The sequence below is a fragment of the Arachis ipaensis genome, chromosome B3, assembly GCF_059453495.1.
Source record: "Arachis ipaensis isolate K30076 ecotype BB chromosome B3, ASM5945349v1, whole genome shotgun sequence".
Taxonomy (NCBI): Eukaryota; Viridiplantae; Streptophyta; class Magnoliopsida; order Fabales; family Fabaceae; genus Arachis; species Arachis ipaensis.
Window position 1 is genome coordinate 81,262,723 of NC_142438.1, and position 144,179 is coordinate 81,406,901.

At 39.0% G+C, this 144,179-nt stretch overlaps 5 non-coding genes across 5 annotated transcripts; 4 read left to right on the forward strand and 1 right to left on the reverse strand.

Moving 5' to 3' along the window:
- The first annotated feature begins 18,488 nt into the window (after positions 1-18,488).
- Positions 18,489-18,596, forward strand: LOC148571315 (small nucleolar RNA R71). Its single transcript, XR_015907765.1, has one exon. It is a non-coding gene; the product is annotated as a small nucleolar RNA R71 (small nucleolar RNA).
- An 8,158-nt stretch (positions 18,597-26,754) lies between these two features.
- LOC148571316 (small nucleolar RNA R71) lies at positions 26,755-26,862 on the forward strand. The gene has a single exon (XR_015907766.1). It is a non-coding gene; the product is annotated as a small nucleolar RNA R71 (small nucleolar RNA).
- An 8,157-nt stretch (positions 26,863-35,019) lies between these two features.
- On the forward strand, positions 35,020-35,127 carry LOC148571317 (small nucleolar RNA R71). Its single transcript, XR_015907872.1, has one exon. It is a non-coding gene; the product is annotated as a small nucleolar RNA R71 (small nucleolar RNA).
- A 20,597-nt stretch (positions 35,128-55,724) lies between these two features.
- LOC148571318 (small nucleolar RNA R71) lies at positions 55,725-55,831 on the reverse strand. Its single transcript, XR_015907992.1, has one exon. It is a non-coding gene; the product is annotated as a small nucleolar RNA R71 (small nucleolar RNA).
- A 7,694-nt stretch (positions 55,832-63,525) lies between these two features.
- Positions 63,526-63,633, forward strand: LOC148571319 (small nucleolar RNA R71). The gene has a single exon (XR_015908799.1). It is a non-coding gene; the product is annotated as a small nucleolar RNA R71 (small nucleolar RNA).
- Positions 63,634-144,179: the final 80,546 nt, after the last annotated feature.

Sequence of the window (144,179 nt, forward strand, 5' to 3'; positions counted from 1 at the left end):
CTGGAATATGTAGAGCCCTTAAGACTAAAAATCTTAACCCTCGATATATAGGACCTTTCCAAATACTTAAAAGAGTTGGTCTAGTAGCTTATCAAATAGCCCTTCCTCCTTACTTATCAAACCTTCATGATGTTTTTCATGTCTCACAACTTAAGAAATATATCCCCGATGAGAGTCACATTTTACAACCAGAGACAGTACAGTTACAAAACGATTTGACATATCAAGCATCACCAGCTCAGATCGTAGAAAGAAGTGATAAGCAGCTAAGAGGCAAAACTGTTCGCTTAGTCAAAGTAGCATGGGGACCAAGAGAAGAAGAAGAGCACACTTGGGAACTAGAAGATAGGATGAAGGCTGATTACCCACGTCTGTTCTCAAGTAACTAAAATTTTGAGGGCAAAATTTTCTTTTAGGAGGGTAGAATGTAACAACCCCGGTTTTTGAGTACGTGAGATCTTTTCTGAAAGTACAGATTTCTCTGGAAGATCAGTAAGGGGAGAACCTCTGATATATCATCAAGTATCTCAATCCTCATTGTCATCATGTCAACTTTAAGCTAGAACCTCTTTTGGGGCAAGCTCAACAATGCAATTGCGAAAAACCTAGTTTTTGAACCGTATCGGTTGGAAGTTTTGATTCTGGTTTTCGTAAATAGTCTCAGTTTGATGAACTGGACTCGATTCATGAGATAACGGAGATAATAGGATAATATTATCAATATATGAGTATTATAAGCTTCTTGAATGATATTATAAGGTTATCTGGTCAGTTTTAGTTAAAAATAGAAAATCGGTTTAACCGGGTTCATAGTTTACCGGTGCAGCTTAGCACCAGCACCCTCTGATGACTCTAGCAATGCTAAGGCCTCAATATACATATTTTATTCTCATAATAAATATGTTACTAGTGTCATTTATGCTAGTAGCTCAGAAAAGAATTTTTAGAGATGTTTTTACAAGTGTTCCGATACATCTAGTTTTAGTAGTTATACACCTGAGATATTTTAATATTATTTTAATCCACCTCCAAGCCAACCAATCACAACTCACCCTACACCCCCAAAACCCCCAAGGCTGGTTCATTTTCACTTTGTGGCCGAAATTTCCAAGAGAGAAAAAGAGAGAAAAGTTATTAGTTCCAAATCTTCAAAGCTTGATTTCTGCTGAACTAAAACTCAAATCAAAATTCCAATCCGACCAAAATGATCATCTCTTCTTTCTCTACATGATCATATGACTTATCAAGGCTAGAATAAAGGTGAGTTGGCTGCACCATCTCCCTTTTGCTTTGGTTTCAAGGAAACATGCTTAAACATGTGTTTTCTTGATGTTCTTCCTTAGGAATCATACTTAACTTGACTTGAGGACCAAGAAACGTTAATTTCCAGAAACTCTAAGGTGATAAATCTCTTCCTAACATGCTGAGTGAGATTTGGTCAGCTGAGAATTTTTGGATTTAAAGTTGTTCTTGATGTGATTTAGGAGAAAAGAGTGCTTAAGGACCACCTGAAAGTATAACCGAATTTAGAGCAGCAAAACCAGGTAGGGTGTGAAAAAATTAATCTTGATTATTTGTGTTTGAGTTGTGTGAATGTTGTATGTTTGGATGTGCTAAAAATTGGTTGCATATATAATTGATTCTTGGTAAAAATTTGGTGAAATTTTGATGAAATTTGATGAAATTCAAGCATTGAGTTTTTGTTCTTGGAGCAGCTGGAAAACGAAACCCTAGGTCCTAAATTGAGTTTCAATTTGTGTTGAAATCATGTAGAAAAGATGGGATTTTGGTGGCTGGGAATTTATTATGAATTATAGTAAAAATCGGTTGCTGAAAAGACTAAAAAACGGGTAAAAATAGAGAAAGAATTTGAAAAATTTACCAAGAACATGAAGAACACTTTGAATGTGATGAAGAACATGGAAGAATATGCTTTAGATCTTAAAAAGGGCAAGGAAGTAAAATTTTTGGTGTTTGGGGGGTTATTTGGTAATTTCTGAAAGTTAGGGTGGTTAAAGTAGAAATATTAAAAGTTACGGGTGATAAAAAGTGAATTTTTAAAGGTTAAATGGTAAAGGAAGGTAATTTTTGAAAATTTAATGATAAAATACTAAATAATAATAAAATATTAAATAATAATATTTAATTAAAAATAATATTTTAATAAAAATAATAAAATAATGCGAAAAAGGCAGTTTTCTGTAAAAGCTTTAGAAAGACAACTTTAAGCGCAGAATCTCATAATTACCTTTATAAAACACTTAGGGAGTGGTAATAACATGTTAGTGAGGCAAAGATAAAGGAAAGATAAAAAGCTAAAGAAAAGATAAGAACCAAAGAAAAGTCTATAAAGTTTTAATAACTGAAAAACAGACAAAGATCAGTGAACGAACTAGGGCAATATAGTTAGTCCTTGAGTTGCGACTAGGGTTAGGTATTATATGAAAAGTTAAACTGTTTTAGTATAGACTTAATGAACCTATACTTGGGACAGGCTAACTATTCATACCGAAATTTACATAAGCTTTAAATACATACGTTAAGCAGAGAAATCAGAGCAGAATAGAGAAACACAGAGAATTGAGTAACCAGAGCAAAATAAAGAGATACAAAGAACAGAGTAACCAGAGTAGAGTAAAGAGATACAGAGAAAAGAGAAACTAGAACAGAGCAAAGGGATATAAAGAGAAGAGTAATATAATAAATAGATATTTATATATATTAGTTCCTTGATGCAACCCAGAGCTATATATATATTAGTTGCTTGATGCAACCCAGAGCTATATTTAATATTAGTTGCTTAATGCAACCAAGAGCTTCTGTAGGAAAACTAAGTTACCTACAGCTATTTTTCACTTCCCCAGAGCAGAGCAGAGTATATATATATTTTCTTGCGGTAAGCAGAGGCTGTCTCAGATGAGCGGCTAATATTATATGCGCATTTATTTAGGAATGGAAAATCGTATTTAGGAAATCGGGATTACTCGTGACCGGATAAATGTTGGGATTGCGGGCGGCCAACCGACACATGAGCTCATGGCCTGCGCTAGGGCTAGACATGCATCATTCTTGTCTGCGCATCATTCTCTGTTGCATTCCTTTCTGTGTGTGGTCTGTTTCTTTATGTTTGTCTGCTTGCATGCTATTTCTGTGTTTTATTTTCTTGTATTTTTCTGTTTGTGTTCTGCTTTCTGTTGTCTCTACTTTCTCTTTCTATCTTTATCTTCTGTTTACTGCTTCGCTATATTATGTTATTCGTCTGCTAATCGACCCCAAATAAATGAACGTAACTAATAACCCCGGCCCTACTAAGAACTCCCCAGTTCTTACCCCCTTCTCTCCCTTCCTCCCCTCAGATGGAGATGGGCGTGATATTCTATGAAGTTGAAGACCTTTACATTTATGAGGACCCAGTGTACTATGGTTACTACATTTTGAGTACGAAGCCTCGTATGAGACGTTATGCATTACGAAACCGTCCCTTCCAACATCCTCTGTATAGCCCGCTTTTTGATCCTGACGCTCCCTACGACTTTCCCTTATCCTGGCTACACCCTAACGCACCTGGACATCATTTTTCCGATGGTCTCGGACACCCTATATCAGCTCAACCCTTGAACGAGGCGGCACCTGAGCCTAACTTTCCTGATGAGCTTAAGTTAGCTGGTGACTATGTACCTGTGATTCTACCAGAGTGGGACTTTCTCCCTGAGCCGATCCCAGACTTTCTACAGCCTGATAAGCCGGCACTACCAGACGACGGGGTAGCTCTTATATATGTGAACGGACCTGTGCTCGCGAATGGTTTTGTACATAGTGACAGTAGTGCTTCTGGTGGTTCTGAGGGTATAGTTGTATTTGCGGACGAAGAGGAGGAGGATGATCCTGAGATAGAGATAGAGCAGGATGTGGAGATGGGCAAGCCTCATGACGTTCTTCCGAATGGCCACGTGTAGATATTGTCTGACCATAGTGGGAGCATTCTTTTGATGATACTCTAGTCTGACATTATCTGTAGGTAGTCTCTCATTTGTGTTAGTACACCCGAGAGCAAGGAACTGTAAAGTGGTTAGGCTAGCCTGGGCGCCAGTTTAGCGGATTTTTGTATGGGCCAAGCCCTAGGAGTGTCGTGTATATATTAGCTACGTAGGATGACGAGGATGTAAACTGACTTGATCTTTTGTGAACGCTACATGTTTTGTTATAGTGTACATGATGTATATTATTAGCTGTGTTATATATTTCTTTATGCTTCCTTTTATTTTCTCAATGTATGTTTGTTTATTTTACCTTATCATCCGCAACGATATAAAAAAAAATTTACTCGTAAAATTGGCAACGTTCTAACAAGGAACAGGCTCATATATTAAGTAGTAGTTAATAATTAGGAAGAACAAGTTAGTAACACTTGCCTTCTTGTATGACCATGGCATACTGGGAGTTGGGTTGTTACATGCCACGCCCATCATTTGCCTTTGTTCCAGTAGCTGGCGTGCCATGCCCAGCATTCAAGTGGCACGCCCAGGTGAGAATCTTGAGTTGACATGTGATGAGCGGATAATTTATATACTTTTTGGCATTATTTTTAGGTAGTTTTTAGTATGTTTAGTTACTTATTATTATATTTTGATTAGTTTTTATGAAAAACTCACATTTCTAGACTTTACTATGAGTTTTTGTGTTTTTTTATAATTTTAGATATTTTCTGGCTGAAATTGAGGGACCTGAGCAAGAATCTGATTCAGAGGCTGAGAAAGAACTGCAGATGTTATTGGATTCTGACCTCCCTGCACTCAAATGCATTTTTCTAGAGCTACAGAAGTCCAATTGGCGCGTTCTCAATTGGGCTGGAAAGCTAACATTTTGGGATTTCCAAAAATGTATAATAGTTTATACTTTGCCTGAGATTGATGGCCGAAACTGGCGTTCAACGCCAGCCAGAGACCCTTTTCTGGCGTAAACGCCGGAACTGGCACTAGAACTGGAGTTAAACGCCCAAACAGGTATCCAAGCTGGCGTTTAACTCCAGAAAAGGCCTACGTACGTGTAAAGCTCAATGTTCAGCCCAAGCACACACCAAGTGGGCCCTGGAAGTGGATTTCTGCACTCTCTGCACTTAGTTACTCAATTTCTATAATCCTTAGTAACTAGTTTAGTATAAATACTAGTCTTTCCTATTGTATTCGGATCTTTATCATCTTTTATCAACTTCATGCTTGGCTGGCCTCATGGCCATGTCTAGGCTATTTTCTCTTATGTATTTTCCAACGTTGGAGTTTCTACACCTCATAGATTAAGGTGCGGAGCTCTACTGTTCTTCATGAATTAATGCAAGTACTATTGTTTCTCTTTCAATTCACGCTTACTTCTTCTCCAAGATATACTCTCGTACTTAATTCAGTTAAGTTAGAATAAAGGCGTGACCCGTGATAATCACCCACTATCTTTGTTACTCGCTTAGCCAAGATCCACGTGCCTGACAACCACAAGCGGTCTACATGATGTTCAACGTAGTCATTGGATGACAGCAGGAGTATAGTCTCTTGGGTCTCTGATGACAAGTCATCTTATGCTAGCTTTTCAAGCATTTTTCATTTTTTATGGAGTGGATTTGCATGGTTATGTTAAATCAATCAACCATCATTTATTTGGCACAAAATCACATGCTTTAAGCTATAATTAGTTGGTTTTTGAATGATTTAGAAATTTTATAAATTTGGTAATGCTTTGATTGGTTGTTTTGATTACTTATAGGTGAAGAAATTATGAAGAAAAAAGGAAAAAGGAACCTTAGAGCACGCTTTAGACCTTAGGCCACACTTTAAAAAGCATGATCCAAGGCACAAAAGCACTTAAAGATTGAGCGCTCTGCTCTTCAATTGAGCGCTAGAGAAGTGGGGCCCCACCCAAAGCAAGGGCGCTACGTTGGCTTCACCAACTGAGTGCTACAAGAACCAAAGAAAGTAAGGGTGCTACGTTAACTTTGTTAACATTTTCGTGGCCTCCTCATGAAGAAAGCAAGGCGTAATATCAAGGAAAGGTGAAGCCACGGTTCGAAAAGGGGGAAAGGCACTACATAACAAGGCTATGGGCAAAAGGAAATTAGCAAAAGGGGGAGCACCAAGGTTCGAACCATGCACACAAGGCATGGAATAAGCGCTACTCTTAACAAAGAAGTGAGCCAAAATGGCCTCTCCAAGGCTCGAACAAGGGAGCCTCACCTTGCGCACAAAGGGTGCTACATTGCAAGCATTCACTGAGCGCTAGTGCACAAGTAAAATCGGCCAAAATGAAATGGCCAAGGCTCGAAGAGGGAGCCTCTCTTCAAAGCATAGAGGGCGCTACGTTGCATAAGCAAACTGAGCGCTATACAATTAAAGCTTGGAATAAGGAAATTGGTTCAAATTGGCTTCACCAAGGCTCGAAGTGAAGACCAATTCAAAAGCAAAGGAGTGATGTGTTACCTTACCAAACGTAGCGCTTTGAAGAGGCTTGGTTCGAAGCCTGGGAGAGGGCCATGGAGCGCTGCATCGCCTTAGCTAACCGAACGCTTCCCTGGGAGGTGGCCTGGGTTGAATTCTCAATTAAAAACCAATTTGGATCCAATTTTTCACCAAAATGAAAAAGCCCACTCCAAATTCTAAAATCAAAATTAGAAAGTGTATAAATAGGACTTAATTTGATTTAGAGAGGACCTTTTTTCATTTTTAGTTTTACCTTTTAGTTGAATTTTAGTTTTCATCTTTAGTTTTCATTTGAAATTTGGGAATTGGGATTGAGAGTTGAGTTCTCTTACTGATTGTTCTTGCTTTGGCAATTTCTACTTTCTATTTTAAAATTTGGATTGAGATTGAAGAAGTTCTATTTCAATTCTTGATCTGAAATCCATCTTTGTTCTTCTTCTGCATAATTCTAATTTCATTTGCTGTTTTCACTTTTCTTCTTCTGCAACTTTTACTTCTCTGTTTTGGATCTTGAATTGAGACAGAAGAGCTCCATTGATTGAAATTCTGAGAATCATCTTCCACTCTTCCTCTCAGTTGATCTAAGGATTGGGTTTTAATCTTCTCTGCTATTTTTAAATTCCATTTTCTTTTGCTATTACTTTTCTATTGATCAAGAGAGCAATTGAGATCTATATCTGCTTTCAAATCTCATTTCTCTTCTTCGATCTTCAATTTCTCTTTTAGATTTCACAATTGAGCTAAGTTTATTTTTTGTTTCATTTTTCAAGCAATTTTTCCTTTCTGTTTAGATTTCTACAACTTATTTCATCTTCTACTTCTCTGATTAATTTCTTTTTACATTCTCTTGTTAAATTCTAAATTCCAGCTCCCACATCCCTTTACTATTCAAGAAATTTACATTTCTTGCACTCTAAGCTTCAGCTATTTACATTTCTTGCAATCTAAATTTCAGTCATTTACATTACTTGCACTTTAAGTTTCAACTATTTTACTTTCTTGCACTTTAAGTTTCATGCAATTTACCCTTTTGCACTTTACTTTTCTGTCAATTTTCCCTCTCCCTTTTAATTTAATGCAATTTAGCTTCTGTTATTCAAGTTTCACTCAACTCATCAACTGTTTGCTTAACTAAATTCATCACCTAACTAAAATTGCTCAATCCATCAATCCCTGTGGGATTGACCTCACTCATGTGAGTAATTACTACTTGATGCAACCCGGTACACTTTCCGGTGAGTTTCGTGTTGGAATCATTTTCTACACATCAATTTTTTGGCACCGTTACCGGGGATTGATCTATATTGAAAATGATTAAGTAAGGTGGTGGTCTAGATTACGCACTTTTTCTTTATTTTTGTTCATTTTCTTTGTTTTTAACAAGCACACTAACTTTTTAAATTTTTTTTTAAACAAATCTTAACATCACTCTAGCAGCAGAGTGAATTACTCTTGTTTTCTGGTCTTGTGTGTGTTTCTTGTTGTTTTGTATGACAGAGGCAAGGAGAGAGATCCCTACCTTCTGTGAAACTAATGAAAGAACTCTCCGAAGGATAGGAAGAGAAGCAAGAGGAAAGGAAATTGTTGAAGAAGAGGAATCAGAGGAAGAATACCAAGAAATGGAGGAAAATTCAACAAATCCAATAGTGGTAGTGGCCAACAACAATGGTCAGCCCCATAGGAGAGTTTTGGCTTCATATACGTTTGCTAATCCAAGGCATTATGGGAGCAGCATCCTTACCCTAAATCTCAATGCAAACAACTTTGAATTGAAGCCCCAACTCGTCACATTGGTACAAAATAACTGCTCCTATGGAGGAAGCCCTCTGGAAGATCCAAACCAGTATTTATCAACTTTCTTGAGGATCTATGACACAGTGAAGTCCAATGGTGTACATCCAGACATATACAAATTGTTGCTGTTCCCATTTTCATTAAGAGACATGGTTGCTCAATGGCTTGAAGCCTTCCTACAAGGAAGCATCACTAGTTGGGAGGATCTAGTGAATAAGTTCCTAGCCAAGTTCTACCCACCTCAAAGGATCATCAGGCTCAAGACAGAGGTGCAAACCTTCACATAAATGGATGCAGAATCCCTCTATGAGGCATGGGAGAGATACAAGGCCCTAATTAGAAAATGTCCCCCTGAAATGTTTAATGAATGGGACATACTACAAAATTTCTATGAAAGATTGACTCTGAAAGCTCAGGAAGCACTAGACCATTCAGCAGGAGGCTCATTGCAATTAATAAAGATAGCAGAGGAAGCCCAAAACCTCATAGATATGGTGGCAAACAATCAATACTTCTTTGCTCGTCAAAGGCAACGCCAGCCAGCTCAAAGAAAAGGAGTACTGGAGTTGGAAGGAGTGGACACCATTCTAGCTCAACACAAGGTGATGCAGCAATAAATCTAGCAACAATTTGAGCAGATGGCCAAGAGGATTGATAGCTTACAAGTTGCATCAGTGAATGTCACCAATCAACCATCAACTGGGTGGGGACAATGTGAGGAAAGTGGTAAAGATCAGCAGCAGGAACAAGTGAACTACATGCACAACCAAGGATTCAGCCAGAATGAAGTCTATGGCGATACATACAGCCCCTCTTGGAAGAACCATCCAAATCTAAGATAGGGAGATAACCACACTCAAAACCAGCAGCCCTGGCAGAAGAATTCAAACCAGAATAATTCAAGAAACACAAACCACAGCAACCAGCAAAACACTAACCATAATCCATATATAAAACCCCAAAACAACTACCCAAATTCCAGTTACTATCCACCCAATAACCCAACCACTAACCAAAACACCTATCATCCACCCTCTACACCCCACAACCAGCCACAAATACCACAAGATACTCAAAGGATCTCCAATTTAGAGATACTGATGGAAAAGATGATGAAGCATTAGGAATGACAAGCAAGAATCATGAAGCCTCAATGAGAAACTTAGAAAGGCAGATTGGGCAATTATCCAAGCAAGCAGTGATTGAAAGGCCAACAAGCTCACTCCCAAGTGATACCATTCCAAATCCCAAAGAAGAATGCAAAGCCATCCAACTGAGGAGTGGAAGAACCTTGGTGAATAACAACGAAGCCAACAAGAAGCCTATGGAGAATGACAAGAGGCCATCTGAGAAAAATGATGCTAACAACAAGGAAGAGATGATAACAAACAAGAAAGATCAAGAGAAGCTTAAAGAAAAAGATGAGCAGCTATAAGTTTCAAGAAAAGGGAAACAAGTCATGGAGGAATCATCACAAGATCAGAAGAAGGTTGTGAAGGCTTACACACCTCCTCTGCCATATCCTCAAAGGCTACATAAAGAACTCAAGGATCAACAATTCCCCAAGTTCTTTGAGGTCTTCAAGAAGCTGGAGATTAATATCCCACTTGCTGAAGCATTAGAGCAGATGCCTCTATATGCAAAGTTCTTGAAAGAGCTTATTAATAAAAAGAGAAGTTGGCATGAGAAGGGAACCATTATGCTCACTGAAGAATACAGTGCTGTGATTCAAAGGGGCCTCCCACCAAAACTCAAGGACCCTGTGAGCTTCTTCCTGCCTTGTACCATTGGTAGTCTAACCATTGATAAGGCACTATGTGACTTAAGAGCAAGCATAAATCTAATTCTCTACTCTATGATGAGAAGGCTATGCATAGAGGAAGTAAAGCCCACACAAATGTCAGTAGAGCTCGTGGACAAATCATTGGTATTTCATAGAGGAGTGATTGAAAATCTCCTTGTCCAAGTAGGGACATTCATATTCCCAGTAGACTTTGTGATCCTGGATCTAAGAGAAGAAGGGAGTGACTCTATTATCTTGGAAAGACCCTTCTTAGCCACAGCAAGGGCCATCATAGAGGTTGAACAAGGAGAGCTGACCTTAAGGGTACATGATGAAATCATTACTTTGAATGTCTTTCCAGAAGCACATCATAATCATGAAAAGGAAAAATGCATGGAGGTTGACAAAGAAGACTTGCAGTGGAAGGAAGAAACTAATAAGACACTCATTAACTCTCTTCCAGAGCAAGAGACAAGCAGCAAAGCAGGACAAAAGGAGAATGAGACTCTAAAGAATGATGAGAGAAAGAAAGAAGGAAGTGAGGTGTTAGCCACTGAGAAGACAGATTCCAAAACACAGCCCACTGTCAAAGGAGAAAAATCACCAAAAAAGGGTCCAAAAGGGTGGAAGAATAAAAAGATCCCAACTGAAGAATTTTCAAAGGGAGATGAAGTATAGCTAATTTACCAGCAGTTGGGGACAAATCAACAATCTGATGATTACAACACGATCAACAGGATAGTCTTACTGGAGCATGCAGAGATTGAACATCAAGGCACTGGAAGGAAGTTTACTGTGAGAGGAGATAAACTGAGACATCACAATCATCAACCACCCTAATGTGGGTCCAATGTCAAGCTAGTGACAATAAAAGAGCGCTCCATGGTAGGCAACCCATGATTTAATATTCTTGCTTTGGTTTTAATTTCAATAATCAATGGTCCTTCTAGCATGAATTTGAGTTCTCATGAGTATATTTGATAATTGCATACAGTGTCTTGAAGCATATACTAGATTTCTAAGTTTGGTATGCCTGAAGGCACTCCAAAATAGCTTCTCAAGCTTTCTTAGGATATATGCTTACTCATTTTGATGGAGTGTATAGCCAAACATTAAGTTTGGTGTTTACATATGCAGAGAATTTCAGAAAAATGATTTTTGTTCATAGAATCAAATTTATGAATAGATGGATCATACATTGCTTCATTTTTTTAGCTTATGGTATCATAGTAAGAAATAAAATGTTATTTATAATGAATGTGCCAATTGTGGCAGATACTCATTGAGTTTTACATGGATCCCTTAACAGAGAACAAGTTTGGTGTCCACCAAATTTTTGCTCAAAATCTAAGGAGCATGATTGGTCATTTAAATAAGGAACATGTAGAATTATCTTTATTTGTTACTGGTGCACGAAATTGTGATGTCCAGGCTCAAACAATCCCTGGCAACGTGAGTAACTTGGTACGCGTAATCGTGATTACACTTTAACTATGTAAAATTCATGGCTCTTTCTTTCCCTGGGAATGGCGCCAAGAACATGGTGCCAATACCATGGTTCACAACTTCGATACAACTAACCAGCAAGTGCACTGGGTCGTCCAAGTAATACCTTACGTGAGTAAGGGTCGAATCCCACGGAGATTGTTGGTATGAAACAAGCTATGGTCACCTTGTAAATCTCAGTCAGGCGGATATAAAATAATTATGGAGTTTTCGAATAATAAATAATAGAATAGGGATAGAGGTACTTATGTAAATCATTAGTAGGAATTTCAGATAAGCGAATGGAGATGCTTTTTGTTCCTCTGAACCTCTGCTTTCCTGCTGATGGGATATTTTCGTAGAGAAACGAATTTCTCCAAAACACCCAAACTTAACCGGCAAGTGCACCGGGTCGCATCAAGTAATAATAACTAACGGGAGTGAGGTCGATCACACAGGGATTGAAGGATTGAGCAATTTTAGTTTAGTGGTTGATTTAGTCAAGCGAATCAAGATTTGGTTGAGAGATTTGTGATTTGCAGAATTTAAATTGCATAGAAAGTAAAAGAAATGGGTAAATTGCATGAAATTAAAGAGAACTGGAATTTAAAGTGCTGAATCTTAAAGAGCAAGAAATTAAATGGCAGAAACTTAGAACGCAAGAAATGTAAATTACAGAATCTTAAAGTGCAAGAAATGTAAATGGCTTGAATTGTAAAGGAAATTGGGAATTGAATTTGCAGAAATTAATCAAGGAAAAGTAAAATTGCAACAAGCAGAGAAGTAAAGGAAGACTTGGATCGAATCGGATCTAAAACAGAAAAGTAATGAGCATGAAAAGTAGTAAACAGAGGATGTAAAATTTGAATTCAGATCTCAGGACCCAAGAGACTAGAAAACCAAGTCTAGATCTCAATGCCTTCCTAGATCCAACAAGCACAATTGCAAAGGAAATTGTAAATTTCAAAGAAAGTAGATGAAGAAGCAAGTAACCGAAACTGAAATTCAATTAAGCAGAAAATTAAACAAGCTCCCAAGGTGAGATTGAAACAGAATTTCTTCAATTCTCCACCCAAAATCCAAGACAAGAAAAGTCAAGAGTGCTGGGCAAGAACAAGGAAGAAGAGAGATCAATTCTCCTCCCAAATTCTCTTGAATTAAAACAACAATGCTAAGAAATGTAAAAGTGAGCTCTCAGCAAAACTCAAAAGAAAACTATTCTGAAAAACTAAAAGGGAAGCTCTCTTAAAAACTTAAATCCTATGCTATTTATACACTTTCTTCAAATGGTCTTCAAGCCTTCAATTGGGCCTTTGCTCTTGATGGAATTGGGTTGATAGAGGCCTTGGTTGATTGCTCTTGGAGTTTGGAGAAGAACCGAATTGAACCGGGTTGGAATCATGAAAGCTTGAGTAAAAGTTGGAGTAAAAGTTGGAGGCTAACTTTTACTCCAACTTTTCACATCAGCCACCCTTCCTTGCTGATACCAACATTGGGGCAAAAGTTAGGGGTCTAACTTTTGCTCCAACGTTGGCCTCCCCTTGCTTATTCATGACGCCAACGTTAGCCAAAAAGTTAGGGGCTAACGTTGGCGCAAACTTTTGCTAGTCCAGGGAGTGTTTTTCATGCGCCAACGTTAGCCAAAAATCAAAGGAAACATGAAAATCTACCCAATTGGCTTGCTTTTGGCTCAAGAAAGTGCATAATTCTATTGAAATCAAAAGAAAAAGGCTAGTGAAACTAGGCTAAGATGATTTGTCATCACAACACCAAACTTAAAGCTTGCTTGTCCCCAAGCAAGGAATGAATTATGCTCAATGGTTCTTTCATTTAAGATGGATTGAAGAACAACTTGTAAAGTCTTGTGAGTGAAGTGATTAAGTAACAGTGGGGTGAACTCTAAATTATATGCTCATACAAGGGCTTCAGTGCTTACTAGTCCTCACATATTGGGAGTCTTAGGTCTTAGGATTTTCATCCAAATGGTATCATGGAGATCTCTTTATATGTAGTCACCTTGAAGCAGCTTATAGTTTCTGTGCTTTGGCCTTGACTCTAAGTGTCATGTCTCAAAGCGGCTCTTTAGATAAGCTTTCAATCAATACTCCTAAACCAGTTGGTTTTAAGGTATTAGGTGTTAAAGCACCCCTAAGGATTTACTTGCTCAAGCCTCTTTCTTTGACACAACTCAACCACAAGCATTTACTAGGCTAACAACTCTTTGAGTTTTGTTTTTTCTTTCTTTTTCTGCCTAGTAATTGATGCTCAGAGCCTTGGGCCATGTTCTTTTTGTTTTTGTATTTTCTTTTCTTTCTTTTGTTTTGTTTGCTGCTTCTTGGATCAATAAATTTTTGAGAATCTCCACAATACTTCTTTGAACTTCATGTCCTGCCTATGAACTCCTATGTAAGTTTTCACAAGCATGCAACCTCAATACATAATCATACAACTAGAACCACCACTTCTCCTAATCTTTTGCTTGCCTCAAAATTGTTTAATTCCTCAATCCTTCTTTTCAAAGAACTTTCATGTGATGCATTTTTGAACATTGAGTGCAAACAAGTTTTGAAGAGAAAAATGTTGTGAATGATCAAGCATCTTGCTTATTGAATTATAGAGAACTATACTATGCAGACAGGCAGGGGTATTATATCACTTTCAATCATAGCAGTGTTTGATGTAAAACAATTACTTAACAATACAACCTTTTGGAGTTCGCTTGCTTTCCTTCTTCTCATCATCATTAGTGCTGGCCTTCCCGTTCATCTTTCATCTCTTTGGTTGATGATGCTTAATCTTCCCAAAAGTTTGTATGGTACTCTGCAGTGATATTGAAAGTTGCTTGTTCCCCAAGCACTTGAGAAATGGTTAGCATGCATGATTTATTTGTGGGCCTTTGTACTTACTTTGGTGTGGGAACACCAAACTTAGTACCTTGCCAATGGTTCTCATGCATCAGATTAACCATGTGTGAAACTCTTTTTCTTTTTTTTTTTCTTTTTCAAAAGCAATAAAACTGAAAACTAGGAAACAGCAGAATAGTTAACTAGTTCATCCAACATGCTTGAAGCCAGCATTATGCAGAAAGTGAGAATGTATTTTATGATGGGATTTTGGTGGAACACCAAACTTAGAATCCTGCATTCTCCTTTAGATTGTTTTGGTGTGCAACACCAAACTTAGCTTCTTGCATTATAGATAAAACTAATTAACCTTTTTATTAAAATAGTTATGAACAGAAAACTACCTCAGGTTGGGTTGCCTCCCAACAAGCGCTCTTTTATTGTCACTAGCTTGACATCCTTCATCCTCTGATCATGGAAGTTGAGGTTTCTGTTGCCTTTGGTTTCCTCCTCTCACCGTAGGCTTCTCCTTGATAGTTGCTTCTTTTCCCGTAGCCTTATCACTGTTTTCCATAACTGTTTTCCCTTTCAACCCAGTAGCTTTTTCACTGTTCTTTGAGTCATCTTCAGTAGCTCTTAGGGACATATTTCCCTCTCTCTCGCCCAGTTTAGCAAGGTTTTGAACCAGTTGTTCCATGTGCCTTTCAATTCTCTTGAGATATGCCTCTTGGTTTTTCCTTATATCCTCCTGCTCTATTATTGTCATTTCTTGAATTTTCATAAACCTTTCTATCATCATTTCTAGAACATAGAGTCTTTGGAAGTTTAGGATTGGTTGTGGCTGTGTTAATTGTGATGATTGATGTAAGTCATTTTGGGCGGGTGGTGAGGTAGGACAGGGCTGGAGGTGTGTATATTGGGGTGGTGTGTAGTGATTTTTGTTGGTATGGTGGTGTTTTTGCAGGTTTGGGAAGTTGGGGTTATTATAGTTGAAGTCCCTTTGTTCCTGATGCTGAGATTCCCTCATTCTTAGATAAGAATGTGGTTTCCATGGTGGAAACTGTGCATTTACTGTGGCAGAATGTAGAGAATCAATTTGCCTAGCTATTGATTCCAATTGCTGCTGAGTTTGCTGGTATAGCTGTTTGTTTTGATTCATGATTGCTCTCACTCCTTCAAGATTTATTACTTCCTTTTCTGAGATTGCATTCCGTGATGTCTCAAATGAGTGTTGGTTATTGGCTCTTTTGTCACTGAACTCTGCAGCTCCTTGGATGGTTGCTGTTGCCTTGAGTAGGCCATCTGAGAAGTAATCTACTGCTCTTCTTGTTTCTGAGGTTAATCCTTCATAGAACACTTGAAAGTCCACCTTGTCACTTGCTTTCTTGTATCTTTCCCATGCTTTGAACAATGGTTCTTCCTCTCTTTGTATGAATGGATGTATTCCTTATTTCATCTTAATGTTTTGTCGAGATGATGAGAATTTGGCTAGGAACTTAGCAACCAAATCATCCCAACTAGTGATACTTCCTTGGGGAAATGTTTCAAGCCATTGTGCCGCTTCATCCTTTAGTGAGAAAGGAAATAACAAGAGCTTACAGGTATCATGGTTTACACCATTGAGATTGACAGCACCACAAGTTTTCAGAAAAATGGATAGGTGCTGTTTAGGGTCCTCCAATGGATTTCCACCATAGGAACAATTGTTCTCTATTAGTGTAATGAGTTGTGGCTTCATGTTGTAGTGTTCTTCTTTCTCAGAAACTCCTTCTTCAATGATATCCTCCCCTTTGGCTGCTCTTCTTCCCTATGACATATAAATCAACAACGGAACACACAGTGATACTTTTGCAAATTGAGTGTAGTCAGTTGAGACAAAACTTCAAACAGTTAGTGGGTTAGTCAAAAATTAAAGGACAGAAAAGAAAAAGTGCTTGATCTAGATTACCACCTCACTTAATCATTGTCAATCTAATCAATCCCCGGCAACGGCGCCAAAAACTTGATGGGATATTTTCGTAGAGAAACGAATTTCTCCAAAACACCCAAACTTAAGCGGCAAGTGCACCGGGTCGCATCAAGTAATAATAACTCACGGGAGTGAGGTCGATCCCACAGGGATTGAAGGATTGAGCAATTTTAGTTTAGTGGTTGATTTAGTCAAGCGAATCAAGATTTGGTTGAGAGATTTGTGATTTGCAGAATTTAAATTGCATAGAAAGTAAAAGAAATGGGTAAATTGCATGAAATTAAAGAGAACTGGAATTTAAAGTGCTGAATCTTAAAGAGCAAGAAATGAAATGGCAGAAACTTAGAACGCAAGAAATGTAAATTGCAGAATCTTAAAGTGCAAGAAATGTAAATGGCTTGAATTGTAAAGGTAATTGGGAATTGGATTTGCAGAAATTAAACAAGGAAAAGTAAAATTGCAACAAGCAGAGAAGTAAAGGAAGACTTGGATCGAATCGGATCTAAAACAGAAAAGTAATGAGCATAAAAAGCAGTAAACAGAGGATGTAAAATTTGAATTCAGATCTCAGGACCCAAGAGACTAGAAAACCAAGTCTAGATCTCAATGCCTTCCTAGATCCAACAAGCACAATTGCAAAGGAAATTGTAAATTGCAAAGAAAGTAGATGAAGAAGCAAGTAACCGAAACTGAAATTCAATTAAGCAGAAAATTAAACAAGCTCCCAAGGTGAGATTGAAACAGAATTTCTTCAATTCTCCACCCAAAATCCAAGACAAGAAAAGTAAAGAGTGCTGGGCAAGAACAAGGAAGAAGAGAGATTAATTCTCCTCCCAAATTCTCTTGAATTAAAACAACAATGCTAAGAAATGTAAAAGTGAGCTCTCAGCAAAACTCAAAAGAAAACTATTCTGAAAAACTAAAAGGGAAGCTCTCTTAAAAACTTAAATCCTATGCTATTTATACACTTTCTTCAAATGGTCTTCAAGCCTTCAATTGGGCCTTTGCTCTTGATGGAATTGGGTTGATAGAGGCCTTGGTTGATTGCTCTTGGAGTTTGGAGAAGAACCGAATTGAACCGGGTTGGAATCATGAAAGCTTGAGTAAAAGTTGGAGTAAATAACCGAATTGAACCGAAAAGAACCGAATTGAACCGAATTGAACCGAATGGAGTTTGCTCTTCAGTAACATCCTCATTCTCTTCAGAAGAGGAATACTCATCAGAGCTCATGAAGGGCATAAGGAGGTTCAATGGAATCTCTATGGTCTCTAGATGAGCCTCAGAGTCCTTTGGTTCCTCAGAGGGAAGCTCCTTATTGATCACTGGACGTCCCAGGAGGTCTTCCTCACTGGGATTCACATCCTCTCCTCCCTCATTGGGTTCGGCCATTTTGCTTATGTCAATGGCCTTGCACTCTCCTTTTGGATTCTCTTCTGTATTGCTTGGGAGAGTACTGGGAGGGATTTCAGTGATCCTTTTACTCAGCTGGCCCACTTGTGCTTCCAAATTCCTAATGGAAGACCTTGTTTCATTCATGAAACTCACAGTGGCCTTAGATAGATCAGAGACTAAGTTTGCTAAATTAAAAGTATTTTGTTCAGAATTTTCTGTCTGTTGCTGAGTGGATGATGGAAAAGGTTTATTATTGTTAAACCTATTTCTTCCACCATTATTAAAGCCTTGTTGAGGCTTTTGATCCTTCCATGAGAAATTTGGATGATTTCTCCATGATGAATTATAGGTGTTTCCATAAGGTTCACCTAAGTAATTTACCTCTGCTATTGCAGGGTTTTCAGGATCATAAACTTCTTCTGCATAAGAAGCCTCTTGAGTACTGTTGGATGCAGCTTGCATTCCATGCAGACTCTGAGAGATCATATTGACTTGCTGAGTCAATATTTTATTCTGAGCCAATATGGCATTCAGAGTATCAACTTCAAGAACTCCCTTCTTTATAGGCGTCCCATTGTTCACAGGATTCCTTTCAGAAGTGTACATGAACTGGTTATTATCAACCATGTCAATGAGTTCTTGAGCTTCTGCAGGCATTTTTCTTTAGGTGAATGGATCCACCTGCAGAAGTGTCTAGTGACAACTTTGATAACTCAGATAAACCATCGTAGAATATATCCAGGATGGTCCATTCTGAAAGCATGTCAGAAGGGCACTTTTTGGTCAACTATTTGTATCTTTCCCAAGCTTCATAGAGGGATTCACCTTCTTTCTGTCTGAAGGTTTGAACATCAGCTCTAAGCTTGCTCAGCTTTTGAGGAGGAAAGTACTTGGCTAAGAAAGCCGTGACCAGCTTATCCCAAGAGTTCAGGCTGTCTTTGGGTTGAGAATCCAACCATAATCTAGCTCTGTCTCTTACAGCAAAAGGGAAAAGCATGAGCCTGTAGACTTCAGGATCTGCTCCATTAGTCTTAACAGTATCACATATCTGCAAGAATTCAGTTAAGAACTGAAAAGGATCTTCAGATGGAAGTCCATGAAACTTGCAGTTCTGCTGCATCAAAGAAACTAATTGAGGTTTCAGCTCAAAGTTGTTTGCTCCAATGGCAGGGATGGAGATGCTTCTTCCATGTAAGTTGGAATTAGGTGCAGTAAAGTCACCAAGCATCTTCCTTACATTATTATTATTTTCGGCTGCCATCTCCTCTTCCTGTTCGAAAATTTCTGAAAGGTTATCTCTGGATTGTTGTATTTTAGCTTCTCTTAATTTTTTTTTCAAAGTCCTTTCAAGTTCTGGATCTGCTTCCACAAGAATGTTCTTATCCTTGCTCCTGCTCATATGACAAAGAAGAAGGCACAGAAAAATAATAATAATAATAATAGAGATCCTTTATACCACAGTATAGGGATCCCTGTGTGAGTAGAAGAAGAGGGGGAGACAAAGAATGTAATATAATGGAAGAAACACAACTGTGAGGAGGCTAGATATGTGAGATGAGATGTTAGGATATGAATGAATAAATAGAATGAGATGGGAGAGGGAGAATTTTCAAAAATATTTTTTTTTTTGAAAAAGAGTTAGTGATTTTCGAAAATGGTTTTTGAAAAATGTTAGTAATTTTCGAAAATTTTTAAAATCAAAAATAAAAAATAAGAATAATTAGTTAATTAAAAAGAAATTTTTGAAAAAGAGGGAAGATATTTTCGAAAATTAGAGAGAGAGAGTTAGTTAGGTAGTTTCGAAAAAGTTAAGAAACAAACAAAAAGTTAGTTAGTTAGTTGAAACAAATTTTGAAAAGATAAGAAGTTAGGAGGTTAGAAAAGATATTTTGAAATCAAATTTTTTAAAAAGATAAGATAAGAAGATATTTTAGAAATTAGTTTTGAAAAAGATTTGATTTTTAAAATCTCAATTAATGACTTGATTCATAAGAAATCACAAGATATGATTCTAGAACTTAAAGTTTGAATCTTTCTTAACAAGCAAGTAACAAACTTCAAATTTTTGAATCAAAACATTAATTGATTATGTTATTTTCGAAAATTTGGTCTAAAAATAAGAAGAAGATTTTTGAAAAATATTTTTTAGAATTTTCGAAAATAACTAAGAATTTTGAAAAAGATTTGATTTTTGAAAAAGATTTTGAAAAAGATAAGATTTTCAAATTGAAAATTTGATTTGACTCATAAGAAACAACTTGATTTTAAAAATTTTTGAAAAAGTCAACCCAAATTTTCGAATTTGATGAGAGACAAAGGGAAAGATATTTTTTTGATTTTTGAATTTTTATGATGCAAGAGAGAAAAACACTAAAAAGGTGCAATGCATGAAATTTTTAGATCAAAACATGTGATGCATGCAAGAATGCTATGAATGTCAAGATGAACACCAAGAACACTTTGAATGTCAAGATGAACATCATAGACACAATTTTGAAAAAATTTTAATGCAAAGAAAACATGTAAGACACCAAACTTAGAATTCTTTAATGCTTAGGCACTAAGAATTCAAGAGTGCATATGATAAACATGAAAAGACACAAAACAAAAAATCATCAAGATCAAACAAGAAGACTTACCAAGAAAAACTTGAAGATCATGAAGAACACTATGAATGCATGAAATTTTCGAAAAATGCAAGATGCATATGCAAGTGACACCAAACTTATGATATGACTCAAGACTCAGAAAAAATATTTTTGATTTCTATGATTTTCTAATTTTTTTGGATTTTTATTTTATATTTTTCGAAAAATTCTTTTGAAAAAGAAAATAAGGATTCCAAAATTTTTAATATGAATTCCAAGAATCTTATGCTCTAAAGCTCCAATCAAAGGGTCAGGTTTGGCTCAATAGCTAGCCAAGCTTTAGTATGTAACTCAGACATGACACGCCTGACATTCCTCACATTCAACATCCAATTGGCTAAGAAAGATAAAGAAGCTCTTCTCTTGAGTATAAGAATTGAGACATGGCTTTACAGCCAGCCAGGCTTCAACATGCTTCATGAAAACACTAGAATTCATTCTTAAAAATTCTGAAGCCATAAAATAATTTATTTTTGAAAACATTTTTAATTTTTTTCGAAAACAGATGAGAAAAGTTTTGAAATATTTTTGAAAAATTTTTGAAAATAAAACAAAGAGAAAATTACCTAATCAGAGCAACAAGATGAACCGTCAGTTGTCCAAACTCAAACAATCCCCGGCAACGGCGCCAAAACCTTGGTGCACGAAATTGTGATGTCCAGGCTCAAACAATCCCTGGCAACGTGAGCAACTTGGTACGCGTAATCGTGATTACACTTTAACTATGTAAAATTCATGGCTCTTTCTTTCCCTGGCAATGGCGCCAAGAACATGGTGCCAATACCATGGTTCACAACTTCGATACAACTAACCAGCAAGTGCACTGGGTCGTCCAAGTAATACCTTACGTGAGTAAGGGTCGAATCCCATGGAGATTGTTGGTATGAAGCAAGCTATGGTCACCTTGTAAATCTCAGTCAGGCGGATATAAAATAATTATGGAGTTTTTGAATAATAAATAATAGAATAGGGATAGAGGTACTTATGTAAATCATTGGTAGGAATTTCAGATAAGCGAATGGAGATGCTTTTCGTTCCTCTGAACCTCTGCTTTCCTACTATCTTCATCCAATCAGTCTTGCTCCTTTCCATGGCTGGCTTTATGTGATACATCACTACTGTCAATGGCTACTTTCGGTCATCTCTCAGGAAAATGATCCAATGCCCTGTCACGGCACGGCTAATCGTCTGGAGGCATCACCCTTGCCAATGGCTTCATCTTATCCTCTCAGTGAATAATATGCTCATGCACCCTGTCACGGCACGGCTATTCATCTGTCGGTTCTCGATCATGCTGGAATAGGATTTACTATCCTTTTGCGTCTGTCACTAACGCCCTGCAATCGCGAGTTAGGAGCTCGTCACAGTCATTCAATCATTCAATCCTACTCAGAATACCACAGACAAGGTTTAGACTTTTCGGATTCTCTTGAATGCCGCCATCATTCTAGCTTACGCCACGAAGATTCTAGTTAGAAGATCTAAGAGATATTCATTCTAGCTTATTTCATGTAGAACGGAAGTGTTTGTCAGGCACGTGTTCATAGGGGAGAATGGTGATGAGCGTCACACATAATCATCACCTTCATCACGTTCTTGGGTGCGAATGGATATCTTAGAAGCGAAATAAGATGAATTGAATAGAAAACAGTAGTACTTTGCATTAATCTTTGAGGGACAGCAGAGCTCCATACCTTAATCTATGGAGTGTAGAAACTCTACTGTATGAAAATACATAAGTGAAGGTTCAGGCATGGCCAAGATGGCCAGCCCCCTAAAACGTGATCAATAGTCTCCTAAGATGAACAATGGATTAAAACTGAGACCAAAGATGCCTAATACAATAGTAAAAGGTCCTATTTATAATAAACTAGTCACTAGGGTTTACATGAGTAAGTAATTGATGCATAAATCCACTTCCGGGGCCCACTTGGTGTGTGTTTGGGCTGAGCCTGAATGTTGCACGTGTAGAGGTCCTTCTTGGAGTTGAACGCCAGCTTTTGTGCCAGTTTGGGCGTTCAACTCTGGTTTTGGCTCCTTTTCTGGCGCTCGACGCCAGATTTAGGTAGAAAGCTGGCGTTGGACGCCAGTTTACATCGTCTATTCTTGGCCAAAGTATAGACTATTATATATTGCTAGAAAGCCCGGGATGTCTACTTTCCAACGCAATTGGAAGCGTGCCATTTCGAGTTCTGTAGCTCCAGAAAATCCACTTTGAGTGCAGGGTGGTCAGAATCCAACAGCATCAGCAGTCCTTCTTCAACCTCTGAATCTGATTTTTGCTCAAGTCCCTCAATTTCAGCCAGAAAATACCTGAAATCACAGAAAAACACACAAACTCATAGTAAAGTCCAGAAATGTGAATTTAACATAAAAACTAATGAAAATATCCCTAAAAGTAACTAGATCCTACAAAAAACATACTAAAAACAATGTCAAAAAGCGTATAAATTATCCGCTCATCACAACACCAAACTTAAATTGTTGCTTGTCCCCAAGCAACTGAAAATCAATTAGGATAAAAAGAAGAGAATATACTATAAATTCCAAACTATCAATGAAACATAGCTCCAATCATATGAGCGGGACTTATAGCTTTTTGCCTCTTGAATAGTTTTGGCATCTCACTTTATCCATTGAGGTTCAGAATGATTGGCATCTATAGGAATTTTAGATTTCGAATAGTGTTATTGAATCTCCTAGTTCAGTATGATGATTCTTGAACACAGCTTCTTTATGAGTCTTGGCCGTGGCCCTAAGCACTTTGTTTTCCAGTATTACCACCGGATACATAAATGCCACAGACACATAATTGGGTGAACCTTTTCAGATTGTGACTCAGCTTTGCTAAAGTCCCCAATTAGAGGTGTCCATGGTTCTTAAGCACACTCTTTTTTTGCTTTGGACCTTGACTTTAACCGCTCAGTCTCAAGTTTTCACTTGACACCTACACGCCACAAGCACATGGTTAGGGACAGCTTGGTTTAGCCGCTTAGACTAGGATTTTATTCCTGTAGGCCCTCCTATCCACTGATGCTCAAAGCCTTGGGATCCTTTTTATTTCCCTTGCCTTTTGGTTTTAAGGGTTATTGGCTTTTTGCTGTTTCCTCTTGGTTTTAAGAGCTTTTGGCTTTTTCTGCTTGCTTTTTCTTTTCCTTTCTATTTTTTTTTTCGCCCCCTTTTTTTTTTCTCTTTTTTTTCTGCAAGCTTTGTTCTTTGCTGCTTTTTCTTGCTTCAAGAATCATTTTTATGATTTTTCAGATTATCAAATAACATGTCTCCTAGTCATCATTCTTTCAAGAGCCAACATATTTAACATTCTTAAACAACAACTTCAAAAGACATATGCACTGTTCAAGCATACATTCAGAAAACAAGAAGCATTGTCACCACATCAATATAATTAAGCTAAGTTCAAGGATAAATTCAAAACTCATGTACTTCTTGTTCTTTTGAATTAAAACAGTTTTTATTTTAAGAGAGGTGATGGATTCATAGGACATTCATAACTTTTAAGACATAGTTACTAACTTCTAATGATCATGTAATGAAGACACAAACATAGATAAGCACATAACATAGAAAACGAAAAACAGAAGAAATAAGAGCAAGGAACGAATCCACCTTAGTAATGGTGGCGTTTCCTTCTTGAGGAACCAATGATGTCCTTGAGCTCTTCTATGTCTCTTCCTTGTCTTTGTTGCTCCTCCCTCATTGCTTTTTGATCTTCTCTAATTTCATGAAGGATGATGGAGTGCTCTTGATGTTCCACCCTTAATTGTCCTATGTTGGAACTTAATTCTCCTAGGAAGGTGTTGATTTGCTCCTGATATTTATGTGGGGGGAAGTGCATCCCCTGAGGTATCTCAGGGATTTCTTGATTTGCAGCCACATGTTCTACCACTGAGCTATAGACCCTTGAGATGAATCTTTCCATCTCCCATGACTCGGAGGTGGAAGCCTTTGTCTTCCCTTCCCCTCTTTTAGAGGTTTAGGTGCCATCAATGGTAATGGAAAAACAAAAAAGCTTATGCTTTTACCACACCAAACTTAGAATGTTGCTCGCCCTGGAGCAAAAGAAGAAGGAATAGAAGAAGAAGAAGATATGGAAGAGATGGTGGGATGTGTGTATGGATGTGAGTGGTGGATGGAAAACAGAAGGGATGGTCATGAATGGAGAGACAGAGGGTGAGGTGGGTGGGGATCCTGTGAGATTCACAGATCCTGAGATGATCCTGTGGGTCCACAGATCCTGAGATGATCCTGTGGGGTCCACAGATCTTGAGGTGTCAAGGCATTTACATCCCTGCACCAATTTAGGCATGCAAAATGCCCTTGCACTCAACTCTGGGCGTTCAGTGCCAGGTTGGTGCCCATTTTGGGCGTTCAACGCCCATTTGTTGCCATTTCTGGCGTTGAATGCCAGAACCATGCTTGTTCTGGGCGTTCAGCGCCAGGATGTTGCCCATTTTGGGCGTTCAGCGCCAGAACCATGCTCTGTTCTGGCGTTGAACGCCAGGCAGATGCTTCCTCCAGGGTGTGATTTTTCTTCTACTGTTTTTGATTCCGTTTTCAATTTTTATATTTATTTTGTGACTCCACATGATCATGAACCTATAAAGACATATAACTAAGAAAAATATAGTTAGATAAAAATTGGGTTGCCTCCCAACAAGCGCTTCTTTAATGTCAGTAGCTTGACAGTGGGCTCTCATGGAGCCTCACAGATGTGCAGAGCTTTGTTGAGACTCTCCAACACCAAACTTAGAGTTTGGATATGGGAGTTCAACACCAATCTTAGAGTTTGACTGTGGGGGCTTTGTTTGACTCTGCTTTGAGAGAAGCTTTTTCTGCTTCCTCTCCATGGTTGCAGAGGGAGATCCTTGAGTTTTAAACACCAGGGAGTCCTCATTCCATTGAAGGACTATTTCACCTCTGTCAACATCAATCATAGCTCTTGCTGTGGCCAGGAAAAGTCTTCCTAGGATGATGGATTCATCCTCTTCCTTTCCAGTATCCAGGACTATGAAATCAGCAGGGATGTAAAGGCCTTCAACCTTCACTAACACGTCCTCTACTTGTCCATAAGCCTATTTTCTTGAACTGTCTGCCATCTCTAATGAGATTTTAGCAGCTTGCACCCCATAGATTCCCAGTTTCTCTATTACAGAGAGGGGCATGAAGTTTATTCCTGAACCAAGGTCACACAGAGCCTTAAAGATCATGGTGCCTATGGTACAGGGTATTATGAACTTTCCAAGATCCTATCTCTTCTGAGGCAATGTCAGTTGATCCAGATCACTTAGTTCATTGATGAACAAGGGAGATTCAACTTCCCAAGTATCAATGCCAAATAATTTGGCATTCAGCTTCATGATTGCACCAAGAAACTTGGCAGTTTGCTCTTCAGTAACATCCTCATTCTCTTCAGAAGAGGAATACTCATCAGAGCTCATGAAGGGCATAAGGAGGTTCAATGGAATCTCTATGGTCTCTAGATGAGCCTCAGAGTCCTTTGGTTCCTCAGAGGGAAGCTCCTTATTGATCACTGGACGTCCCAAGAGGTCTTCCTCACTGGGATTCACGTCCTCTCCTCCCTCATTGGGTTCGGCCATTTTGCTTATGTCAATGGCCTTGCACTCTCCTTTTGGATTATCTTCTGTATTGCTTGGGAGAGTACTGGGAGGGATTTCAGTGATCCTTTTACTCAGCTGGCCCACTTGTGCTTCCAAATTCCTAATGGAAGACCTTGTTTCATTCATGAAACTCACAGTGGCCTTAGATAGATCAGAGACTAAGTTTGCTAAATTAGAAGTATTTTGTTCAGAATTCTCTGTCTGTTGCTGAGTGGATGATGGAAAAGGTTTATTATTGTTAAACCTGTTTCTTCCACCATTATTAAAGCCTTGTTGAGGCTTTTGATCCTTCCATGAGAAATTTGGATGATTTCTCCATGATGAGTTATAGGTGTTTCCATAAGGTTCACCTAAGTAATTTACCTCTGCTATTGCAGGATTTTCAGGATCATAAGCTTCTTCTGCATAAGAAGCCTCTTGAGTACTGTTGGATGCAGCATGCATTCCATGCAGACTCTGAGAGATCATATTGACTTGCTGAGTCAATATTTTATTCTGAGCCAATATGGCATTCAGAGTATCAACTTCAAGAACTCCCTTCTTTATAGGCGTCCCATTGTTCACAGGATTCCTTTCAGAAGTGTACATGAACTGGTTATTATCAACCATGTCAATGAGTTCTTGAGCTTCTGCAGGCATTTTTCTTTAGGTGAATGGATCCACCTGCAGAAGTGTCCAGTGACAACTTTGATAACTCAGATAAACCATCGTAGAATATATCCAGGATGGTCCATTCTGAAAGCATGTCAGAAGGGCACTTTTTGGTCAACTATTTGTATCTTTCCCAAGCTTCATAGAGGGATTCACCTTCTTTCTGTCTGAAGGTTTGAACATCAGCTCTAAGCTTGCTCAGCTTTTGAGGAGGAAAGTACTTGGCTAAGAAAGCCGTGACCAGCTTATCCCAAGAGTTCAGGCTGTCTTTGGGTTGAGAATCCAACCATAATCTAGCTCTGTCTCTTACAGCAAAAGGGAAAAGCATGAGCCTGTAGACTTCAGGATCTGCTCCATTAGTCTTAACAGTATCACATATCTGCAAGAATTCAGTTAAGAACTGAAAAGGATCTTCAGATGGAAGTCCATGAAACTTGCAGTTCTGCTGCATCAAAGATACTAATTGAGGTTTCAGCTCAAAGTTGTTTGCTCCAATGGCAGGGATGGAGATGCTTCTTCCATGTAAGTTGGAATTAGGTGCAGTAAAGTCACCAAGCATCTTCCTTACATTATTATTATTTTCGGCTGCCATCTCCTCTTCCTGTTCGAAAATTTCTGAAAGGTTATCTCTGGATTGTTGTATTTTAGCTTCTCTTAATTTTTTTTTCAAAGTACTTTCAAGTTCTGGATCTGCTTCCACAAGAATGTTCTTATCCTTGCTCCTGCTCATATGACAAAGAAGAAGGCACAGAAAAATAATAATAATAATAATAGAGATCCTTTATACCACAGTATAGGGATCCCTGTGTGAGTAGAAGAAGAGGGGGAGACAAAGAATGTAATATAATGGAAGAAACACAACTGTGAGGAGGCTAGATATGTGAGATGAGATGTTAGGATATGAATGAATAAATAGAATGAGATGGGAGAGGGAGAATTTTCAAAAATATTTTTTTTTTGAAAAAGAGTTAGTGATTTTCGAAAATGGTTTTTGAAAAATGTTAGTAATTTTCGAAAATTTTTAAAATCAAAAATAAAAAATAAGAATAATTAGTTAATTAAAAAGAAATTTTTGAAAAAGAGGGAAGATATTTTCGAAAATTAGAGAGAGAGAGTTAGTTAGGTAGTTTCGAAAAAGTTAAGAAACAAACAAAAAGTTAGTTAGTTAGTTGAAACAAATTTTGAAAAGATAAGAAGTTAGGAGGTTAGAAAAGATATTTTGAAATCAAATTTTTTAAAAAGATAAGATAAGAAGATATTTTAGAAATTAGTTTTGAAAAAGATTTGATTTTTAAAATCTCAATTAATGACTTGATTCATAAGAAATCACAAGATATGATTCTAGAACTTAAAGTTTGAATCTTTCTTAACAAGCAAGTAACAAACTTCAAATTTTTGAATCAAAACATTAATTGATTATGTTATTTTCGAAAATTTGGTCTAAAAATAAGAAGAAGATTTTTGAAAAATATTTTTTAGAATTTTCGAAAATAACTAAGAATTTTGAAAAAGATTTGATTTTTGAAAAAGATTTTGAAAAAGATAAGATTTTCAAATTGAAAATTTGATTTGACTCATAAGAAACAACTTGATTTTAAAAATTTTTGAAAAAGTCAACCCAAATTTTCGAATTTGATGAGAGACAAAGGGAAAGATATTTTTTTGATTTTTGAATTTTTATGATGCAAGAGAGAAAAACACTAAAAAGGTGCAATGCATGAAATTTTTAGATCAAAACATGTGATGCATGCAAGAATGCTATGAATGTCAAGATGAACACCAAGAACACTTTGAATGTCAAGATGAACATCATAGACACAATTTTGAAAAAAATTTAATGCAAAGAAAACATGTAAGACACCAAACTTAGAATTCTTTAATGCTTAGGCACTAAGAATTCAAGAGTGCATATGATAAACATGAAAAGACACAAAACAAAAAATCATCAAGATCAAACAAGAAGACTTACCAAGAAAAACTTGAAGATCATGAAGAACACTATGAATGCATGAAATTTTCGAAAAATGCAAGATGCATATGCAAGTGACACCAAACTTATGATATGACTCAAGACTCAGAAAAAATATTTTTGATTTCTATGATTTTCTAATTTTTTTGGATTTTTATTTTATATTTTTCGAAAAATTCTTTTGAAAAAGAAAATAAGGATTCCAAAATTTTTAATATGAATTCCAGGAATCTTATGCTCTAAAGCTCCAATCAAAGGGTCAGGTTTGGCTCAATAGCTAGCCAAGCTTTAGTATGTAACTCAGACATGACACGCCTGACATTCCTCACATTCAACATCCAATTGGCTAAGAAAGATAAAGAAGCTCTTCTCTTGAGTATAAGAATTGAGACATGGCTTTACAGCCAGCCAGGCTTCAACATGCTTCATGAAAACACTAGAATTCATTCTTAAAAATTCTGAAGCCATAAAATAATTTATTTTTGAAAACATTTTTAATTTTTTTCGAAAACAGATGAGAAAAGTTTTGAAATATTTTTGAAAAATTTTTGAAAATAAAACAAAGAGAAAATTACCTAATCAGAGCAACAAGATGAACCGTCAGTTGTCCAAACTCAAACAATCCCCGGCAACGGCGCCAAAAACTTGGTGCACGAAATTGTGATGTCCAGGCTCAAACAATCCCTGGCAACGTGAGCAACTTGGTACGCGTAATCGTGATTACACTTTAACTATGTAAAATTCATGGCTCTTTCTTTCCCTGGCAATGGCGCCAAGAACATGGTGCCAATACCATGGTTCACAACTTCGATACAACTAACCAGCAAGTGCACTGGGTCGTCCAAGTAATACCTTACGTGAGTAAGGGTCGAATCCCATGGAGATTGTTGGTATGAAGCAAGCTATGGTCACCTTGTAAATCTCAGTCAGGCGGATATAAAATAATTATGGAGTTTTTGAATAATAAATAATAGAATAGGGATAGATGTACTTATGTAAATCATTGGTAGGAATTTCAGATAAGCGAATGGAGATGCTTTTCGTTCCTCTGAACCTCTGCTTTCCTACTATCTTCATCCAATCAGTCTTGCTCCTTTCCATGGCTGGCTTTATGTGATACATCACTACTGTCAATGGCTACTTTCGGTCATCTCTCAGGAAAATGATCCAATGCCCTGTCACGGCACGGCTAATCGTCTGGAGGCATCACCCTTGCCAATGGCTTCATCTTATCCTCTCAGTGAATAATATGCTCATGCACCCTGTCACGGCACGGCTATTCATCTGTCGGTTCTCGATCATGCTGGAATAGGATTTACTATCCTTTTGCGTCTGTCACTAACGCCCTACAATCGCGAGTTAGGAGCTCGTCACAGTCATTCAATCATTCAATCCTACTCGGAATACCACAGACAAGGTTTAGACTTTTCGGATTCTCTTGAATGCCGCCATCATTCTAGCTTACGCCACGAAGATTCTAGTTAGGAGATCTAAGAGATATTCATTCTAGCTTATTTCATGTAGAACGGAAGTGTTTGTCAGGCACGTGTTCATAGGGGAGAATGGTGATGAGCGTCACACATAATCATCACCTTCATCACGTTCTTGGGTGCGAATGGATATCTTAGAAGCGAAATAAGATGAATTGAATAGAAAACAGTAGTACTTTGCATTAATCTTTGAGGGACAGCAGAGCTCCATACCTTAATCTATGGAGTGTAGAAACTCTACTGTATGAAAATACATAAGTGAAGGTTCAGGCATGGCCAAGATGGCCAGCCCCCTAAAACGTGATCAATAGTCTCCTAAGATGAACAATGGATTAAAACTGAGACCAAAGATGCCTAATACAATAGTAAAAGGTCCTATTTATAATAAACTAGTCACTAGGGTTTACATGAGTAAGTAATTGATGCATAAATCCACTTCCGGGGCCCACTTGGTGTGTGTTTGGGCTGAGCCTGAATGTTGCACGTGTAGAGGTCCTTCTTGGAGTTGAACGCCAGCTTTTGTGCCAGTTTGGGCGTTCAACTCTGGTTTTGGCTCCTTTTCTGGCGCTCGACGCCAGATTTGGGTAGAAAGCTGGCGTTGGACGCCAGTTTACGTCGTCTATTCTTGGCCAAAGTATAGACTATTATATATTGCTAGAAAGCCCGGGATGTCTACTTTCCAACGCAATTGGAAGCGTGCCATTTCGAGTTCTGTAGCTCCAGAAAATCCACTTTGAGTGCAGGGTGGTCAGAATCCAACAGCATCAGCAGTCCTTCTTCAACCTCTGAATCTGATTTTTGCTCAAGTCCCTCAATTTCAGCCAGAAAATACCTGAAATCACAGAAAAACACACAAACTCATAGTAAAGTCCAGAAATGTGAATTTAACATAAAAACTAATGAAAATATCCCTAAAAGTAACTAGATCCTACAAAAAACATACTAAAAACAATGTCAAAAAGCGTATAAATTATCCGCTCATCACAACACCAAACTTAAATTGTTGCTTGTCCCCAAGCAACTGAAAATCAATTAGGATAAAAAGAAGAGAATATACTATAAATTCCAAACTATCAATGAAACATAGCTCCAATCATATGAGCGGGACTTATAGCTTTTTGCCTCTTGAATAGTTTTGGCATCTCACTTTATCCATTGAGGTTCAGAATGATTGGCATCTATAGGAATTTTAGATTTCGAATAGTGTTATTGAATCTCCTAGTTCAGTATGATGATTCTTGAACACAGCTTCTTTATGAGTCTTGGCCGTGGCCCTAAGCACTTTGTTTTCCAGTATTACCACCGGATACATAAATGCCACAGACACATAATTGGGTGAACCTTTTCAGATTGTGACTCAGCTTTGCTAAAGTCCCCAATTAGAGGTGTCCATGGTTCTTAAGCACACTCTTTTTTTGCTTTGGACCTTGACTTTAACCGCTCAGTCTCAAGTTTTCACTTGACACCTACACGCCACAAGCACATGGTTAGGGACAGCTTGGTTTAGCCGCTTAGACTAGGATTTTATTCCTGTAGGCCCTCCTATCCACTGATGCTCAAAGCCTTGGGATCCTTTTTATTTCCCTTGCCTTTTGGTTTTAAGGGTTATTGGCTTTTTGCTGTTTCCTCTTGGTTTTAAGAGCTTTTGGCTTTTTCTGCTTGCTTTTTCTTTTCCTTTCTATTTTTTTTTTCGCCCCCTTTTTTTTTTCTCTTTTTTTTCTGCAAGCTTTGTTCTTTGCTGCTTTTTCTTGCTTCAAGAATCATTTTTATGATTTTTCAGATTATCAAATAACATGTCTCCTAGTCATCATTCTTTCAAGAGCCAACATATTTAACATTCTTAAACAACAACTTCAAAAGACATATGCACTGTTCAAGCATACATTCAGAAAACAAGAAGCATTGTCACCACATCAATATAATTAAGCTAAGTTCAAGGATAAATTCAAAACTCATGTACTTCTTGTTCTTTTGAATTAAAACAGTTTTTATTTTAAGAGAGGTGATGGATTCATAGGACATTCATAACTTTTAAGACATAGTTACTAACTTCTAATGATCATGTAATGAAGACACAAACATAGATAAGCACATAACATAGAAAACGAAAAACAGAAGAAATAAGAGCAAGGAATGAATCCACCTTAGTAATGGTGGCGTTTCCTTCTTGAGGAACCAATGATGTCCTTGAGCTCTTCTATGTCTCTTCCTTGTCTTTGTTGCTCCTCCCTCATTGCTTTTTGATCTTCTCTAATTTCATGAAGGATGATGGAGTGCTCTTGATGTTCCACCCTTAATTGTCCTATGTTGGAACTTAATTCTCCTAGGAAGGTGTTGATTTGCTCCTGATATTTATGTGGGGGGGAAGTGCATCCCCTGAGGTATCTCAGGGATTTCTTGATTTGCAGCCACATGTTCTACCACTGAGCTATAGACCCTTGAGATGAATCTTTCCATCTCCCATGACTCGGAGGTGGAAGCCTTTGTCTTCCCTTCCCCTCTTTTAGAGGTTTAGGTGCCATCAATGGTAATGGAAAAACAAAAAAGCTTATGCTTTTACCACACCAAACTTAGAATGTTGCTCGCCCTGGAGCAAAAGAAGAAGGAATAGAAGAAGAAGAAGATATGGAGGAGATGGTGGGATGTGTGTATGGATGTGAGTGGTGGATGGAAAACAGAAGGCATGGTCATGAATGGAGAGACAGAGGGTGAGGTGGGTGGGGATCCTGTGAGATTCACAGATCCTGAGATGATCCTGTGGGTCCACAGATCCTGAGATGATCCTGTGGGGTCCACAGATCTTGAGGTGTCAAGGCATTTACATCCCTGCACCAATTTAGGCATGCAAAATGCCCTTGCACTCAACTCTGGGCGTTCAGTGCCAGGTTGGTGCCCATTTTGGGCGTTCAACGCCCATTTGTTGCCATTTCTGGCGTTGAACGCCAGAACCATGCTTGTTCTGGGCGTTCAGCGCCAGGATGTTGCCCATTTTGGGCGTTCAGCGCCAGAACCATGCTCTGTTCTGGCGTTGAACGCCAGGCAGATGCTTCCTCCAGGGTGTGATTTTTCTTCTACTGTTTTTGATTCCGTTTTCAATTTTTATATTTATTTTGTGACTCCACATGATCATGAACCTATAAAGACATATAACTAAGAAAAATATAGTTAGATAAAAATTGGGTTGCCTCCCAACAAGCGCTTCTTTAATGTCAGTAGCTTGACAGTGGGCTCTCATGGAGCCTCACAGATGTGCAGAGCTTTGTTGAGACTCTCCAACACCAAACTTAGAGTTTGGATATGGGAGTTCAACACCAATCTTAGAGTTTGACTGTGGGGGCTTTGTTTGACTCTGCTTTGAGAGAAGCTTTTTCTGCTTCCTCTCCATGGTTGCAGAGGGAGATCCTTGAGTTTTAAACACCAGGGAGTCCTCATTCCATTGAAGGACTATTTCACCTCTGTCAACATCAATCATAGCTCTTGCTGTGGCCAGGAAAAGTCTTCCTAGGATGATGGATTCATCCTCTTCCTTTCCAGTATCCAGGACTATGAAATCAGCAGGGATGTAAAGGCCTTCAACCTTCACTAACACGTCCTCTACTTGTCCATAAGCCTATTTTCTTGAACTGTCTGCCATCTCTAATGAGATTTTAGCAGCTTGCACCCCATAGATTCCCAGTTTCTCTATTACAGAGAGGGGCATGAAGTTTATTCCTGAACCAAGGTCACACAGAGCCTTAAAGATCATGGTGCCTATGGTACAGGGTATTATGAACTTTCCAAGATCCTATCTCTTCTGAGGCAATGTCAGTTGATCCAGATCACTTAGTTCATTGATGAACAAGGGAGGTTCAACTTCCCAAGTATCAATGCCAAATAATTTGGCATTCAGCTTCATGATTGCACCAAGAAACTTGGCAGTTTGCTCTTCAGTAACATCCTCATTCTCTTCAGAAGAGGAATACTCATCAGAGCTCATGAAGGGCATAAGGAGGTTCAATGGAATCTCTATGGTCTCTAGATGAGCCTCAGAGTCCTTTGGTTCCTCAGAGGGAAGCTCCTTATTGATCACTGGACGTCCGAAGAGGTCTTCCTCACTGGGATTCACGTCCTCTCCTCCCTCATTGGGTTCGGCCATTTTGCTTATGTCAATGGCCTTGCACTCTCCTTTTGGATTATCTTCTGTATTGCTTGGGAGAGTACTGGGAGGGATTTCAGTGATCCTTTTACTCAGCTGGCCCACTTGTGCTTCCAAATTCCTAATGGAAGACCTTGTTTCATTCATGAAACTCACAGTGGCCTTAGATAGATCAGAGACTAAGTTTGCTAAATTAGAAGTATTTTGTTCAGAATTCTCTGTCTGTTGCTGAGTGGATGATGGAAAAGGTTTATTATTGTTAAACCTGTTTCTTCCACCATTATTAAAGCCTTGTTGAGGCTTTTGATCCTTCCATGAGAAATTTGGATGATTTCTCCATGATGAGTTATAGGTGTTTCCATAAGGTTCACCTAAGTAATTTACCTCTGCTATTGCAGGGTTTTCAGGATCATAAGCTTCTTCTGCATAAGAAGCCTCTTGAGTACTGTTGGATGCAGCATGCATTCCATGCAGACTCTGAGAGATCATATTGACTTGCTGAGTCAATATTTTATTCTGAGCCAATATGGCATTCAGAGTATCAACTTCAAGAACTCCCTTCTTTATAGGCGTCCCATTGTTCACAGGATTCCTTTCAGAAGTGTACATGAACTGGTTATTATCAACCATGTCAATGAGTTCTTGAGCTTCTGCAGGCGTTTTCTTTAGGTGAATGGATCCACCTGCAGAAGTGTCTAGTGATATCTTTGATAACTCAGATAAACCATCATAGAATATATCCAGGATGGTCCATTCTGAAAGCATGTCAGAAGGACACTTTTTGGTCAACTGTTTGTATCTTTCCCAAGCTTCATAGAGGGATTCACCTTCTTTCTGTTTGAAGGTTTGAACATCAGCTCTAAGCTTGCTCAGCTTTTGAGGAGGAAAGTACTTGGCTAAGAAAGCCGTGACCAGCTTATCCCAAGAGTTCAGGCTGTCTTTGGGTTGAGAATCCAACCATAATCTAGCTCTGTCTCTTACAGCAAAAGGGAAAAGCATGAGCCTGTAGACTTCAGGATCTACTCCATTAGTCTTAACAGTATCACATATCTGCAAGAATTCAGTTAAGAACTGAAAAGGATCTTCAGATGGAAGTCCATGAAACTTGCAGTTCAGCTGCATCAGAGAAACTAATTGAGGTTTCAGCTCAAAGTGGTTTGCTCCAATGGCAGGGATGGAGATGCTTCTTCCATGTAAGTTAGAATTAGGTGCAGTAAAGTCACCAAGCATCTTCCTTACATTATTATTATTTTCGGCAGCCATCTCCTCTTCCTGTTCGAAAATTTCTGAAAGGTTATCTCTGGATTGTTATATTTTAGCTTCTCTTAATTTTTTTTTCAAAGTCCTTTCAAGTTCTGGATCTGTTTCCACAAGAATGTTCTTATCCTTGCTCCTGCTCATATGACAAAGAAGAAGGCACAGAAAAATAATAATAATAATAATAGAGATCCTTTATACCACAGTATAGGGATCCCTGTGTGAGTAGAAGAAGAGGGGGAGACAAAGAATGTAATATAATGGAAGAAACACAACTGTGAGGAGGCTAGATATGTGAGATGAGATGTTAGGATATGAATGAATAAATAGAATGAGATGGGAGAGGGAGAATTTTCGAAAATATTTTTTTTTTGAAAAAGAGTTAGTGATTTTCGAAAATGGTTTTTGAAAAATGTTAGTAATTTTCGAAAATTTTTAAAATCAAAAATAAAAAATAAGAATAATTAGTTAATTAAAAAGAAATTTTTGAAAAAAAGGGAAGATATTTTCGAAAATTAGAGAGAGAGAGTTAGTTAGGTAGTTTCGAAAAAGTTAAGAAACAAACAAAAAGTTAGTTAGTTAGTTGAAACAAATTTTGAAAAGATAAGAAGTTAGGAGGTTAGAAAAGATATTTTGAAATCAAATTTTTGAAAAAGATAAGATAAGAAGATATTTTAGAAATTAGTTTTGAAAAAGATTTGATTTTTAAAATCTCAATTAATGACTTGATTCATAAGAAATCACAAGATATGATTCTAGAACTTAAAGTTTGAATCTTTCTTAACAAGCAAGTAACAAACTTCAAATTTTTGAATCAAAACATTAATTCATTATGTTATTTTCGAAAATTTGGTCTAAAAATAAGAAGAAGATTTTTGAAAAATATTTTTTAGAATTTTTGAAAATAACTAAGAATTTTGAAAAAGATTTGATTTTTGAAAAAGATTTTGAAAAAGATAAGATTTTCAAATTGAAAATTTGATTTGACTCATAAGAAACAACTTGATTTTAAAAATTTTTGAAAAAGTCAACCCAAATTTTCGAATTTGATGAGAGACAAAGGGAAAGATATTTTTTTGATTTTTGAATTTTTATGATGCAAGAGAGAAAAACACTAAAAAGGTGCAATGCATGAAATTTTTAGATCAAAACATGTGATGCATGCAAGAATGCTATGAATGTCAAGATGAACACCAAGAACACTTTGAATGTCAAGATGAACATCATAGACACAATTTTGAAAAATTTTTAATGCAAAGAAAACATGTAAGACACCAAACTTAGAATTCTTTAATGCTTAGGCACTAAGAATTCAAGAGTGCATATGATAAACATGAAAAGACACAAAACAAAAAATCATCAAGATCAAACAAGAAGACTTACCAAGAACAACTTGAAGATCATGAAGAACACTATGAATGCATGAAATTTTCGAAAAATGCAAGATGCATATGCAAGTGACACCAAACTTATGATATGACTCAAGACTCAGAAAAAATATTTTTGATTTTTATGATTTTCATAATTTTTTTGGATTTTTATTTTATATTTTTTGAAAAATTCTTTTGAAAAAGAAAATAAGGATTCCAAAATTTTTAATATGAATTCCAGGAATCTTATGCTCTAAAGCTCCAATCAAAGGGTCAGGTTTGGCTCAATAGCCAGCCAAGCTTTAATATGTAACTCAGACATGACACACCTGAAATTCCTCACATTCAACAGCCAATTGGCTAAGAAAGATAAAGAAGCTCTTCTCTTGAGTATAAGAATTGAGACATGGCTTTACAGCCAGCCAGGCTTCAACATGCTTCATGAAAACACTAGAATTCATTCTTAAAAATTCTGAAGCCATAAAATAATTTATTTTTGAAAACATTTTTAATTTTTTTCGAAAACAGATGAGAAAAGTTTTGAAATATTTTTGAAAAAATTTTGAAAATAAAACAAAAGAGAAAATTACCTAATCTGAGCAACAAGATGAACCGTCAGTTGTCCAAACTCAAACAATCCCCGGCAACGGCGCCAAAAACTTGGTGCACGAAATTGTGATGTCCAGGCTCAAACAATCCCTGGCAACGTGAGCAACTTGGTACGCGTAATCGTGATTACACTTTAACTATGTAAAATTCATGGCTCTTTCTTTCCCTGGCAATGGCGCCAAGAACATGGTGCTAATACCATGGTTCACAACTTCGATACAACTAACCAGCAAGTGCACTGGGTCGTCGAAGTAATACCTTACGTGAGTAAGGGTCGAATCCCACGGAGATTGTTGGTATGAAGCAAGCTATGGTCACCTTGTAAATCTCAGTCAGGCGGATATAAAATAATTATGGAGTTTTCGAATAATAAATAATAGAATAGGGAAAGAGGTACTTATGTAAATCATTGGTAGGAATTTCAGATAAGCGAATGGAGATGCTTTTCGTTCCTCTGAACCTCTGCTTTCCTGCTATCTTCATCCAATCAGTCTTGCTCCTTTCCATGGCTGGCTTTATGTGATACATCACCACTGTCAATGGCTACTTTCGGTCATCTCTCGGGAAAATGATCCAATGCCCTGTCACGGCACGACTAATCGTCTGGAGGCATCACCCTTGCCAATGGCTTCATCTTATCCTCTCAGTGAATAATATGCTCACGCACCCTGTCACGGCACGGCTATTCATCTGTCGGTTCTCGATCATGCTGGAATAGGATTTACTATCCTTTTGCGTCTGTCACTAACGCCCTACAATCGCGAGTTAGGAGCTCGTCACAGTCATTCAATCATTCAATCCTACTCGGAATACCACAGACAAGGTTTAGACTTTCCGGATTCTCTTGAATGCCGCCATCATTCTAGCTTACGCTACGAAGATTCTGGTTAGGAGATCTAAGAGATATTCATTCTAGCTTATTTCATGTAGAACGGAAGTGTTTGTCAGGCACGTGTTCATAGGGGAGAATGGTGATGAGCGTCACACATAATCATCACCTTCATCACGTTCTTGGGTGCGAATGGATATCTTAGAAGTGAAATAAGATGAATTGAATAGAAAACAGTAGTACTTTGCATTAATCTTTGAGGGACAGCAGAGCTCCACACCTTAATATATGGAGTGTAGAAACTCTACCGTATGAAAATACATAAGTGAAGGTTCAGGCATGGCCGAGATGGCCAGCCCCCTAAAACGTGATCAATAGTCTCCTAAGATGAACAATGGATTAAAACTGAGACCAAAGATGCCTAATACAATAGTAAAAGGTCCTATTTATAATAAACTAGTCACTAGGGTTTACATGAGTAAGTAATTGATGCATAAATCCACTTTCGGGGCCCACTTGGTGTGTGTTTGGGCTGAGCCTGAATGTTGCACGTGTAGAGGTCCTTCTTGGGGTTGAACGCCAGCTTTTGTGCCAGTTTGGGCGTTCAACTCTGGTTTTGGCTCCTTTTCTGGCGCTGGACGCCAGATTTGGGTAGAAAGCTGGCGTTGGACACCAGTTTACGTCGTATATTCTTGGCCAAAGTATAGACTATTATATATTGCTGGAAAGCCCTGGATGTCTACTTTCCAACGAAATTAGAAACGCGCCATTTCGAGTTCTGTAGCTCCAGAAAATCCACTTTGAGTGCAAGGAGGTCAGAATCCAACAGCATCAGCAGTCCTTCTTCAACCTCTGAATCTGATTTTTGCTCAAGTCCCTAAATTTCAGCCAGAAAATACCTGAAATCACAGAAAAACACACAAACTCATAGTAAAGTCCAGAAATGTGAATTTAACATAAAAACTAATGAAAACATCCCTAAAAGTAACTAGATCCTACTAAAAACATACTAAAAACAATGTCAAAAAGCGTATAAATTATCCGCTCATCAGTTACTCATCACCACACCACCGTACCAAAATTTATTCCAATGCTTACCATTGTTTTGACTTAATTTTGTAGGACAAAGAAGATTGAGAAGAGGACAAAATGGAGCACGCACGGCCATGACAAGGTGAAAAGAGGGTCACATGTGCTTAGAGAAGCGTGCTGCCTTGGGAAACAAAATCTGCATGCTTTGAACCCTTGGAGGCCGAACCACATGTATCCAATGGAGGAGCAATCCTTGTCAACCTTTAACTATGCATGCAAGCCGTCCATACTATAAGCTCCCTACAATGCTTCACTCAATCTACACCCTTTATTGTTGTTTAACCGAACCCTCCCCACTTGTGGTTATGTTTTCATGATTCATGTCTTGGCTATAAATTGACAGCAGCACTTCATAGCTCACATATCCCTTCTCTCCTCATACAAGACTTCCTCACCTATTTGCTTTTGTTTCATCCACACCCTCATCCTAAACACGTTCCAATAGCCTTCCCTACCCAACAGTAACGTCATTTTCCATTCCCTTCCATAACAAAACCATCCCTCAACCAAAGTTTATCCCTTCTTCTCCGTTCTTTTTTAATTCATGGCTTCTTCAAGCTCTAGAAGAAGGAAAGGAAAGGAGCCAATGGTGATCAAACCAACAACCTATGATACAAAGAGATTCAAGTCTCAATTCCATGAATCAAGGTATCATAGGCTAATGGAGTCAAAGCATGTCATTCCAGAAATGGGCTTTAGACTGAGAGGTGGAGAGTATCCTGTCATGTGAAGAATTACCACGGAAAGGAGGTGGGAAGTCTTGTGTGAACCTTTAACAAATATCAGTGCAATCATGATAAGAGAATTCTATGCCAATGTTGTGAAGCCAAGCCAAGACAGCCCTCCTTATAAGGGCTATGTCAGGGGTGTTGAGGTAGATTTTAGTCCACCATCAGTCATGAGGGCCCTACAATTGAGAGTAATAACCTATGGAGAGCTTAGCTTTGAGGAAAGATTGCAGGGTGAGAATGATCCTGACGAGATATTACATGGGTTATGCTTTGAAGACAGAGACTGGGAGAGGGACTCAAAGGGAGTTCCAAGCCACTTGAATAGAATAGATCTCATACCTGAGGCCAAGGGGTGGTATGAGGTAGTGAGGAGGTCTATACTCCCTACTGGAAACAACTCAGAAGTCACAGTCAAGCAAGCCATCTTGACATATTGCATCTTAAAGGGAGGAGAAATCAACCTCTCACAGCTCATAGAAACAACATTCAGGAGATGGCTAAGAGTACAAACAAATCTAGTAGGCTTGGTCACCCAAGCACTATTCTGAGGCTGTGTAACAAGGCTGGGGTGCTCTTTGAAGATGAAGATACAGAGAAATTAAAAGGAAGCAAGGGGATCACTAGGCAACTAATGGAAGGTGCCACTGATGATGACAACCAAGAGGAAGGAAGATCCCAAGGAAGAAGAAGAAGAAGACCACAAGTGGAGGAAGAGCAAGCTCCTAGTGCTATAGACATGAGCCAATTACAAAGAGCTATTGAAGAAATATCTCAACAAAACATGAGAGCATAGGAGCAGTATTTAAGGCAACAAGAGCTATACTTGCAACAAGAAGAGTAGTATTTGAGGGATCATGAGCAACAACAATATTGGCAGCAGCAAATGATGGACAAGCAAGACAACTTCCAACTCCAGATGCTGGAACAACAAAGGGAATTTCAAGCTAGAGTTCTTGAGGGGCAAAGGGAACAGTCAACAAAATTTCAAGTGTCATATGACAGATTGTCCCTACGACAGGCCAAGTATGGGGAATACACTCAGAATTTATATCAGTGGAAGAACATATATCATACCATTGGAGAGCATAGGCACTATGATAGAATGGAGTATGATGTAGACACCCAATCAAAGATGGATTACTTGGTCTACAGCATGCCAGCATTGGAACCACAGATCAAGACATTTGAGCAATGCCAAGAGTTAGTAGACCAGCAGAGAACAAGAACCTAGAAACATACAGTACACATGCAGCGTGGGTTGGAGGAAGCTGGAATCTCAGGTCTTTGATAAACCCATATTTTATGATATATTTTGTGCTTAATTTGAGTGATTTATCCAATCCTTCACCCACTTATTCATATTAATTGCACGGTTTTACTTCTCCTTCCTTATTATGTGATGTATGTGAAAAACATGTTTCCTATGCTTAAAATTAATTATTTTAATTACCCTTATTATCATTCGATGGCGTGATTAGTGTGTTGAGTAGTTTCAGATCTTTTAAGGCAGGAATGACTCAAATGATGGAAAGGAAACATACAAAAAATGGAAGGAAAGCACAAAACGGAGTTTTTGGAGAAATTGGCATCCACGCGATCGCATGGGCGACGCGGACGCATGCCAAGTGCGAATCAACAGCGACGCGGCCGCATGACTGACGCGACCGCGCGCCTTAAGCAAAACACATATGACGTGGCCGCATGATTGACGCGACCGCGTGACAAGAAAAGCTCCGAATGACGCGACCGCGTGACCCACGCGGACGCGTGACAGAGGCCACACACCAGAAATTGCAGAAAACGCTCCCAGCGATTTCTGAAGCCCTTTTTGGCCCAAATCCAATTCTAGAAGGCATAGACCAGAGGTTATGAAGTGAGGGAATGCATCCATTCAAAGGGAGCTCGCCAATTTAGTTACTTCCGATGATTTAGATTTAGTTTTGAGAGAGGTTCTCTCCTCTCTCTCTTAGGATTTAGGACTTCTCTTAGTTTTAGGAGTGACTCTCTATCCCAGGTTTAATGTTCCTTTACTTTAAGCTTCCATTTCACTTTTATTCATTCCATTACTTTAGTTGATTATTCACTTTTGCAATTTAAATTATGAATTCTTCTATGTTCCAGATTGTTTGAATAAATGTTATTTGAGGTATTTCTGTTTATTATTGCTTTCTTTTAATTATGCCACCATTGCTTTCAATCTGAAGACATTTTTATTCCAGCAATTTTACTTTTTCCCCTTTTGGTCTTGGTTAAGAATTTAGTAACACATGAGTTATCTTAGCTCAATATAATTGATAACTGTTATCTTTGCTAATTGAATTGAACTTCAATAATCCCAACCTTTTATTAGGAAATAAATAGGATTCGAGGATCAAACTAATTAGTCCCTTGACTTTCCTTCGCTTTAGTAAAGGTCAACTAAGTGGAATTAAGATTCAACTTTCATTATTATTGATAAGGATAACTACGTCTGGACTTCCAATTGCCAAAAGTTTGCTTTACAGTATTTATTTATTTTAATTGCCGTTTAAATTATTTGTCATACTATTCATCACTCTCAACCCCGATTTACAACCTGTATAGCCAACAATAAGAACATACTTCCCTGCAGTTCCTTGAGAAGACGACCCGAGGTTTGAATACTTCGGTTATCAATTTTTAAGGGGTTTATTACTTGTGACAACCAAAACGTTTGTACGAAGGCATTTTTGTTGGTTTAGAAACTATATCTACAACGCGACTGTTTTATTGAAATTCTTTACTAGCAAAAATACTCTCGTCAAAATGGCGCCATTGTCGGGGAACTGCTAACGTTTGCCTTATTATTGGTTATTGTAAATATTTTTCTTTTACTTGTTTATTTATTTCTATTTTTCCTTTTTAACTTTATTTGCTACTATGAACTCTCACCCCTCTCGCTTTGAGTTTGGTTCTAACTTTGTTGAAGGAAATAGAAGTTACAGCAGAAATATGCGTCGAGGTCAGACCAATCAAGGATGGATGGAGCCAAGAGGATCTAATCAACCCTTTAGGCAACAACAGCCTCCAAGATATCATGGACAACGACCATTCTACAATGCATACCCAGCTGATAGATATGGTGTACAACCTTGTAACTACCGACAAGCCCCACCCCGTGCCTATAGACCATCCTCTCAACATAACCTCGAACCACCACACTCACAAGCTTCTCTTCACCATTTGCTACCACATGATCCCTATTTACCCCAGTTCCAATCCAATCACTCACAAGCACCACCACTTTCCTATGTATCATGTCCAAATCCATCACCCCAAGAATCAGAGGTTCGCCTCAAGGAAACAGTAAATAAACTTCAAACAACCATTCGACAACTGGAGCAAGCAGTAATTCAATTAGCTTCTAGATGTTAGAACATTCAAGGACCAACCACAGCCCCATGTGGACAATCTAACGAAGAGCGTAGCATGAAGGAAATACTAGAAACTCCAGTGGATAAGACAGAGAATGAATTCATACTAGAACAAGTAGAAGAAGCTGTCATTACGCAAGAAGAAGAGTTGATTGAAGATCTAGGAGACGCTGAACCTCCATGGGAATTCAGAGCTGAGGAGAACTCCGTCAAGGACGTTACAGTTGATGCTAAGGAGGACAGTGCATAATCCCCAAGGCAAGTCGTTTATGAAGAACTAGACGGAATAACCCAGGACACAAATTCCCTTGATGATGATAGTCACAAGTCAAGTTCTTTTAGTAATGAACTTGCATCCGCAAGTGAATTCTCTGAGATCGAAGAATCTTCCCCAAATGAATACGAAGATGATGCAGAGGTAGATTTCTCTCAACCTCCAATCTATGACTCGAGCGATGAGGAAAACACAGAAGACTTTAACCAGGACACAGATGCATTTGAAGAACCTTGCAAAGAAGTGGAGGAATTCACAGAAGAGCACAAGGGAGTAGAACTTACAGAACTACCGAAAACACCTACCCCAAGGCCATTACCACCCAATACAAGCTTCAAGTTGGTATAATCCTTAACCTTTAACTTTACTTTTTCACTTGAATACGGTTTGCTTGAAACAGATGGCCAGCTTAGAGCTCTTTGCGGCTTTAAGAGTAAGAGGGAAATGGCTCGTGCTCAGAGCTGGTGCACAAGGTTCAATAAGGTTCCACGCTTCAACTTGACGTGCACGGATTGGTATCATGTTCCATTGAATGGATCTCGGAAAATGTTTGGTCACCATGGTGAGAATTTACTTTCTAAACCGCCCGGATGGAAAAGTATAGATCAAGAAGGAGGCAGATCTAAAAGCAAAGTTTGGGATACTGGAATCTATTCCGACATTCGTCATTCCGGGAGCCTAAAAATTTGTTTGAAGCTGCTCAGGAGCTTTACATGCCTAGTTTGGGACCCCGGAGGATATTGGCATTCCGAGCAATGGTGGAGATTTTTGGATGAATTTAAACATAAGCCGCCATAACAGGAAGCCCCTCCAATGTCCAACTTAAGGACTTTAACTAAAAGTGCTAGGTGGGAGACAACCCACCATGGTATGATCGTTGATTTTTCAATTTTTATTGTTTTGTTTGTTTTCAAGTTTCATTATATTTTATAATATTGAACCTGGAATTTTACATCGCATTCATATTAATCATTGCATTCTGCATACTGCATAAAAAAAAGGGGTGCGCGACGCGACCGCATCACTCATGCGATCGCGTCATACTGCGAAAAACGCTACCCATGCGACCACGTCATCCATGCGGCCGCATGACCTGGAGATCGGCGTAAAGATCCAACGTCCAGAAAGTTAGGCTGGAAACGTGCGGCCATTGTGCGTTTCGCACAAATGACCCACGCGATGGCATCACCCACGCGATCGCGTCACTTGCACAATGCCAATCCCACGCGGCCGCGTGAGTGACGCGACCGCGTCGCATGGATTGCACGAACACCTCAAATCCCAGCGACGCAATCGCATGCACCAGGCGATCGCGTCATTCAATCTTTTTTGCCCTCCATGCGATCGCGTCACCCACGCGATCACATCACTCCCCATTTCGCTCGAGCCATGCAACCGCGTGACCCACGCGGCCGCGTGGATTCAAATTTATAACCCCCCAACCACGCGAACCCTATCAGTCGCGCCCCCCCTGAAACCCTCTCCTCCCTCTCTTCCCCTCCAATCCAACCACCACCATCCAGCCACCATCACCGCCACCCCCAGACACCGCCGCCACCGACCCCCCTCTTCCTCCACAGCTACACCTTCCACCACCACTGCACCTCCACCTGCCCCAGAGCCCATCTATCATCTAGTGCACCGCCTGTTTCGATGGCTTGACCAGATGGAGCGTCGTAACAAGCGACGCTATGAGCACCTGAAGCTGATGATATGATCTGGCGATATCCCCTCCGAGCCTGACACACCATTCGAGGCATCTGAGGAGGAGGCGGATGCGCCCGAGGCTGCGACTCATCCACAGCAGGAGGCAGCATAGGCAGGCACCCAGCAGGCAGCACACCAGCAGGAGATCCCACATCAGATCCAGGCTGCAGACTCCGAGATCCCCATCTAATCAGCACCTCCTCCACAGCAGTCAGACCCTCAGATCACCACCTCAGAGACCCCAGCTACCCGTCCTTCCGTTGATGACACCCCTTCACACCCTGGTTGAGTGAGCATCAGGGACGATGCTTCATTTTAAGTGTGGGGAGGTCGCCATCTCTGGCGTATCATTTTGGTGAACCATTACAGACCCTTTTTCCTTTATTTTGACTATTTTCTTGTATTTTTTTTCTTTTTATTTTTCAGTACTTATACATTGCTATTTTCATGTATTTATACTCTATTTCTGCATTTTGCATTTTTAGTTCACATTTTAGCTACTTAGTTTAGTTGCAATTCTAACTTACTAGTTATAGAAATTGTGGATTGATTAGTATAGTTTACCCTTTTTAGCATAAGATAACTCGGAATAGATTGAAAAGAAAAAGGAAGTAAACTAGAGACTTTAACAGAATCAAAATAATCCACACACTTTGTACATATAGCATTACATGTTAGTTAGTTAACAACATTTCATCAAGGAGAAACACTAGAACTTTAAAGCCACCTTAAGTTTTACATTAAGAATAATGGGAATTTTTAACTAAACCTGCATGACATACATAATTGATAAATGATTTTTGAGCTAGAAAACACATAGCTTGTGAGTTTTGAGCCTAATTGTATGGTTACATTCAAACCATAATTTTTATTCCTGTGTGTTCCGCCCTTCTTTTATATTCTGGTGTTCTTTACTTTGTTTTATTCTATATGTCCGATTATAGAATAGAAATACATACCAAGAGAGTGATTGAGGCCATTATTTGATTTTAGCTCACTTATCCCAAAATAGCCTACCCTTTACATCACCCTTGTTAGCCCCTTGAGCCTGTAAATCCCCTTTTATTCTATTAGCCACATTACTAGTCTTAAGCAGAAAGACAAAATAAAAATCCCAAGTTGAATCCTTGGTTAGCTTAAGATAGGAAGTATGTATGGTTTAAATGTGGGAAAACCTATTGGGAACATGGATGATAAAAACAAAACATAGAAAAGTTGAAAAGAATAAAATAACTCAAATAAAAAGTTTTGGGAAGCATGCTCATGTAAAATCAAAATAATTGAATTACCATGTGCATTAAAAAAAAGTGTTATGAATAAAAGGGACACAAAAAGAATTCCCCAATTATGAAATAAAGCAATGCACATGGGATAAAAATAAATATTGAGATATGAGCATGTAACATCAAAAGTGAGAAAATATGAAAAATAGGTAAAGAAGCTTTGATTTAGAAAGTATGTATGTTAGGTGAGATCTTAGTCTAATTAAGGATTCACTTATTAGCTCACTTAGCCTTATACATATACCCTTACCTTTACCTTGGCCCCATTACAACCTTACTAAAGACCTCATGATTTTTGGTATGTCCATATTCTATAATTGTTGATTGGTTAGATGAAGAACAAAGTTAAAGAAAGTAAGAATAAAAAGAAGAATAAAGTGATTAACCCAATAAACACTGAGTGATTAGAGAGTAAACACAAAATCCAGTGAGGGTTCAATAGCTCATTAACATATATCTCTGCTTAAATTATTAATTGTCTTGCAAGTTTTTAAAATGTTTTTCTCTCCCATCTCAATTGTAAAGGCACTTTATCACTATCTAAGGCTTGGCTATATATATATATATATATACATGACTCCTTGAGAATGTGAATTAATTTAACTACATGCAAGCTTTATATACAAGTGAATAAAAATTAGAATTGCATGATGCACCATTCATTTAGGTAGTTGCATTTAGATTAGATTGCATTACATGACATTCCATCACTTTAACCTTACTTTTCACCTTGGATTTAGCATGAGGACATGCTATTGTTTAAGTGTAGGGAGGTTGATAAACCCATATTTTATGATATATTTTGTGCTTAATTTGAGTGATTTATCCAATCCTTCACCCACTTATTCATATTAATTGCACGGTTTTACTTCTCCTTCCTTATTATGTGATGTATGTGAAAAACATGTTTCCTATGCTTAAAATTAATTATTTTAATTACCCTTATTATCATTCGATGCCGTGATTAGTGTGTTGAGTAGTTTCAGATCTTCTAAGGCAGGAATGACTCAAAGGATGGAAAGGAAACATACAAAAAATAGAAGGAAAGCACAAAACGGAGTTTTTGGAGAAACTGGCATCCACGCGATCGCATGGGCGACGCGGGCTCATGCCAAGCGCGAATCAACAGCGATGCGGCCGCATGACTGACGCGACCGCGTGACAAGAAAATCTCCGAATGATGCGACCGCATGACCCACGCGGACGCGTGACAGAGGCCACGCACCAGAAATTGCAGAAAATGCTCCCAGCGATTTTTGAAGCCCTTTTTGGCCCAAATCCAATTCCAGAAGGCATAGACCAGAGGTTATGAAGTGAGGGAATGCATCCATTCAAAGGGAGCTCGCCAATTTAGTTACTTCCCATGATTTAGATTTAGTTTTGAGAGAGGTTCTCTCCTCTCTCTCTCTTAGGATTTAGGACTTCTCTTAGTTTTAGGAGTGACTCTCGATCCCAGGTTTAATGTTCCTTTACTTTAAGCTTCCCTTTCACTTTTATTCATTCCATTACTTTAGTTGATTATTCACTTTTGCCATTTAAATTATGAATTCTTCTATGTTTTAGATTGTTTGAAATAATGTTATTTGAGGTAATTCAGTTTATTATTACTTTCTTTTAATTATGTCACCATTGCTTTCAATCTGAAGACATTTTTATTCCAGCAAATTTACTTTTTCCCCTTTTGGTCTTGGTTAAGAAATCAGTAACTCAGGAGTTATCTTAGCTCAATATAATTGTTAACTGTGATCTTTGCTAATTGAATTGAACTTCAATAATCCCAACCATTTCTTAGGAAATAAATAGGATTCGAGGATCAAACTAATTAGTCCCTTGACTTTCCTTCGCTTTAGTAAAGGTCAACTAAGTGGAATTAAGATTCAACTTTCATTATTATTGATAAGGATAACTACGTCTGGACTTCCAATTTCTCATACCTTGCCAAAAGTTTGCTTTACAGTATTTATTTATTTTAATTGCCATTTAAATTATTTGTCATACTTATTCCTCACTCTCAACCCCGATTTACAACCTATATAGCCAATAATAAGAACATACTTCCCTGCAGTTCCTTGAGAAGACGACCCGAGGTTTGAATACTTCGGTTATCAATTTTTAAGGGGTTTGTTACTTGTGACAACCAAAACGTTTGTACGAAGGGATTTTTGTTGGTTTAGAAACTATATCTACAACGCGACTGTTTTATTGAAATTCTTTACTAGAAAAAATATATTCGTCAGTCTTATAGACCCTATCTGGGATAGAAGGTACCCTGTTGAAGAGCCTCAAGATGCAACCAAGAAGAGAAAGAAGAAGAAAGGAGAGTCAAGCAGGAGCAAGGAACACGACAATTAGGAGGTGGTGGAGTTTCTTTCATGCTTCTTTTTTTTTTAAATTAAATAAGGAAGGTGCATATCTGAAACATGAGATGCCTCCAAATGCTTTATGTTTTTACACTTTCATTTTCCAAGTAGTTTTCTTACAAGTGATCTGCATTGTGCTTGTTATCAATTATTAGCTTGAATCTTGTTTTGTTTCCCTTCTACATAAATAAAAGAAAAATGTTTGATTTAGAAAAGTGGTTGTCCAATGTTGTAGAAATTAGGATGATAATTCAGTGGTGGTACATGTTTGATTTAATGATTAGCTCAATAATAAATGCTGCATAATAAAATGTTCCTTGAAGTGTGAACTAAGCTGCTGCTACAAAGCCTTTTATCAATGAATATCCCCTGAGAATGAAGCCAAATAAGAAAGAAAAAGAAAAAGAAAGCCAAGAATGGGCAAAGAAACAAACAATAAGGCTAGACACCAATAGCTTGGACCCTAAGACATATGCCTGTAGTGTTTTTGTACTAGGATATGCTTGGACAAGTAGTTTCTGAGGAGTATTTCAAAACTTGGCCACTTGGTTCAACTGATCTGGGATTGCTAAGCAAAAGTCCACTATCAAGAGCAACCTAGTTACAAAAGAATTTAGTAATCCAAAGAGATGTTGGGCATCAATGTTCCTAGGAAGAAATTGTGAGCCATGTGTCTGTGGTGAAGAAATATTGAGCAAAATTTAGCCAAAAGGCTGCTGTAACATTTGCCACCAAGGCTTCATTAAAGAATAAGCTTTCTAAGCAAATGAAAGAAAGAAAAAGCTAAGAGGGATCAATCAAAAGCAAGGCATTATAGCAGCAACTCTAGTGAACCTTTGAGGAGACATTTCATATCAGATAGCTAAGAATAATTGAGCTACATTTTTCTACATAAAACTCCATGAACCAAGTTCAATTATCTGCTAAATAAGGACATGCATGCTTCTCTGTTTCATTTCATTTCTTCTTATGTTTAGTGCTTGCTTGGGAACAAGTCATCTTATGCTAGCTTTTCAAGCATTTTTCACTTGTTTCATTAGGTTTTATGCACTTTCTTGCATTATAAGTAAGTGATTTGGTGGATTTGCATGGTTATGTTAAATCAATCAACCATTATTTATTTGGCACAAAATCACATGGTTTAAGCTATAATTAGTTGGTTTTTTAATGATTTAGAAATTTTGTGAATTTGGTGATGCTTTGATTCGTTGTTTTGATTACTTGTAGGTGAAGAAATGATGAAAAAAAAAGGAAAAAGGAACCTTAGAACACACTTTAGACCTTAGGCCACACTTTGAAAAACGTGACCCAAGGCACAAAAGCGTCATGCATCAAAGGAGCAAAGGCCAACCAAGGCCATAGCGCTCAAAGATTGAGAGCTGCGCTCTTTAATTGAGTGCTAGAGAAGTAGAGCATCACCCAAAGCAAGGGTGCTACGTTGCCTTCACCAACTGAGCGCTACAAGAACCAAAGAAAGCAAGGGCGCTACGTTAACTTTGTTAACGTTTTCGTGGCCTCCTCATGAAGAAAGCATGGCGCAATATCAAGGAAAGGTGGAGCCAGGGTTCGAAATGGGGGCAAGACACTACACAACAAGGCCATGGGTAAAAGGAAACTAGCAAAAGGGCGAGCACCAAGGTTCGAACCATGCACAAAAGGCATGGAATAAGCGCTACTCTTAAAAAAGAAGTGAGCCAAAATGGCCTCACCAAGGCTCGAACAAGGGAGCCTTACCTTGCGCACAAAGGGCGCTACGTTGCAAGCATTCACTGAGCACTAGTGTGCAAGGAAAATTGGCCAAAATGAAATGGCCAAGGCTCGAAGAGGGAGGCTCTCTTCAAAGCACAGAGGGCGCTACGTTGCATAAGCAAACTGAGCGCTATACAGTTGAAGCTTGGCATAAGGAAATTGGTTCAAATTGGCTTCACCAGGGCTCGAAGTGAAGACCAATTCAAAAGCAAAGGAGTGCTGTGTTACCTTACCAAACGTAGCGCTATGAAGAGGCTTGGTTCGAAGCCTGGGAGAGGGCCATGGAGCGCTGCGTTGCCTTAGCTAACCGAGCGCTTCCCTGGGAGGTGGCCTGGGTTGAATTCTCAATTAAAAACTAATTTGGATCCAATTCTTCACCAAAATGAAAAAGCCCACTCCAAATTCTAAAATCAAAATTAGAAAGTGTATAAGTAGGACTTAGTTTGATTTAGAGAGGACCTTTTTTCATTTTTAGTTTTACCTTTTAGTTGAATTTTAGTTTTCATCTTTAGTTTTCATTTAAAATTTGGGTATTGGGATTGAGAGCTGAGTTTTCTTACTCATGGTTCTTGCTTTGGCAATTTCTACTTTCTGTTTTAAATTTTGGATTGAGAATGAAGAAGTTCTGTTTCAATTCTTGATCTGAAATCCATCTTTGTTCTTCTTCTGCATAATTCTAATTTCATTTGCTATTTTCGCTTTTCTTCTTCTGCAACTTTTGCTTTTCTATTTTGGATCTTGAATTGAGATTGAAGAGCTCCATTGATTGAAATTCTGAGAATCATCTTCCACTCTTCCTCTCAATTGATCTAAGGATTGGGTTTTAATCTTCTCTGCTGTTTTTAAATTTCATTTTCTTTTGATATTACTTTTCTGTTGATCAAGAGAGCAATTGAGATCTAGATCTACTTTCAAATCTCATTTCTCTTCTTCGATCTTCAATTTCTCTTTTAGATTTCACAATTGAGCTAAGTTTATTTTCTGTTTTGTTTTTCAAGCAATTTTTCTTTTCTATTTAGATTTTCTGCAACTTATTTCATCTTCTACTTCTCTTGTTGAATTCTGAATTCCAGCTCCCACATCCCTTTACTATTCAAGCAATTTACATTTCTTGCACTCTAAGCTTTAGCTATTTACATTTCTTGCAATCTAAGTTTCAGTCATTTACATTACTTGCACTTTAAGTTTTAGCTATTTTACTTTCTTGCACTTTAAGTTTCATGCAATTTACCCTTCTGCACTTTACTTTTCTGTCAATTTCCCCTCTCCCTTTTAATTTCATGCAATTTAGATTTTTCTATTCAAGTTTCACTCAACTCATCAACTGTTTGCTTAACTAAATTCATCACCTAACTAAAATTGCTAAATCCATCAATCCATGTGGGATCGATCTCACTCATGTGAGTAATTACTACTTGATGCGACCCGGTACACTTGTCGGTGAGTTTTGTGTTGGAATCGTTTTCCACACATCAATCTCTAATCCACGGATTTGACTTGACTCTCCTGAAAATAGAGCATTCAAATCCGTGAGATTAAAACCTTCATGGTAGAGGCTAGAACCAATTGGTAGCATTCTTGAGATACGGAAAGTCTAGACCTTGTCTGTGGTATTCTGAATAGGATCTGGGACGGGATGACTGTGACGAGCTTCAAACTCACGAATATTGGGCGCAGTGATAGTGTGCAAAATGATAGAGAGATCTGATGCCAGGGCATTTTGGCCAGTTTCACTGACCTTTTCTTTACTGTTTTTAAGGTAGTTTCATACATTTTCTTAGAACATAAGCTAGTTTTGGGTAGATATTCACTTACATCTTGATTCAAGCATACATTGTGCACTTTACATGATTTCATGAGAATTTTGCATGAATTATATGAAAAATTGGATGATGCATGACTCATGACTTGGACTAGAACTTTAATGCACTTTGTTGCTTGATTTCAGGACAAAGGAAGCAAAGAAGAACCACGTTAGCAGTCACGTTAGTCCCACTAACGTGACCTCTAACGTGGAATGGGTGCTAACTTGCAAAGTTAATGAGAAAGGTAATCGCCAATAACGCCCTCGAAGCCATCATAAGCCCACGTTAAGAGTCACGTTAACTAAGTTAACGTGAACTCTAACGTGGAAGAAGATAACAAGGCCAACGTTAGTAACACTCTCCTTTGTCACTAACGTTGGACCAAGCTCATAATTGGCCACGTTAGTTGCCACGTTAACTTAGTTAACGTGGACTCTAACGTTAAGAAGCAAAAGAGAAGCCAATGTTAGTGACATTCACCTTTGTCACTAACGTTGGCCAAGCCTCCATAAGCCACGTTAACTTAGTTAACGTGGAAGCTAACATGGAGAGAGCAATTGATAGCCAACGTTAGTGACACTTACCTTTGTCACTAACGTTGGGGTGAACCACCATGAGCAACGTTAACTCCCACGATAACTTAGTTAACGTGGAAGCTAACGTGGATAAAGAGATGATGAGCCAACATTAGTGACACTCACCTTTGTCACCAACGTTGGGGATGGCTAGCATTACTACGTTAGAAGCCATGTTAACCTAGTTAACGTGGACTCTAACGCAGGGACAAGGGGGGACTCTCCACGTTATTGGGAAAGGTAAGTCCCAATAACGTGTGCGAAGGACCAAGAGGCAACATTAGTGGTCACGTTAGTGCCACTAACGTTGAAGTTAACGTGATCATATTTGGGTTAGGAATGTTAGTGAAGAAGGTGATTGTCACTAAAATTCTCGAACCCACACTTTCACTTAACGTTGACACCACTAACGTCCTTAGTCAAAGTCCCTGCCTACTTCACCTTTTCTCTCTGCAAGCAAAGCTAAGCCCAATGAAAAGGATAACTGCTTCAAACTCAAGATTCAGAGGCTCATACCCCAGACTTGAAGAGCCAACTAGAAGATGAGAAGAGCAGTATATATAGGAGTAGCTTTGAATTAGTTAGAGAGTTGAAAACTTTAGGGAGCCTTTGGCATAGAACTACTCTCTGATTTTTACTTTCTCTGCACTTCTAGTTTTACTTTCATCATGTATTCTCCATCTTGGTTTTCATTTTCCAGAGTTATGAACCACTAAACCTCTTTCATTGGGTTAGGGAGCTTTATTATAATTTGATGGATCAATATTAGTTTTCATTCTCCTTCTTCTATCTTTTCTCTTGATTTTACTAGAAAGCTTTCGATCTTCATCCAATTGGGTAGTTATCTTGGAAAAGAAGCTATTCATACTTGGATCTCTTCTGAACCTTGAAAGAGGAATGAAGAGATCATGCTAGAAATGATTTCTCATGCTGGACCAAATTTGGGTTTGGATGGATATGTGACTATAATCCTACCAACACTTGATTTGGGAAATGCATGTGGTATAATCAATGACCATACTTCATCTCTTCTCATGAGCAATTAACCAAGGAATTGGCTATTGATCAAGATTTGAGAGATTGAATTACCAAGAAATTGGAATTCGATCACTTAAGATTGCCAAGGAGATCAATGAATACATTGATTGAGGAAGAGATGAAAATGAACTTGATCTGGAGAATGCAACATCTCCTGAGCCCAATGAACCCCCCATTTCTGATCCTACCCATTCTCTTTAATTTCTGCCATTTACTTTTATGAGCAATTACCCCATTCCCGTTTAAGATTCTGCAATTTACTTTCCGCCATTTAATTTTTAGCTCTTTATTTCTAGCATTTACTGTTTCTGCTATTTACTCTCCCGCCATTTAATTTTCTGCAAATCTCAAATCAAATTTTGGTTCGCTCAACTAGAACATTCCTTTAATTAAAGTTGCTTGATCAATCAATCTCTGTGGGATTCGACCTCACTCTATTGTGAGTTTTTACTTGATGACAAATTCGGTACACTTGCCGAAGAAAACTTGTTGAGAGACAAGTTTTGTGCGTATCAAGTTTATGGCGCCGTTGCTGGGGATTGATTTTGAATCAACAATGATTAAATTGGAGGATAACTAGATTGAGCTTTTTTCTTTTGTTTGATTTAAATTTCTGTTGAGTTAATTTGCTTTCAGTTTTAGTTAATTTCTTCCCTTCCCCCTACCTTTTCGTTTATTTTTTTTAGTTATTTACAATTCAGTTCACTAACCCACTAACTGTTTGATATATTGCATCACTCACACTAACAGTAATTCTAACAGAATACTTTCTGGATCTATTTCCTTGCTTGTACCTTGTTGGTTGTATGACAGGGAGGAGAAGCGGGGCTTCAACTTCCTTTGATTCTGAACCTAAGAGGACCTTCCTTAGATTAAGGAGGGAAGCAAGAGGAAAAAGAGTAGTGGGTGCTGAGGAAGAGGAAGAGTACTTTGAACTAGACATGGAGGAGAATATGGAGAACATTCATGAAGAAGAGGCTCACAACCATGGCAGAGAAGGTCTAGCAAATCATGCTGGGCAAGAGAGAAGAGTTCTAGGCTCCTACATCAACCAAACACAGGAAACTGTGGGAGTAGCATTCAAAGGCCAACCATACATGCCAACAACTTTGAACTAAAACCACAGCTCATCACCCTTGTTCAGAACAACTGTTCATTCGGAGGAAGCGTCCAAGAAGACCCCAATCAACATCTAACCACCTTCCTGAGGATATGCGATACTGTGAAGTCTAATGGTGTTCATCCTGACACCTATAGACTACTTTTGTTCCCTTTCTCACTCAAGGATAAGGCATCTAAATGGCTAGAATCCTTCCCTAAGGAGAGTTTGACAACCTGGAAAGATGTGGTGAACAAATTTTTAGCCAGATTCTATCCCCCTCAAAGAATCAACAGGCTGAGAGCTGAAGTTCAAACTTTCAGGCAGTAGGATGGTGAGACTCTATATGAAGCATGGGAGAGGTTTAAGGACCTAACAAGGAGGTGTCCACCAGATATGTTCAATGAATGGGTGCAGCTACACATTTTCTATGAAGGCCTTTCTTATAAATCAAAGAAAGTAGTAGACCACTCATCCGGGGGATCACTGAACAAGAAGAAGACCATTGAGGAGGCCATAGATGTCATTGAAATTGTAGCAGAGAATGACTACTTCTATGCCTCCGAAAGAGGGAACACTAGAGGAGTGATGGAGCTAAACAATGTAGATGCTCTGCTGGCTCAAAACAAGCTCATTACCAAGCAATTAGCTGACCTCACCAAGAAGATGGAGAGGAACCAAGTAGCTGCAATCACCACCTCATCAACAACCCAAGAGGGAGTGAATGCAGAGGCAAAGAGTGAACAGGAGCAAGCCAACTACATTGGGAATTCACCTAGACAAAATCATGACCCATACTTCAAGACCTACAACCCTGGTTGGAGGAATCACCCAAACTTTGGGTGGGGGAATCAACAAGATCAAAGCCAAGATCAGAGACGTCACAACCCCAACAACAATGTAGCTCACCAACAATTCACACAGAGAACATATCAACACCACCATAACAACCCCTCTCCACATCCATATCAAAACCAAAATAACACTCCTCATCCTTCTACCTCCAATCCCAACCTACCATCATCTGATGACAGACTCTCAAGGATTGAGAACCCGCTTGAAGGCATATGCAAAGAGATTCAAGACAACAAGGTGTTCAAGGAGGAAGTGCGAGCAAATTTTAAGAACCAGGGAAACACCATCAAGAGGTTGGAATCTCAAGTGGGGTATCTCTCTGAGCAGATTCCTAAACCTACAGATGGATTCCCAAGTGATACAGAGAAAAATCCGAGAGGTGAAACAAAGAAAGTAAGATGGGAAGATTGCAAGATGGTCACTATAAGTGGTAAGGAGACTGAGGACAAGCCAAACAAGCCGTCAGAACAACCTGGAGATACCTCAGCAGAGAAGAAGGAAAAAGATCACCAAGAACCAAAAATCTCACAACAGGAGCTGCTGAGACTCTATGCACCCTTTCCCCAACTACTCAATGGTGCTGTGGAGAAGAGAATATACTCAAGATTTCTTGACTTGTTTGCATCTCTGCATGTAAACATACCATTCATCAAGACCATCCAACAAATGCCTGCATACATCAAGTATATGAAGGAACTGCTTCCCAGGAAAAGCTCACTCAAGGGAGGCCAAACTATAGTGATGAACAAGGAGTGCAGCGCCCTCATTCAACCAGAGTTGCCTACAAAAAGAAAGGACCCAGGGAGTTTCTACATCCCTTGTGCCATCGGAGAAACCATGTTTGATAAGGGACTCTGCGATTTGGGAGCAAGCATCAACTTAATGCCCTTATCCCTTATGAAGAGGCTGCAGATCAATGAGATAATGCCCACAGATGTAGTCATCAAACTGGCTGATAAAACTCAAAAACAAGCAATAGAAGTGGTGGAAAATGTGTTGGTAAAGGTTGGGAAATACTTCCTCCCAACAGACTTTGTCATATTGGACATGGAAGAGAGTCACACTCACCCAATCATATTGGGAAGACCATTCCTAGCTACAGCCAGAGCACTCATAGATGTAGAGCGAGGGGAGCTAATCTTGAGGATCCATGATGAACAACTCAGCTTTAATGTCTTCAAACTCTCACAAGAAATAGATCAAGAGAAAAAGAACCAAGGAAGAATCACAGTGAGATACTGAAGGAAGAAACAAGTACTGAAGCACAACCAGCACATCTGGGAACTCCCTTGATTGATGAACAAGGCAAACAGCAATTGCCACAGCTCAAAGAAAATCAGGAGGAACCCAAACCACCAGAATCATATGAGACCAGTAACCACATTTCCTTAGAGGAGGAGGTCACAAAGAGTAAGACAACATCACAAGGAACGAAGAAGAAGGTACCAAGGAGGTGGAAGAACAAGAAGATCCCTACCGAGGACTTCTCTCCAGGGGATAAAGTGATCTCAGCTTACTTCCTAGATATCCCCCCTGATCTCCCCACTGTACCATCTCAGTTACCTAAGGTCTTCACTATCAATAGAGTTCTCTCCTTGGAACATGTAGAGATCATTGATACAACCACTGGATATAGGCCTACTGCCAGAGGAAAAGACTTGAAGCATTATCAATGATGCACGAAATTGTGATCACATTAATGTAGTACTCTTTGTTATTGTATGGAATCATTATTATGGCTCTTTACTATGTGTGGACACAACTCCGTTCAACTAACCAGCAAGTGTACTGGGTCGTCCAAGTAATAAACCTTACGTGAGTAAGGGTCGATCCCATAGAGATTGTTGGCTTGAAGCAAGCTATGGTCACCTTGCAAATCTCAGTCAGGCGGATTTAAACATGATACTTTATTAGATTAAAATAAACAATAAAAGGGATAGAGATACTTATGTAGATTCATTGGCAGGAATTTCAGATAAGCGAATGGAGATGCTTTTCGTTCCTCTGAACCTCTGCTTTCCTGCTATCTTCATCCAATCAGTCTTACTCCATTCCATGGCTGACTTTATGTGATACATCACCACTGTCAATGGCTACTTTCGGTCATCTCTCGGGAAAATGATCCAATGCCCTGTCACGGCACGGCTAATCGTCTGGAGGCATCACCTTTGTCAATGGCTTCATCTTATCCTCTCAGTGAATAATCTGCTCACGCACCCTGTCACGGCACGGCTATTCATCTGTCGGTTCTCGATCATGCTGGAATAGGATTTACTATCCTTTTGCGTCTGTCACTAACGCCCTACAATCGCGAGTTCGGAGCTCGTCACAGTCATTCAATCATTGAATCCTACTCGGAATACCACAGACAAGGTTTAGACCTTCCGGATTCTCTTGAATGCCGCCATCATTCTAGCTTACGCCACGAAGATTCTGGTTAGGAGATCTAAGAGATACTCATTCTAGCTTAATTCATGTAGAACAGAAGTGTTTGTCAGGCACGCGTTCATAAGGGAGAAGGATGATGAGCGTCACACATAATCATCACCTTCATCACGTTCTTGGGTGCGAATGGATATCTTAGAAGCGAAATAAGATGAATTGAATAGAAAACAGTAGTACTTTGCATTAATCTTTGAGGAACAGCAGAGCTCCACACCTTAATCTATGGAGTGTAGAAACTCTACCGTATGAAAATACATAAGTGAAGGTCCAGGCATGGCCGTGTGGCCAGCCCCTATGGTCTAAGAACAATGCATTCCAAGATGCCTAATACAATAGTAAAAGGTCCTATTTATAATAAACTAGTCACTAGGGTTTACATGAGTAAGTAATTGATGCATAAATCCACTTCCGGGGCCCACTTGGTGTGTGTTTAGGCTGAGCTTAAGTGTAGCACGTGTAGAGGCCATTTGTGGAGTTGAACGACAGTTTCTGTGCCAGTTTGGGCGTTCAACTCTGGTTTTGGATCCTTGTCTGGCGCTGGACGCCAGATTTGGGCAGAAGGCTGGCGTTGAACGCCAGTTTACGTCGTCAATTCTTAGCCAAAGTATGGACTATTATATATTTCTGGAAAGCCCTGGATGTCTACTTTGCAACGCAATTGGAAGCGCGCCATTTCAAGTTCTGTAGCTCCAGAAAATCCACTTTGAGTGCAGGGAGGTCAGAATCCAACAGCATCAGCAGTCCTTTTTCAACCTCTGAATCTGATTTCTGCTCAAGTCCCTCAATTTCAGCCAGAAAATACCTGAAATCACAGAAAAACACACAAACTCATAGTAAAGTCCAGAAATGTGAATTTAACATAAAAACTAATGAAAACATCCCTAAAAGTAACTAGATCCTACTAAAAACATACTAAAAATAATGCCAAAAAGCGTATAAATTATCCGCTCATCACAACACCAAACTTAAATTGTTGCTTGTCCCCAAGCAACTGAAAATCAAATAGGATAAAAATAAGAGAATATACTATAAATTCCAAACTATCGATGAAACAGAGCTTCAATCATATGAGCGGGACTTATAGCTTTTTGCCTCTTGAATAGTTTTGGCATCTCACTTTATCTATTGAGGTTCAGAATGATTGGCATCTATAGGAACTTCAGATTTCGAATAGTGTTATTGACTCTCTTAGTTTAGTATGATGATTCTTGAACACAGCTTCTTTATGAGTCTTGGCCGTGGCCCTAAGCACTTTGTTTTCCAGTATTACCACCGGATACATAAATGCCACAGACACATAATTGGGTGAACCCTTTCAGATTGTGACTCAGCTTTGCTAAAGTCCCCAATTAGAGGTGTCCAGGGTTCTTAAGCACACTCTTTTCTTTTTTTTTTTTTGCTTTGGACCTTGACTTTAACCGCTCAGTCTCAAGTTTTCACTTGACACCTACACGCCACAAGCACATGGTTAGGGACAGCTTGGTTTAGCCGCTTAGACCAGGATTTTATTCCTTTAGGCCCTCCTATCCACTGATGCTCAAAGCCTTGGGATCCTTTTTATTTCCCTTGCCTTTTGGTTTTAAGGGTTATTGGCTTTTTTTGCTTGCTTTTTCTTTTTCTTTCTATCTTTTTTTTTTTTCGCCTATTTTTTTATATTATATTTTTTTTCTGCAAGCTTTGTTTTTTTTTTTTTTTTTTTTGCTGCTTTTTCTTGCTTCAAGAATCATTTTTATGATTTTTCAGATTATCAAATAACATGTGTCCTAGTCATCATTCTTTCAAGAGCCAACATATTTAACATTCTTAAACAACAACTTCAAAAGACATATGCACTGTTCAAGCATACATTCAGAAAACAAGAAGCATTGTCACCACATCAATATAATTAAACTAAGTTCAAGGATAAATTCGAAACTCATGTACTTCTTGTTCTTTTGAATTAAAACAGTTTTTATTTAAGAGAGGTGATGGATTCATAGGACATTTATAACTTTAAGACAAAGTTACTAACTACTAATGATCATGTAATGAAGACACAAACATAGATAAGCACATAACATAGAAAATGAAAAACAGAAGAAATAAGAACAAGGAATGAATCCACCTTAGTGATGTCCTTGAGCTCTTCTATATCTCTTCCTTGTCTTTGCTGCTCCTCCTTCATTGCTTTTAGATCTTCTCTGATTTCATGAAGGATGATGGAGTGCTCTTGATGTTCCACCCTTAGTTGCTTCCAATAATTGTGTGGAAGAAAATGTATCCCCTGAGGTATCTCAGGGATCTCTTGATTTGCAGTCAAATGTTCTACCACTGAGCTATAGACCCTTGATGGAAGCTTTTGTCTTCCCTTTCCTCTTTCTAGAGGTTTCTCTGGCCTTAGGTGCCATCAATGGTTATGGAAAAAACAAAAAAGCTATGCTTTTACCACACCAAACTTAGAATGTTGCTCGCCCTCGAGCAAAAGAAGAAAGAATAGAAGAATAAGAAGAAGATATGGAGGAGATGGATGGGAGTGTGTATTCGGCCATATGGGTGGGATTGGGTGGGAGAGAGATGTTGATGAATTTTGAAGGTAGTGGGTGTATGGATGTGAGTGGTAAATGGAAAACAGAAGGGATGATCATGAATGGAAAGAGAGATGATGAGGTAGGTGGGGATCCTGTGGGGTCCACAGATCCTGAGGTGTCAAGGCATTTACATCCCTGCACCAATTTAGGCATGTAAAATGCCCTTGCACACAACCCTGGGCGTTCAGCGCCAGGTTAGTGCCCTTTTTGGGCGTTCAACGCCCCTTTGCTGCCATTTCTGGCGTTGAACGCCAGAACCATGCTTGTTCTGGGCGTTCAGCGCCAGGATGCTCCCATTCTGGGCGTTCAGCGCCAGAACTATGCTCTATTCTGGCGTTTGAACGCCAGACAGATGCTCCTCCAGGGTGTGATTTTTCTTCTGCTGTTTTTGATTCCGTTTTTGATTTTTCTATTTATTTTGTGACTTCACATGATCATGAACCTAAGAAAACATGAAAAATAAGAATTAGATAAACATTGGGTTGCCTCCCAACAAGCGCTTCTTTAATGTCAATAGCTTGACAGTGGGCTCTCATGGAGCCTCACAGATGTGCAGAGCTTTGTTGAGACTCTCCAACACCAAACTTAGAGTTTGGATATGGGAGTTCAACACCAAACTTAGAGTTTGGTTGTGGCCTCCCAACACCAAACTTAGAGTTTGACTGTGGGGGCTCTGGTTGACTCTGCTTGGAGAGAAGCTTTTCCTGCTTCCTCCCCATGGTTGCAGAGGGAGATCCTTGAGTTTTGAATACAAGGGAGTTCTCATTCCATTGAAGGAATATTTCACCTCTGTCAACATCAATCACAGCTCTTGCTGTGGCGAGGAAAGGTCTTCCCAGGATGATGGATTCATCCTCTTCCTTTCCAGTATCCAGGACTATGAAATCAGTAGGTATGTAAAGGCCCTCAACCTTTACTAATACATCTTCTACTTGTCCATAAGCCTGTTTTCTTGAGCTGTCTGCCATCTCTAGTGAGATTTTAGCAGCTTGCACCCCATAGATTCCCAGTTTCTCTATTACAGAGAGGGGCATGAGGTTTATACCTGAACCAAGGTCACACAGAGCTTTAAAGATCATGGTGCCTATGGTACAAGGTAATATGAACTTTCCAGGATCCTGTCTCTTCTGAGACAATGTCAGTTGATCCAGATCACTTAGTTCATTGATGAACAAGGGAGGTTCAACTTCCCAAGCATCAATGCCAAACAATTTGGCATTCAGCTTCATGATTGCACCAAGAAACTTGGCAGTTTGCTCTCCAGTGACATCCTCATTCTCTTCAGAAGAGGAATACTCATCAGAGCTCATGAAGGGCATAAGGAGGTTCAATGGAAGCTCTATGGTCTCTAGATGAGCCTCAGAGTCCCTTGGTTCCCCAGAGGGAAGCTCCTTATTGATCACTGGACGTCCCAGGAGGTCTTCCTCCTTGGGATTCACGTCCTCTCCTCTCCTCATAGGTTCGGCCATGGCGCTTATGTCAATGGCCTTGCACTCTCCTTTTGGATTCTCTTCTGTATTGCTTGGGAGAGTACTAGGAGGGATTTCAGTGATCCTTTTACTCAGCTGGCCCACTTGTGCTTCCAGATTTCTAATGGAAGACCTTGTTTCATTCATGAAACTTACAGTGGCCTTAGATAGATCAGAGACTAGATTTGCTAAATTAGAAGCATTTTGTTCAGAGTTCTCTGTCTGTTGCTGAGTTGATGATGGAAAAGGTTTGCTATTGCTAAACCTGTTTCTTCCACCATTATTAAAGCCTTGTTGAGGCTTTTGATCCTTCCATGAGAAATTTGGATGATTTCTCCATGTTAAGTTATAGGTGTTTCCATAAGGTTCACCTAAGTAATTTACCTCTGCTATTGCAGGGTTCTCAGGATCATAGGCTTCTTCTTCAGAAGATGCCTCTTGAGTACTGTTGGATGCAGCTTGCATTCCATGCAGACTCTGAGAAATCATATTGACTTGCTGAGTCAATATTTTATTCTGAGCCAATATGGCATTCAGAGTATCAACCTCAAGAACTCCCTTCTTTATAGGCGTCCCATTATTCACAGGATTCCTTTCAGAAGTGTACATGAACTGGTTATTAGCAACCATGTCAATGAGTTCTTGAGCTTCTGCAGGCGTTTTCTTTAGGTGAATGGATCCACCTGCAGAAGTGTCCAGTGACATCTTTCATAGCTCAGATAAACCATCATAGAATATATCCAGGATGGTCCATTCTGAAAGCATGTCAGAAGGACACTTTTTGGTCAACTGTTTGTATCTTTCCCAAGCTTCATAGAGAGATTCACCTTCTTTCTGTCTGAAGGTTTGAACATCAGCTCTAAGCTTGCTCAGCTTTTGAGGAGGAAAGTACTTGGCTAAGAAAGCCGTGACCAGCTTATCCCAAGAGTTCAGGCTGTCTTTGGGTTGAGAATCCAACCATAATCTAGCTCTGTCTCTTACAGCAAAAGGGAAAAGCATGAGCCTGTAGACTTCGGGATTTACTCCATTAGTCTTAACAGTATCACATATCTGCAAGAATTCAGTTAAGAACTGAAAAGGATCTTCAGATGGAAGTCCATGAAACTTGCAGTTCTGCTGCATCAGAGAAACTAATTGAGGTTTCAGCTCAAAGTTGTTTGCTCTAATGGCAGAATTGGAGATGCTTCTTCCATGTAAATTGGAATTAGGTGCAGTAAAGTCACCAAGCATCCTCCTTGCATTATTATTATTTTCGGCTGCCATCTCCTCTGCCTGTTCGAAAATTTCTGAAAGGTTATCTCTGGATTGTTGTATTTTAGCTTCTCTTAATTTTCTCTTCAGAGTCCTTTCAGGTTCTGGATCTGCTTCCACAAGAATGTTCTTATCCTTGCTCCTGCTCATATGACAAGGAAGAATGGCCAGAAAAATGATAATAATAATGGAAATCCTTTATACCACAGTATAGGGATCCCTTTGTAAGTAGAAGAAGAGGGGGAGATAAAGGATGTGATGTAAAGGAAGAAACACAACTGTGAGGATTGGAATGTGAGACGAGATGTTAGGATATGAATGAATAAATAGAATGAGATGGGGGAGGAATAATTTTCGAAAATTATTTTGAAAAAGAGTTAGTGATTTTTGAAAATTGGTTTTTGAAAATTAGTTAGTATTTTTCGAAAATTTTTGAATTCAAAAATAAAAAATAAAAATAATTAGTTAGTTAAAAAGAAATTTTTGAAAAAGAGGGAGGTATTTTCGAAAATTAGAAAGAGAGAATTAGTTAGGTGGTTTTGAAAAAGTTAAGAAACAAACAAAAAGGTTAGTTAGTTAGTTGAAACAAATTTTGAAAAGATAGGAAGTTAGGAGTTTAGAAAAGATATTTTGAAAAGATATTTTTGAAAAAGATAAGATAAGAAGATATTTTTGAAAAGATATGATTGAAATTAGTTTTGAAAAAGATTTGATTTTTTAAAATCTCAATTAATGACTTGATTCATAAGAAATCACAAGATATGATTCTAGAACTTAAAGTTTGAATCTTTCTTAACAAGCAAGTAACAAACTTCAAATTTTTGAATCAAAACATTAATTGATTATGTTATTTTCGAAAATTTGGTATAAAAATAAGAAAAAGATTTTTGAAAAATATTTTTGGAATTTTCGAAAATAACTAAGAATTTTGAAAAAGATTTGATTTTTGAAAAAGATTTTGAAAAAGATAAGATTTTCAAATTGAAAATTTGATTTGGCTCATGAGAAACAACTTGATTTTTAAAAATTTTTTAAAAAGTCAACTCAAATTTTCGAATTTGATGAGAGAAAAAGGGAAAGATATTTTTTTGATTTTTTGAATTTTTATGAAAACATGAAAATTATGCAATGCATGAAATTTTTAGATCAAAACAATGAATGCATGCAAGAATGCTATGAATGTCAAGATGAACACCAAGAACACTTTGAATGTCATGATGAACATCAAGAACATATTTTTAAAAAAATTTTTAATGCAAAGAAAACATGCAAGACACCAAACTTAGAATTCTTTAATGCTTAGACACTAAGAATTCAAGAATGCATATGAAAAACATGAAAAGACACAAAACAAAAATTCATCAAGATCAAACAAGAGGACTTACCAAGAACAACTTGAAGATCATGAAGAACACTTATGAATGCATGAGATTTTCGAAAAAATGCAAGATGCATATGCAAGTGACACCAAACTTATAATGTGACTCAAGACTCAAACACGAAACACAAAATATTTTTGATTTTCATGATTTTCTAATTTTTTTGGATTTTTATTTTATATTTTTCGAAAATTATATGAAAAAGAAAGGATTCCAAAATTTTTAATATGAATTCCAGGAATCTTGCCATGTTGGTCTAAAGCTTCAGTCCAGGAATTAGACATGGCTCACTAGCCAGCCAAGCTTTCAAAGAAAGCTCCAGTCCAAAACACTAGACATGGCCAATGGCCAGCCAAGCTTCAGCAGGTGATCGTGGATCAACAGCGGGTAGATCAAGAACAGTAGCAGGTGGATTAGCTCCAACTAGCTTGCTCTTGATAACCAATTGCAAGCCTCACACCAAATGAATTTAGATATGGCTTTATAGCCAGCCAGGCTGCAACATATAATTACATGGGCTGGAGTGATTAGTTGAATACCAATCCCAAAGTAGTTTGGGTATGGCTTTACAGCCAGATATGATTCAACATATTTCATGAAACACTAGAATTCATTCTTAAAAATTTTTGAAGCCATAGAATAATTTATTTTTGAAAACATTTTTATAAATTTTCGAAAACAGATGAGAAAATTTTAGAAATTTTTTTTGAAAAATTTTTGAAAATAAAATAAAAAGAAAATTACCTAATCTGAGCAACAAGATGAACCGTCAGTTGTCCAAACTCGAACAATCCCCGGCAACGGCGCCAAAAACTTGGTGTTGTTGCCGGATCAAACTTGGCACTGATGTTACCGGACCAAAAGCTTGCCGAAAACTCAAACAATCCCCAGCAACGGCGCCAAAAACTTGGTGCACGAAATTGTGATCACATTAATGTAGTACTCTTTGTTATTGTATGGAATCATTATTATGGCTCTTTACTATGTGTGGACACAACTCCGTTCAACTAACCAGCAAGTGTACTGGGTCGTCCAAGTAATAAACCTTACGTGAGTAAGGGTCGATCCCACAGAGATTGTTGGCTTGAAGCAAGCTATGGTCACCTTGCAAATCTCAGTCAGGCGGATTTAAACATGATACTTTATTAGATTAAAATAAACAATAAAAGGGATAGAGATACTTATGTAGATTCATTGGCAGGAATTTCAGATAAGCGAATGGAGATGCTTTTCGTTCCTCTGAACCTCTGCTTTCCTGCTATCTTCATCCAATCAGTCTTACTCCATTCCATGGCTGGCTTTATGTGATACATCACCACTGTCAATGGCTACTTTCGGTCATCTCTCGGGAAAATGATCCAATGCCCTGTCACGGCACGGCTAATCGTCTGGAGGCATCACCTTTGTCAATGGCTTCATCTTATCCTCTCAGTGAATAATCTGCTCACGCACCCTGTCACGGCACGGCTATTCATCTGTCGGTTCTCGATCATGCTGGAATAGGATTTACTATCCTTTTGCGTCTGTCACTAACGCCCTGCAATCGCGAGTTCGGAACTCGTCACAGTCATTCAATCATTGAATCCTACTCGGAATACCACAGACAAGGTTTAGACCTTCCGGATTCTCTTGAATGCCGCCATCATTCTAGCTTACGCCACGAAGATTCTGGTTAGGAGATCTAAGAGATACTCATTCTAGCTTAATTCATGTAGAACAGAAGTGTTTGTCAGACACGCGTTCATAAGGGAGAAGGATGATGAGCGTCACACATAATCATCACCTTCATCACGTTCTTGGGTGCGAATGGATATCTTAGAAGCGAAATAAGATGAATTGAATAGAAAACAGTAGTACTTTGCATTAATCTTTGAGGAACAGCAGAGCTCCACACCTTAATCTATGGAGTGTAGAAACTCTACCGTATGAAAATACATAAGTGAAGGTCCAGGCATGGCCGTGTGGCCAGCCCCTATGGTCTAAGAACAATGCGTTCCAAGATGCCTAATACAATAGTAAAAGGTCCTATTTATAATAAACTAGTCACTAGGGTTTACATGAGTAAGTAATTGATGCATAAATCCACTTCCGGGGCCCACTTGGTGTGTGTTTGGGCTGAGCTTAAGTGTAGCACGTGCAGAGGCCATTTGTGGAGTTGAACGCCAGTTTCTGTGCCAGTTTGGGCGTTCAACTCTGGTTTTGGATCCTTGTCTGGCGCTGGACGCCAGATTTGGGCAGAAGGCTGGCGTTGAACGCCAGTTTACGTCGTCAATTCTTGGCCAAAGTATGGACTATTATATATTGCTCGAAAGCCCTAGATGTCTACTTTCCAACGCAATTGGAAGCGCGCCATTTCGAGTTCTGTAGCTCCAGAAAATCCACTTTGAGTGCAGGGAGGTCAGAATCCAACAGCATCAGCAGTCCTTTTTCAACCTCTGAATCTGATTTCTGCTCAAGTCCCTCAATTTCAGCCAGAAAATACCTGAAATCACAGAAAAACACACAAACTCATAGTAAAGTCCAGAAATGTGAATTTAACATAAAAACTAATGAAAACATCCCTGAAAGTAACTAGATTCTACTAAAAACATACTAAAAACAATGCCAAAAAGCGTATAAATTATCCGCTCATCAATCAACCTCCCTGATGAAGGAGAACCGTCAAGCTAGTGACGCTAAAGAAGCGCTCCATGGGAGGCAACCTATGTTTTATATGCTTTTAGAAAATAGTGAATAAGTCAATATTCATGAATTCCAACCCAAACTTGACAAACACTTGGTGAAATCCTTATTAGGCAGTATATAGTGAAGAATAAGTTTGGTGTTCAAAGCATGCCGAGAGAGCATGAATGCAAACCAGAGCATGCTAATCTTGGAGCCTTGAACAAAACTTTTTTATCACAGTGCTACAAACAAAGTTTGGTGTCACCCAAGGTGCCACCAATGTGCATATAAGGATACACAGTTAGTTAGTTAGTTGGTGTTCATGAATAAACAATCTAGTTCGTTTTCTTTATTATTCTAGCCATAAAGTTTAATTTCTCAATGATATTAATTTTTCTTATTTTTATAGGAAAAGGGAAAGGAGCATTGAAGGGGATTGATTGGACAATTAAATGAGGAATGTTCGGACACCACAAAAGGAGGGTACTACACACGTGCCTCAAGGAGGGATGCATTGGAAAATGTTGCCATGCAACATTTAAAAGAATGAGACCCTCAAAGACCGGGCAACACCCTTCATAAAGTTGATGATCCTTGTCCTTTCTCCATGCTGAACCCCATCGGTCCATCTCACACTAAAATCATCTATCTAAACCCTTCATTTGCCCATCACTTCCATATATAAGTAGCTCTCCCTCCATACACCCTTCACATTCCAAACGCCCAGCTTAACATCTTCCTCTCAGAACCAAACCATTCTTACCACATTAAAAACATTCCCCCTCACTCCCTTCATTGCACTCGATCCTAAACAACCAAAAGTCTCCACACCCTTACCACCCCCAAACAAGTGGACAAACTGAGATATCAAACAGAGAGCTAAAAAGAATTTTGGAAAAGACTGTGTGTGCATCAAGAAAGGATTGGTCGAAGAAGCTGGACGATGCTCTTTGGGCATACAGAACAGCATTCAAAACACTACTTTGAATGTCCCCATATCAACTGGTGTATGGGAAAGCTTGTCATTTACCACTAGAGCTGTAACACAAAGCTCTCTGGGCTATCATGATACTAAATTTTGACAGCAATGCTGCTGGTGCAAAGAGAATCTTGCAACTGCAAGAGATGGAGGAATTCAGGTCACAAGCCTATGAAAATACCAAGATTTATAAAGAAAAGGCAAAGAGAAGACTTGACATGCATCTTGCACCCAGGAGTTTCGAAAAGGGGCAGCAAGTACTCCTCTACAATTCCAAATTGAGATTGTTCCCAGGAAAACTCAAATCAAGGTGGTCCGGACCTTTTCTTGTCACAAAAGTCTCGCCATACGGACACATCGAAATCATGGATGAAGGTTCAGAGAGGACGTTCACTGTGAACGGATAAAGACTCAAACATTATATGGGCAACAGGGGGAAAACCCCAGAGTAAAGTATCATCTCAAGTAATTGAGGAATCGTCGAGCTAGCGACGATAAAAGAGCGCTCTATTAGGAGGCAACCCAACCTCAGGTAGTTTTCTTTTCATCTTTATTTCAATAAAGGTCACAAGTTGTTTCCCCTGTATTGCGAGGAGCTAAGTTTGGTGTTCCGCACCAAAACAATCCAAGAGTGAAAGTGTAATTCTAAGTTTGGTGTTCAACCAAAGGATATTAGCTAGAATCACACTCCACTCCCAAAGCACATTGCTAGCTCCAACCAATCAAGGGAAACCACTTAGATGTAGTTAGACTTTAGTTAATAATTGTTTTGTTAATAACAAGATTATGAGGTTCTCTGCATATATGCAAGGTTTTGTACTGGGCAAGGAACTAAGTTTGGTGTTCACACACCAAATTAAGTTCAGAAGTCACAAGCATACATGCAAGCTAACTATTTCTCAAGTGCTTTGGGAACAAGCAACTTCCAATAACTTTGCAGGAATCTTATGAGGAAATGGTGCACCTTCACCCAAGGAAGTGAGGTAGCAAAGACTAGGATGATGACAAAAAGAGGGCAACTAGAAACCATCACCTAAAGGTTGTATTGTACTTAATTCCATGTACTTAGAATGATGAAAGTTGGAAGTCTGAATGCACTTTTGATTAATAGTTACTCGTTAGTTGGAACCTTTTTAAATTATGTCTTTTAAGTTTTTCATTGCTTAGGTCTAGGATTGCTAGTCTGAATGTCATTACTGCATCATTTCCTTACTTACTTGTATGCTTGTCCTTGTGAATCAAATGAAAAGAGAATGAGTGTTTTATAAAAGACCAGAGTGGAATTCATACTATGGAGTAAGTTCCTGAGTTTGTGGTGTGGTCATAAGTTAGCTAAGTTGGTTCAACCACAAGGTGGGAAGACAACTATCTGTCATGAATCATATGCTTGAACACAACCCATGAGACTAGCTAAATAACAAGATCCTAATAAGAAAAAGGGAAAGAACAATCAAAGTTGAAGAATAAAAGAAAAATAGCAAGAAAAGAAGCTAGGCACCAAGGGTTTGAGTCTTGAAGGATGTGTCTGTGGTGTTCCTGTACCAAGAATCTGCTTGGATTACTAAGCTCTCAGGGGTACTTTATCACCTGGTAACTTGGGTTAACTAACCCGGGATTATCAGCTGAAAGTCCACTATCAAGAGCAATCTTTGCTACAGAACATTTAGTAACCCAAAGAGGTGCTGGACACCAAGACCTCAAGGAAAGAAAATAAACAAACCATGTGCCTGTGGTGTGTATGTATGGGGGAGAGACTTGAGGAAGTAAGTCCTTAGGGGTGCTTCAACACCTAGCACCTTGAACCAACTGGTTCGGGAGTGTTGGCTAAAAGCTTATTCTAAAGAGTTGCCCCCTTACAGAGCACTTAGCCTAAGAACACAAATAAGCCCTGAATTGACAACAAAAGGATCAATGAATAAAAGTCTCATGGGATGCAATCAAGTGAGTATTCTAGAACATGATAAAGGTCTGGAAGCCAGTGAAGGAATGAACCTAAGTTGCTATGCATGAAACCACCATAAAACCAGGAACATGACCTTCACAAGAATGACTCATTTCTCTTGGCATTCCATTCATCATTCTCTTGTTCCAGTACTTGCTTAGGGACAAGCAAGCTTTAAGTTTGGTGTTGTGATGCCAGGGCATTTTGGCCAGTTTCACTGACCTTTTCTTTACTGTTTTTAAGGTAGTTTCATGCATTTTCTTAGAAAATAAGCTAGTTTTGGGTAGATATTCACTTACATCTTGATTCAAGCATACATTGTGCACTTTACATGATTTCATGAGAATTTTGCATGAATTATATGACAAATTGGATGATGCATGACTCATGACTTGGACTAGAACTTTGATGCACTTTGTTGCTTGATTTCAGGATAAAGGAAGCAAAGAAGAACCACGTTAGCAGTCACGTTAGTCCCACTAACGTGACCTCTAACGTGGAATGGGTGCTAACTTGCAAAGTTAATGAGAAAGGTAATCGCCAATAACGCCCTCGAAGCCATCATAAGCCCATGTTAAGAGTCACGTTAACTAAGTTAACGTGAACTCTAACGTGGAAGAAGACAACAAGGCCAACATTAGTAACACTCTCCTTTGTCACTAATGTTGGACCAAGCTCATAATTGGCCACGTTAGTTGCCACGTTAACTTAGTTAACGTGGACTCTAACGTTAAGAAGCAAAAGAGAAGCCAACGTTAGTGACATTCACCTTTGTCACTAACGTTGGCCAAGCCTCCATAAGCCACGTTAACTCCCACGTTAACTTAGTTAACGTGGAAGCTAACGTGGAGAGAGCAATTGATAGCCAACGTTAGTGACACTTACCTTTGTCACTAACGTTGGGGTGAACCACCATGAGCAACGTTAACTCCCACGATAACTTAGTTAATGTGGAAGCTAACATGGATAAAGAGATGATGAGCCAACGTTAGTGACACTCACCTTTGTCACCAACGTTGGGGATGGCTAGCATTACTACGTTAGAAGCCATGTTAACCTAGTTAACGTGGACTCTAACGTGGGAAAGGGGCACATTGGAACGTTAGTGACAAAGGTAAGTGTCACTAACGTTCTCAAAAGAATTGGCACTGCTACGTTAGAAGCCACGTTAACTTAGTTAACGTGGACTCTAACGAAGGGACAAGGGGGGACTCTCCACGTTATTGGGAAAGGTAAGTCCCAATAACGTGTGCGAAGGACCAAGAGGCAACGTTAGTGGTCACGTTAGTGCCACTAACGTTGAAGTCAACGTGATCATATTTGGGTTAGGAACGTTAGTGAAGAAGGTGATTGTCACTAACGTTCTCGAACCCATACTTTCACTTAACGTTGACACCACTAACATCCTGAGTCAAAGTCCCTGCCTACTTCACCTTTTCTCTCTGCAAGCAAAGCTAAGCCCAATGAAAAGGATAACTGCTTCAAACTCAAGATTCAGAGGCCCATACCCAATACTTGACGAGCCAACTAGAAGATGAGAAGAGCAGTATATATAGGAGTAGCTTTGAATTAGTTAGAGAGTTGAAGAGATCATGCTAGAAATGAAGAGATCATGCTAGAAATGATTTCTCATGCTGTACCAAATTGGGTTTGGATGGATATGTGACTATAATCCTACCAACACTTGATTTGGGAAATGCATGCGGTATAATCAGTGACCATACTTCATCTCTTCTCATGAGCAATTGACCAAGGAATTGGCTATTGATCAATATTTGAGAGATTGAATTACCAAGAAATTGGAATTCGATCACTTAAGATTGCCAAGGAGATCAATGAATGCATTGATTGAGGAAGAGATGAAAATGAACTTGATCCGGAGAATGCAACATCTCCTGAGCCCAATGAACCCCCCATTTTTTATTTTACCCATTCTCTTTAATTTCTGCCATTTACTTTTATGAGCAATTACCCCATTCCCGTTTAAGATTCTGCAATTTACTTTCCGCCATTTAATTTTTAGCTCTTTATTTCTAGTATTTACTGTTTCTGCTATTTACTCTCCCGCCATTTATTTTTCTGCAAATCTCAAATCAAATTCTGGTTCGCTCAACTAGAACATTCCTCTAATTAAAGTTGCTTGATCAATCAATCTCTGTGGGATTCAACCTCACTCTTTTGTGAGTTTTACTTGACGACAAATTCGGTACACTTGCCGAAGAAAATTTGTTGAGAGACAAGTTTTGTGCATATCAAGATCATATTCCGACACAAGTGAGAACCGACAGATGATTAGCTGTGCGGTAGCTGTGCCTAGTATTTTTCATCTGAGATGAGAGATCCGACAGTTGATTAGCTGTACAAAAACCGTACGTGGACCATTTTCACTAAGAGGACGGATGGTAGCCATTGACAACGGTGATCCACCAACATACAGCTTGCCATGGAAGGGAGCACGCATGATTGGATGAAGACAATAGGAAAGCAGAGGTTCAGAAGCAACAAAGCATCTCCAAACGCTTATCTGAAATTCCCACCAATGAATTACATAAGTATCTTTACTTTAATTTACGTTTTATTTATCTTTCAATTATCAAAACTCATAACCAATTGAATCTGCTTGACTAAGATTTACAGGATGACCATAGCTTGCTTCAAGCCGGCAATCTCCGTGGGATCGACCCTTACTCGCGTAAGATTTTATTACTTGGACGACCCAGTGCACTTGTGATGCCAGGGCATTTTGGCCAGTTTCACTGACCTTTTCTTTACTTTTTTAGGGTAGTTTCATGCATTTTCTTAGTAAATAAGCAAGTTTTAGGTAGAAATTCACTTACATCTTGATTCAAGCAAACATTGTGAACTTTACATAATTTTATGAGAATTATGCATGAATTGAATGATAAAATGGATGATGCATGATCTCATGATTTAGAACCAAGATTTGATGCACTTTATTTACTTGATTTAAGGACAAAGGAAGCAAGGAAGAGCCACGTTAGTAGCCACGTTAGTCTAACTAACGTGACCACTAACGTGGAATGGGAGCTAGCTTGCAACGTTAATGGAAAAAGTGATCACCAATAAGGCCTTCGAAAGCCATCATAGCCCACGTTAGTGGCCACGTTAATTACATTAACGTGGAAGCTAACGTGGAGGAAAAGGGAAGCTCCAATGTTAGTGGTAAAAGTGAATACCACTAACGTTCCAAAAGGGCACAATTGGCCATGTTAAGAGTTACGTTAATTACATTAACGTGAACTCTAACGTGGGAGGAGCAAAGAATCGCCAACGTTAGTGACACTCACCTTTGTCACTAATGTTGGACTAAGCCAATATTTCCCACGTTAGTTGCCACGTTAATTACATCAATGTGGAAGCTAACATGGAGGAAAGAAATGATGGGCCAACGTTAGTGACACCCACCTTTGTCACTAACGTTGGAGATGGCAATCACCACCACGTTAGTGGTCACGTTAATGCAATTAACATGAGGCACTAACGTGGGAAGAAGGGGCGTTTGAAGCATTATTGGGGCTCATTACTTCAATCGAGATAATGAAAAATCATTTCGTCTTTTTAGTTGGAACTTTAGGGGGTTCTCTAAGAAAGATAGCAAAAAAAATTATTCCTAAAGTCGAGACTAAGAGGAATGTATAAACCAATGCTTCCATAGATTTCATCCTGGTTTACAATTATAGCTTTCATACCTGTTTATTAGATTAGAGTAAAAAAATACAATCATTCAAATCAAGATTAATCAAATTCCCTATGATTTAATTTAAATCACCCCAAACAAAAGTATAGTAAAAAAGAAACAACAAAAAAAAAATAACGTTCTAGTCCTTCTTCTTTAGTAAATTTAGAGTACAGGCATCATTTTTCTCTTCTAGAATTAAATTAAGAAATACTCATGGTAACCATTCGTGCAGATGAAATTAGTAAAATTATCCGCGAACGTATTGAACAATATAATACCGAGGTAAAGATTGCAAATATTGGTACTGTACTTCAAGTAGGTGACGGTATTGCTCGTATTTATGGTCTTGATGAAGTAATGGCGGGGGAGTTAGTGGAATTTGAGGAGGGTACCAGAGGGATTGCTTTAAATTTGGAATCAAATAATGTTGGTGTTGTATTAATGGGTGATGGTTTGATGATACAAGAGGGAAGCTCGGTAAAAGCAACAGGAAGAATTGCTCAGATACCAGTAAGTGAGGCTTATTTGGGTCGTGTTATAAATGCCTTGGCTAAACCAATTGACGGTCGAGGAGAAATTTCATCTTCCGAATCTCGATTAATCGAATCTCCAGCTCCCGGCATTATTTCGAGACGTTCCGTATATGAGCCTCTTCAAACAGGACTTATTGCTATTGATTCAATGATCCCTATAGGGCGTGGTCAGCGAGAATTAATTATTGGGGACAGACAAACAGGTAAGACAGCAATAGCTACAGATACGATTCTCAATCAACAAGGACAAAATGTAATATGTGTTTATGTAGCTATTGGTCAAAAAGCATCCTCTGTGGCTCAAGTGGTGACCACTTTACAAGAAAGGGGAGCAATGGAATACACTATTATAGTAGCTGAAACTGCGGATTCGAAGCTTAGGCATGCCCACGTTAAGGGTCACGTTAGTTATACTAACGTGAACTCTAACGTGGGGAAAAGGGGCAATAAGCAACGTTGTTGGAAAAGGTGAATGCCAATAACATTTGCGAAGGACCAAGAGGCAACGTTAGTGGCACACGTTAGTGCCACTAACGTTGAAGTTAACGTGGATCATTTTTGGCTTGGAACGTTAGTGAAAAAGGTGATCGTCACTAACGTTAACACTACTAACGTCCTAACTAACGTCGATGCCTAACTCACACTTTTTCTGCAAGCAAAGCTGAGCCCACTGAAGACTGTAACTGCTTCAACTAAAGATCCAAAGGCCCATATCCAAGACTTGAAGAGCCAACTAGAAGATCAAAAGAGTAGTATATATAGGAGTAGTTTTGAACTAGTAGGGAGCTTTTGGCATTTTGGAGAACTACACTCTGTATATTTTACTTTCTCTACAACTTCTAGTTTTATTTTGAAAATGTACTTTTCATTTATGCTTTCCATTTCCAGAGCTATGAACAACTAAACCACTTTCATTGGGTTAGGGAGCTCTGTTGTAATTTGATGGATCAATAATAGTTTTCATTATTCTTCTTCTTTCTTTTCTCTTGATTTTATTAGAAAGCTTTCAATCTTCATCCTATTGGGTAGTTGTCTTGGAAAAGAAGCTATTGATACTTGGATCTCTTCGTAACCTTGGAAGAGGAATGAAGAGATCATGCTAGAAATGCTTTCTGATGTTGGACCAAATTGGGGTTTGGATGGATAAAGTGACATATAATCCTACCAACACTTTGATTTGGGAATACATGTGGTATAATCAGTGACCATACTTCATCTCTTCTCATGAGCAATTAGACCAAGGAATTGGCTATTGATCAAGATTTGAGAGATTGGGTTGCCAAGGAATTGGAATCCAATCACTTAAGATTGCCAAGGAGATCAATGAATGCATTGATTGAGGAAGAGATGAGAATGAACTTGTTACGGAGAATACAACATCTCCTGAGCCCAATGAATCCCTCATTTCTGATCTTACCCATTCTCTTTACTTTCTGCCATTTACTTTTATGTTCATTTCCCCAAATCCCCATTTAAGATTCTGCAATTTACTTTCCACCATTTACATTTTGCTCTTTATTTCCAGTATTTACACTTTCTGTTATTTACTTTTCCGCCATTTACGTTTCTGCAAATATCAACTCAATTTCTGCTTAGCTCAACTAGAACATTCCTCTGATTAAAGTTGCTTCACCAATCAATCCCTGTGGGATTCGAGCTCACTCTACTGTGAGTTTTTACTTGACGACAATTCGGTATACTTGCCGAGGGAAATTTGTTGAGAGACAAGTTTTCGTGCATCAACTTGCTGGTTAGTTGTACCGGAGTTGTGAAAAGTGTGATCACAATTCCGGGCACCAAGTTTTTGGCACCGTTGCCGGGAATTGTTTGAGTTTGGACAACTTGATGGTGTGAAAACGAATTTCAACATCCAATCTAACCGGCAAGTGTACCGGGTCGCATCAAGTAATAATAACTCACATGAGTGAGGTCTATCCCACAGGGATTGAAGGATTGAGCAATTTTAGTTTAGTGGTTGATTTAGTCAAGCGAATCAAGTATTGGTTGAGTGTTTGTGATTAACAGAAACTAAATTGCTTAGAATGTAAAAGGGAAAGGGAGAATTGCAGTAAACTAAAGAGCAGGAAAATAAAGAAGCTGAATCTTAAAGAGCAAGTAAAATAAAGTGCAGAAACTTAGATTGCAAGAAATGTAAATAACAGAAGCTTAAAGTGCAAGAAATGTAAATTGCTTGAATCATAAAAGGAATTGGGGATTGGGATTGCAGAATTTGAACAAGAAACAAGTAAATGGCATTAAACATAAGAGAGAAAATTGAAGTGCAGTGAAGTAGATCTTAACAGAAAAGTAAAATTACTTGAGAATTTAAAGAACTAGAAAGCAGTGCTTAAGTTGCAGCAAATTAAAAGGGGTTGAGATCTCAGGAGTGGAAGAGACTAGATAACAAGTCTAGATCTCAAATCCTTCCTTGATCCAACAAGAGCAATTGCAAAAGAAGTAAAGAAAAGTAAATTGCAGAAACAAAGTAAATGAAGAAGCACTAAACAGTAATCCAAATTCAATTATGCAGAAAGAAAATAAACAAGGATCTCAAAGTGAGATTGAAACAGAATTTCTTCAATTTTCCACTCCAAATCCAAAGCAAGAAAATAAAAGAGAGTTCAAGCAAGAACAGGGAAGAAGAGAATTCAATTCTCCTTCCCAATTCTCCAAGAACAGAAAAAATGCAGAAGCAAAAGCTCAAAATCAAAATGCAAGTAAAAAAGAAAATTCAAAATGAAGTCTAAAGGTCCTAATTACATCAAACTAACTCCTATTTATACACTTTCTATTCTTGGATATTGGAATTTGGATGGGCTTTTGATTTGGTGAAGATTTGAATTAAATTGGATTTTTGGTTAAATTTTCAGCCCATGAAGAGATTGCTTCCAGGGGAGTGCTCAGCTCACAAAGTGAGCTGAGCTTTGTGCCTTGCATAGCGTGCCTTGCTGGTTGGGAAGCATCAGGGGAGAGCTCAGCTCACTTTGTGAGCTGAGCGCTAGTGTCTTGGTGCGTGCTGTGTGCCTCGTGCTCCCAAGACCTTGCGCGCGTCACTCCTTCCCTGGCCGTGTCTTGCTATGTGCTTGGTCCGTGTCATGCGTGTTTTGCTGCACAAAGGAGTAGCGCTCAGCTCACTTTGTGAGCTGAGCTTTGGTGTATCCAAGGAAGGGTCCTTGGTTCGAAACCCATGGGAAGCATGCGCTACCCCTTTTCTTGGTTGCCTTGCTTCCTTGCTTCCTCAAGGTGTGGGGTTCGAACCCTGGGGAGTGCATTTGGCCAATTTTGGCTTATTTTCCATGTGAGTAGCGCCTCCACCCTTTCCCCTTGGTCATGGGTTCAAGTCTTGGAGCATGCATTTGGAAATCATTTTTCTTGAATTTCTCCTCTAGCGCTCTCGATAATGCTCACTTTCTGAGCTGAGCTTGGTTCCTCATTTCCTTATTTCTTGGCCTTGTGTTGTGCTCAGCTCACAAAGTGAGCTGAGCTTTGTGCCTTTGTCCCTTGGAGGTGAGTGTAGCGCTCTCTTAGTGCTTGGTGCTCCTGGAATGAGTTCCATGGTTTGTTGCACCACACTTTCTCCTTTGTTGGCCACACTTTCTATTCCTTGAACCACGCTTCTTAGGTCACGCTTTTCTTCTTTTCTTCTTTTCTTCACCTACAATTAATCAAAACAACCAATCAAAGAATCACCAAATTCACAAGGTTTACAAATCATAAAAATGCAATTAAATTTGGCCTAAACCTCATGATTTAGTATCAATTATATGGTGGTTGTTTGATTAAGAGAAGTTATGCAATTCCATTCCAAATTACTTACTTAGAGTACAAGAAAGTGTATAAAACCAAATGAAAATGAAGGAAAAGACTATTAAAAAGGGTATATGATGACTTGTCATCACAACACCAAACTTAAAACTTGCTTGTCCCCAAGCAAGCATCAAACATAAGAGAAGATAGAATGAAATAGATAAGTGTATATGTTCTTATTAGGCAGATAGTTGAACTTGGTCTATGGGGCTTTATGCAGATCAAAAGTAGCTCATTTATTACTTGCTGTCAAAACAAACAATGTTCCTCTAAGGGTTCACCAAGGTTGCTGCTATAACTTCTCACTTTTTGCTCATTTCCCTTGTTAGCTTTTCTTTTTCTTTTGCTTTACAGAGCTTATTTCTTATTACAAGCTTGGTGTCAAATGTTGCAGTGGCCTTTGGCCTAATTTTACTCAACATTTCTTCACCACAGACACATGGCTCACCTTTTTCCTCCTAGGATCATTGATGCCCAGCATCTCTTTGGATAACTAAATGTTTTGTGGCTAGGTTGCTCTTTATTGTGGACTTTCAGTTGGCAATCCCAAATCAGTTGTTCTAAGTTGCCAAGTTTTAAAATACTCCTTAGAACCTACTTGTCCAAGCATATCCTAGTACAAAAACACCACAGGCATGTGTCCTAGGGTCCAAGCTATTGGTGTCTAGCCTTATTGTTTATTTCTTTGCCAACTTTTGGCTTTTCTTCTTCTTTTTCTTTCTGTTTTGGTTTACTTCCAAGGGATTTTCAATAATTGAGAGATCATAACAGCAAACTAGCTTAGGCTTCCAGTAACAAGTCATTTCACAACATTTATTCTATGAGCTATCAATTAAATCAAACACATATACCACCACTAACGTTTATTCTCACTTCTGCAATATTGAACAATTACTTTTCTAAATCAAACATCTCTCTTTTATTCAAACAGTAAGGGAAAACAAAACAAAGTATTCAAGTTGATGAATGATGACAATTATTATGCAGATAACTTTCAAGCAAAATTTATGCAGATAGCTTTCTTCAACATGTACTTCCACTTGCAACTAAATGATCATTATAGCCAGACATAAAGGACTCTGAATTAAATCATTACACGACAACAAGGATCAAGTATAAATACAACCTGTTGGGTTGCAGCTTTTCATTCTTCCTTCTGTTTGTTCCTTGTAAGTCATAATATAGATGTTCCCTGATTTGTTGGCTATTTTCCTGCATACTCCTCAAATGTTGCTTGCTTTTCAACTCCTTTAGGTATTCAGCTAATCTGCAAGACTTATTTGTGGGCTCTTGAACTTACTTTGGTGTGTGAACACCAAACTTAGTTCCTTGCCAATGCTTCTTATGCAACAAATTAGCTATATGCAAAATCTCTCTTCTTTCTTTTTTTTTTTTTTTCAAAAGCACTAATAACTAGAAAACAGCAGAATAATCAACTAGTTTATCTGAATGCTTGAAGCTAGCTTTGTGCAGGAAGTGAGAATGTATTTTATGATGGGATTTTAGTGGAACACCAAACTTAGAATCCTTCATTCCCTCTTATATTGTTTTGGTGTGCAACACCCAACTTAGCTTCTTGCAATACAGATAAAGCTAATTGACCTTTTTATTAAGATAGCTATGAAAAGAAAACTACCTCAGGTTGGGTTGCCTCCCAACAAGCGCTCTTTTATTGTCACTAGCTTGACATCCTCTGTGTTTGGTCAGTTCAGATATTGAACTTCTTTTTCCTTGTCCCATTGCCCTCCTAAATAAGGCTTTGCTCTATGCCCATTTGCTGTGAAGTGACTCTGTGTAGCTTCATCTAGCAGCTCAAGACTTCCATAGGGAAAGACTTTTGTTACTAGATACGGCCCTGTCCATTTGGACTTTAGCTTGCCAGGGAAGATCTTGAGCCTTGAGTTGTACAGAAGCACTTGCTGTCCTGGCTTGAATTCTTTCTTTGAGATCTTCTGGTCATGCCACCGCTTAGCTCTCTCCTTGAATATCTTAGTATTCTCATAAGCTTCCAGTCTAAACTCATCCAACTCATTTAGTTGTAGCATCCTCTTTTCTCCTGCTGCTTGAGAATCAAAGTTGAGGAGTCTAGTGGCCCAAAAAGCTTTATGTTTAAGCTCCACAGGGAGGTGACATGATTTTCCATATAATAACTGAAATGGGGACTTTCCAATGGGCGTTTTGAAAGCTGTCCTGTATGCCCAAAGTGCATCTTCTAACTTCCTGGCCCAGTCTTTCCTTGTGCTTCCCACTGTCTTTTCTAGAATTTTCTTCAATTCTCTATTTGCTAGCTCAGCCTGGCCATTAGTCTGGGGGTGGTATGGTGTGGATACTTTATGAATTACTCCATATTTGTGTAGGAGTTTCTCCATCTGTTTGTTGCAAAAGTGGCTGCCACCATCGCTGATAAGACCTTTGGGCACTCCATATCTAGTGAAGATATGTTTCTTGAGAAATTGAAGAACAATTTGCGCATCACAAGTGGTTATGGCTATGGCTTCCACCCACTTGGAGACATATTCTACTGCCACCAAGATGTATCTGAAAGAGTAGGAAGGGGGAAAGGGCCCCATGAAATCAACGCCCCACAAGTCAAATAGCTCTACCTCCAAGATGAAATTCTGAGGCATCTCATTTCTTTTTGTCAACCCTCCAGCTCTTTGGCATTCATTGCATTGGTGAACAAATTCTCTGGCATCTTTGAAGATGGTTGGCCAATAGAAACCACTTTGTAATACCTTTGCAGCTGTTCTCTCTGGTCCAAAATGTCCACCGTATGCTGAACCATGACAATGCCACAATATGTTTCTCATTTCATTTTCATGAACACACCTCCGAATCATTCCATCAGAACACCTCTTGAATAAAAAAGGTTCATCCCATAAGAACCTCCTTGCTTCATTGATTAACTTTTTCACTTGTTGCTTAGAGAATTCTTGAGGTATCTTCCTTCCTACTTTATAATTTGCTATGTCAGCAAACCAAGGTGCTTGTTGAACTTGGAACAGGTGCTCATCAGGGAAATTCTCATTTACTTGCTGTGGTTTATCTTGATGTGCGTCTTGTGGTACTCTTGACAAATGATCTGCCACTTGATTTTCACTTCCCTTCCTATCTCTTACTTCAATATCAAACTCTTGTAGTAGCAGCACCCACCTAATGAGCCTTGGCTTTGAATCCTGTTTAGACATCAAATACTTGAGAGCAACATGGTCAGTGTACACTATAACTTTTGACCCAATCAAGTATTGCCTAAATTTATCAAATGCATAAACAATTGCCAAAAGTTCTTTCTCAGTGCTTGTATAATTTTTCTGAGTTTCATTTAACACTTTGCTCGCATAATATATGACATGGTGCAACTTATCTTTCTTTTGTCCCAGCACAGCACCAATGGCAATGTCACTTACATCACACATAAGTTCAAAAGGTAGGTTCCAATCAGGGGGTGTGATGATTGGTGCTGTGGTGAGTTTTCTTTTTAAGGTTTCAAAGGCATGCTTACAATTGTCATCAAAGATGAAAGGGTTGTCAATCATCAGCAAATTACTCAATGGTTTTGCTATTTTTGAAAAATCTTTGATGAACCTTCTGTAGAAGCCAGCATGCCCAAGAAAACTCCTCACTGCTTTTACATTAACGGGTATAGGAAGCTTTTCAATAATTTCTATTTTAGCTTTATCAACTTCTATACCCTTGCATGACACCTTATGCCCAAGAACTATCCCTTCAGTAACCATGAAATGGCATTTCTCCCAGTTCAAGACTAAGTTAGTTTCTTGGCATCTTTTCAAAACAAGGGTTAAATGATGCAAGCAAGTATTAAATGAATTGCCAAAGACAGAAAAATCATCCATGAAGACTTCTAAAAATTTTTCAACCATATCAGAAAAAATGGAAAGCATACACCTCTGAAATGTGGCTTGGGCATTGCATAGCCCAAAGGGCATCCTCCTGTATGCAAAAACTCCAAATGGACATGTGAAGGCAGTCTTCTCTTGGTCCTTGGGATCCACCACGATTTGATTGTACCCGGAGTACCCATCTAAGAAGCAATAATAGACATGGCCGGCCAATCTTTCCAGCATCTGGTCAATGAATGGAAGAGGAAAATGATCTTTTCTTGTGGCCTCGTTTAACCTCATATAGTCTATGCACATCCTCCACCCAGTCACTGTTCTAGTAGGGATCAACTCATTCTTCTCATTGGTGATGACTGTCATTCCTCCTTTCTTTGGTACGACTTGAACCGGGCTCACCCATGAGCTGTCGGAGATGGGAAAGATTATTCCAGCATTCCATAACTTCATTACTTCTTTTTGAACTACCTCCTTCATAGCTGGGTTGAGCCTTCTTTGGGGTTGAACTACAGGTTTTGACTCTTCTTCCAACAAAATTTTATGCATACAGATGGCTGGGCCGATGCCTTTGATATCATCAATTGTCTAACCCAAGGCTGCTTTGTGAGCTTTCAATACTGCAATCAACCTTGTTTCTTCTTCCATATTCAAGGAAGCGTTGATGATCACGGGTAAAGTTTCTTCTTCTCCCAGGAACACATACTTGAGGTGATGGGGAAGGGGCTTCAACTCCTGTTTTGGCTTCTCTTTCTCCTTGTCTTCAATGGAGATTTCTGCTGCTTCTTCTTCCTGTAGCTCATGACAAGTGGTTTCTAACATTTCTTCTACCAGACTTTCTATCATATCCACCTTCATGTAGTTCTCTTGTTCGGGGGGGTGTTGCATTGATTTGAAGACATTAATGACCATGTGTTCATTATGCACCCTGAAAATCATCTCTCCCTTCTCCACATCAATAATGGCTCTGGTAGTGGCTAAAAACGGCCTTCCCAAGATAATTGAATTATTTCCTTCTTCCTCTGTATCCAGAATTACAAAGTCTGCGGGGAAAATAAACTCCCCAACCTTGACTAACAAGTTTTCCACAATGCCATTAGGTGTCTTGATTGATCTGTCAGCCATTACTAAAGACATCCTGGTAGGTTTGAGTTCTTCTATGGCAAGCTTTCTCATCATTGACAATGGCATCAGATTAATGCTAGCACCAAGATCACAGAGAGCTTTGTCTAAGGTTATTTTGCCTATAATGCATGAAACTACAAAGCTCCCTGGATCTTTGAGCTTTGGTGGGATACCTCCTTGAATCACAGCACTACATTCTTCAGTGAGAAGCACAGTCTCCTTTTCTTGCCAACTCCTCTTCTTATTGATGAGCTCTTTCAAGAACTTTGCATACAGAGGCATTTGTTCCAATGCTTCAGCCAAAGGGATATTGATCTCCAACTTCTTGAAGACTTCAAAAAATTTTGGGAAGTGTTGGTCCTTAGTCTCTTTGCTGAATCTTTGAGGATATGGCAGTGGAGGTATGGAGTTCATGTCCTGTCTTTGTTCCTTGGTTGGCTCCCCCATTGGTTCCTTCCCTTTTCTTGATTGTTGTGGCCGGTCTTCTTTTTCTTTGAGCTCCTCTGAGGCTTGCTTGCTTGCTGTCACTTTTTCATCATTGGCCCTCTCTTCCTTGTCTTGTTTCTCGTCACTTTCCTTTGGTTTTTTGACTGCTTCTTCATTTCTCACCAGGGTCTTGCCACTCCTTAGTTGTATTGCCTTGCACTCCTCTTTTGGATTAGGAATAGTGTCACTAGGTAGTGAGCTTGATGGCCTTTCAATGGTGATCTTTTTAGAGAGTTGACCAATTTGCCTTTCCATATTCTTCAGGGAGGCTTCCTGGTTCCTTGTGGTCATCTCTTGGTTCTTCATCAATTTTTCCATTAGGAGCTCCAGGTTGGTAATTCTCTGAGAATCTTGTGAAATGAGTTGCGTGTGGGGTGTTGATGGTTGAGGGTAAGTATTTTGGTTAGAGGCTTGGTTGTGGGATGGGTACTGGTTAGAGTTGGGGTAGGTATTTTGTGGTTTTCTGTATGTGTTTTGGTTAGAGGCCTGGTTGTTGTAGTTTGTGTTTCTCCAATTGTTTTGGGTGGAGTTTCTTTGCCATGGCTGCTGAGGTTGACTGTGGTTATCTCCCCACCTAAGGTTGGGATGATTCTTCCAAGAGGGGTTGTAGGTATCACCATATACTTCATTTGGTCCAAAATTTTGGTTGTGCATGTACTGGACTTGCTCTTGCTGTTGCTCCTCTTGAGTTTCTTCATTTTGCTCCCAAGTGGTTGATGGTTGGCTTGTGTTGACTGCTGCAACTTGGAGATTATCAATCCTCTTGGCCATTTGCTCAAATTTTTGTTGAATTTGATGCTGCATCATTTTGTTTTGAGCTAAGATTGAATCCACTCCGTCCAACTCCATTACTCCTCTCCTTTGTGATGGTTGGCGTTGTCTTTGATGAGCAAAGAAGTATTGGTTGTTAGCCACCATGTCAATGAGATTTTGGGCTTCCTCTGCAGTTTTCATGAGTTGCAACGAGCCTCCGGCTGAATGATCAAGTGCCTCTTGAGCCTTTAAAGTGAGCCCTTCATAGAAGTTCTGCAGCTTGTCCCACTCAGTGAACATCTCTGGTGGACATTTCCTCAGCAGAGCCTTATATCTCTCCCATGCTTCATATAGATTTTCAGCATCCATTTGTGTGAATGTCTGCACCTTAGTCTTTAACCGGATGATCCTTTGAGGGGGATAAAACTTGGCAAGAAACTTGCTCACCAAGTCATCCCAAGTGTTAATGCTTTCCTTCGGGAATGTTTCTAGCCATTGAGTGGCCTTGTCCCTGAGAGAGAATGGGAATAACAACAGCTTGTATATGTCAGGGTGCACTCCATTGCTTTTAACTGTGTCACAGATCCTCAAGAAAGTTGATAAATGTTGGTTCGGATCCTCCAATGGTCCTCCTCCAAAAGAGCAGTTGTTTTGGACCAATGTGATGAGTTATGGCTTCAGTTCAAAGTTGTTTGCATTGACATTAGGGGTAAGAATGCTGCTCCCACAATGTCTAGCATTTGCAAATGTATAGGAGGCCAGTACTCTCCTCTGCTGTGGGTTATTGTTAACCCCTCCTTCTTGATTAGATGGATCTCCTTCCATCTCGTGATATTCTTCCTCAGATTCTTCCTCTCCAACAATGCCTTTCCCTCTTTCAGCTCTTCTCAATCTCCTTAGAGTTCTTTGGTCAGCTTCAGATAAAACATGAACAACTCTCCCTGTACCTGACATACAAACAACATAACAGGGAACACAACCAGTGATACTTCAATCTATTGCTAGAATGAAGTTTTAGTTAGCTTAAGCAAAAATTCAAACAGTTAGTGTGTTAGTCAAAGAATTAAAGAATAGAAAAGAAAAAGTGCTTGATCTAGACCTCCACTTCACTTAATCATTGTCAACCTATTTCAATCCCTGGCAACGGCACCAAAAACTTGATGGTGCGAAAACGAATTTCAACATCCAATCTAACCGGCAAGTGTACCAGGTCGCATCAAGTAATAATAACTCACACGAGTGAGGTCGATCCCACAGGGATTGAAGGATTGAGCAATTTTAGTTTAGTGGTTGATTTAGTCAAGCGAATCAAGTATTGGTTGAGTTTTTGTGATTAACAGAAACTAAATTGCTTAGAATGTAAAAGGGAAAGGGAGAATTGCAGTAAACTAAAGAGCAGGAAAATAAAGAAGCTGAATCTTAAAGAGCAAGTAAAATAAAGTGCAGAAACTTAGATTGCAAGAAATGTAAATAACAGAAGCTTAAAGTGCAAGAAATGTAAATTGCTTGAATCATAAAAGGAATTGGGGATTGGGATTGCAGAATTTGAACAAGAAACAAGTAAATGGCATTAAACATAAGAGAGAAAATTGAAGTGCAGTGAAGTAGATCTTAACAGAAAAGTAAAATGACTTGAGAATTTAAAGAACTAGAAAGCAGTGCTTAAATTGCAGCAAATTAAAAGGGGTTGAGATCTCAGGAGTGGAAGAGACTAGATAACAAGTCTAGATCTCAAATCCTTCCTTGATCCAACAAGAGCAATTGCAAAAGAAGTAAAGAAAAGTAAATTGCAGAAACAAAGTAAATGAAGAAGCACTAAACAGTAATCCAAATTCAATTATGCAGAAAGAAAATAAACAAGGATCTCAAAGTGAGATTGAAACAGAATTTCTTCAATTTTCCACTCCAAATCCAAAGCAAGAAAATAAAAGAGAGTTCAAGCAAGAACAGGGAAGAAGAGAATTCAATTCTCCTTTCCAATTCTCCAAGAACAGAAAAAATGCAGAAGCAAAAGCTCAAAATCAAAATGCAAGTAAAAAAGAAAATTCAAAATGAAGTCTAAAGGTCCTAATTACATCAAACTAACTCCTATTTATACACTTTCTATTCTTGGATATTGGAATTTGGATGGGCTTTTGATTTGGTGAAGATTTGAATTAAATTGGATTTTTGGTTAAATTTTCAGCCCATGAAGAGATTGCTTCCAGGGGAGTGCTCAGCTCACAAAGTGAGCTGAGCTTTGTGCCTTGCATAGCGTGCCTTGCTGGTTGGGAAGCATCAGGGGAGAGCTCAGCTCACTTTGTGAGCTGAGCGCTAGTGTCTTGGTGCGTGCTGTGTGCCTCGTGCTCCCAAGACCTTGCGCGCGTCACTCCTTCCCTGGCCGTGTCTTGCTATGTGCTTGGTCCGTGTCATGCGTGTTTTGCTGCACAAAGGAGTAGCGCTCAGCTCACTTTGTGAGCTGAGCTTTGGTGTATCCAAGGAAGGGTCCTTGGTTCGAAACCCATGGGAAGCATGCGCTACCCCTTTTCTTGGTTGCCTTGCTTCCTTGCTTCCTCAAGGTGTGGGGTTCGAACCCTGGGGAGTGCATTTGGCCAATTTTGGCTTATTTTCCATGTGAGTAGCGCCTCCACCCTTTCCCCTTGGTCATGGGTTCAAGTCTTGGAGCATGCATTTGGAAATCATTTTTCTTGAATTTCTCCTCTAGCGCTCTCGATAATGCTCACTTTCTGAGCTGAGCTTGGTTCCTCATTTCCTTATTTCTTGGCCTTGTGTTGTGCTCAGCTCACAAAGTGAGCTGAGCTTTGTGCCTTTGTCCCTTGGAGGTGAGTGTAGCGCTCTCTTAGTGCTTGGTGCTCCTGGAATGAGTTCCATGGTTTGTTGCACCACACTTTCTCCTTTGTTGGCCACACTTTCTATTCCTTGAACCACGCTTCTTAGGTCACGCTTTTCTTCTTTTCTTCTTTTCTTCACCTACAATTAATCAAAACAACCAATCAAAGAATTTGTGGTTAAGAGGAAGCTAAGAGAAGCTAAAGCACAACACTCCGGAGAGGACTGATAAACCCCAATTTTGTGGTTTATATTGTGTAGAATTTGTGGGGTTTTGTCAATATTTCTCACACTTATTCACAAGAAATGCATGGTTTTGTGTTCACTTCCTAATATTGCTCCATGATGGAAAAACATGCTTATTTTGCCTTAAAATTGCCATATTTTAATCCTCTTCTATTGCCATTCGATGCCGTGATGTATTTGTTGAGTGATTTCAGGAATTATAGGGTAGGAATGGCCTAGAAGAGAGAAAGAAAGCATGTACAAAAGGGAGGAACATGAAAACTCGAAATTTTGGGAAAAGCAGCATTGGTGCGCCTGCGCACTCCACGCGCACGCGTGGATGAGGTTGGCTGGAAGTGGCGCGCAAGGATGGACGCATCCACGCGGATCAGAAGATTCCTATCGACGCACACGCGCACTTGGTGCGTACGCGTGAGAAGCTGCACGTGACCTCATTAAAGGAAATCGTGCCTGGCGATTTCTGAGGCTCATCAGGCCCAATTTCAAGCTGTTTCTGCATGGAAAAGACCCAAGGATGCTAGGGGGAAAGGGGGAATCAACCATTTTATACTAAGACACAATTTTAGCTAGTTTTTTGGTTCTTTGTTCTTCTAGAGAGAGAAACCATTGTTCCTCTCTAGATCTAGTTTTAATTTGATCTTCCCTTGTTGAATCGTGAATTGGATCTTGTTAATCACTAGTTTTAATTGTTCAATATGAATTTCCTAGTATAATTTTGCTTATATCTTGTGATAGTTTCATGAATTCTTGTCAATTGTCATTTTATATCCATTTCATGAATGTTGTGGATCTTGACTTGTTGATGTTATATTGATGATTTCTATGTTTAATTGTGTTGTTTGGATGAGTGTATGTTGATAATTGTTAGTGGGTAATTGTTGATTTCAATTTAATTGCTATTTTGAACATGTCTTTTGTTAATGCTTACCATGTGTTTGATGAATTGCTTACTTTGATTATGGAGTAGTTCTCTTTACTCTTGGCCTAGGCCAAGGGAATTGGATAAACTTGAGTCATCGGGTCTAATGGATTTGATGATTTGAGAGCCCTTAGTGGTCAATTTGATAACCATTGACGCTAACCTTCTACCAAGTTAACTAGTAGTGAGGTTAGAACTTATAGGTTGATGTTAACCAAACCATTTGATGTACTTCAAGTATAGAAGTAGACTTAATGAGTTTGGTTCCTCATAATTGTCAAGATATGGTTATTAGACATGGATGGGGACCCCAATTCTCATACCTAGCCAAGAGTTACTTTTATTATTCATATTTGAAAACCCGAATTTCCAATCACTTGCTTTAGTTATAGTTACTTGTTTAGATTAGAATAGAATCATATTGGATGTTACTTTGTTAGTTTGAAATGACTCATATATTGCTTAGTTAATAGAATTAGTTTCTTGCAATCTAAGATTACTTGCTTGTTAAGATTTCCACTTATTTTTACGCTCATAACTCACAACCCCGGATTTCTAACCATTGTTGAAGCACATGTTTGCCCATTCCTTGTGAGATGACCCGAGGTTTGAATACTTCGGTTATTTCTATTGGGGTTGAACTTGTGACAACCAAATTCCTCTTCTAAATTTGACACCCGAAGATTGTTGTTGGTAGAGCTATTTGCAACGCAGTTTCATTAAAGGAAAATATCTACCAATACACCCTTGGGGCGTGATCAAATTTTTGGCGCCGTTGCCGGGGAATGGTTGCAACATATGCCTTGATATTGGTTATGTGAATATGTGAATATTGTAGATATTTTAATTGCTTTCAATACTTAGCTATAGTTTAGATTTCTTTTATATTTGTGCTATGACTCTCAAGTTTGATGACTCGGTCTCAACCGAATTCTAGCTTAGCCAATTTTGAACCCGAGATTGAAAGAACTTTGTTACATACTCGGTAAGCTAGACGGCGGTTGGACTATACGGCTAGTACTTCGGCCTCTCTTGAGGAACATACCGAATCACTAGGCGGTACCGAGAGTGACTTGGAGTCTGCTACTTCTTATTCTTCTGTTGGCACTAATAATACATCTTTACACCCTACAGGTGAGCCACACATGGCAGAGCCATGACGGATCACTTTGCATAAGCAAAGAGCTTCGGATATCATACTTCAACCGTTGCAAGCAAGGTATCCTAACCTTGATCCAAACTTTGAATTGAAGGGTAGCTTGATACATCTACTTCCTAAATATCATGGGTTGCCGGGCTAAGACCCCATCTGACATCTAAGAGATTTTCAAGTTGCTTGTTCTACGGCTCGAAGGAATAGAGCCGATGAGGTGGCTATCATGGTTTTTGCCTTCCCTTTCTCTCTTGAAGGGCAAGCCAAGACATGGTTTTATTTGCTACCGGATGAGATTGCTACTAATTGGGATTTCTTGAGAAGAGAGTTTCTAGATAAATTCTTCCCACCAGAGAAGACCGACTACATCCGGAAAGAGATTTCGGGCATAATGCAAAGAGACCAAGAGAGTTTGTATGAGTATTGGTCTCGGTTCAAGAGGCTATTGGAATCTTGTCCGCATCATGAAATGAACACTCAGCTGCTCATTAGCTACTTCACTGGAGGTCTTTGTGTGGAAGATAGAAGATTGCTTACCGCTTCTAGCGGTGGTTCCCTTTCAAAAAACAAGACGGAGGGAGAAGCTTGGAATTTGATAAAGGATGTTGCCGAGGCTACACAACACACAAGGGTGAGAAGTAATCCTCTCAAGGGTGTGGTAGAACTATCTCCTTCCGAATCAAGTCTAACCAAAGCACTTGGGGATATAACTACCATCCTTACCCAAATACAAAAGGATCAAAAGGAATACTATTCCATCCAAGCCGTCCAAGCCCCACCTCCGGTTGCTCAACTTGAAGGCCCTCCTAGGATTTGTGGTTTGTGCTCTAGCACCACACATTACACCGATCAATGCCATCAAATTCAAGAAGAACATGCTCTTGTAGTAGCCAATGTGAATTACAACAATCGTCCACCTTACCCTTCTTAAGGCCAAAACAATTACCATCAAGGTGGTAATCAACATCAAGGGTGGAGGGATAATGCACAAGGAAGCAATCAAAACCAAAGATGGAACAACTCTTCTTTTCCCCACAACAACAACCAATCTTCATCCCAATACCACCATAACAACACCAACTACCAAGCCAACCAAGGCCACTCCAACCAAAACTAAAACAACTACACCAAGTACCAAGCACCACACCATAGACAACAAAACCAAAACCAAACTCCTCCATCTTCCAACAATCAAGTTGATGAGCTTAGGGCCGCCATGGAGAAGCGAGATGAGAGCAACAAGGCTCAATTCGATGCCTTGGGTGCTCAATTGGCTAACCTCACCAACATGCTCTCAAAGATGACCATGTCCAACCAAACACCAACTCCTAACAACAACACCAACCAACCCTCAAGTTCTTCCAACCTTCCATCCCAACCCCAACCAAACCCAAAGGGCGGTCTCAACGCCATCACTCTACGGTTGGGAACTACATTAGAGGAGATACCTCCAAGAGTCATGGGAGACGTTCATGAGGAAGAAATGGTTTTTGAAGCTACACATGAAGAGGAGGTGGTAGAAAAAAGGCATGAGAAAGAAGGAGTAAACCTCAAGAAACCCTAGAGGAAAGCTATAGTGGATGAGTCCATTCCTATTCCATTCCCTTCCATGGTGAAGAAGGTGAAGAGAACACCGAAACTTGATTTGAACATGCTTCAAGTGTTCAAGAAGGTTGAGGTAACCATACCCCTTCTTGATGCTATCCAACAAATTCCGAAGTATGCAAAATTTTTGAAAGACTTATGTGCACACAAAGATAGGATAGGAGAATTGGAGACGTTATCCTTGGGTTGTTCAATTTCTTCCTTGATGGAACCTATTCAAAAGAAATATGGTGACCCTGGACCTTGCTTAGTGTCTTGTTGTATTGGTGGACGCACTTTTCATCATTGTATGTGTGACTTGGGAGCTTGTGTAAGCATCATGCCACTTTCTATCTATGTGCGGTTGAATTTAGCTCCATTAAAGAAGTCGGCGGCGAGGTTTGCCTTAGCCGATAAAAGTGTGATCATAGTGATGGGGATAGCGAAAGATGTACTTGTGGCGATCAAGGATTTGGTTTTTCCGGTTGACTTTTACATCCTTGAAATGCCCCCAATAGAAAATAGAAGCTCATCCTCTGTTCTACTTGGTAGACCCTTCCTCAAGACCTCTAAATTCAAGTTAGATGCCTTCACTGGCATATATTCCATTGAGGTTGGAGACAAGACTATCAAGTTCAATTTAGAGGAAGCCATGAAACATCCTCCCAAAGAACATTCCGTGCTCTGATGTGATGTAGTTGATGAAGTGGTAGCGGAAGTGCAAGAAGAAGACCACAACAAGTTGTGCTACCCTATTGTTGAGCAGACGGATGACCAAGATGATACACATGAGAAAGTTGTCAAAAACAAACTCCATGAGCTTGATGAAAAGGAACCCCAGCTTGAGGTAAAAAGTGAACTGAAGCCCCTTTGATAAACCACTATTTTATGGTTTATCTTGTGCTCAATTGAGTGGATTTTATCAACTCTTTACCCACTTATTCATAATATTTGCATGGTTTTATATCTCCTTCCTGATTTTGTGCTATGATTGAAAACATGCTTCTTTGATCTTATATTTGCTTATTATTAATCCTCTCTTATTACCATTAGATGCCTTGATATGTGTGTTAAGTGATTTCAGAGATTACAGGGCAGGAATGGCTCAGAGGATGGAAAGGAAACATGCAAAAATGGAAGGAATACAAGAAGTTGGAGAAATTGCTAAGCTGTCCAGCCTGACCTCTTTGCACTCAAACGGCTATAACTTTAGCTACAGAGGTCGAAACGATGCGGTTCTAGTTGCGTTGGAAAACTAACGTCTGGGGCTTCGATTTAATATATAATATGCCATAGTTGCTCTAACGCTAGGTGACGCGACCGCGTGCTCCATGCGGCCGCGACGCAGTGACGAAAATCAGCATGTTTGAATTCGCAACCAGCGAATTCTGGGCTGTTTCTGACCCAGTTTGCGGCCCAGAAAACACAGATTAGAGACTATAAAGTGGGGGAATATATCCATTTAGAAATAAGCTCTCATATTCACAATTTTAGGAGTAGATGTAGTTTTTAGAGAGAAAGGTTCTCTCCTCTCTCTTAGGATTAGGATTTTGGATTTCTCTTAGTTTTAGGAGTGGCTCTCAATCCCAGGTTCTTTATTTTTATTTATTTTCCCAATTTAATTTATGAACATCTATGCCAGATTTAATTTCTTTTGTTAATGCAATTTGAGGTATTTTCAGATTTAATTTTGCTTTGCTTTATTTATGCTTTTTAATTTAGATATTTTCTTCCTTTTGGCTTTGGTTAAGTAATTGGTAACGCTTGAGCTGTCAATAAAGCAGTGATTGAAATTGGGAGTTGCTCCAATAACTCTAGTCTTTCCACAGGAATTGATTAGGACCTGAGGATTAAGCTAATTAATCCACTTGATCTACCTTCATAGTTAGAGGTTAACAAAGTGAGATTAAAATCCAAATTTCATCACAACTGATAAGGATAGGACCTCCAATTCTAATACCTTGCCAAGAGTTTATTTTATTATTATTATCTTATTTTTCTTATCATTCAACATACTGCTCCCTAATTTCTAAAACCCCTAATTTACAAACTCATAACCAATAATAAGAACATACCTCCCTGCAATTCCTTGAGAAGACGACCCGAGGTTTAAATACTCGGTTATCAATTTTAAAGGGGTTTGTTACTTGTGACAACCAAAATGTTTGTATAAAAGGACTTTTGAAGGTTTAGAAACTATACTTGCAACGAGGATTTATCCGCAAATTTCTAGACCACGCAAAAGTTCCTCTCATCACCCTTCCATCTCATTTGAAGTATGATTTCTTAGAGGACAGCCAAGGGTTTCCGGTCATTATTGCTAGTGAGCTTTCAAGTGAAGAAGAAGAAAGACTCCTAGATATTCTAAGAAAGTACAAGAAAGCAATAGGATGGAGCCTAGCGGATATTATGGAAATTGACCCCCGCAAATGCATGCATAGGATATATCTTCAAGATGGAGCTAGGCCGGTTAGGCAACCACAAAGGAGGCTCAACCCGACCATCCTCGATGTAGTGAAGAAAGAGGTCACCAGATTACTGGATGCGGGTATCATATACCCAATATCCGACAGTAAGTGGGTGAGCCCGGTTTATCTTGTCCCCAAGAAGTCGGGCATCACAACGGTCAAGAAGGACGACGGTGAAATGGTCACTAAAAGAGTACAAAATGCGTGGCGAGTATGTATTGATTACAGAAGACTGAACGCTGCTACACGGAAGGACCATTATCCCTTACCCTTCATCGATCAGATGCTAGACCGCTTGGCAGGTAAATCTCACTAGTACTTCCTTGATGGATTTACTGGCTACTTCCAGATACATATTGCTCATGAAAACCAAGAGAAGACCACATTTACTTGTCCGTTTGTCACCTTTGCCTATAAAAGGATGCCATTTGGACTATGTAACGCACCCGCTACTATTCAGCGGTGCATGACGAGTGTCTTCTCCGATCTAATGGAGAATTGTCTGAAAGTTTTTATGGATGACTTCAGCGTTTACGGTACTTCATTTGATTGTTGTCTGGAGAACTTGGCCAAGGTCTTAGCTAGATGTGTTGACACTAACCTTGTCTTAAATTTTGAAAAATGTCACTTCATGGTACGACAAGGCATAGTGTTAGGACATGTAGTGTCTTATGAAGGCATTTCTGTAGACCCGGCCAAGGTCGATGTTATCACCACTTTACCTCACCCCTCATTGCTTACTCTTCTAAGACACTAGATGCAGCACAATCCAATTATACCACTACTGAAAAAGAACTCTTAGCTATTGTTCATGCTTTAGATAAATTCAGATCTTATTTGCTAGGGTCAAAGATAATGGTATACATGGATTATGCAGCTTTAAAGTACTTATTGACAAAGAATGAGTCAAAGCCTAGACTCATACGTTGGATCTTGCTTTTGCAAGAATTTGACATTGAGATTAGGGACTAGAGTGGATCTCAAAACCTGGTTGCGGATCATTTAAGCTGCATTGAGAATTTAAAATTTGATCCATTTCCAATCAATGACTCATTCCCATTGGATAGTTTGCATGCTGTGTCGGATAGCTTCCCTTAGTTTGCCCCAATGGTGAACTACTTGGTTGCGAAGATCTTCCCTCCTATCTTTTCGAAAAACCAAAGGGACAAGTTGAAGAGTGATTCCAAATACTATATTTTGGATGACCCTCACTTGTGGAAGAGAGGCGTGGACCAAGTAATTCGAAGATGTATCCTGGAATCTGAAACCCAGCTAATTCTTGAAGCTTGTCATTCGTCTGAATGTGGTGGCCACTTTGGCCCACAAAGGACCGCTAAAAAACTGTTGGATTGTGGATTCTGGTGGCCAACCTTATTCAAGGATGCTAACCGGTTGTGTGTGTCTTGCCATTAGTGTCAGAGGTCGGGAAACACATCCCAAAGGGATGAAATGCCTCAGTAACCTATGTTGTTCTGTGAGATATTTGATGTATGGGGCATTGACTTTATGGGACCATTTCCCAACTCTAGTGGTTATCTGTATATTCTGTTAGCGGTTGACTACGTGTCAAAGTGGGTAGAAGCCATACTTACCCACCTTGACGATGCCAATGCCGTTGTTCCTTTTATTAGGAATTATATTGTGTGCCGTTATGGGTCGCCACGAGCAATCGTGAGCGACCAAGGATCCCACTTTTGTAACAGGAAGGTAGAAGCATTACTCAAGAGCTATGGAGTGTCGCATAAGGTTACTACTGCTTATCATCCGCAAACAAATGAACAAGCAGAAGTGTCCAACCGGGAAATTAAGAGGATTTTGGAAAAAGTGGTCAATCCACAAAGAAAGGATTGGAGCCTCCAGTTAGGAGATGTACTATAGGCGTATAGAATGGCCTACAAGACTCCGATAGGGATGAGTCCCTTCCAGATCGTCTATGGTAAGGCATGCCATCTTTCGGTGGAGATTGAGTATCGAGCCTATTGGGCGATAAAGCAGTGTAACCTGGATTTAGCCAAGGCGGGTGAAGCTAGGAAGCTACAACTAGAGGATCTTGAGTGTTTGAGGAACGAGTCATATGAGAATGCCCGGATCTATAAAGAGAAGGCCAAAGTATTTCATGACCATCACATCCGAAAGAAAGACTTTCAAGAAGGTGATGAAGTCCTCCTCTACAACTCAAGGCTTCGATTTATGCCTGGCAAGCTCCGTTCTAGATGGGAAGGACCTTTCAAGGTAAAGGAGATAAGGCCATATGGAGTGGTGGAGTTGTTTGATCCGAAGAGTGAAACAACTTTCAAAGTGAATGGACATAGAGTGAAGAAGTATCATGGTTACAAGCCCCCAAAAGAGCTAGAAGTGTACCTATTGGAGGATGCACCAAGGAGAGAAGAAGCTTAAGAAAAGGACCGTCCAACTTAAGGACGTTAAAGAAAAGTGCTAGGTCGGAGGCACCCTACCATGGTAAGATCTTCCTTGTTTACACCATCTTGTTTATAACCTTAAATTCTGGTGAATTTTGTGATTTCTTGATGATTGATTAATTACATAGGAATGCTAGTTTTATTCTTCTTGTTGAATAGTTAGGATGTTAATGTAGTTTTCCTCATTTTGGTATGGATGAATTGTTGAAGTAGGGAGAATGCTATGTTTTGGATTGTGCATGATATTGTGAAGTATTCTCTTTGGCTACTAGCTTAAGCACCTACCAAGAATGTGTTAGAATAGGTCTTGTCATGTTTAAAAAAAAAAGATAGAAAAATGAAAATGGGCACCGACGCGCCAGCGCACTGTGCGCGCGCGCGCCGGTGGCGCAATTCCACCTCTTGGGCCAAATACCCGAGAGTTATGCCCATTTCGTGCCCAACTCGCGCCAGGTACTCACGCGTCCGCGTACTTGTTGCCTGCGTGCACCATTGCAATTTCACCATCGACGCGCAAGCGCACTGTGTGCGCGCGCGCCGATAGCGATATCTGGACTCCCTGGTACAAAAACCAGAGAGTTGTGCCACATTTGGGCCAACCTTATGCCAAAAATGACGCGTTCACGCATTGTGCATGCCCGCGCCAGAAGCAAATTCTCTCAGGCACGCGTCCGCGCAAGGTGTGTGTCCACGCGCCTGCGCCATTCACCAACTCTAGTACAAAATCCAGAGACTTATGCCAACTTTGTGCCACTTCTGTGTCAGTGGCACAACTCCCCTCGCACGTGCGTGCCACTGCCGTGCACGCGTCCCTTGCTAACACCCTCACCGACGCGCCAGCGCACTGTGCGCGCGCGCCGGTTGCGTGAAGCAGTTTTATAACTTCGCGCCCTATTTTGTTTCCCACTTCCCAACCCCTTTTCTTTCTTAATTCCCCTTTTCTTCTTCCTCCATCACACCCCTCCTCTTCTTTTTCTTCCACAATCCACACCTTTGTCTCCGGCCACTCACCGGTGACAACCACCTCTTTCAGTGGCACTACACTTCCCCTATCTTCTTTCTCATCTTCACAAAAGAAGATTCAACCTTGTTCTCTTATATCTCTCAAGGTTTCACTTCTTTCATTTCTTTTATTTCATTTTCTTTGCATTATTTCTTCTAGTTAGATGCTTCTTGTTGCTTTACTTAGTTTCTCTTTTACTTACATGATGATGTTTCTTATTCTTTTTTGTTTGCTTACTTTTCCTTTTTCCTTATTTTTCCATGGATGTTGAATTGAGTTTAATTTGCTTTAATAGATCTTTTGTCATTCTTTTTTCTTATCTTTGCCAATGTGTGATGTCTATGTGATGATTGATGTTCCATTTTGGGCTTTGAATTGATTAAGTATCTCATAATTACTCTTTGCTTAATAATTGCACACCAAGTGTTTGAGGAAATGCATGCATACCATTTTGGTTTCTTTTGAAAATGTACTTTCAATTGGATGCTTCTCGTCATTCACTTGTTATCCTCTACAAGCATTGAGTCCACTTTGCTTGCTAATTAGATACTCATTGAATGTAACTTGCTCTTTGTTATGGATGCTTGAGATTACTCCTCTCATGACACTCCATGCTTTACTTCCTCTTGCATCCCATGCAAAGTGTTGTGACCCATGTCTTTATGATTACTATCCTTCACTTGCATGTTTATTAAAATGATACCTTGGGTTTAATGTTTTCCTGTTTTCCTTCCTTTCTCAGGATGGCCAGCTCCAAAAAGGCACCCCAAAGATCCACTTCTAAGGCGCACTCTTCATTGGGAGCCGGATCCTTAACTAAGAAAGCGAAGACACCCGCTCCTATTGATGAGAAGGAAAAGAGCAAGCCGGCAAAAGATTCTTCAAGGTTCTCCAACCGCTTCTGTGAACTTATGTTCCCCTCCATAGCTGTACGGAACTATCATCCCGAGCACCTACTTGCTCCGCCGGACAAGGTTGCTCCTTGTATTTTACCCTGCATTAAACGACGAGGATGGGAGTTTCTTTTGAGGAAACCAAGGGAAATCAACCTCTCTTGGGTTGAAGAATTCTACACTAACTACCATCTTTCCTCCCTTCAATCGGTATACATGCGCCTCAAGCAAGTCTCAGTTTTGGAAGAGGCTATTGATAAACCACAATTTTATGGTTTATCTTGTGCTCAATTGAGTGGATTTTATCAACTCTTTACCCACTTATTCATACTATTTGCATGGTTTTACATTTGCCTTCCTAATTATGTGCTATGATTGAAAACATGCTTCTTCGGCCTTTAAATTGCTAATTATTAAATCATCCCTTATTACCATTAGATGCCTTGATATGTGTGTTAAGTGATTTCAGAGATTACAGGGCAGGAATGGCTCAGAGGATGGAAAGGAAGCATGCAAAAGTGAAAGGAATACAATAAGTTGGAGAAATTGCTAAGCTGTCTAGTCTAACCTCTTTGCACTGAAATGGCCATAACTTTAGCTACATAGGTCCAAACGATACGGTTCCAGTTGCGTTGGAAAGCTAACGTCCGGGGCTTCGATTTGATATATAATATGCCATAGTTGCCCTGATGCTAGGTGACGTGAACACGTGCTCCACGCGGACGCGTCGCAGTGATGAAAAATCAGCGTATTTGAATTCGCAACCAGCGAATTCTGGGCTATTTCTGACCCAGTTTGCAGCCCAGAAAACACAGATTAGAGGCTATAAAGTGAAAAAATGCGTCCATTCATGAGGAAGCTCACAATTTACAATTTTAGGAATAGATGTAGTTTTTAGAGAGAGAGCTTCTCTCCTCTCTCTTAGGATTAGGATTTAGGATTTCTCTTAGTTTTAGGAGTACCTCTCAATCCCTAGTTCAATGTTCTTTTTATTTCTTTTTTCAATTTAATTTATGAACTCTTTATGTTTAGATTGATCTTCTATTATTAATGCAATTCGAGGTATTTTCAGATTCAATTTCTCTTTGCTTTATTTATATGAATGCTTTTAATTTAACATAGATTTTCCCCTTTTGGCTTTGGTTGAGTCATTGGAGACACTTGAGTTATCAAACTCATTGTTGATTGAAAATTGGAATTCTTCAAGAATTAATTCGGGTTCCAGTAACTCTAACTTTTCCCAAGGAAAGACTAGGACTTGAGGAATCAGAATTAATTCATCCACTTAACTTACCTACATAGTTAGAGGTTAACAAAGTGGGGGAAAAATCCAATTCTCATTACAATTGATAAGGATAACCAGGATAGGATTTTCAGTTTTCATACCTTGCCAAGAGTCTATTTTACAGTTATTTATTTTATTCTTATTGTTCAACATACTGCTTCCTTACTTTCAAAACCCCCAATTTACAAACTCATAACCAATAATAAGAACATACTTCCCTGCAGTTCCTTGAGAAGACGACCCGAGGTTTGAATACTTCGGTTATCAATTTATTTAGGGGTTTGTTACTTGTGACAGCCAAAACGTTTGTACGAAGGGATTTCTGTTGGTTTAGAGACTATATCTACAACGCGACTGTTTTTATAAAATTATTTACTGGCAAAAATCCTAACGTCAAAATGGAGGCGTTGCCGGAGAATTGCAAACGTGTGCCTTATTATTGGTTATTGTAAATATTTGCTTTTTACTTGTTTATTTGTTTTTATTTTTGCTTTTTTCATAAATTAAGAGGTTATTGCTTTTTATTTAATTATAAAAAGTTTTTTCAAAAAAAAAAATTTTCTTGGTGTTCATCTTGATCTTCAAGTTGTTCTTAGTTGTTTTCTTTATTTTGATCTAAAAATTTTTAAGTTTGTTGTCATTTTATTGTTTTTCTCTTTCCTTATTAAATTCAAAAATTCAAAATTTAAAAATCAAATTTCAAAATTCAAATTTAAAAAAAAAATTCAAAATTCAATTTTAAAAATTTTTCGAATTTCAAAACTCAAATTTCAAAATTCAAATTTCAAAAATTTAAAATTCAAAATTTCAAATTTCCAATTTCAAAATTTTAATTTTCAAATTTCAAAATTTAATTTTCAAATTTAAATTTCAATAACCTTTTAATTTCAATTTGTTTTTATTTTCGTTTTTAAATTTTTATTTGCTATCATGAGTTCTCACCCCATCGCTATGAGTCTGGTTACAATTATATTGCAGGAAGAAGAAATTACAATGAGAACAGGCATCAAGGTTGGAACAATCAAAGATGGGAGGAGCCACAAGGATTTGATAAACCCTCATGGCAACAACCACCTCCAATGAACTATCAACAACCACCACCATATGCCTATAAACCCTCTCCTCAACATGACTTTGGACCACCAAACTCACAAGCCCCTTTACACCATTTACCTCCATATGACCCTAACCCACATCCACCATACCAACCACCCTATGAACCGAATGAGCCATACATAGATCCATCCCAACCTCTATTGGATAACAATACACTCATCTCTAACATCATTGGTCTCACCTTTACACTCCAAAATCTTATATCCCGCATGAACCAACCCTCTACCTCCAATATTCAACCCTCAAGCTCTAGTGCACTTCCTTTTCAACCACATAATGATCTTTTCATCCCATCACCACCCTCCAAGGAAGAGCACCCACGTCCATCAATCCAAGAGCAAGATGATCCCAATTATGCTATTGATATGGAACAGGAAAGAAGGAATCATCTTCGCGAATCCATACTTCACAAAGAGCTAGAGGAGGCCCTACAGGTAAAGGTAGGAGAGGCCCTTGAAGATGAAGGAGTAGTTGAAAGGAGTTGTCATGGAAAGAAAATCATCAAGGATGAGTATGATTTTATACTTAAACAACTGGACAAAGCAGCAATTATTAAAAAGGAAGAAGTGGTTGCAGACTTAAGAGATGCTGTACCTCCATTGGAAAGTCCAGTCACAGAGCCTCCTTCCATGCCCTTGGTGAGCAATGAAGAAGAGACTGAATTGGAAGAAAGCTACCAAGAGGAAGATGTTGATATTGAAGAAGCTTGCAAAGAGGTGGAAGTTGTCAAAGAAGAGCACAAAGGAGTGGAGCTTGAAATCACCTTGCCAAAGTTATTGGAGACCCCTCCCCCTAAGTTGCCATCATCCTTCACAACATTCAAGTGGGTAAAATTCATATCCCTTAGCTTTCTAATTCCACTTGAATATGGGCTACTGGAGACGGATGATCAACTTAGAGCTCTTTGTGGCATAAAGAGTAAGAGGAAGATGGTCAGTGGTAAGAATTGTCCTGCAAGGTTCATTATGGATGGAAGCTCAAAGTTTAAATGCAAGGCTTGGTGTAGAGCTCAATTGAATGGGTCTAGGAAGCTGTTTGGTAGCTGCAGTGAGAATTCAAATTACTTATCACCCGGTTGGAAAAATACAAATCCCAACAAAAATGGGTGTAAAAACAAGATTTGGGATCCTGGAATCTGCTCTGACATTTGTCACCCCAGGAGCCTAAGAATCTGTTTGAAGCTTCTTAAGGGCTTTACATGCCTAGTTTGGGATCCCGAAGGCCATTGGAATTACAAACATTGGTGGAGATTCCTGGATGAGTTCAAGCACACGTCAGCATAACAGGAGCTCACCAAATGTCCAACTTAAGGACTTTAACTAAAAGTGCTAGGTGGGAGACAACCCACCATGGTATGATCGTTCCTTTTTCAGTTTTAATTCTAGTCTGTTTTGTTTGTTTTTAAGTTTTATTTTATTTCATTGGACCTGGAATCATGCATAACATTCATATTAGCATTGCATTCTGCATACTACATTATTAAAAAAAAAAAATACGCACGCGACGCGGCAGCATCGCTGACGCGTTCGCGTCACCAGTGCGTTAGGAGAAAAGAAATTGAACAGAGAGTCACGCGAAAGCGTGTCTGGAGGCGCACCTATAGCATAATTTGACCCCACGCGACCGCGTCGCTGACGCATCCGCGTCATGTGGAAAATATGCCTCCCACGCGTCCGCGTCACCCACGCGAACGCGTGGCTCTGTAAAATTGACGTAACAAGGGTGTATGGCAGAAAGTTGAGCTGGAGTTGGGCTGGACTCGTGCTGGAAGCCCAAGCCTCACCACGCGAATGTGTGTCCCACGCGGCCGCGTCATTATCAAAATATAGCCATCCACGCGATCGCGTCACCCATGCGATCGCGTCACCCTGGATTTTGGCAATACTAAGTTTTGAACAGAGAGTTGTGCGACCGCGAGGCTGCACTCGCGCCACTAGCACAAATTGAGTCACGCGATCGCGTGCCCACGCGTCCGCGTTACCCAACCTTATCGCGCACCACGCGACCGCGTCACCCACGCGACCGCGTCGCCTGCGCTGCACAACTTATCCAAATCAGCGCCAATTATCATATCTTTTCTTTTCTAAATCATAATTTCTTCTATCTTTTCTTCTTTATTTCTTACTTTATTTCTTTCACTTCTCATTCCGTTTCACGTTCATTCTATTTTACTTTATTTATTTGCATATTTCATTCATTGCATCTTAATTTTGTATATTTTTATTTTCTTTTCTAAATTTATTATTTTACCATTGGTGTTCAAATGTTCTTATTCAACTGTTATATCTTTTCTGGTATTATCTTAGTGCTTATGACTTGTTTTATTCTGATTGGGTAACATTATTTAAATCAATACCAATATTTTATGATACTTTCATTCCATCTGCATTGACATGAGTTTGTATTGATACTTCCATTACCCACACTCCTCCCCTATGTTACAAATTTTGTTCCACTAGTATGCCATGGCTTCTATTGTTTTCTCATGTATATGTTGAAGCTTCCATGTAAATGAGACCCTTTTCATTTGGCATTAACCCACCCATACTTCATTTATTTTCTTATCTCTATTTCTGGGTTACTTTTCTTCCCTTTTTCTTTCAGGCTGGCCACCGAAGACGGAAAAAGGGAGAAACTTCTAAAAAGGGAGACAAACAAGTCCATCTGCACAATCCTTGAAAAAAAGCATCAGTTGGAACAACCCGTCCACCTGCACATCTCGGCATGCACCGAGGACAGTGCAATCTTTAAGTGTGAGGAGGTCGATACCGATCTCCATGGGTTAGTATTTTCTTTTCAACACCATTGTTTTCTTTTCCTTGTTTGTTCCTTATTGCATTTGCATATTTAATTGCATGTTTGTTTGATTTTATGCATTTAGCTACTGCTTGGTTGAGAAATAATAAGTTTCTTTTTAAAGACCCTATTTTTGAAAAATTTTCAGTAATTTAAAATCAAAACTTTTGTGTTAAACTTATCAGAAGTTGTATTTAGAACATGGTTTTTGAGTTAAAGAACACACAACCTGTGAGATTTTGAGCCTAATTACATGGTTACATTATTTAACCATAAATATTTTATTCTTGTGTGTTTTCTTCCCAATGATTGCAATCTATATTTTGTTTCATTTTATATGTCCAATATTTAGTGTATTTACATGCTTACATATGATTGAGGCCATTATTTGATTTTTACTCACTTATCCCAAATAAGCCTACCCTTTCAATCACCTTTGTTTGCCACCTTGACCCTTTTTAATCCCATTTATTCTATATTTTACCACATCACTAGCCTTAAGTAGAAAAACAAATTAAAATCCCCAATTGAATCTTTGGTTAGCTTAAGATGGAGATTGTGCATCAACTAAGTGTGGAAAAACTGTGGGAACTTGGGTTAATAAGGGAATGTATCCTGTTTCTAATTTATTTGAATATTGGGAATTTGGGAACCTACTCATGAAAAACCAAAATAGAAAAATAATGGAAAATCCATGTGCATTGATAAGTTATGTTTATTTCTCTACAAAAAAAATAAAAAAAAAGAGAAAAATCCAAAAATATTCAATAAATAAGTAAATAAATAAAGGGACAAAATTACCCCAATGCTAAGTTAATAAAAGATCAATGCACATGTGATAAAAGTAAAGAAATATCAAAAGTTTGGTACATGAGTATGGGAATCATACAAAAGTGGGAATTATGGGTAGTTGGGCATAAATTTAACAGTATATAGAGTATATGTATGTTAGGTGAAAGCTTAGGTTAATTAAAGATTCAATTTATAAAGCTCACTTAGCCATACATGTTCCCTTACCTTTACCTCAGCCCCATTACATCCTTAAAAAGACCTCATGATGTTTGCATTGGTACATTAAATACTTGTTGATTGGTTAGATGAAGAACAAGGTTTAGAAAGCATGATTAGAGAAGAATAGAGTGATTAACCCCAGACACTTGAGTGATTAGAGTGATATACACTACCAGTAAGGGTTCAATGCTTGATTCTATGTTCCCTACGTTCATGAGCTGTCTTCTTAAAAGTTTACTTGTCTTTTATTGTATAATTTGAATTAGTGAAATCTGATTCATGTTTGTCTTGAAGAGCTTATTTACTTTTAACCAAGTAGGTAGAAACATTCTGCATGTAGTTGCATTCATGTAGATTGGTTGCATTTCATACATTCTACCATTCCTCTTCATCTTTATAGCTTCTCTTGAGCTTAGCATGAGGACATGCTAATGTTTAAGTGTGAGGAGGTTGATAAACCACTATTTTACGGGTTATCTTGTGCTCAATTGAGTGGATTTTATCAACTCTTTACCCACTTATTCATACTATTTGTATAGTTTTACATTTGCCTTCCTAATTATGTGCTATGATTGAAAACATGCTTCTTCGGCCTTTAAATTGCTAATTATTAAATCCTCTCTTATTACCATTAGATGCCTTGATATGTGTGTTAAGTGATTTCAGAGATTACAGGGCAGGAATGGCTCAGAGGATGGAAAGGAAGCATGCAAAAGTGAAAGGAATACAATAAGTTGGAGAAATTGCTAAGCTGTCCAGCCTGACCTCTTCGCACTCAAACGGCTATAACTTTAGCTTCAGAGGTCCAAACGATGCGGTTTCAGTTGCGTTGGAAAGCTAACATCCGGGGCTTCGATTTGATATATAATATGTCCTAGTTGCCCTGAAGCTACGTGACGCGAACTCGTGCTCTACGCGGACGCGTCGCAGTGACGAAAAATCAGCGTGTTTGAATTCGCAACCAACAAATTCTGGGCTATTTCTCACCTAGTTTGCGGCCCAGAAAACACATATTAGAGGCTATAAAATGGGAAAATGCATCCATTCATGAGGAAGCTCACAATTCACAATTTTAGGAGTAGATGTAGTTTTTAGAGAGAGAGGTTCTCTCCTCTCTCTTGGGATTAGGATTTAGGATTTCTCTTAGTTTTAGGAGTACCTCTCAATCCCAGGTTCAATGTTCTTTTTATTTCTTTTCTCAATTTAATTTATGAACTCTTTATGTTTAGATTGATCTTCTATTATTAATTCAATTCGAGGTATTTTCAGATTCAATTTCTCTTTGCTTTATTTATATGAATGCTTTTAATTTAATTTAGATTTTCCCCTTTTGGCTTTGGTTGAGTCATTGGAGACACTTGAGTTATCAAACTCATTGTTGATTGAAAATTGGAATTCTTCAAGAATTAATTCGGGTTCCAATAACTCTAACTTTTCCCAAGGAAAGACTAGGACTTGAGGAATCAGAATTAATTCATCCACTTAACTTACCTTCATAGTTAGAGGTTAACAAAGTGGGGGAAAAATCTAATTCTCATTACAATTGATAAGGATAACCAGGATAGGATTTCCAGTTTTCATACCTTGCCAAGAGTGTAACAGCCCAGACCACCCGCTAGCACGATATTGTCCGCTTTGGCACACAAGGCCTCACGGTTTTGCCTTTGACGATAGGGATGATAGCCTAAGCCCCCCCACACTCACCTGTCAAAACGCGTCATGCTAAGGAGAGGTATCCACACCCTTATAAGGCATGCTTCGTTCCCCTCCCCAACCGATGTGGGCCTTACAAAGAGTCTATTTTACAGTTATTTATTTTATTCTTATTGTTCAACATACTGCTTCCTTACTTTCAAAACCCCCAATTTACAAACTCATAACCAATAATAAGAACATACTTCCCTGCAGTTCCTTGAGAAGACGACCCGAGGTTTGAATACTTCGGTTATCAATTTATTTAGGTGTTTGTTACTTGTGACAACCAAAACGTTTGTGCGAAGGGATTTCTGTTGGTTTAGAGACTATATCTACAACGCAACTGTTTTTATAAAATTCTTTACTGGCAAAAATCCTAACGTTAGCTATTCAGCAAGTGCTTAATGTCCTACCGGTGCCAAGTGACATGGGTGGCTACCAAGAAGTCTTACGTCAGCGAGAGAAGTTTGGATTTGATTGGGACTCGATCCTTCGAGTCATTGCTGAGCTAGAGGCATTTTGGATCCAAGGTCGACTCCAGATGAGGCCCAAGAGCATTGACGCTCACTTCCTCACTGTGGAAGCTATAGCTTGGGACCAAATCCTATTTCACTATGTGCTACCTAGCACCCACAAGTCATCCCTAACGGCAGACCTCGCCTTGCTTGTTTGGTGTGTTCTCACGGAGAAGTCGGTGAACATTTCGCTTCTTGTCAAGCAAGCGATGAGTCAAGTTCATGACCGGGGTAATTTACCATTTTCAGCATTGGTATCTGATTTAGTTGCTGCTGTGAGTGTTCCTTGGGAAGCAAAGGACATAAAGATTATAGTTCTGGCTAAGGGCGATGTGGTCCCAACCGGAAAATACTTACATCTTCCCATAAACAACCCAAGCCTTGACATAGCCCTTCCATCTACTATTCCTTCCACTTCATCATCACCACCACAGCAAAGATCCACACATCAAAGGATAGAAGATCTTCACCGGAAGCTTGATAGATATGAGCGGCGCAATCAACGCCGATATACTTACATCAAGAAGCTTCTGCGTTGTGTTACCCCTAGCATGGAGGAACTCAAAATATTCACATCCACCTCAGACCCGAGTGATGGGAGCTCTGAAGGAGAGGATAGTGACGGTTCTGGTCCCGACGGTCCTTTGCGCATTGTTCGTAGCACGGAGGACCGTGCTAATTTTTAAGTGTGGGGAGGTCGTTCGACCGATCTCCATGGGTAACAATCTCTTCCCTTCAATACCCATGGATTTATCTTTTGCTTAGTAGTTAGTATATTGCATGTGTAGTTAGTTTTGCTGTAAATACTCCTTGCATGATAGTTAGTTTCTATAGAGTTACTTGGTCAAAACAATAACTTCTTTTCCAAGAAACTGTGTTTTGGGGTGCCCTACCAAATTTTTGAAATTTTTTGCAGTAAACTTGCTTTAAGAATGTATTTTGGAACATAGTGATTGAGCTAAGAACACAAGCATGAAAGTTTTGAGCCTATTGTATGGTTACATCTTCTAACCATTATTTCCATTCTTGTGTGCATATCTCTCTCTCTATGATTGTGATCCTTGCTTTATCTGATTCTATATGTCCATTACTTTGTGTATGAATGCATTTACATGATCGAGGCCATCATTTCGATAGTCACTTTTCCTAAATGGCCTTAACCCTTTTATCTACCGTTGCTAACCAATTTTGAGCCCATAATAAATCCTTCTTTGTTCTTAAATAGAGCACATCAATAACATTAAGCGAAAAACCATGAATGTCCCTAAATTTGGATCCTTGATTAGCTTAGGTAAGTTAGGATGTGTATCATTCAATTAGGGTATACTTGGGAAATTTGGGTAGATATATAGGTGTGTAAGTGTAGTGTAATTGAAAATTCTAGGATTTGGGAACATATTCATGCATTGAATGATTGGACTATATGCATTGAAACTTTTGCTCACAAGGTCCCCAAGAAAAGGGGGATAGTAAAAAAAATAAAAAGAAAAAAATAAAAAAATGAGCAACAACGGGGACAAAGAAATCCCAAGACAAAGTAATGAAGAAAACAATGCATATGGGTGTGAATTAAAAAGAATGTATGAGTATGCAAAAAAGTGAAACTCAAGGGTAGCTAGGTAATGTACTATAGTTGTATAGGTTGCTCTATGTGTCTAGTGGGATCCTAGGTTAATCAAGGACTCAAATTTTAAACTCACTTGGCCATATACATCCTTACCCTCTCCCTAGCCCCGTTACAACCCGTGAATAAGACCTCGTGATACTTGTAAGCATGCATTAAGTAATTGTTGATTGTTAGATGAAAGACAAATCTTGGAAAGCATGATTAGGAGAAGATTGAGCGACGAACCCTATACACTTGAGCGAATAAAGCGGATACACTTCCGGTGAGGGTTTGATGCTCAATTATTTGTTCCCGGCTTTCACAAGCATTCATTTAGCAAGTCATATGCACCCATTAGTGATGTTCAATTTGGTAGGATTCATGAATTACATACTATTTCCACCCTATATTCTCACATGTATTCTTGGAAGATAAATTTACTCTTGACCAAGTAGGTAGATGATTTTACATTAGTTGCATGCATCCACTTAGGAAGTTTGCATTTCATAAACCCTTTGTCACTATGATCTTTGGTCTTTTTATTTTAAGCATGAGGACATGCTTAGTTTAAGTGTGGGGAGATTTGATAAACCCCAATTTTGTGGTTTATATTGTGTAGAATTTGGGGAGTTTTGTCAATATTTCTCACACTTATTCACAAGAAATGCATGGTTTTGTGTTCACTTCCTAATATTGCTCCATGATGGAAAAACATGCTTATTTTGCCTTAAAATTGCCATATTTTAATCCTCTTCTATTGCCATTCGATGTAGTGATGTATTTGTTAAGTGATTTCAGGAATTATAGGGTAGGAATAGGCTAGAAGAGAGAAAGAAAGCATGTACAAAAGGGAGGAACATGAAAACTTGAAATTTTGGGAAAAGCAGCATTGGCGCGCCCGTGCACTCCACGCGCACGCGTGGATGAGGTTGGCTGGAAGTGGCACGCAAGGATAAACGCATCCGCGTGGATGAGAAGATTCTTATCGACGTACACGTGCACTTGGCGCGCACGCGTGGATCGCAAAAGCAATCTGTGCGCACACACGCATAGCGCGCATGCGTGGGAAGCTGCAGGTGACCTCATTAAAGGAAATTGTGCCTGGCAATTTCTGAGGCTCATCAGGCCTAATTTCAAGCTATTTCTGCATGGAAAAAACCCAAGGATGCTAGGGGAAAAGGGGGGATCAACCATTTTACACTAAGACACAATTTTAGCTAGTTTTTTGGTTCTTTGTTCTTCTAGAGAGAGAAACCCTTGTTCCTCTCTAGATCTAGTTTTAATTTGATCTCCCTTGTCGAATCGTGAATTGGATCTTGTTAATCACTAGTTTTAATTGTTCAATTTGAATTTCCTAGTATAATTTTGCTTATATCTTGTGATAGTTTCATGAATTCTTGTCAATTGTCATTTTATACCCATTTCATGAATGTTGTGGATCTTGACTTGTTGATGTTATATTGATGATTTCTATGTTTAATTGTGTTGTTTGGATGAGTGTATGTTGATAATTGTTAGTGGGTACTTGTTGATTTCAATTTAATTGCTATTTTGAACATGTCTTTTGTTAATACTTACCATGTGATGAATTGCTTACTTTGATTATGGAGTAGTTCTCTTTACTCTTGGCCTAGGCCAAGGGAATTGGGTAAACTTGAGTCATCGAGTCTAATGGATTTGATGATTTGAGAGCCCTTAGTGGTCAATTTGATAACCATTGACGCTAACCTTCTACCAATTAATTAGTAGTGAGGTTAGAACTTATGGGTTGATGTTGACCAAACTATTTGACGTACTTCAAGTATAGAAGTAGACTTAATGAGTTTGGTTCCTTATAATTGTCAAGATATGGTTATTAGACAAGGATGGTGACCCCAATTCTCATACCTAGCCAAGAGTTGCTTTTATTATTCATATTTGAAAACCCGAATTCCCAATCACTTGCTTTAGTTATAGTTACTTGTTCAGATTAGAATAGAATCATATTGGATGTTACTTTGCTAGTTTGAAATGACTCATATATTGCTTAGTTAATAGAATTAGTTTCTTGCAATCTAAGATTACTTGCTTGTTAAGATTCCCATTTATTTTTATGCTCATAACTCACAACCCCAGATTTTAACCAATGTTGAAGCACATGTTTGCCCATTCCTTGTGAGACGACCCGAGGTTTGAATACTTCGGTTATTTCTATTGGGGTTGAACTTGTGACAACCAAATCCCTCTTCTAAATTTGACACCCGAGGATTGTTGTTGGTAGAGCTATACTTGCAACGCAGTTTCATTAAAGGAAAATCTTTACCAATACACCCTTGGGGCGCGATCAAGGACCTTACAGTAAATTTTGAAAAAGAGGCAGACATGGCAGCCGAACCTGAGAACAATGGGAGAGATGCAAGGAAGATGCTTGGTGACTTTACTGCACCAACTTCCAACTTCTATGGAAAAAGCATCTCAATTATGGCAATTAGAGCAAACAACTTTGAGTTTTAGCCTCAATTAGTTTCTCTAATGTAGCAGAATTGCAAGTTTCATGGATTTTCATTGGAAGATCCTCATCAGTTCTTAGCTGAATTCTTGCAAGTCTGTGACACTGTTAAGACCAATGGGGTTGATTCCGAGGTCTATAGACTTATGCTTTTCCCCTTTGTTGTAAGAGACAGAGCTAGGATATGGTTGGACTCACAACCTAGAAAAACCCTGAACTCTTGGGAAATGTTGGTCAATACTTTCTTGGCCAAATTCTTTCTACCTCAAAAGATGAGCAAGCTTAGAGTGGAAGTCCAAACCTTCAGACAGAAGGAAGGTAAATCCCTCTATGAAGCTTGGGAAAGATACAAGCAATTTATCAGAAGGTGTCCTTCTGACATGCTTTCAGAATGGAGCATCTTAGGTATATTCTATGATGGTCTGTCTGAATTGTCCAATATGTCATTAGACCACTCTGCTAGTGGATCTCTTCATCTGAAGAAAACACCTAAAGAAGCCCAGGAACTCATTGAAATGGTTGCGAATAACCAGTTCATGTATACTTCTGAAAGAAATCCTGTGAATAATGGGATGACTCAGAAGAAAGGAGTTCTTGAGATTGATACTCTGAATGCCATATTGGCTCAGAATAAAATATTGACTTATCAAGTCAATATGATTTCTCAGAATCTGACTGGAATGCAAGCTGCATCCAGCAGTACTAAAGAAGCCTCCTCTGAAGGAGAAGCTTATGACCTTGAGAATCCTGCAATGGAATAAGTGAATTACATAGGAGAATCCCATGGAAACACCTATAATCCTTCATGAAAAAATCATCCAAATTTCTCATGGAAGGATCAACAGAAGCCTCAACAAGGCTTCAATAATAAAAATGGTGGGAGAAATAGATTTGGCAATAGCAAGCCTTTTCCATCATCTTCTCAGCAACAGACAGAGAATTTTAAGCAGAGCCTCTATAACTTAGCAACCATAGTCTCTGATCTATCTAAGACCACTCTCAGTTTCATGACTGAAACAAGGTCCTCCATCAGAAATTTGGAGGCACAAGTAGGTCAGCTGAGTAAAAGAGTTACTGAAATCCCTCATAGTACTCTCCCAAGCAATACAAAAGAGAATCCAAAGAGAGAGTGCAAGGCCATCAATATATCCAAAGTGGCCGAACCTATAGAAGAGGAAGAGGCAGTGATTTCCAGTGAGGAAGACCTCAAATGACGTCAACTGACCACTAAGGAGTTCCCTAATGAGGAACCAAAGGAATCTGAGGCTCATACAGAGACCATAGAGATTCCACTGAACTTACTGTTGCAATTCATGAGCTCTGATGAGTATTCTTCCTCTGAAGAGGATGAAGATATTGTTGAAAAGCAAGTTGCTCGGTATCTAGGAGCAATCATGAAGCTAAATGCCAAGATATTTGGTAATGAGACTTGGGAGGATGAACCTCCATTACTCATCAATGAACTAAATGCCTTGGTTCAGGAGAAATTATCTCAGTAGAAACCAGATCCCGGAAGGTTCTTAATACCTTGTACCATAGGCACCATGACCTTTGAGAAGGCTCTGTGTGACCTGAGGTCAGGTATAAACCTCATGCAACTCTCTGTAATGGAGAAACTAGGGATGTTTAAGGTACAAGCTACAATAATCTCACTAGAGATGGGAGATAAATCAATAAAACAGGCTTATGGACTTGTAGAGGATGTCTTAGTGAAGGTTGAAGGCCTTTACATCCCTGCTGACTTCATAATCCTAGACACTGGAAAGGATGAGGATGAATGCATCATCCTTGGAAGGCCCTTCCTAGCCACAGCAAGAGCTGTGATTGATGTGGACAGAAGAGAGTTAGTCCTGCAACTGAATGAGGACTACCTTGTGTTTAAGGCTCAAGGATCTTCCTCTATAATTATAGAGAGAAAGTATGAAAAGATTCTCTCAATACAGAGTCAAGCAGAGCCCCCGCATTCAAACTCTAAGTTTGGTGTTGGGAGGCCACCATCATGCTCTGAGTGTCTGTGAAGCTCTGTAAGAGCTCACTGTCAAGCTATTGACATTAAAGAAGCACTTATTGGGAGGCAACCCAATCTTATTTATCTATGTTAATTACTTTTTTATTTCATTTTCCATTGTTATTTTATGTTTTCTTTAGGTTGATGATCATGTGGTGTCACAAAAACAGCTGCAGAATTAAAGCAGAATCAAAAACTGCATCAAAAACAGCACACCCTGGAGGACAGGCTTACTGGCATTTAAACGCCAGTAAGGATAGCAGAATGGGCGTTTAACGCCCAGTCTGCCAGCATTATGGGCATTAAATGCCAGAATTGGCAGACAGACTGGCGTTTATTGCCAGAAAAGGGTGTCTAGCTGGCGTTAAACGCCAGAAAGGGGCATCAGCCTGGCGTTTAACCCCAGGAAAGGTAGTAGAGCTGGCATTAAATGCCAGAAATGGCACACAGAGGGCGTTTAAATGCCAGAAAGGTGCAGGGACCAGAATTCCTTGACACCTCAGGATCTATGAACCCCACAGGATCCCCACCTACCCCAACTCCCCTTTTCACACCTTTCCATAACACTCTTCCCCAAAATAACCTCCACCAATCACCTCTATTTCTCCTCTAAAACCATCATACAACCCACCTACCCCCACCCATTCAAATTCAAACCATCTTCCTCCCAAATCCAACCTCTATTACAAGAATTCCCTCTTTACTCCACTCCTATATATGCCCCTCATCACTCCTTCATTTTCACACATCATAACCACCTAGAACCCCCCTTGGCCCGAACCATTCACACACCTCCATCTCCTCCATCTTTTCTTCCTCTAATCCTTTCTTTCTTCTCTTGCTCGAGGACGAGCAAACCTTTTATGTTTGGTGTGAAAAAAAGCTCTACTTTTTGTTTTTCCATAACCATTAATGGCACCTAAGGCCGGAAAAACCTCTAGGAAGAGGAAAGGGAAGGCAGTTGCTTCCAACTCTGAGTCATGAAAGATGGAGAGATTCATCTCAAAAGCCCATCACTAGAAAGACGATGGAGCAAATGAGAGAGCCCACTCATGGACCTCAACAAGAGCATGAGGAAGTCCCTCATCAAGAAATCCCTGAGATGCCTCAAGGGATGCATTTCCCTCCACACAACTATTGGGAGTAACTCAACACCTCCTTAGGAGAATTGAGTTCCAACATGGAGCAACTAAGAGTGGAGCACCAAGAGCACTCCATCATCCTCCATGAAATCAGAGAGGACCAAAAGGCCATGAGAGAGGAGCAACAAAGGCAAGGAAGAGACATAGAGGAGCTCAAGAATTCCATTGGTTCTTCAAGAGGAAGAAGAAGCCACCATCACTAAGGTGGACCCGTTCTTTAATCTCCTTGTTTATTTTCTTTTCTATTTTCGGTTTTTATGCTTTATGTTTTGACTATGTTTGTGTCTTCATTACATGATCATTAGTGTTTAGTGTCTATGCCTTAAAGCTATGAATATTCCATGAATCTTTCACCTTTCTTAAATGAAAAATGTTTTCTGAAAAAGAAAAAGAAGTACATGAATTTCGAATTCTATCTTGAAAATAGTTTAATTATTTTGATGTGGTGGCAATACTTTTTGTTTTCTGAATGAATGCTTGAACAGTGCATATTTTTGATAGTGATGTTTATGAATGTTAAAATTGTTGGCTCTTAAAAGAATAATGAAAAAAGAGAAATGTTATTGATAATCTGAAAAATCATAAAATTGATTCTTGAAGCAAGAAAAAGCAGTGAAAAACACAAAGCTTGCGAAAAAAAATGGCAAAAAATAAAGAAAAAGAAAGAAAAAGAAAAAGCAAGCAGAAAAAGCCAATAGCTCTTTAAACCAAAAGGCAAGAGCAAAAAGCCAATAACCCTTTAAACTAAAAGGCAAGGGTAAAAAGGATCCAAGGCTTTGAGCATTAATGGATAGGAGGGCCCAAAGGAATAAAATCCTAGCCTAAGCGGCTAAATCAAGCTGTCCCTAACCATGTGCTTGTGTCATGAAGGTTCAAGTGAAAAGTGTAACGACCCAATTTTCAATATGTCTAGATCATACCGGAAACTGAGCGCTACCAATTTGTCTTCCTAATTATTATCTATTATTTATCATATGAGCCTGATTCATTGTTAAAAGTGTAGTTAATTTGCGAGGTGTATTTTTTTTTTGAAAACGTTTGGATTAATAGACAGAATCATTTATAATCAATTCACAAAAAATAACAGATAAAACAGTTACAAACAACCACACATAAATACACCACAAGTAGTTGACAACATTCAGTGATTCAGCCTTTATTAGAATATAGACTGTTAGTTAGAACACCCCTAGATATAGCTAAATAATATCTATATACATGTATATACATACAATATCCCAGGTCCTGACCTGTTTAAGAGGTCCCTAAGCTGGCACCTAGGCTAGCCTAGACTCTATACTCACCTAGTCCCTCTAAACTACTAAAGCGAGGTAAAGTACGTTCTAGGTCTTCAAAACTCAAGTCAGGTGGAACGTCATCAAAAGATAGAACATCATCTGCTACTCCTCTGCACAATCAGACTTTTCCACAGGATGTCTCTCTGGTACCTCATGAAGTAGCCACACAATAGGAATCTCGTACACAGAATTTAGGTTAAAGTGCGCATACGAACGGGGTGCAGACGTTGGCTGGTCTCACAGTATATACATATAATTAGAGAACGATATTCACCCTAGACTCAGAACACTATCTCGAGCAGAATCCTCTTCTTGCGAACGGTCATCAGCGAACTATGGTAAGGTACTCTTACTTCCATCTGAAGGAGGAAGGGAGAGAGAAGGGGTAAGAACTGGGGAGTTCTTAGTAGGGTTAGGGTTATTTGTTACGTTCATTAATTCTATGTTGTTTAGAAGACTATTAGCAGAATACAAAGAAGCAGTAATTAAAAAACATAAATAAGTAGAGAAGATAGAGAAATCAGATAGCAGAACACAAACAGAAGAATACAAGAAAATAACACAAGCGCAGAGAATGGAATACAAACAAGGAAAGCATACATTCATACCACAATCATAATAAAGGAAATGCACAACTAAGTATGATGCATGTCTAGCCCTAGCGCAGGTAATGAGCTCATCTATCGGTTTCTACCCGCTCCCGATGTAACCCGAAGCAGCTGAAACGGGTATGGTTTCCTAGTCAGCATAGGTACAGTTCTCACTAATCGACGTATGCATCATATCCTCTGTAACCAAACTCTGCCTTACAGGTGGCGGCATTCCAACTGTGTATGAAATCATATTCTCTGTAAGCAATCCTTGCCTTACAGGTGCGGCATTCTAGCCGTGTATGAATTAATATCCTCTGCAAGTGATCCCAGGTTATCAGTTGCAGGTACAGCTCTCAATAGCTGTGTAACACTGGAAAACGTTCTGTGGTCGTACCACTATATATCTGACTGCCTTCACACAGCAGGTCATTACATAATCATTCTCATTATCATCATTCATCATCATTCTCATTATTCATCATCTTTTTCACATTCTTATGCAGTACCTCTTTCTTTCTCTATTCAATCATACTGTACAAACTTTACATCTTTCACTTTTACAATATCCTGGCTCAAACTATTTCTCTTTATCGTATTATTCTTTTCTCTTTGTATCTCTTTACTTTACTCTGGTTACTCTGTGCTCTCTGTTACTTTATTCTGCTCTGATTTCTCTGTTTAACATGTGTATTTAAAGCTTATGTAAATTTCGGTATGAATAGTTAGCCTGTCCCAGGTATAGGTTCATTAAGTCTATACTGAAACAGTTTAACTTTTCATATAACACCTAACCCTAGTCGCAACTTAAATACTAACTAAGTTGCCCTAGTTCGTTCACTAGTCTCTGTCTGTTTTTCTGTCATTAAAATTTTACAGACTTTTTCTTTGGATTTTATCTTTTCTTTAACTTTTTATCTTTTCTTTATCTTTGCCTCACTATCATGTTATTACCACTCCCTAAGTGTTTTATGAAGGTAATTATGAGATTCTGCACTTAAAGTTGTCTTTCTAAAGCTTTTACAGAAAACTGCCTTTTCCGCATTATTTTATTATTTTTATTAAAATATTATTTTTAATTAAATATTATTATTTAATATTTTATTATTATTTATTATTTTAATACTAAATTTTCAAAAATTAACTTACCTTTTACTTTTAACCTTTAAAATTCACTTTTTACCACCCGTAACTTTTAATATTTCAGCTTTTACCACCCTAACTTCCAAAAATTACCATATAACCCCTTAAACACCAAAAATTTTACTTCCTTGCCCTTTCTAAGATCTAAAAGGTGTTCTTCAATGTTCTTCACCACACTCAAAGTGTTCTTCGTATATTCTTCAAATTCTTTCTCTGTTTTTATCCGTTTTTTAGTCATTTCAGCAACTGATTTTTACCAAAATTCAAAATAAATTTCCAGCCACTAAAACCCCATCTTTTCTACATGATTTTAACACAAATTGAACCTCAATTTAAGCTCTAGGGTTTCATTTTCCAGCAGCCACAAGAACACACATTCATAGCTTGAATTTCTTCAAATTTTCACCAAAATTTCAACAAGAATTACTCATACAAACAATCAATTTCAAGCACAGCCAAACCATATCATAATCACACAACTCAAACACAATCAATCAAGATTAAATTCGTCAATCCCTACCTGGTTTTTCTGCTTCTAATTCGGTTAAACTTTCAGGTGGTCCTTAAGCACTTTTTCCTCCTAAATCACATCAAGAACAACTTTAAATCCAAAAACTCTCAACTGACCAAATCTCACTCAGTATGTTAGGAAGAGATATCTCACCTTATACTTGCTGTAAATTCACGTTTCTTGGCCCTCAAGTCAAGTTAAGCATGATTCCTAAAGAAGAACATCAAGAAAACACATGTTTTGCATGGTTTTCCTTGAAAACCGAATTGAAATGGGAGGGAGACAGCCATCTCACCTTATTTTCATCCTTGATAAGTTACATGGTTATGTAGAGGAAGAAGAGAGGATCATTTTGGTGAAATCGGAGTTTTGATTTGAGTTTTAGTTCAGAAGAAATCAAGCTTTGAAGATTAAGTGTTCATGAAAGTTTCTCTCTTTTCTCTCTTGTTATTTTTGGCCAAAATGATGAAATGAGACAGCCTTGGAGGTCTTGGGGGTGTAAGGTGAGTTGTGATTGGTTGGCTTGGAGGTGGATTAAAATAATATTAAAATATCTCTGGTGTACAACTACTAAAACTTGGTGTATTGGAACACTCGTAAAAACATCTCTAAAAATTATTTTCTAAGCTACTAGCATAAATGACACTAGTAACATAGTTATTATGAGAATAAAACATGTATAATGAGGCCTTAGCATTGCTAAATTCATCAGAGAGTGCTGGTGCTAAGCTGCACCAGTAAACCGTAAACCCGGTTAAACCGATTTTCTATTTTTAACAAAAACTGACCAGGTAACCTTATAATGTTATTCAAGCATTTTATAATACTAATATAATGATAATATTATACTATTATCTCTCTCCTCTCGTGATTCGAGTCCGGTTCGTCAAACAGAGACTATTTATGAAAATCAGAATCAAAACTACCAACCGATACGGTTCAAAAACATGGTTCTTCGTGATTGCATTATTGAGCTTGCCTCAGAAGAGGTTCTAACTTAAGGATAACATAATGATAATGAGGATTGAGATGCTTGATGATATAACAGAGGTGTTCCCTTTACTGATCTTCCGGAGAAATCCGTACTTTCAGAAAAGATCTCATGTACTCGAAAATCAGGGTTGTTACAAAAAGCTTGAGACTGAGTGGTAAAAGTCATGATCCAAAGCAAAAAGAGTGCTCTTAAGAACTTTGGGCACCTCTAACTTGGAACTCTAGCAAAGCTGAGTCACAATCTGAAAAGGTTCACCCAGTTATATGTTCGTGGCATTTATGTATCCGGTGGTAATACTGGAAAACAAAATGCTAAATGTCACGGCCAAGACTCATAAAGTAGCTGTGTTCAAGAATCAACATACTGAACTAGGAGAATCAATAACACTATCTAAATTCTGAGTTCCTATGGATGCCAATCATTATGAACTTCAAAGGATAAAGTGAGATGCCAAAACTGTTAAGAAGCGAAAAGCTACTAGTCCTGCTCATCTAATTGGAACTAAGCTTCATTGATATTTTGAAATTTATTGTATTTTCTCTTCTTTTTATCCTATTTTGTTTTATTTGCTTGGGGACAAGCAACAATTTAAGTTTGGTGTTGTGATGAGCGGATAATTTATATGCTTTTTGGCATTGTTTTTAGGTAGTTTTTAGTATGTTTTAGTTACTTTTTATTATATTTTTATTAGTTTTTATGCAAAAATCACATTTCTAGACTTTACTATGAGTTTGTGTGTTTTTCTAAAATTTCAGGTATTTTCTGGCTGAAATTGAGGGACCTGAGCAAAAATCTGATTCAGAGGCTGAGAAAGGACTACAGATGCTATTGGATTCTGACCTCCCTGCAATCAAACGCGTTTTTCTGGAGCAACAGAAGTCCAATTGGCACGTTCTCAATTGGAATGGAAAGCTAACATCTTGGGATTTCTAGCAATATATAGTAGTTCATACTTTGCCCAAGATTTGATGGCCCAAACTAGCGTTCAACGCCAGTCAGAGACCCTTTTCTGGCGTAAAACGCCGGAACTGGCACCAAAACTGGAGTTAAACGCCCAAACTGGCATCCAAGCTGGCGTTTAACTCCAGAAAAGGCCTATGCACGTATAAATCTCAATGCTCAGCCCAAGCACACACTAAGTGGGCCCCGGAAGTGGATTTCTGCACTCTCTACACTTAGTTACTCAATTTCTGTAATCCTTAGTAACTAGTTTATTATAAAAACTAGTCTTTCCTATTGTATTCGGATCTTTATCATCTTTTATCAACTTCATGCTTGGCTGGCCTCATGGCCATGCCTAGGCTATTTTCTCTTATGTATTTTCCAACGGTGGAGTTTCTACACCTCATAGATTAAAGTGTGGAGCTCTGCTGTTCTTCATGAATTAATGCAAGTACTATTGTTTCTCTTTCAATTCACGCTTACTTCTTCTCTAAGATATACTCTCGTACTTAATTCAGTTAAGCCAGAATGAAGGGGTGACCGGTGACAATCACCTACTATCTTCGTTACTCGCTTAGCCAAGATCCGCGTGCCTGACAACCATAAGCGATCTACATGATGTTCAACGTAGGCATTGGATGACAGCCAGAGTATAGTCTCTTGGGTCTCTTATCCACGAATTTGATTTGCCTCTCCTAACAACAGAGCATTCAAATCCGTGAGATTAGAATGTTCGTGGTAGAGGCTAGAACCAATTGGCAGCATTTTTGAGATATGGAAAGTCTAAACTTTTTCTGTGGTATTCCGAGTAGGATCTGGGACGGGATGACTGTGACGAGCTTCAAACTCACGAATGTTGGGTGCAGTGACAGTGTGCAAAAGGATAGAGAGATCCTATTCTGACACAAGTAAGAACCGATAGATGATTAGCTGTGCGGTAGCTGTGCTTTGTATTTTTCATCCGAGACGAGAGATCCGACAGTTGATTAGCCGTACAGAAATCGTACCTGGACCATTTTCACTGAGATGACGGATGGTAGCCATTGACAACGGTGATCCACCAACATACAGCTTGCCATGGAAGGGAGCACGCATGATTGGATGAAGACAATAGGAAAGCAGAGGTTCAAAAGCAATAAAGCATCTCCAAACGCTTATCTGAAATTCCCACCAATGAATTACATAAGTATCTTTATTTTAATTTACCTTTTATTTATATTTCAATTATCAAAAGTCATATCCAATTGAATCCACTGACTAAGATTTACAAGATGACCATAGCTTGCTTCAAGCCGGCAATCTACATGGGATCGACCCTTACTCGCGTAAGGTTTTATTACTTGGACGACCCAGTGCACTTGCTGGTTAGTTGTACTGGAGTTGTGAAAAGTGTGATCACAATTCCGTGCACCAGCGTGCCACGCCTTCGACACCAAGTGGCATGCCCAGCCTTTGCTTTGGCCTTCTTTGTACCTTGGCGTGCTACGCCCACATGCTCAAGTGGCATGCCCAAGTAAGGGTGGAAGCTTTGCGTGCCACGCCTTCGATCTTAAGTGGCACGCCCAGCCTTTTTAGCCTTCAACCTCTTCTCTGGAATTTTGTACTAGCGTGCCACGCCATACTGCTTAAGTGGCACGCCCATTCATTTGTGGCCTTCTTAGCTTGGCATGCCACGCCTGACTCCTCAAGTGGCACGCCCCAGTGATTTTTAAAGCTGGCGTGCCACGCCTTCGATACCAAGTGGCACGCCCATGGCTCAAGTGGTGGGTTAGGCATGCCACACCCTGCCTGGCGTGCAACGCCCCTTTAGTGGCCTTCATTGTTGCTCTCTGGAAAGTTGTACTGGCGTTCCACGCCCAAGATCTGGCGTGCCATGCCCATGTAAATGCTTGGAGGATCCTCTCTGGACTTTAGAACTGGCGTGCCACGCCCTACTTCCGGTGTGCCACGCCAATGCATTTTTGTGGCGTTTCCTCCAGGTGTCACGCCAATTTCACACGCTGATGAGCGGATAATTTATACGCTTTTTGGCATTATTTTTAGTATGTTTTTAGTATAATCTAGTTACTTTTAGGGATGTTTTCATTAGTTTTTATGCTAAATTCACATTTTTGGACTTTACTCTGAGTTTGTGTGTTTTTCTGTGATTTCAGGTATTTTCTGACTGAAATTGAGGGACTTGAGCAAAAATCAGATTCAGAGGTTGAAGAAGGACTGCTGATGCTGTTGGATTCTGACCTCCCTGCACTCAAAGTGAATTTTCTGGAGCTACAGAACTCAAAATGGCGTGCTTCCAATTGCGTTGGAAAGACGACATTCAGGGCTTTCCAGCAATGTATAATAGTCCATACTTTGAACGAGTTTAGACGACTTGAAAGGGCGTTGAACGCCAGTTCTACGCTGCTGTCTGGAGTTAAACGCCAGAAACAAGTCACAAACCAGAGTTGAACGCCAGAAATATGTTACAACATGGCGTTCAACTCCAGAAAGAGCCTCTGCACGTGTAACATTCAAGCTCAGCCCAAGCACACACCAAGTGGACCCCGGAAGTGGATTTATGCATCAATTACTTACTTCTGTAAACCCTAGTAGCTAGTTTATTATAAATAGGACTTTTTACTATTGTATTAGACATCTTTTGATCATCTTTTGATCCTTTGATCATCTTTAGACGCCTAGTTCTTAGATCATGGGGGCTGGCCATTCGGCCATGCCTGGACCTTTCACTTATGTATTTTCAACGGTAGAGTTTCTGCACTCCATAGATTAAGGTGTGGAGCTCTGCTGTTCCTCAAAGATTAATGCAAAGTACTACTGTTTTCTATTCAATTCAACTTATTCCACTTCTAAGATATTCATTTGCACTTCAACATGAATGTGATGAACGTGACAATCATCATCATTCCCTATGAATGCGTGCCCGACAACCACTTCCGTTCTACCTTAGATTGAATGAGTATCTCTTAGATCTCTTAATCAGAATCTTCGTGGTGTAAGCTAGATTGATGGCGGTATTCATGAGAATCCAGAAAGTCTAAACCTTGTCTGTGGTATTCCGAGTAGGATTCAGGGATTGAATGACTGTGACGAGCTTCAAACTCGCGAGTGCTGGGCATAGTGACAGACGCAAAAGGAGAGTGAATCCTATTCCAGCATGATCGAGAACCTCAGATGATTAGCCATGCTGTGACAGAGCATTTGGACCATTTTCACAAGAGGATGGAATGTAGCCATTGACAACGGTGATGCCCTTACATAAAGCCAGCCATGGAAAGGAGTAAGACTGATTGGATGAAGACAGTAGGAAAGTAGAGGTTCAGAGGAACGAAAGCATCTCTATACACTTATCTGAAATTCTCACCAATGATATATATAAGTGTTTCTATCCTTATTTTCTATCTATTTATTATTTATGCTAAAAACTCCATAACTATTTTATATCCGCCTGACTGAGATTTGCAAGGTGACCATAGCTTGCTTCATACCAACAATCTCCGTGGGATCGACCCTTACTCACGTAAGGTTTATTACTTGGACGACCCAGTGCACTTGCTGGTTAGTTGTATCGAAGTTGTGAATGAAAAACGATTTATTAAGATGTGCGTACAGAGTTTCTGGCGCCGTTGCCTGAGATCACAATTTCGTGCACCAAGTTTTTGGCGCCGTTGCCGGGGATTGTTCGAGTTTGGACAACTGACGGTTCATCTTGTTGCTCAGATTAGGTAATTTTCTTTTTGTTTTATTTTCAAAAAATTTTCAAAAATCTTTCAAAAATTTCTCCTTTGTTTTCAAAAAAAAAATTTAAAATAAAAATATTTTCAAAAATATATTTTTCTTCAGAATTTTTAAGAATGAATTCTAGAGTTTCATGAAGCATGTTGAAGCATGCTGGCTATAAAACCATGTCTAAATTCTTTTGGACAGAGGTTTTGGCTTAAAATTGAATGAATTACTCCCATATTCATGCTAAAGCTTGACTGGCTATTAAGCCATGTCTAACCCTCAGATTGGAGCTTTAGACTAAGATTGTAAGATTCCTGGAATTCATATTAAAAATTTTGGAATCCTTATTTTTATTTTTCAAATAATTTTCGAAAAATCCAAAAAAAATCATAAAAATAAAAAATAGTTCATGTTTCTTGTTTGAGTCTTGAGTCAGATTTAAAGTTTGGTGTCAATTGCATATTCATCTTGCATTTTTCGAAAATTCATGCATTCATAGTGTTCTTCATGATCTTCAAGTTGTTCTTGGTAAGTCTTCTTGTTTGATCTTGATGTTTTCATGTTTTGTGTCTTTTCTTGTTTTTCTTGTGCATTTTTGCATCCATAGAGTCTAAATATGAAAGATTTCTAAGTTTGGTGTCTTGCATGTTTTCTTTGCATATAAAAATTTTCAAAAATAAGTTCTTGATGTTCATCTTGACATTCAAAGTGTTCTTGGTGTTCATCTTGACATTCATAGCATTCTTGCATGCATTCATTGTTTTGATCCAAAATTTTTATGCATTACATCATTTTCATGTTTTTCTCTCTCATCATTAAAAATTCAAAAATTGAAAAAGATCTTTCCCTCTTTTCTCTCATAAAATTCGAAAATTTGAGTTGACTTTTTAAAAAAATTTTAAAATCTAGTTGTTTCTTATGAGTCAAATCAAATTTTCAATTTAGAAATCCTATCTTTTTCAAAATCTTTTTCAAAAATCAAATCTTTTTCATTTTTCTTAGTTATTTTCGAAAATTTTAAAATATTTTTCAAAAATCTTTTTCTTATCTTTATCACATAATTTTCGAAAATAACATCATCAATTAATGTTTTGATTCAAAAATTTCAAGTTTGTTACTTACTTGTTAAGAAAGATTCAAACTTTAAGTTATAGAATTATATTTTGTGATTTCTTGTGAATCAAGTCATTAATTGTGATTTTAAAAATCAAATCTTTTTCAAAAACTAATTTCAATCATATCTTTTCAAAAATATCTTCTTATCATATCTTTTTCAAAAACTTGATTTCAAAATATCTTTTCTAACTTCCTAACTCCTTATCTTTTCAAAATTTGTTTCAACTAACTAACTAACTTTTTGTTTGTTTCTTATCTTTTTCAAAACTACCTAACTAACTCTCTCTCTCTCTCTCTAATTTTCGAAAATATCTTCCCTCTTTTTCAAAATTTCTTTTTTATTGACTAATTATTTTAATTTTTGATTTTAATTTTCGAAAAATTACTAACCTTTTTCAAAAACTATTTTCGAAAATCACTAACTCTTTTTCAAAAATAATTTTCGAAAATTCTCCTTCTCTCTCATCTCCTTCTATTTATTTATTCATCTACTAACACTTCATCTCACCCAAATTCGAACCCCCTCTTCCATCTGTATTCGAATTTTTTCTTCTTCTTTTCTTCTACTCACACAAGGACCTCTATATTGTGGTAAAAAGAACCCCTATTATTATTATTTTTCTGTCCCTCTTTTTCATATGAGCAGGAGCAAGGACAAGAACATTCTTGTTAAAGCAGATCCAGAACTTGAAAGGACTCTGAAGAGGAAACTAAGAGAAGCTAAATTACAACTATCCAGCGAGCACCTGTCAGGAATTTTCAGACAAGAAGAGGAGATGGTAGCCGAAAATAATAATAATGCAAGGAGGATGCTTGGTGACTTTACTGCACCTAATTCCAATTTACATGGAAGAAGCATCTCCATTCCTGCCATTGGAGCAAACAATTTTGAGCTGAAACCTCAATTAGTTTCTCTGATGCAGCAGAACTGCAAGTTTCATGGACTTTCATCTGAAGATCCTTTTCAGTTCTTAACTGAATTCTTGCAGATATGTGATACTGTTAAGACTAATGGAATAGATCCTGAAGTCTACAGGCTCATGCTTTTCCCTTTTGCTGTAAGAGACAGAGCTAGAGTGTGGTTGGACTCTCAACCCAGAGATAGCCTGAACTCTTGGGACAAGCTGGTCACGTCTTTCTTAGCCAAGTTCTTTCCTCCTCAAAAGCTGAGCAAGCTTAGAGTGGATGTTCAAACCATCAGACAGAAAGAAGGTGAATCCCTCTATGAAGCTTGGGAAAGATACAAGAAACTGACCAAAAAGTGTCCTTCTGACATGCTTTCAGAATGGACCATCCTGGATATATTCTATGATGGTCTATCTGAATTGGCTAAGATGTCATTGGATACTTCTGCAGGTGGATCCATTCACCTAAAGAAAATGCCTGCAGAAGCTCAAGAACTCATTGACATGGTTGCTAATAACCAGTTCATGTACACTTCTGAGAGGAATCCTGTGAGTAATGGGATGCCTATGAAGAAGGGAGTTCTTGAAATTGATACTCTGAATGCCATATTGGCTCAGAACAAAATATTGACTCAGCAAGTCAATATGATTTCTCAGAGTCTGAATGGAATGCAAGCTGCATCCAATAGTACTCAAGAGGCATCTTCTGAAGAAGAAGCTTATGATCCTGAAAACCCTGCAATAGCAGAGGTAAATTATAAGGGTGAACCTTATGGAAACACCTATAACCCATCATGGAGAAATCATCCAAACTTCTCATGGAAGGATCAAAAGCCTCAACAAGGCTTTAATAATGGTGGAAGAAATAGGTTTAACAATAGTAAACCTTTTCCATCATCCATTCAGCAACAGACAGAGAACTCTGAACAAAATACCTCTAATTTAGCAAACTTAGTCTCTGATCTATCTAAGGCCACTGTAAGTTTCATGAATGAAACAAGGTCCTCCATTAGAAATTTGGAGGCACAAGTGGGCCAGTTGATTAAAAGGATCACTGAAATCCCTCCTAGTACTCTCCCAAGCAATACAGAAGAAAATCCAAAAGGAGAGTGCAAGGCCATTGACATAGTCAACACAGCCGAACCTGGAGAGAAAGGGGAGGATGTAAATCCCAGTGAGGAAGACCTCCTGGGACGTCCAGTAATCAATAAGGAGTTTCCCTTTGAGGAACCAAAGGAATCTAAGACTTATCTAGAGACCATAGAGATTCCATTGAACCTCCTTATGCCCTTCATGAGCTCTAACGAGTATTCATCTTCTAATGAGAATGAGGATGTTACTGAAGAGCAAGCTGCCAAGTTTCTTGGTGCAATCATGAAGCTGAATGCCAAATTATTTGGTATTGAGACTTGGGAAGATGAACCTCCCTTGTTCACCAATGAACTAAGTGATCTGGATCAACTGACATTGCCTCAGAAGAAACAGGATCCTGGAAAGTTCGTAATACCTTGTACCATAGGCAATATGATCTTTGAAAAGGCTCTGTGTGACCTTGGTTCAGGGATAAACCTCATGCCCCTCTCTGTAATAGAGAAACTGAGAATCTATGGGGTACAAGCCACTAAAATCTCATTAGAGATGGCAGACAATTCAAGAAAACAGGCTTATGGACAAGTAGAGGACGTGTTAGTAAAGGTTTAAGCCCTTTACATCTCTGCTTATTTCATAGTCCTAGATACTGGGAAGGATGAGGAAGAATCCATCATCCTTGGAAGACCCTTCCTAGCCACAGCAAGAGCTGTGATTGATGTGGACAGAGGAGAATTGATCCTTCAATTAAATGAGGACAACCTTGTGTTTAAAACTCAAGGATCTCTCCCTGTACCCATGGAGAGGAAGCATAGTAAGCTTCTCTCATTGCAGAGTCAACCAGAGCCCCCACAGTCAAACTCTAAGTTTGGTGTTGGGAGGCCACAACCAAACTCTAAGTTTGGTGTTGAACTCCCATATCCAAACTCTAAGTTTGGTGTTGGAGAGTCTCAACAATGCTCTGAACATCTGTGAGGCTCCATGAGAGCCCACTGTCAAGCTATTGACATTAAAGAAGCGCTTGTTGGGAGGCAACCCAATTTTTATCTAATTTCTATTTTTATTGTTTTTCAGGTTTTATTAGGTTCATGATCATGTGGAGTCACAAAATAAATATAAAAATGGAAAACGGAATCAAAAACAGCAAAAAAAAATCACACCCTGGAGGAAGACTTTACTGGCGTTTAAACGCCAATAAGATGCATCTGGCTGGCGTTCAATGCCAGAATAGAGCATGGTTCTGGCGCTGAACGCCCAAAAAGGGCAGCATCTGGGCGTTTGAATGCCAGAATTGCACCCTGGAGAAGAGCTGGCACTGAACTCCCAGAACAAGCATGGTTCTGGCGTTCAACGCCAGAAATGGGCAACAAATGGGCGTTCAACGCCCAAAACAAGCACCAATCTGGCGCTGAACGCCCAGAGTTGTGTGCAAGGTTGTAAATCCTTGAACACCTCAAGATCTGTGGACCCCACAGGATCACCTCAGGATCTGTGGACCCCACAGGATCCCCACCTACCTCCACTCACTTCTTCTCACCCCTCTTTCACACAATCCCATAAACACTCTTCCCCAAAACTCTTCACCAATTACCTCAATCTCTCTTCCCTATCACCACTTCACCACTCACATCCATCCACTCTTCCCCATAAACCTACCCCATAAACTCCACCTACCTTCAAAATTCAAAATCAATTTCCTACCAAAAACTCACCCTTATGGCCGAACCTTACCCCCCTCCCTTCCCTATATAAAGCCCTCCATTCTTCTTCATTTTTACACAACACAACCCCCTTCTCCCTCTCCTCCATATTTTCTTCTTCTTCTTCATCTATTCTTTCTTCTCTTACTTGAGGACGAGCAATATTCTAAGTTTGGTGTGGTAAAAGCATAAGCTTTTTTGTTTTTCCATTACCATTGATGGCACCTAAGACCGGAGAATCCTCTAGAAAAGGAAAAGGGAAGACAAAAGCTTCCACCTCCGAGTCATGGGAGATGGAAAGGTTCATCTCCAAAGCTCATCAAGACCACTTCTATGATGTTGTGGCCAAGAAGAAGGTGATCCCTGAGGTCCCTTTCAAGCTCAAGAAGAATGAGTATCCGGAGATCCGACATGAAATCCAAAGAAGAGGTTGGGAAGTTCTAACAAAATCCATCCAACAAGTCGGCATCCTAATGGTTCAAGAGTTCTATGCCAATGCATGGATCACTAGGAACCATGATCAAAGTAAGAACCCGGACCCAAAGAATTATCTCACCATGGTTCGGGGGAAATACTTAGATTTTAGTCCGAAAAATGTGAGGTTGGCATTTAACTTGCCTATGATGCAAGGAGATGCACGCCCCTACACTAGAAGGGTCAACTTTAATCAAAGGTTGGACCAAGTTCTCATGGACATATGTGTGGAAGAAGCTCAATGGAAGATTGACTCCAAAGGCAAGCCGGTTCAACTAAGAAGATTGGACCTCAAGCCTGTAGCTAGAGGATGGTTAGAGTTCATACAATGCTCTATCATCCCCACTAGCAACCGATCCGAAGTTACTGTGGATCGGGCCATCATGATTCATAGCATCATGATTAGAGAGGAAGTAGAAGTTCATGAAGTCATCTCCCTTGAACTCTACAAAATAGCCGAAAAGCCCTCCCCCATGGCAAGGCTAGCTTTTCCTCATCTTATTTGCCATCTATGTTACTCAGCTGGAGCTTTCATAGAAGGAGACATTCCCATTGAGGAAGAGAAGCCCATCACTAAGAAAAGGATAGAGCAAGCAAGAGAGCCCATTCATGGAGCTCAAGAGGCGCAGGAAGCTCATCACCATGAGATCCCGGAGATGCCTCACATGCATTTCCCTCCACAAAACTATTGGGAGCAAATCAACACCTCCCTTGGAAAATTAAGTTCTAACATGGGACAATTAAGGGTGGAACATCAGGAGCACTTCATCATCCTTCATGAAATAAGAGAAGATCAAAAAGCAATGAGGGAGGAGCAACAAAGACAAGGAAGAGACATAGAAGAGCTCAAGGACATCATTGGTTCCTCAAGAAGGAAACGTCACCATCACTAAGGTGGACTCATTCCTTGTTCTTACATTCTCTATTTTTTGTTTTCTATGTTAAGTGCTTATCTGTGTTTGTGTCTTGTTACATGATCATTAGTAGTTAGTAACTATGTCTTAAAGTTATGAATGTCCTATGAATCCATCACCTCTCTTAAATGAAAACTGTTTTAATTCAAAAGAACAAGAAGTACATGAGTTTCAAATTTATCCTTGGACTTAGTTTAATTATATTGATGTGGTGACAATGCTTCTTGTTTTCTGAATGAATGCTTGAACAGTGCATATGTCTTTTGAAGTTGTTGTTCATGAATGTTAAATATGTTGGCTCTTGAAAGAATGATGACAAAGAGACATGTTATTTGATAATCTGAAAAATCATAAAAATGATTCTTGAAGCAAGAAAAAGCAGCAAAGAACAAAGCTTGCAAAAAAAAAGAGAAAAAAAAATAGGCGAAAAAAAAATAGAAAGAAAAATAAAAAGCAAGCAGAAAAAGCCAAAAGCTCTTAAAACCAAGAGGCAAGAGCAAAAAGCCAATAACCCTTAAAACCAAAAGGCAAGGGCAAATAAAAAGGATCCCAAGGCTTTGAGCATCAGTGGATAGGAGGGCCTAAAGGAATAAAATCCTGGTCTAAGCGGCTAAACCAAGCTGTCCCTAACCATGTGCTTGTGGCGTGAAGGTGTCAAGTGAAAACTTGAGACTGAGCGGTTAAAGTCAAGGTCCAAAGCAAAAAAAAGAGTGTGCTTAAGAACCCTGGAAACCTCTAATTGGGGACTTTAGCAAAGCTGAGTCACAATCTGAAAAGGTTCACCCAATTATGTGTCTGTGGCATTTATGTATCCGGTGGTAATACTGGAAAACAAAGTGCTTAGGGCCACGGCCAAGACTCATAAAATAGCTGTGTTCAAGAATCATCATACTGAACTAGGAGAATCAATAACACTATCTGAACTCTGAGTTCCTATAGAAGCCAATCATTCTGAACTTCAATGGATAAAGTGAGATGCCAAAACTATTCAAGAGGCAAAAAGCTACAAGTCCCGCTCATCTGATTGGAGCTATGTTTCATTGATAGTTTGGAATTTATAGTATATTCTCTTCTTTTTATCCCATTTGATTTTCAGTTGCTTGGGAACAAGCAACAATTTAAGTTTGGTGTTGTGATGAGCGGATAATTTATACGCTTTTTGGCATTGTTTTTAGTTTGTTTTTAGTAGAATCTAGTTACTTTTAGGGATGTTTTCATTAGTTTTTATGCTAAATTCACATTTCTGGACTTTACTATGAGTTTGTGTGTTTTTCTGTGATTTCAGATATTTTCTGGCTGAAATTGAGGGACTTGAGCAAAAATCAGATTTAGAGGTTGAAGAAGGACTGCTGATGCTGTTGGATTCTGACCTCCCTGCACTCAAAGTGGATTTTCTGGAGCTACAGAATTCAAAATGGCGCGCTTCCAATTGCGTTGGAAAGTAGACATCCAGGGATTTCCAGCAATGTATAATAGTCCATACTTTGAACGAGTTTAGACGACTTGAAAGGGCGTTGAACGCCAGTTCTACGCTGCTGTCTGGAGTTAAACGCCAGAAACAAGTCACAAACCAGAGTTGAACGCTAGAAATACGTTACAACCTGGCGTTCAACTCTAGAAAGAGCCTCTGCACGTGTAACATTCAAGCTCAGCCCAAGCACACATCAAGTGGGCCCCGGAAGTGGATTTATGCATCAATTACTTACTTCTATAAACCCTAGTAGCTAGTTTATTATAAATAGGACTTTTTACTATTGTATTAGACATCTTTTGATCATCTTTTGATCCTTTGATCATCTTTGGATGCCTAGTTCTTAGATCATGGGGGCTGGCCATTCGGCCATGCCTGGACCTTTCACTTATGTATTTTCAACGGTAAAGTTTCTGCACTCCATAGATTAAGGTGTGGAGCTCTGCTGTTCCTCAAAGATTAATGCAAAGTACTACTGTTTTCTATTCAATTCAACTTAATCCACTTCTAAGATATTCATTCACACTTCAACATGAATGTGATGAACGTGACAATCATCATCATTCCCTATGAACGCGTGCCCGACAACCACTTCCGTTCTACCTTAGATTGAATGAGTATCTCTTAGATCTCTTAATCAGAATCTTCGTGGTGTAAGCTAGATTGATGGCGGCATTCATGAGAATCCGGAAAGTCTAAACCTTGTCTGTGGTATTCTGAGTAGGATTCAGGGATTGAATGACTGTGACGAGCTTCAAACTCGCGAGTGCTGGGCGTAGTGACAGACGCAAAAGGAGGGTGAATCCTATTCCAGCATGATCGAGAACCTCAGATGATTAGCCGTGCTGTGACAGAGCATTTGGACCATTTTCACAAGAGGATGGGATGTAGCCATTGACAACGGTGATGCCCTTACATAAAGCCAGCCATGGAAAGGAGTAAGACTGATTGGATGAAGACAGCAGGAAAGCAGAGGTTCAGAGGAACGAAAGCATCTCTATACACTTATCTGAAATTCTCACCAATGATATATATAAGTGTTTCTATCCTTATTTTCTATCTATTTATTATTTATGTTCGAAAACTCCATAACTATTTTATATCCACTTGACTGAGATTTGCAAGGTGACCATAGCTTGCTTCATACCAACAATCTCCGTGGGATCGACCCTTACTCACGTAAGGTTTATTACTTGGACGACCCAGTGCACTTGCTGGTTAGTTGTATCGAAGTTGTGAATGAAAAACGATTTATTAAGACGTGTGTACAGAGTTTCTGGCGCCGTTGCCTGAGATCACAATTTCGTGCACCACACGCCCAACTTGTTTTGTTGTTTTCTTCCCCTTTTTGATGTCTTTTTCACCTGAATTTCAGCGCAAACTCATTCCAAAGAAATGTACTATAATGTTCATCAAATAATGCATGAATTGCAATGATCTAATGAGATTATGCTCTTTTATGGTCTTTTTTATGCAAGAAAAAAGGGTAGATGATGTAAGTCATCACAACACCAAACTTAAGCTTTGCTTGTCCCAAGCAAATTAGTGTGAGTAGCCCTTTTATGATTTGAGACTTTGACCTTGAATGGATGCAAACGTGACTAAGAGTAGGACTAAGTGCTTAACATATGCATGAATAATTTTGTTTCAATGTCACAAAGATTCCTAGATCCTTGAGGGTTCCTTCAAGTATAAGCTTCAGGGGTCCCTTTTATTGATTGTCACCTTGAAGTAGCAAGAGTTGTTTCATGTTCTTTTTGGTTGTTCTTTCTTTTCTATTTATTGACCACGACTCTAAGTGTTTTGTCGCAAGAAAACCCTTTAGTTAGGCTTTCAATTAGCACTCCCAAACCAGTTGGTTTTATGGTATTAGGTGTTGAAACATCCTTAAGAATTTACTTGCCCAAGTCTCTTCTTGACACATCTTCACCACAAGCATCTACTAAGTTCTCTAACTCTTTTGAGCTTTTTAATGTTTCTTTTCATCCTAGTAGTTGATGCTCAGAGCCTTGGGTCCTTTTTGCTTACTACTTCTTGGTTCTATAGATGTTCAAGGAAAACCCCTTAACCTTTACTTGTCATACCTTCTAAGACTAGTTGCCTTTCATGACTCGCTTTCTTTTTTTTTTAATTCATTCAAGGTTCTACACTTTGTTCCTTGTCCCTTAATTTTTGAATGATCTCTCTTGGTCTTAGTCTCTTTTACTCTTGCTCTTATAATAACTCACAACAACTCTTATGGAAATAAACTATGCTTTTATTGATATTGCAAAAACTTGAAATAACATTGCATTTTCTTTCTTGAAATTAAAAAGGACTCACAAAAGACTTCAGGATATAAAAAAAACCTAAGTATTGAAAATAAACTATCCTAATGTTGCAATTATTCAGGAACAGAATTTAAAACATAGAGAAAACTAAGCAAAATGCAGAAATTAGAGAGTGTCAACCATGGGTCGTAACAACCTTGAGCAGCTTCAACTTCAGTTCATTGGCCCTTTTGCCTTTGTCTTTCTTCTGGAAGAGGAGGATTCATCTTTCTTGGAGGATCCTTCTTGTGCTTTCTTGTCCTTGGGCTTCCAAAATCCCAGCCTTCTCATGTAGGATTTCACATTTTCCTTGTGCTGGTATGCGAATTTTTCCTGCCGTGCACTGAGTTCCTCCATTTTCTGCATATAGGTAGGGTAATTGGGATTCATGTTGGCTAATGCATTGCACAAGTAGCTCAACTTTGTTTGTACGTAGTAGTCATATTCCCCTCTTGTTACAGTTCTTGCTTCATAAAGGTGTCTGAATTCAGCAAGGCTCCCCATTTGTTGTAGCTGTCGTTCCAGAATCATTCCTAGGCTGCCTTGCATCTCTCCCCAGTTAATCTAGTCTTGCTGCTCCTTCAGGTTCTCAAAACTCCCTTGGAGTTATTGTATATTCTGATTCACTTGGTTCCATTGTTGTTGTTGATTATCCTTGAGTTGGTCGACATCCTCTCTCAGATGGTGTAGGTCTCCCTTCATTTGGTGTATATCTCCTTGTACTTGCTCCCAATGGAATCCCTCTGAAAATTGTTGGTATTGCTGATATGGTGGTAGTTGGAGTGCTAGAAAATGTGGTTGCTCCTCTGCCTCTTCCTCTTCTTGTTGTTGTTGCACATGTGGCTCATGAACATGAGCTCTATGCTCCCTGGCCCTCTGAAGTGGGTTGACAGCTACCACTTTGGCCATCTTCTTGGCAGTTATGGGCTTTTCTTACTCCACTAGCACTTTATCAACTATTTTCCCCACCCCTGCTTCATCACACAGCCTTTGGATGATGCTGGAAAATGGCAACCTTGAGCTATTCTTGGTGCTTTTCAGCACTTTGTTGATATTATTGGCAATCAGTTCCCCAACATTGACATTCTCTCCTCTCATGATACTGTATATGAGCATTGCTCTCTCTTTGGTCACATCTGAAGTGTTGAATGTGGGGATTAGAGACCTCCTCAAAAAATCCAGCCACCCTCTAGCTTGGGGCTCAAATCTCTTCTTCTCAGTTGGTTGGGCCTCTCATCCTTGTCATTTATCCATTGCACATTCAACACACATATTTTATTTAGGATTTCATCAAATCCTGGGTCTTGTTGCTTCATTCTTTCCTCATAGCTCCGGGTGGAGGTTGTCTGCTTCACCATCAGCATCCTCTCAATATTGGTGGGGCTGTAATCAATGGACTTCCCCCTCACATAGCTAAGATAGCCATAGGGTTGTCCTGGCTGAGGCACAGCATTGGCGTAGAACTCTCTCACCAAGCCTTTCACCACCTTCCTTGGTGGGTTGTACAAGAGTGTCCAGCCTCTACTATTTATCTCCCTGTTGATCTCAGGGTGCTCGTTTCTCCCCAGCTGGAAGCCAACCTCTGGAATGATTCCCCTCTCACTCACCCAACCATAAAACTGGTTTTGGTTAAATAAGGAGAGGAACTTGTACTTATTGAAACCTAAACTTGAGGATCCAGAGATTGGTTCCTTAGTCTTTCTTTTCTTTGATGCTGAGGTTTTTGGTGGTGCCATTAGGTTGAGGGAGTGTGTTTGAAGGTTTAAAGAAGGTTGCAAGAGAAAGCAAGCAAAATAAAGTTTTGCTCCAACACCAAACTTAGGACTTGATTGTCCCAATCAAGAAAAGGGAAAGAGGTAGGGAAAGAGAGGTAAAGGGGAAAGAAAAGAGATGAAAAGAAAGAAGGACTTGTGGAGTCTTTTCGTATGTGAGTTGGGGTTTGAAGTGTGAGGAGAGTTGGGAAAAGTAGAGATTTTATAGGGGTGGAAAGTGTGGTTCGAATGGTGGGAAGTAAGGTAATTCAATGTTTTCCCACTTGGGGAGTGGCGCCTAGCGTGGGAAGAGGCGCCAATCCTTATCCCACTTTGCTTCCTGCATGTTTTGAGTTCCAAAGTGCAAGTACACTTTGACCTCTTTGCTTTATGCGCTATCAATCATGTGGGCCCCATTCTCTCTCCTGAAAATAAAACTGAAAACCCATTAGTAATGACAAAAGAATCCTCCACATTTCTTTTTAATATGGATGAATGAATTTGCAACTGATGGGTGTCCCTTGGGACACCAAACTTAATCCCATTGCATTATAATAAATTGGGTTCATCATTGGGTTTTTAATGTATTCATAAAGGTAGAATAATTCCAATCATTTCATATACTTTTGCTTTCATCCCCTTTTTGAACACAATTAAACCATGTTCATGCTCTCTCCAATATATTAAATGCTTTCAGATTGAGTAGTATTGGGCTTGCTAGATGATGGTATCGTATGGTGGTGGCCACACCAAACTTAATCTCTGGGCTTACCTTCAATCATAATTTGTTCAAAGGTAGTAAGCCTAGATTAAATAAATTGGTGGTCACACCAAACTTAATCTCTGGGCTTACCTTCAGATATGATTTGTTCAAAGGTGGTAAGCCTAGATTAAGTAAATTGGTGGCCACACCAAACTTAGCTCTTTAGCTAGTTCTCAGCCCAATAGCTCATCATTAGCAAATGTATTCATCAAATTGCATTTTCAGACTAAAAGAAAACAGAATATAAGGGCCTCCTAACTACCAAAACTGATATTAAAATTCCTAATCCACTACCTACAATCTACTTCTAGAAGGCAAGAAAACACAATTTTTCAATTGAAACTTAAACTATCTAAATTGACAAATTTTAACTACTTCTAAGAAAGCAATAAATCAAAAGAATATAGAGTGTTGGGGTGCCTCCCAACTCATGCTTCTTTATCGTCACTAGCTTGACGTTCTTCCTTTGTTAGCTGAGGTTGTAGCTCACTCTCTTCTCATCCAGTGAGTTCCCTAGGTAATGCTTGAGTCTATGGCCATTCACAGTGAAGGTCCTTTGTGTTTTGTCTTCCATAAGCTCTACATGGCCATAGGGGAACACCTTGAGGATGGTGAAGGGTCCTGACCATCGAGACTTAAGCTTCCCAAGGAAGAACTTGAGTCTTGAATTATACAGCAGCACCTTTTTCCCTTCAGTGAACTCCCTCCTTGCTATCTTCTGATCATGCCACCTTTTTGTATTCTCTTTGTAGATCTTTGTATTCTCATATGCTTGATCTCTAAACTCCTCCTACTCATTGAGTTGCATAAGCCTCTTTTCTCCAGCAACTTGATCATCAAAATTCAACATTTTCAGAGCCCAGAATGCTATATGCTCAAGCTCAATTGGCAAGTGACAAGCCTTATCAAACACCAATTGGTATGGCGACATCCCAATAGGTGTTTTGAAGGCTGTCCTGTAGGTCCACAATGTATCATCCAGCTTCTTAGACCAATCCTTTCTTGAGCTTCTAACAGTTTTTTCAAGAATTCTTTTAAGCTCTCTGTTTGAAATTTCAGCTTGTTCGTTGGTCTATGGGTGGTATGGAGTTGTCACCTTGTGCTTGACTCCATACTTAGAGAGGAGTGCTTCATGTTGCCTATTGCAGAAGTGTGTCCCTCCATCACTGATGAAGGCTCTAGGCACTCCAAATCTACTAAAGATGTTCTTCCTCAAAAAGCTCATTACAACCTTGTTGTCATTTGTTGGAGTAGCAATGGCTTCTACCCATTTTGACACATAATCTATAGCCATCAATATATAACTGTTTGAGTATGAGGATGGGAAAGGTCCCATAAAATTCATTTCCCACACATCAAACAATTCGAACTCCATTATGAACCTCTGTGGCATCTCATTTCTCTTGGGTAGATTGCCAGCCCTTTGTCATTCATCACATATTGACACCAAGTCCTTTGCATCTTTGAAAATGGATGGCCAGTAGAACCCATATTGTAGTACCTTGGCTGCAGTTCTTTCCCCACTAAAATGGCCTCCATAAGCAGATCCATGACATTGCCAAAGCACTTCTTGTCCTTCCTCATGGGAGATACACCTTCTCAAGATTCCATCAGCACACTTTTTGAACAAATAGAGCTCATCCCAGATGTAGTATTTAGCATCTTTGATTAGCTTTTTCCTTATATGCTTGTTGATGTTAGTTGGTAGTTCCCCAATAGCCTTGAAGTTGGCTATGTCTGCGAACCAAGGGGCCTCTTGAATCATCATCAACTGCTCATCAAGAAAACTTTCATTCACTGTAATTTGGTGTGCCCCATCTTCTTCTTGTGGAATTCTTGATAGGTGGTCAGCCACCTTATTTTCTGCTCCACTTCTATCTTTAATTTCAATGTCAAACTCTTGGAGTAGTAGGATCCATCTCATTAGTCTGGGCTTAGACTCTTGTTTGGTGAGCAAGTATTTGAGTGCTGCATGATCAGTGAATACAATTACTTTAGAGCCAATAAGATATGATCTAAATTTATCAAAAGTAAAGACAATGGCAAGTAATTCATTCTCTATAGTGGTATAGATCCTTTAATTCACATTAAGAACCTTGCTAGCATAATAAATGACATGCACCAATTTGTCCTTCGTCTGTCCTAAAACAGCACCCACAACAAAATCTGATGCATCACACATCAACTCAAAAGGTAAATCCCAATAGGGTAGAGCTATAATAGGCGCAGAGGAGAGTTTACTCTTAATTTCCTCAAAGGCTAGCATGCATTCATTATCAAAAACAAAAGGTACATTAGAGACAAGTAGGTTGCTCAAAGGTTTGGCAACCTTGGAGAAGTCTCTAATGAACCTCCCATAGAAGCCTGTATGTCCTAGAAAACTTCTAACTGCCTTGACATCGCAAGGTGGGGGTAACTTTTCAATCACCTCCACCATAGCCTTGTCCACCTCTATGTCCCTTTTTGAGATCTGGTGACCAAGAACCACCCCTTCTGTAACCATGAAATGGCATTTTTCCCAATTTAAAATAAGGTTGGTTTCTTGGCATCTCTTTAGCACCAAGGCTAAGTGGTGCAAGCAGTTAGAATATGAGTTACCAAATACAGAGAAGTCATCCATAAACACTTCAATGAATCTTTCAATCATGTCTGAAAATATGGAGAGCATGCACCTTTGGAATGTTGCAGGTGCATGGCACAATCCAAAGGGCATTATCCTATAAGCAAAGGCACCATATGGACAAGTAAATGAAGTTTTCTCCTGGTCCTTGGGGTCTACAACTATTTGGTTGTAGCCTGAATAACTGTCCAGAAAGCAATAGTATTCATGTCTGGTAAATCTTTCAAGCATCTGATCCATGAAGGGTAAGGGGAAGTGGTCCTTCCTGGTGGCTTCATTAAGCTTCCTATAGTCAATGCACATGCGCCAGCCAGTCACTGTTCTTGTTGGTATCAGCTCATTCTTCTCATTGGGCACAACAGTGACCCCTCCTTTTTTATGAACTACTTGCACAAGGCTCACCCAAGGGCTGTCTGAGATGGGGTAAATCACCCCTGCTTGCCACAACTTTAACACTTCTTTTTGGACCACTTCATTCATGGTTGGATTCAGCCTTCTTTGTTACTGTCTTGAGGGCTTAGCACTTTCTTCAAGTATTATCTTGTGCATGCACATTGAAGGACTGATTCCTTTTAAGTCTGCAAGTGTCCAACCTATGGCATCCTTGTGTTGTTTCAGCACTTGGATAAGTTCCTCTTCTTGCTCTTTACTCAAGCTCGAATTGATGATCACTGGGTAAGTGTTGTTGTCACCCAAATATGCATATTTCAAGCTTGGTGGTAAGGTCTTTAGCTCTAGTTTTGGTGCCTCTGCTTCCTTGCTGTCTTTAGGGTTCAACATGATTGAATTCTCCATGGTTTCTTGTGGTAGTTCTCCACTTGATGCTTGCTGCTCTAACTCAATAGTTCCTTCACATTGTTCTTCTTCCAAAACTCCTTGAACTATCTATTCTATGGTGTCCACCATCATTCATTCTCCTATGGATTCCTTAGGGTAACTCATTGTCTTAAAGACATTGAAGACCATCTTTTCTTCATGTAATCTCAAGACTAATTCCCTTTTTTGCACATCAATGATGGCTCTAGCAGTAGCTAAGAATGGCCTTCCTAGGATAATTGATGTGTTAGCCTCTTTCTCTATATCCAGCATAACAAAGTCAGCTGGGAAAATGAACTCTCCTACCTTCACCAGCAAGTCTTCCACTACACCATGTGGGAACTTGAATGTTGTGTCAGCCAACTGGAGTGCCATTTTTGTTGGCTTGGCTTCCTCAATCTTCATCCTCTTCATCATGGTTAGGGACATGAGATTGATGCTAGCTCCCAAGTCACACAAGGCCTTCTCGATGTTGATATCCTCTAATGATGCAGGGGATTTCGAAACTCCCTGGGTCTTTCATTTTCTGGGGTAGCTTCTTTTGTATTATGGCACTACACTCCCCAGTTAGCACTATGGTCTCTATTACTCCCTAATTTCTTTTTCTTGTCATGAGCTCCTTCAGAAATTTGGCATAGAGTGGAATTTGCTCCAATGCCTTAGCAAATGGTATGTTGATTTGGAGCTTCTTGAAGATCTCTAAGAATCTAGAGAACTGGCCATCCTTCCCATCCTTCCTCAACCTTTGTGGATATGGTGCCTTTGGCACATAAGGCTTCAAGATTTGCCTTGGTGAGGATGGGGCAGGGGTCTCTGATAAGCGAGGGTTATTGTCGGTCTAGAGTTTCTCTTAATAGAAATAGAACTTCGTTGTAAGCATAGTTCCAAACCAACTAATAACTCTCGATCAAATTTCAAAGGAATTGGTTGTCACAAGTTCAACCCCAATAAAAGTAACCGAAGTATTCAAACCTCGGGTCGTCTCACAAGGAATGGGCAAACATGTGCATCAACATTAGTTAGAAATTCGGGGTTGCAAGTCATGAGCAAGGAATTAAACTCAGAGTCCTAACAAGTAAGTAATCTTGAAATGAAAGAAACTAATTCAAGTGACTAAAACAAGATGTGAGCAATTCCAAACTAATAAGATAACATCCAATATAATTCTACTCTAAAACTAAATAAATAACTATAACTAAGACAAAGCAATTAGGATTTTTGGGGTTTCAAATAAGAATAATAAAAGCAACTCTTGGCTAGGCATGGGAATTAGGGTCACCATCCTTGTCTAATAACCGTATCTTGACAATTATGAGGAACCAAACTCATTAAGTTTACTTCTATACTTGAAGTACATTAAATGGTTTAGTCAACATCAACCCATAATGTCCAACCTAGCCACTAATTGACTTAGTAGTAGGCTAGTGTCAATGGTTATCAAATGACCACTAAGGGTTCCCAAATCATCAAATCTATTAGACCCAATGACTCAAGTTTACCCAATTCCCTTAGCCTAGGCCAAGAGTAAAGAGAACTACTCCATAATCAAAGAAAATATTTCATCAAACACATGGTAAGCATTACTAAAAGACATATTCAAAGTGCAATTAAATTGAAATTAACAAGTACCCACTAACAATTATCAATGTAAATTCACTCAAACAACACAATTAATCACGAAAATTATCAATGTAACATTAAAAATTCAAGATCCATAAGATTCACAAAATAGGTAGAAGATGACAAGTGACAAGAAAACATAAATCTAACACAAGATCTAAAAAAAATTATACTAAGGAATTCAAATTAAGTAATCAAAACTAGTAATCAACAAGATCCAAATCAGAATCAACAAGGGAAGATCAATTCAAACTAGATCTAGAGAGGAACAAGGGGTTCTCTCTCTAGAAGAACAAAAACTAAAAACTAGCTAAAAATTGTGTCTAAGTGTGAATGAATGATCCCCCCATTTCCCCTAGCATCCTTGGGTCTTTTCCATGCAGAACCAGCTTGAATTTGGGCCTCTTGAGCCTCATAAATTGCCAGGCATGATTTTCTTTAATAAGGTCATGTGCAGCTTGTCACGTGTACGCGCCATGCACGCGTGTGCGCCGATTGATTTTGCAATCCACGCGTCTGCGACATGTACGCGTGTGTGTCAGTGTGGATTTCTCTAATCCGCGCGGATGCGCCAATCTTTGCGCGCCGCTTCCAGCTGTCTGCACCCACACGTGCGCGCCCATGCTGAGATTCCCAAAATCCAAATCTTCATGTTCCTTCCACTTGTGCATGCTTTCTTTCTCTCTTCTAGGCCATTCTTGCCCTATAAATTCTAAAATCACTCAACAAACACGTCACGACATCGAATGGTAATAAAAAAGGATCAAAATATAGCAATTCTAAGGCAAAAGAAGCATGTTTTCCATCATGAAGCAATATTACGAAGAGAACACAAAACCATGCAATTCTTGTGAATAAGTGTGAAAAATATTGACAAAACCCCTCAAATTCTACACAATATAAACCACAAAATTGGGGTTTATCAAATCTCTCCACACTTAAACCAAGCATGTCCTCATGCTAAAAATAAAAGGACCAAAGATCATGGTGAGAAAGGGTTTATGAAATGCAAATTACCTAAATGAATGCGTGCAACTACTGTAAAAGCATCTATCTACTTGGTCAAGGAGAAATCTATCCTCCAAGAACATATATGAGCATATGGGGTGAAAATGACATGTAGTTCATCAATCCTACTAATCTGAACATCAATATGAAGTGCATATAACTTGCTAGATGAACGCTTGTGAAAGCCGGGAACAAGGATTTGAGCATCGAACCTTCACCGGAAGTGTATCCGCTCTATTCGCTCAAGTGTATAGGGTTCGTCACTCAATCCTCTCCTAATCATGCTTTCCAATATTTGTCTTTCATCTAACAATCAACAATTACTTAATGCATGCATACAAGTATCATGAGGTCTTATTCATGGGTTGTAATGGGGCTACGGTGAAGGTAAGGATGTATACGGTCAAGTGAGCTTAAAACTTGAATCCTTGATTAACCGAAGATCTCACTAAACACATAAAACACCCTATATAATTCTAATACAATGCCTAGCTACCCATGGGTTTCGCTTTTTCGTATACTCATGCATCCTTTTTAATCCACATCCCATATGCATCGTTATTATTACTTTGTCTTGGGGTATTTTTGTCCCCTTTTTATTATTTTCTTTTCCATACTTTTGTTTTTTCTATTTTTCTATTTTTTTTCTTACATTCTTTTTCTTTCATCCTCATATATATATATATATATATATATATATATAATTTTTTTCTTTTTTTCGTTTGTCCCCTTTTTCTCTTGGGGTTGAATGTACAAAAGTTTCAATGCATATAGTTCAATCATTAATACATGAGTATGTTCCCAATTCCCAAAATTTTCAATTACAACTACAAATACACACCTTTACATCTACCCAAGTTCCCAAGTACACCCTCCTAATTGAATGATACACACCCTTACTTACCTAAGCTAATCAAGGATCTAAATCCAGGGATATTCATTGTTTTTCGCTTAGGGTTGTTGATGTGCTCTAATTAAGAACGAAAAAGGTTTATCATGGGCTCAAAATTGGTTAGCAATGGTAGATAAAAGGGTTAAGGCCGTTTGGGAAAAGTGACTATTAAAATGATGGCCTCAATCATGTAAATGCATTCATACACAAAGTAATGGACATATAGAATCAGACAAAGCAAGGATCGCAATCACAGAGAGAGAAGAATACACATAAGAATGGGAAATAGTGGTTAGAAGATATAATCACACAATAGGCTCAAAACTTACATGCTTGTGTTCTTAGCTCAATCACTATGTTCCCAGATACATTCTTGAAGCAAGTTTACCGCAAAAATTGTTTTCAAAATTGGTAGGGTACCCCAAAATATAGTTTCTTGGGGGAAGAAGTCATTATTTTGACCAAGTAACTCTATAGAGACTAACTATCATGCAAAGGGTATTTACAAGCAGGACTAACTACACATGCAATGTATTAACTACTAAACAAAAGATAAATCCATGGGTGTTGAAAGGAAGAGATTGTTACCCATGGAGATCGGTCGAATGACCTCCCCTCCCCACACTTAGAATTTAGCACGGTCCTCCGTGCTACCAACAATGCGCAAAGGGCGGTCGGGACCGGAACCTTCACTATCCCCATCATCAGAGCTCCCGTTACTTGGGTTCGAGGTGGATGTGAATATTTTGGGTTCCTCCATGCTAGGGGTAACACAATGCAAGAGCTTCTTGATGTAAGTGTATCGGCGTTGGTTGCGCTGCTCATATCTATCAATCTTCGGTGTAGATCTTCTATCCTTTGATGGGTGGATCTTTGTGGTGGTGGTGATGATGAGGTGGAAAGAATAGTAGGCTGAGGGGCTATGTCGAGGCTTGGGGTGTTCATGAGAAGCTGTAAGTATCTTCTGGTTGGGACAACATCGCCCTTAGCCAGAATCATAGCTTTCACGTCCATGGTCTCCCAAGGAACACCTGCAGCAGCGACTAAATCAGACACCAATGCTTGAAATGGCAAATTACCCCGGGCGTGGACTTGACTTATCACTTGTTTGATA